Raw genomic sequence first — 144179 nt, forward strand, 5'->3', positions numbered from 1 at the left:
TTCCTGGAGCTGATCTTCAAGCTCACTGATTCTGTCCTCTGCTGCAGTCATTCTATTGTTGAGGGCACCCACTGAGATTTTTAATTCATCTACGGAATCCTTGATTTGTGACATTTCCTTCTGTAGGTTTTTTCTTTCTGTTCTCATTTCTTCCCGTAATTTCTCAGCTGTCTGTTGTATCGTTTCTGTGAGGTCCGCCTTTAATGTAACAAATACCTTGTCAAACTTTCGATTGAGTTGATTGAACATCTTGAGGATTTCAGCTCTGAATTTTTTATCGGAGTGCTCCAGTTTGTAGGTAAGGTCTAGTGATGCATCAAGACTCTTTTCTTCGTCCTCCCCTTTTGGCGGGGATTTGCACTGTTTCTTCATATTGCTGTGGTAGTATGGCAAAGGGGCCTTAAAGTTCACCTCTGGTTGTGGAAAAGGATTCTGAATGGGCTTGGTCAGTGGTGATCGATTTCTTCTGTACTCCCTCTAGAAGATGTCCCTCTCTGATGTTTCTCTATTACTTATGTGAAAGTTCAAGCAATACTATTTGAGAGTGAGGTCCGTTAGGTTTGGCTTGAATAGCTGCTTCTACTCATTGGTAGTTTTTGAAATTTGGAATTAGCTTGGAACTTATTTAGGAAGTATTTTAAGGCCCTCGAAGATGATAATCAGGGATATAGGTGATGAATATTGAGAAGTACCAAATAATTGCTTGGTATTTGAAAAAAAAAAATTAACTGTGGCCGCGTTAGTGGCTGCCTCTGGAGGCCACGCCCACTTTTTGAAGCCATGCCCACTTTGTAGAGGCCACGCCCACTAACAAAATGTGGCTGGGTGACCTCAGGGGGGTGGGGAGGTGCAGGCACAAATGGGATGGCGCCCGTTCACTCCACTAACCTGAAAAGGGGAGCGGAGCAGTGGGCCGGCACTGGAAGTTGGTTAGGGTCTAGATGGGCGGTGCTCAGGAAAGGTGGAGCCAGGGTCCGAGGAAGACGGCATGGGGGGGGGTGCAGGCCCAGATGGGATGGCGCCCGTTCACTCCACTAATCTGAAAAGGGGAGCGGAGCAGTGAGCCGGCGCTGGAAGGTGGTGAGGGTCTAGATGGGCGGTGCTCAGGAAAGGTAGAGCCAGGGTCCGAGGAAGACGGCGCGGGGGGAGGGGGGGCTGGGGTGCAGGCGCAGATGATCACATTCTCCATTTTAAAAGTAATAAAATTGGGAGTTTTAATCCTGTGGTATACTAAACTTACCAGACTGTCCCATGTTTTCTTGTCAAATTTTACTGACTACTAATGGACACAGCAGGAAGGAAAAAGCCCTGAAAGACACCTTTGGGGATATCTATTCACACTATGTTTATGCTCCCATCTGAAGCACAATTACAAGGCTAGATAATATATGTCACAGTTTTTTTGTTCATTATCTTTCTGCTCAACTTCTTAAGGTAGTATAGCTTGAACTCAGGAAAACTCACACAATAGCTCTGAGAATTCTACTGCTTTTATCTGTTTCTATTTTCTATTATCTAGAATCAGATGGCTTCCATCTCCTGAAAACATTGCTGCTAGTTATCTAATTTAACATTTTGGTGGTGGCCAGAGAAACTTTGAGATATGGCCATTTCATCAATTATCTTCAGCTGGGAGGATTTAAACAAGGCAACGATATCAAGTTCATCTACACTATTAGTAAGATCTTTATCACTGCCAATTTCAGGAAGTGCTAAAGCACTTAAAATGTTTTTTACCATTGTATTTTGGATACAGTTCATTTTCTCACTTTCGGAGAGCTGAAGTTTCAACTCCAAGTTAACCAGTACTCAGAATAAAATCAAAACAGAATTGTGGAATGAATACTTAGGTTAAGAAGAGAGTTCATCAGCACTCACTGATGCTCTCCCCTCACCCCAACTCTTTAAGCCCATATGCAAAGCTCTGTACCAAGTTCTATAAAAAACTGCAAAAGGAACAGAAATCCTACTTGTTAGTGCTATTCATCAAATACTTCTCTCCATGCCAGGTATACAGTAATGTTGCATTTCTTTATACTTTGGACTCTGATGTGGTAAAATGATTTGCTTCACAGATGAGCAGTGTCACTTCCAGGTAAAGTTTTTAAGAGCCATTATGTGATTTGTTGTGCTGTTTTTCCTGCTGCTGTGAAGATTAGCAATGATCCAAATAGTAGCTGGGGTCCCAAAATAACAAAGTGGGAGAAAGTCCTAAATGATGCACAAGAGACATGTGGTTTGAATGAATTTTTCAAAAATTTAAAAAACATTTTGCATTGTCATTGAGTTTTGGTAAATGTACCTTGACTGATGAGAATTCCTCTGACCCTTGGCAAACCTAAAATCTTTTAAGAAATTCTAAAGAATCTTTTAAAAACACTCACACACACACACACACACACACACACACCAAGACATAAAACTAAAGAAATTCATAGTATGAATGATAAATTTAAATTTTTAAGTAGAATTTTTTAAATCCATCAATCATTAAATCACTAAGCACATGAGTAATCATGAAAGGAATAAATATAGGCAAGAACCTTCACTTGAGTTTTACAGAAGGCATGGGAAATCAGACAGGTGGATAAACTGGTATGGTTAAGGGATAGAAAAGGAAATAAACAAGTAGCATGAGCAAAGCCTTAATTGTTTGCTTTGTTCAAGCCAATAACTAAAAACTGTAATACTTGAGGGGGCAAGAAAAGGAAATTGAGAAGCTACCAAAAACAGACAAGGATTTCAGGTACTGATATTTAGTTACTCATTCTTCACTCTCTTGTTCATTCATGCATTTAATAAATAATAAGATCTGGAAATTCTGCTAGCCATACTCTTGGAAAGAGTTACGATCACTATTAGTGAGTTATGATTAATAATCTACACTTGATCTTAGCCAAAAGGCCGAGAAGTGATATGATTACTAATCTTAAGTCTGATCACTTTGTAGTGTGCACATATACAACTAACCCCAATACTTTATAGTGTTTTTTACCAGGTATTTATAATGTCAGAAATACAGAGCCAGGAAGGAGATAATTTGCATGTAGAGAAGCATATAAATGAGAAAGAAGTGAAGAATGATAGAAAATGGAAAGATTTTAAAACAAAGCACATCTGAGTAGATTCTTCAGGAGAATTTTTTGTTGCACTGATCAATAATGGTAGAAATCATTTCAGCTAAGAAGAGTACAGATTCACTTTTTATTGGTTCTACATCTTTTTTGTTTTGTTGGTTCTACATCTTTTTTGTTTCTACGTGTTTTTTGTTTTCTTAGAATACTGTGTCTGTCTCACTACAAACTAGTAAGTGTATATCCATCAAACATATACTACTTTCCGCAAGATAGAAAATAACTGAAGAAGTTATATTTAGCTAAGAATGAAAAGCTAAATAGAAGTTATTCATGTGAAGAGAAAAGTCATGATGGTTTCAGGTAGAAGGACAAATCAATATGAAAATCTGGAAATAAGCAAAAGTGTGTGATGATAAAGAAATTGGAAGAAGCTCTCTAGGCATTCTTATTTGACAGAAGGAGCCTCTTGTGAAGGGCCTGCCACATCTCTGAGACACAATGGTGAAGATCGAAGTGAATAGATTTGGGTGTATTGTATGCCTGCTTACCAGTGCTGCCAAATGGAAACTGTGGTCATCAATCACCCCTTCATTAACCTCAACTACATGGTCTACATGTTCAGTATGATTCACCCACTGCAAGTTTGATGATATAGTTGATGTTGAGAATCAGAAGCTATTAATCAATGGTAAAGCCTATCTCCATCTTTCAGGACAAAGTTCCCACTAATATTAAATGGGCTAATATTGGTGCTCAATATATCACAGAAACCACTGGTGTCTTCACTATCCTGAATAAGGCTAGGACTCACTTAAATGGTAGTGCCAAAAGGGTTATCATCTCTTCCCCTTCTTCTTCCTATGCCTCCATGTTTGCATTGGGCAAGAACCATTAGAAGTATTACTACTCCCTCAAAATTGTTAGCAACACCTTCTTCACTCCCAACTGCTTGGCTTCTCTGACCAACAATACCATCATGGAGGGGTTTCATGATGCCTAATATAATAAGAACATCTAGAAAGTGGTGAAGCAGACCTCAGAGAAGCTCCTCAGGAGCATCCTGATCTACACTGAGGACAATGCTGTCTCAAGATTTTAACAGTGATACCTTTCCTTCATGTCCAATAGTGAGACTGATATTGCCCTCAATAATCACTTTGTTAAACTTATTTCCTGGTACAATGAGTTTGACTCCAGCAATAGGGTAATGCACCTGATGGTCTGCATGAAAGAGAGAGGCCCCCAGCTTCAGGGGAGTTCTTCCACAACTCATCCAACAGTAAAACTCCCCTCATTTCAACAGTTTGCATTATAAACCCCCTGAAGAAGGAAGGGAGCTTATAGAAACTTAGGTTACCATGTATCATCAATAAATTACACAATATCCACCCCACAAAATAAAATAAATTGGAAGAAGTCTAGCATGGTTAAATAAATGAAAGTCTAGCATGGTTATTGAAAGAAAGTGTCTGAGACAGAGTAGAGGAACATGCAGATAGAGAGAGGAAGGCATAAATCAATTTTGGATTTTGTCCTTAAATCTGTGGAGAGCCTTTGCAATGTTTTAAATGGGGGACATGATAAACTGGAAAGAAAAACATATGAGAGTCTTTTGTAAGACTAACAAAAGACTAACATAAGTTTACAAGGTTAGCAGCCATAAAGAAAGAAAGTCTTGGACATATTTAGAAAATATTTACATTAATGATGTGATATTTTTGTGGCTATATATTATATATGAAGGGAAACAGAAGAGCTAAGGGTCACTAAGAAGTTTTAATTTTCAGCTTCTTACTGAGAGCAAAAATAGTCACATAATATATGGTATCTTTGTATATATGCATATAAATATTTATTATATACATATATATAAACTTGGTTGAATTATACAATCAGATCTGTTAAACATAGTAAGAAATGTGGGTTCCATATGAATATAGGTAAAATTAAATTTTAGTTTGTCAATATTGCATGTCACTTTTTATATTAATACTAAGGTAAATTGAAAAGTACAGTCTGAAGTCATACTTTTGACTTTAGATCAGTAACAATAATTCAAATACAAACATATTATTCTTCATTCTCTAGGTGCTCCTTTTTATATTTCAATGATCTCAAAAAACACTTTTTCATTTTTTGGGGGGAGGTCATACCTGGAAGTGCAGTGAGTGGATGAAATGAGAACATCTAATAGAGTGCTGGAGAAGTGGTCCATGAGCTAAGAATTCAGGACATGGGGTAAGTCATCTATGTGAATAGTTAAAGACAATGAAATGTGGAGTCTTTCTTACAAAGAACCTATCAATAAAGACATAGTTTTATAACTGTGTGCAGTGCCAAGAAATACATCATTCAATAAATATGTGTTACCTTAATAAAATTTTGTCACACAACCAGTTACAAACTTAAATAACTTTTTCTAATGTTATCTGCATCTTTAGAAAGCTCTAAAACATTAATTTATCTTTACTTATTTGCATAGTATAACATACATGTTTAATTTAACCTGGTTAACTCACTTCTAAAGCAGTCAGAGTGGTTGATAATATATTTGCTTGTGAGTATATTCAATAGCTGGTTTTCTGTTGTAAAAGATGTATAGTTAGATATGTTAACATTTCAATAAATATGGAACTGATGTTTATTTGGAAAAATGATTTTAGATTGAATGAATAAATTTATGGTTATCCTTAAAAAAAGAAAAGTACAGTCTGGCATTCTGTGCAGAAGATTAAATTAATCTTATTTCACATAAAAGATAACTCTGGAGAAAGTGGCTGAAGGATTAAAAATAGGTTAAATAATCACTCATCCTAACAATTATAAGGGCACAAACTAAAGCAGCCTGGTAGGGTTCAGGGCGAAGAAACAGAAAAGAGATTTGGATTGGGAAAAAAAATCAACAGATTTTGTTGATAACTTTTAGGGAAATAGTCGTACTTAAGATAAGTCAGATGCTCAGTTTATAAGGCTGGAGGAGCAGCAGTTCTGTTAATGGAGGGATGCTACCAAGAGTATCCTGCCCGCACGGCAGAGCCTGGCAAGCTCCCCATGGCATATTCGATATGCCAAAAATAGTAACAGTGATGGATCTCATTCCCCTGACTCTGAAAGAACCTCCAATGTGGCACCATTGTAAGGATGAGTAAAGAGAGACTGCTAAAATCTCAGGGCTAGGATGAATGAAGACGTACTGGCACCTGCTTGAGCAAATCGGTGAACAGTGGGATGACAGTGAATGTTCTTTGAGAAGGAGAGTTTCTCAGAAATAAAAAATTTAATTTGGCCATGATAAGCCTAATGCATGCATAGAAGGCACTCAGACGTTTCTGCTGTACTTTTAGAGTTTAAGAAAAACATTAATAAATAGAAATATAGTCTGGAAATCTTAAACATGTACCATAGCCCAGGGAACAGGAAATTCTTTCCCAGAAAGAACAGGAGGAAAAATAAGAAGACAAAGTGGAAATCTTGGGAAGTCTGATATCTAAGAGGTTGTGAGGATAAGGGAGACCAATTGAGGTGGGGGAAACATTCTAGCCCTTGATGGTAGAGAACCACTGGAAGACAAGGCTATTGAGGGAAATGCTGAACATGAATCTTCATGTATGAAGAACTGAAAAGTGAGAAGGTGGAAAAATGAAAGCCACTTAACAAATCTAACAACAACCCACCCCTATAATATAGAAAATGCCAACTGCTTCATACAAGTACTTAAGAATACTAATTGTGATAGTTCTTTGACTATAATGAGCAATAAATGTCATTTCTTTCATTTTTATGTAAGCAATCTTAACATAAATTATGCTTTTATTAATTTTTAAAAAGTGACTGCTCAGTCACTAGTAGAGTCAAGGAATAAAAGTAACTACTATTAGTTGGGCAAATGGGCCAGAAAGACTAGGAAAAAAATAGTAAATTTGGCTGTTTGACTACTCAACTGAGAATCTGTCATAAGCCACCAATTTAAGGGTGCCTGCAGCTATGTTCAGCTCCAAACAAGGTCAGTAAAAAATGGCCAGTGCATAAGCAAAAAGGCTCCACCTACTCACACATAATACTTATTGCAGAGCTCTTTGGAGACTTTCGGGACTGCTCTAGTGCTTAGTTTTATAAGTCTCAGAGCAGAGGCATGGCATGATGACATTTCAGTACATACCAAGTGTCAATGTAAACTATTAGTTTTGAATTTACTAGGCATCTCATTAAAATGAAAAACATACTGTAAAATTTCTAAAGAACACAAAACTGTCTGGTTTTCTCCTATCCCAGGAAAAGCCATAAATAGAGGGATATTTGTCTATATTCGTGACCAGGGACCCAGCTAACTATGATATAATAAAATGAGTCATTTCCCTGTGAGCAGTGATTTGAAATATACAGTAATTACTCTCCATCCTAGGTTAAACAAGAAGAAAAGAAAACATCTGAGTAACATTACTATGCCTTACAAACTGCTGGAAATTCTCTGATGATTTCATCACACTGATAATGACCATTGACTGCTTTTAGAATAACAGCTTGGTCTAAAGAAAAGAGGAAACTTTCAGGAAGCTGAAACTTTGGGTTCATCATTAGCTTTATCACTACAACCCAGAAAAAAACTCAGACGCTTATATTTAATTGGCTTACGAACATATTTGAAAACAGCATTTCTGATGAGATTCTATTTCAGAAATAATGAGAGCTAGAAAAAAAAACAGTTGTATCTCAAAATATATTCATGCTTAGTTTTGGACGTTAGAAAACTATTAACTACCTAGCATAATTCAACTTGAAAATCTCCTAAAACTAAGGTCATTAAAAGTGAAAAAGTGCTTGAAATCTAAGGCACACACACACCAAAAAGGAAAAAAACTAGAAGAACAAGTTGAAACAGGAATGATTGTTTCATTTTTCTAGATCTTCCATAACAAAACATCACCAGCTAAGTGGCATGAAAAACAGATATGCATTACTTCACATAGATGGATGTTAGAGATTTAGAATCAAGATTTCAACAAGGTTGGCTTCTTCTGAGAACTATGAGAAAAGGGTCTGTTACAGAAATCACTTTTATGCATGATGGCCATCTCTTCCTCTGGCCATCTCTTCCTGTGTCGCTTCCCATTGCCTCTATGTATGTTTTTGCATCCATATCCTCCTTTTTTTATAAAACACTAACTATACTGAATTAATGCCTTCCCTAATAACTCATTCCAACTTGACTACCTCAGTGAGGCCTATTTCCAAATAAGGTCACATATGGAAGGACCGGTGGCCAAAATGCCAACATATCTGTTGAGACACAATGCAATTGATAGCAATGGTTAGAATCAATGTATATAATTTATCAATTCTAATCAATGGTTAGAATTTATTTATTGTAGAGGGTAAATAAATGTTTTAATTTCATCCATCACTGGTTATACACAAACAAAACTTATGAAACAAAAATGCATTGCCACTGAGAAATCAATGCATAGTGTCAAATTCTATTTCTTGAACAAAATTTTTTTTATGAATGTGAATCAGTCAATTTACTGTGAGCAGACAGCTGAAATCCTTATGGCTGTAACTGAACAGTCATAAGATTAAGTTCTAAGAACTGAAAGATAGCCATATTGGACCCACTGAATAAAATAGAAGAATTCAGCAGCTAGAAACACAATACAGTGGGTAGGCATTTGCCTTGCATGCGACTAATCTGAGTTAGATTCCCCAACACCACATATGGTCCCCCAAGTGCTACCAAGAGTGATCCCTGGGCAGAGCAGGAGTAAGTCCTGAGAACTGCTGGGTGTAGCCCAAAAACCAAAAAGAAAAAAAGGAAGAGTTTAGAATAAAAATTGAGGGGATACAAACCTATATAAAAATAAAAAATTATGGAAAATATAAGCCTCTGTATGAAGCATGAGAGGGGGCCAAAAAAGATAGCTTAGAAGGCAGGAGTGCATGCTCTGTATGCAAGAAGCATGCAGGAGGGGCCTGGAGCAACAGTACACTAGGGAGGGCGTTTGCCTTGCACGCAGCTGACTCGGGTTCAATCCACAACACCCCATATGGTATCCTGAGCACCACCAGGAATTATCCCTGAGTACAGAGCCAGGAGTAACCCCTGTGCATTGCCAGGTAAGACCCCCCCAAAAAAATCCACCAAAAAAACTAAACAAACAAAAAGCATGCAGGAAGCCTGAACCACGGGGCACTACCATGCTCGCTCCTGAGCACAGAACCAGGAATAGCTCCTGAGCACTGCTGGGTATGACACCCCCCCAAAAATCAAACATACAGAAATACATGAAATAATAATGGTAGTAAAAGAATACACTCCAAGAATAGGAGTAAAATATAGCTGTCTTCCCTTGGTACCATTGACTCCTTCTTAGTGATAAACAAGCAGGAAGATGTGGCAATCTCTGACATAATTACAGCTGGGTAAATCACATAGCTGTGATCCCTGAACAGTCTGCCAAATATTTGCCCAGGTCTATTATAGCTACTGAGCAAACGGATTGGCATGAATAGTTATGTCCTTAATGTGTACATCATTAAGAGATCGGTATGTCTTCTCATTTACTGGCAACTTCTCCAATTCATCTAGAGTCTCCAGACTATCTATTACTTTTCCAAATACTGTGTATTTCATGTCCAGATGTGGTTGCTTTCCATAAGTGATAAAGAACTGAGAGCCATTGGTGTTGGGGCCATTATTAGCCATAGATACAACATCTCTAACATTGTGCTTAAGATATTCACTACATTCATCCTCAAACTTCTGCCCCAAATACTGTTACTTCCTCTTCCAGTACTCATTGGATCTCCCTTTTGAACCATGAAACCCTTGATATTTCTTTATTTTTTTTTTGCTTTTTGGGTCACACCCGGCAATGCTCAGGGGTTACACTTCTGGCTTTGCACTCAGGAATTACTCCTGGCGGTGCCCGGGGGACCATATGGGATGCTGGGAATCGAACCCGGTTCGGCTGCATGCAAGTCAAATGCCCTACCCGTTGTGCTATCTCTCCAGCCCCAACCCTTGATATCTCTATGGAATATACAGCCACTGTAGTAATTACTGGCACAAAGAGCCAAGAAATTCTCACAGGTTTTGGGTGTTCTCTCACAGAAGACTTCTATTTTAATATCACCGGCATCTTATACAATGTCACAGACATTTTTCTTATTAATGGTGTCAGGAAGTACTGTTCTTTAGTTGATCACAGGTGGGAAACGAGTCTTAAAAACCGTTGGAGCAAGCACCACGTTTAAAACAAAAAAGAAGCGCTTGTAGACCACCTCGAGTGCAAGTCGGGGTATTTTTGAACAAAAATATTATAGATAATGTTCTTGTATGCTTATCTCTTATAAGTCAGGAGAGCTGATTCAGGTTACCTACAATCCAGTCATCCTACAAACTAGCAATCCCCTATAATTTATGATCATTATAATTCACCATTTTTTTTTCTTTTTGAGTCACACCCCGTGATGCACAGGCTCATACACTCAGGAATTACTCCTGGCGGTGCTCCAGGGACCATATGGGATGCTGGGAACTAAACCCGGGTTGGCCGCGTGCAAGGCAAAAGCCCTACGCACTGTGCTATTGCTCCAGCCCCATATACACCAAATTTTTAAGTTAAGTAGTATACATTTTAAATTCTACATTTGATTTTCTCTATGAATAACATTCATGGGAAATTTAAAAAGTATTACCTCTGGGGAATAAAATATTCCTCTCTAAAAACTAGTGAACAGAAGGGTACTCCACAGAATGAAAGTGGTGGCTTTGCTTCTGAAAAATTTTATAAAAATTTGGACACCTACCCACAGACCTGGGCTGATAGGAGAATTTTATTCTGTATAACAAGTCCCCCACTTCCCAGTACATATGGAAGCACTGGCAGTCATCCCCATGAACCAACTCTTGCGCCACCCTGTAAACTCTATTACTGGCCTTGCTTCAGAGACCCATAAATAAATCTCAAAAGAGATCAAAAGCCAGAGAAACAGCAGTGAGTCCTGGAAGACACCACAGAGCCAGAGATCTCTCCGGGCCCCATACTAAGCCAATTTCACTGGAACACCTCAGATGCAGCAAGTTCAGTCTCCCCGCCTACTCCAGATGGAATCCCAGAGACCAATGGCTCCCACAAACAAAGCTCTGTTATGTGGGTTCTAGGACTAAATCTCCATGCCGCATGGTGGCAGAGGTGCCAGGCTGTCCCTCCCCAGCTCCCCACTTACTTGTTGGCCTGGTTGTCACCCCCACAATGTGCCTCTGGGCACCATCTTAGCGCATCAACAACCCTGGTCCAGAGACCCAATTGAATCCCAAAATGGAATATTTCTGGAACCCAATAATTTACAATCTAAGATTCCAGAAGTGCATGTACTCAGCATTCATGATATTCAAAATGAGCAATGGACAATAAATGATGTAGCATCTGCCCCTGGAAGACAGACTTGAATGGTGGTAGGAAAATTTACCAAAACATAATGCCCCAAAGTTTTGGGGAAATTGCCTGCCGTGGAGGCAGGGTGAGTATTGGGATGGGGTAGAGGGGTATATACTGAGGACACTGGTGGTGAAAAGTGTGCACTGGTGGAGGGATGGGTGTTCGATCATTGTACAGCTGAATCTCGAACATGAAAGCTGTGTAACTGTAAATAATAATGATAGTAATAATAATAGTAATAATAATACTTCAGCCATGCTCCTATAGTCCTGGAATCTGGAACCCTACATGTTCCAGTAGTCCCTGGATCCTGCCTGAACCTTGCTGACACAACCACAAATATAAACCTAAATACCTACCTTATTCTAAAAGCTTCAATCCCCAGCATCCAGTATGGACTCCTAAGCCTCTCCAGGAGTGATCCAGGAGTAAGCATTGAGCGTGATGAGGTGTGGTCCCAAAGCAAACAAAAGAGGTGGATAAATAGAAATTTAAATTAAAAATGTAAGTAACATTCAAAAATTATTATATGGATCCATAGATGTAAATCTCTGCAACTTGGATGGAAGTAGAATATGCAATCAATGAAGTAAATCAGAAGAGGACAAATGCAAATATCTCTCTCTTGTGTGATAAGAGAGATAGAGATAATAGAGTAATAAGACAAGAGAATGAAAAATACTAAAGAAGGGAAAATACCTAGATACTTTTGATCCTAGATTACAGAAATGAGAAAGAAAGGGAAGGAAAGAAATTTAAAGGGAGAAGCAAAAAGAGGCAAGTGAGACCTAACAGGAGCAGAGAACATCAGTAGTGCTGCAGTATGATGTATGAAATACCTAGACCACAGGGTCAACCACACTGTAAGCATGAGATCCAAACTCTAATAACAAAACTTAAAACTGTGCCTATTAAGGAGGTGCACTGGCCTGCGGGGAGGATGGAAACCTGGAAGCATTGGAGAAGGGACTGGTGGTGGGGTCCGTGTTAAAACATCTTATGCTTGAAAATATATTGTAAGCAACTCTTTAAATAATGGTTGTTAATAAAAATTTTTAAATATATGACATAGGGCTGGAGAGACAGTATTGTGGTATGCATTGTATGCATTAAGGTACTTGTATGCAGCTGATCCAGGTTTGATCCTTGGCATGGTATATGGTTTCCTAAGCACCACCAGGAGATTTCCATGAACACAGAGCCAGGACTAAGCCCTGAGCACCATAAAGCATGGCATCCAAAACAAAACAAAACAAAAAATTGCCTGGCAACCTCAAAGCAGTATGAGGAAAGTACAACTAATCAGATCCAGACTAAAGACAAGAAGATAAAGTCAACCAAAGTAATATAACAAAACTAAGAAAAACAAAGTAGTGATCTTATAAACTAGCAACATAAGTGAGAAAATAAAGCCTTAAATAAGAATATACAATTTTACAAAAAAACACAATAAGATGTTTTAAGTAGGTAAGAAAATAACAAAGATTCTGGATATGAAGAACAAAATAAAAATAAACTTGAGAGTATCTTAGATACCTTCAGAAGCAGTATATGTCAAATTACTCATCTCAAAGATAGTAATGTACAAATAATTCATGTAGAACTGTCACTACATGTAGAACTGTCACTGTCATCCCGTTGCTCGTCTATTTGCTTGAGCAGACACCAGTAACATCTCTATTGTGAGACTTGTTGTTACTGTTTTTGGCATATCAAATATGCCACGGGTAGCTTGCCAGGCTTTGCCAAGCAGGCGAGATTCTCTTGGTAGCTTGCCAGACTCTCTAAGAGGGGCAGAGGAATTGAATCCCAGTTGGCCGTGTGCAAGGCAAATGCCCTACTCGAAGTGCTATCGCCCCAGCCCTAAATGTAGAACAAGAAACAAAAATAGGTTGTTTTAAAAAATTAAGAAATTATGTTATATAACTCCATTAAGAAAGGCAGTGCAAGGTTATCAGGTATCCCAGACAGGAAGAAAGAGAGAAGGGAGAAAAGAGTGTACGGAAAGATGTAATAGTAGAAACTTGCCTAACCCTAGGAACTAATAGAACATCTTGCTATTTAAATGCAAAGAGACCTAAACCAAGATGCATAACAGTGAAAAATAGTATAAGCTTAGACAAAGAAAGAATACTCAAGATGGTTAGAGTTGGGGAAAGGGTAATTTATAAAAAGTACTCTTATCAATCTTTCATCATACTTATAAGCAGTAATACAGTCAAGAGAAAATGAAATGAAATAGTTAAAAATATTTAAAGAATAATCTTAAGATTACTGTATTCTGATAAATTCTGAAAGCTCTGAGGGAGTAATAAAGGCATTCCAACAAAAATAAGATGGAAAAAACTACAATATTAAATGTTCCCTACAAATAATTGTGAAGAAGCTCTCCTAAGTAAATTTTTAAAAGCAACCCCTCCCAAAATAAGTGAAAATTAAATAATTTTAAAAAAACGCTAAAGAACTATTGGTAGTAGTAAGCACTCATGTCAATAATAACTCTTAAGTTAAATGGACTGAACTCGCCAATTAAAAAACAGAGTAGTCAAATGAACTAAATGCAAAATAGAACTGCATGCTCGAGACAGAAACTCACTTATGTTATAGACAACATACAATTAAGGAAATATAAAATGAAACTTCAAACCAAAGAAAAAAATTAAAAGTTAAGACCTACTCAACTTGTATCAGATAAAATAGATTTCACCTGAAAAAAAGTATCAAAAACCAAAGATAAATATTGTCTAATACTAAAAAGGTCAATAAAACAGGAAAACATAGCAACTATGAAATATATGTGCCCAATATACAAAGTCCAAGTTATGTAAAGCAAATATTAGTAGATATGAAATGAGATATTAACTTAATAATAGGGAACTTTAACACTCCATATATAGCAGTGGATAGACCATCCAGGCATAAAATCACTAAGGAAACAATAGTCCTAAATCATAAATTAAACAGGCTTGTCTAACTATTAATAGAGCAATCAGAATTGTACTATTAGAACAAAACCAGAATGATTTCAAATGCTCCAGACTATACACTGGAACATTTGTAGGACAAGCCTCATTAAATTGATGAAGATTGAGATTCTATCAAGACCCTTTTTTGAATCATAGTAGTATAAAACTAAAAATCAATGAAATGCTACTTGGTTATAGGAAATGGTGAAATTTTGTCTTTTGATACAGCATAGAACTAGAGAATGTCGTGTTAAATCAGAAGGATGAAGTGAAGGCCAGATGCTCTCACTCATATGTGGCAGTAAAACAAAGCAAAGTAATAGACAATATCCAATGATTCTGGTAGCAGATTTGAGTTTTTCAAGTGTGTGCAGAGTGGGCAGAGAATGGGCTATGAACAATGAATGAGAAAAACTGTAATTCTGCCTGATGTGGTAACATTTTACCACTAAAACATAAAAATATTCACTTCAGTAAAGAAACCTCAATTTAAAAAGAATATTGGTGGTATAAAGGGGAGCTGGAGTGATGGTACAATGGGTAGGGCACTTGCTATACATGTAAGCAATTCAGGTTCAAACCCTGGCATTCCATGTTGTCCTCCGAGCCTGCCAGGGGTGGCCCCTAAATGCAGAGCCAAGAATAATTCCTGAGCACCTCTGGGTGTGGCCCCCAAACAAAAATTTCATAAATGAATTTTAAAAATGAAAAAATAATATTGGAAAGAAAAAATTGATAATGAATCAAAGTCTCCCATTTCAGAAGATTTCTTACAAGCTAGAAATCTATAACCAGTTATTTTAGTAATTAAGTGCGAGGGTTCATTATAAAGACCTTTTCAAACTGCACGACGGTTTTAATTTGGATTCCAAGAAACAATTCTTTGAGGCAAAGTTTTAGTAGAAATAGTTTATTTGGAAGTTGATCCCAGAGATCACTATGAAAGGAAGAAATGTTTTACAGGCTGATTGCCTGTGTGTGTTCAAGGGACTTATGTTCCTGAGGAACACAAAGTCCTATGCAGGGAAGAAGTAGCATAAGTACCATAATTATCTTGGCTAATAGTGAAGAGGCTGAGCCATCATTGCTATGGTTCCCCTGTGTACAAGCCAAGGTAGGGAGTCAGAGGTGCAAGTAGACATCTAGCCACATGGATGGAATTTTGAATGCAAAGAGGATATTAGGGGAGCATCGACATCGGTTATATTTCAAAACACGTTCTCATGAAGTTATTAAAAGAGGGTGCTTCATTAAAACAATGACATAAGAAACAAGGAACGGGAGACACTGGGACAGTGGTTGAGGGAAGGGGACACTCTGGTGTTGCATGAAACTCTCATTACTGGTATTGAAAACTATGGTGCCCCAAATAAGTTGGAAAAAAGGGAAAGAAAAAGGAGCACATGACTTGTTGGTACAGAGGCTCAACTCAAAAGGAAAGTGGAGAGAATCCTTTGGGTAGTAATAAAAGGTGATAAAGATTACCGCCACTAGTCAGCTGAGACCTGGTGTTACTAGGACCCAGAGGAAAAATGTCCCCAACAAGGAACCAGAGGGCCACTGAAAAAATATTTATATAATATCTGATAAGTTCCATAAGAGGAGACACTGAAAGTGAGTAGGAGATAAACACCTCTAAGATAAAACAGCTATTAAGGGGAAAAAGATGCTGTGCGTGAAAGGAAAAAAAAATTGTAACAGCATACTACATGAATGCGGCACCATTATACTCATTTTCACCTGAGACAATTTATCTTATCTGTACATACAGAGTTATTACACTTTTTAAACTCATATATCCCTAACAAAACACATGATATCTTGTTTAATATCATTTCTTGGTGATTGATGGATAATCTCTATTTTGTTCCTATTATAAATAAAGCTATAAAAATAACCTTGAAATTTTCTGTAGGATAATTAAATGCTTTATAGATAATTGCTAAAAGCAGTACATTACTAAAATAAATGTCTAACAGGAAGAGCCACAGTACAGCAGGTAGGGTGCTTATATGGCACAAGGTCGACCCAAGTTCAATCCCTGTACCCCAGATGGTCTCCTGATCCCTACCTGGAGTGATCCCTGAGCACAGAGCCAGGAGTAAGTCCTATGCACTGCCAATGTCCAAAAACAAACAAACAAAAAGATAAAATATCTGAATAAATACTATAAACTTTTTCAAATTTTGACTACTTTTTGTTTGTTTTTGCTAAATTAGAGGGGTTTAGGCTGTTATGTGCTTGCCTTCTACACAGCCAAACTGGGCAATCCCTAGCATCCAATGTGGTCCCCTGAGCACTGACATGAGTAATTACTGAATTCAGAGCCAGGGGTAAGCCCCAAGCATCTCCAGATGTGACCGTTGTCCTCCCAAAGAAACAAACAAAAATATCAGGGTTTATTTTATTGCTAAATTTTTCTTTGAAAGTTTTTATCACTTTATACTTTGACTAACCATAAATCTTTACATATGTCTTCTATAATGGATGTATCAATCTGTTTTGGAAGAATTTTTATTTAAAAAAATTAAAGGACAAAAAGAGGAAATTTATTTACTTAATTTTTAATGTAGCACTGTTGCACTGTCATCTTGTTGTTCATCGATTTGCTCGAGCGGGCACCAGTAACGTCTCCATTGTGAGACTTGTTGTTACTGTGTTTGCCATATCGAATATGCCACGGGGAGCTTGCCAGGCTCTGCTGTGCAGACGGGATACTCTCCGTAGCTTGCCAAGCTCTCCAAGAGGATGGAGGAATTGAACCCGGGTCAGCCATGTGCAAGGAAAATGCCCTACTCACTATGCTATAGTTCCCTATAAATTGTTTTCAATTTCAATGCATTGTCTTAAAATTAAACTGCACAATTTAACTCATAGAATTAAAAAGTACATACATATGATACATAATTTTTTTCAAAATAATATTCTAAAGAAATAAAACATTATAATTATCTTTAATGCTTAGTTATTTTATTTGGTAGATATTTGAATTCCATTCTGCCATCTATACCTGCCAAATAGCAATATCACTATCAAGAGATTATCTTTGATACTTTAAAGAATCCATATATTTTATACTACTCATTAATATCTAACTACTTGATTTAAATTCCAGATTTTGAGGATTCTGAGATTGGAGGTCCTGGGTGACTTTGAAAAGCTGCATAGTTTCAGTGAAGAGATTATTTAGCCCAGGACCTGCAGATTTGCCCTTCTCCTCCTTCCCAATATGAGGCCTTTCCCACAGCCAGGCTGTACCAGATTTTCAGCCAGGCTAAGAGGCATCCGTGCTTGATTCACTTCTGTCTATACTGGAGCTGGAGGTAATGGTGCAACGCTCTATGTCACCTTCCTGGCCTTGTTCAATCCGGATGTCAGTTGAGACAGAAAGAATAACCAGGAGCCATGGAACAAACTGGGCCCAGATGATCAATACAAGTTTTTTTCAGTGAATGGAGATTACAGCAAACTGAAGAAAGAAGGTCCAGACTTCTAAACAAAATGCTTCATTTGTAAAGCTGCCTAAAATGAAAGCCTTCCAGATGCCAATTTCCTTCCAGAAGCACTATTTTCCACTTACCTGGGAAATATTTCCCCTGTAAATGCATGGGAAACATGATGATATATTATGTTGGAGTTTACAATGATTAATAAATATATGAAACTTAAAAAAATAAATCCCAGATCCTTTAACCAAGAAGAATATGAATATAAAGAGAAAACAAACCAATTCCCATTTTTCAAATGATATATGGGACCATTAATGAAAATTAGTGACAACAAATGAAGAATCATATTAGTGTCTATAGACTGATGTTCATTTTCAATCTCTTGCCAATGACAAGGGTAGATACAGCTTGTAGTATAGAATGTGACACACTGTCTCCTAAATTTCTCAAAAAGTCCATTTGTAACTTTCTCTGGTATTAAAAACTTCTTTCATTAATGCAAGTAGCAATTTATCTGCACTGAGAATTTTCTGACATGATTTAAAGTCAATTATTCTTCTTAGACATACAAAGATAGATATTTGAGCTTTATCAATTTCACAAAATCATGGAACCCTCAAACTAAAACAAAAATTCTTAACTACAAAATCTCATAGTCATAAAATTGAAATTCAGACTTTTGTCCTTTTAAATATCTACTGGTTATTTAAATCAATAATTTAGAAGAAATAAATCATATGCATTTGGATTTTTTTCAAATAATAGAGACTGAGTTAATTCAATAATATTTCAATTCTCATTTTAAAATGTTTCTGTTTTCAATGATTGTTTTGAAATGTGTTCTACACTGATATCTTTTAAATGATATGTCCAAATATTTATCAAAATATATATTCAGATTATATGCTCTGTACATTTCCTTTACCTTATGACGGGAACTGAGGAACAGAGCAACTTCCTGGCCATACAGTGAATCTTGCATGAATTCATTATTAAGGGACCTCTGCTAAATAAAATGCATAGACATAGAAAGCAGAGGCAGGGGGAAGCAAACTGGAAATCTGGGTACCAAATAATCCTATAGTACATGAGGACCTGTCCCATTTTATGATCAGACTACTGTTGGGATATTTGTTCCCTCCAAGATTCCACAGAAATTGAGAAAGATGTTGCAAAGAATTGGAAATTGAATCCTAAAGATTATCAAAGGATTGAAATGAAAAGATAAAGATGTAAACAAATTGCTAACCTTAGAAAAAAAAGAAAGCTCTATTGCATATCATATGAGAGAAGTCAGCCAGACAGAGAGGGAAGGACAGAATGATTTTTTTCATCTGTGGGATATTAAGAAATATAGTATGGTAATAAGTGGTCAAAACCAGCAGACCCCAAGAGCAGGTTTATAGGACCAAACAAGGAGGAGTTGTGGTGAGGGGAAAAGGAGGAGAACTTGACACAGTATGAAAGGTATGGTGTGGGAATTTTGTGTGTATGAAACATTGCCATTAACATTGCCATTAACAGTATTGTAAATCATGGTGGTTCAAAAAATTTTTAATGAAAAAAATTCTTCTAGGTAATGGGACACAAGTACACAAATTCAGTTGTCACTTATTCCCATATGATCAGAAGAAGAGAAAACAGAATGTACTAAATATGAAGGTTAAGCTGTCACTTGTTTAGTAAGAAGGGCAGAAATATGCATAGTAACCAGTTGTGATTATTCAATCTAGAGAATGATAAAGAAGGACAATGTTGGAACCACATGTTTCATCTCTACCTAAAGCTAATACAAAATGAAAGGATACAGGAGAGAGGGATGCAAGAGCTTAAAATATCAAGCATGAGTCCCAATTCTTGACAATAGCTATATGGTAATCCAGATGTGCAAATAACAGTTCTGGATCTTGGTTATCTAGGTTTAAATTCTGGTTATTCCATACTAGTTTTATATTCTTATGCAAGGTACACAATCTGTATGTTATTCTATTTCCTCATCTTTAAAAAAGGGATAAATCATAGTGCTCACTTCATGGAGCTGTTGAGAGGATTGATGAGTTTAATTGTGTGTGTATCCAAATATTCATTCAATTATTATTTCCCAAACAGAATGCTCAAGGAATGCATGTGGGGAGAAAATTAATTTATTTAGCTTGAACACTTTAAAATTCAAAATTCCCTATTAACCAGAATTTGTAGCATATTCACTGAATGAAAATGTTTATGATGATAACTCTGAGGATGACATTCTGAGACAACACTGGTATGAATCATGCAAAATGTGTTCACACTTATCAGATGCTTAGAATTGAGAATTTAGTTGTCTAATTCTTTATGACTGACTATTTATATTTATTTTATGCAATAATTCTTTGTACAATATATTAACTAGAACACATTAATCTCTCAACATAATACATAATTAGGTATATATAACATGCCTAATAAATTACATAGGTATATACATGCATATATGTGTGTATATATATTTATTTTATATATATAACTTAATCAAGACTGACTATGGGTCGAGAGATCTGACATTTTACCAAGTGTTCTCTATATTCTTCTTTGTTAGTTTATGATTGATTCAACTTTTTTCTGTAGAGAAAGTTGATAAGTGAATTGAAAAGCACAGTTAACAGAAACAAAAGTCCTGGCCTTCCCAGAAGCTAGACAGGCCATCCTTTGCTTCTTTGCCTGCACACACTTCATTGAATTTTCATTTCAAAGCCTCCATGTCCACCCCAAACCTCTGGTTCCACTGTTTGTCAAGTCAGAAAATCTGCCAAGTTCTCTGCCAACACTGGTTGCCAACATCTCTTGGGCCACAGATTGTACCTGTAACACTGCTCAAAGCTGCTTATACACTGAATTGCCAGCAGCTGTACTGCTCACAACTCACACTGGACAGACTTATACCTCCTGCACTAAGTCCACAGATTCAGGGGTAGTTCTGGTTTCTGTTGAAGATTTTGTGTCATTATCTTAGCTCAATCCACCTATCCCCTAGAAAAGCTCTTACAGAGTAGCAGGGATGCTAAGAAATTACAGAGCCAGAGGAGAGGCAGGCCAAGGTCACTGAAGGCAAATCCCAAATCCATACTGTACCCCAAAACCACAAACTAGGAGCACAGCAAAATGTCAGGGGGAATGGATTGACAGGAAGAAAAAGAGCAGCACTCAGCCTAGAGCCCAGGAGAGTTCACACAGGGGCAAACTACAAAGACTCACCCTCAGATAATATAAGCCAGAAAGCTCAATGAAAATAGATAATAGCTCAAAGGCTAAGGTTTTGGTACCATACCAACCAGCTCTCGGATATTGACTTCAGAGACACCATGATGAGGATGTTTAATGAGCTCAAAGAAATGATGGTACAGTTAGTCAATAAAACACAAGAAAGTTTGAGAATAAAACTAAGAAATCTATAATCAGAAGTGACAGAACTGAAGAGTTTGTAGGTGAAATTAAAAACTCAGTGGAAGACCTCAGGAGCAAAGTAGCAGCATCTTAGAGGGGGGAAAATGGTTCTGCTCCAATATGAGATGCAGGAACCCCCTACAAAACAACATAACACAGAATCTGTCTTAAAATAAATGAACAGGGTACTTCCAGAAGCCCTGGAAACCATGCTCATATCCAACTTGGCACAGACAACCTCCCCAGACTCCATACTTCACAGTTGCAAGCATGTAAACTCATCCACCCAGTTCTACACAGAGTTCCTGGGATACACAGCCAAATCCATGTCCACAACACCTCCAAATTACACAGTATTGACATTCCAATAAGAGCACACCAAATTAGATGGGAAAGTAATATAGAATCCAACAAAGTTCAATAAAGAAGGTTCAACTAGCAACAAATAGCTTAGTAAACCCTCAAAGAAAGACTTCATAATCCCATCATTAGATATAAAATTTTCTTTTACCAAAGTATTTTTTGTAATTCCATTGACTAATTTAGTTGTAGCAAGCAATATAAAATAAATGATTTTGTGCCTGCTAAGGGAGTAGGCTCAGGGTATGGGTGTCAAATTGGGGACAATGGGGAAAGACTACATTAGTGGTGTTATTGATGTTGGAACATTGTGACCACTCAACAGAATCATAACTGAGGCTTCCCCAGATACAGGAATATATGTACCTGAGTTTGTTCAACAGTTCCAAAGGGTCTCAGCCAAAAATAAATACTCCAATACACACTGTAACCAAAATGACAAAAGTCAAAAACAGATCCAAATATTGAAAGTAGTAGATAAAAGTAACTTACATACAAAAGTACTTCTACAAACTTCATAGCAGATCTATCAAATGAAGTTCTAAGGGTCAGATGAAAATGGTGGTATATAGTAAAAATTAATTAATTAAAATTAACTCAGTGAATTGAAATCCTCAGCAGGAATACTCTTTCTAGCTAAGTTATCATTCAGATTTGAGACAAAACAAATTTCACAAACATATATAACTGCTATGAAATAAGGGCAATTAATTCCTTCATCTAAATAATCTCACTCAATATCATTGGCCTAAACTTACTAATGAACAAAGTAGCAGAATATATAAGAAAGCTGAACCCAATCTTTTGCCGCCTGGAAGAAGCTCATTTGAATCATCAGGGGAAAAAGGCTCAAAGCTGAAGGCTGGAAAACAATCTTACAGATAAACAATTCCATTAAAAAGTCTGGGGTGACGATACTATATCAAAATATAGACCAGATTTTGAAGGACTATAAGGGATAAATATGGTGAACTTCTTAATGATCAAGTGATCTATACATCAAGAATTCATGTTCCTCAACATATGTGAGGACCAAATGATAGACCATGAAATTATATTTTTTTTAATTTTTAAGTTTTATTTTCATAAGGTTGTTCACATTAATCAATTACATTCAGTATTTCAACACCAATCTCACCACCATTACACCTTCCCACCACCACAATTTTGAATTTTCCCACTACCGTTCAAGCTTGCCTGCCACAGTAAGATGCTAGATAATTTATTTTCTATTTCATATTATGAACATCATGAGAGGTCACACAGCAGCAAAAGCAGTTGCATACTCCTGAAATCCTAAAATTATAAATGATTGGGGTCCAGAGACAGTTCTGTAGGGAGCTAATCCCTTTTGAGATTCCCTTGTGAGTCTTTGGATCAAGGCCGTTAATGTGCTGAGATGGCATCCGAGGCAGTTGTGGGTGTGACAGCCAGAATCCGGAAGGGGCAGGGAGATGGCAAACGCTGGCCCGTCCCATGTGGCCTGGAGTCTTCAGTCCCTGGTCCCAGACACCTGGGTTTTTCTTCCCGAAGTTTGTAGCCACGGGGGTTCATTTGGAGTAGGCAGAGAGAGGACACCCTTTCCATGTGCGACGCCCCGGTGAAATTGCCTCTGCACGGGTCCGGAGAATTCTCCAATGAGCTGCTGTCTTCTGGGATTCACTGCTGAATCTCTGGATCAAGGCCTGTGATGCACTTAAATGGCATCCAGAGGCAGTTCGTGGGCATGACAGCCAGGACCTCAAAGGGGAGGGGAGATGGGAAGGGATGGCCCTTCCCTGCCGCCGCCATGTGGCCTGGAGTCTTCAGTCCCTGGTCCCAACTACCTGCATTTTTCTTCTGGGACTTTGTGGCCACCAGGAGTTTGTTTGGAGTGGGTAGAGACGAAAATATGTTTTTAAAACTAATAGAAAAATATTGACAGCAACACAGTAGTAGTAGGAAACTTTAGACTTTAAGACATCTATGTTTCCACTGGATAGATTTATTCAGCAAAAGCTCAACCAGGGAACAGTGAGTTTGAAGGGAAAAATGGAAGAGATAAGTCTAAAAGACATATACCACTTATATATGTCATATATTTGTATCATTTATATGCCATATATACTATATATGCATATATATAGCATAACAGTAGCAAAAAGAAATAAACAAAGATAATTATTATTAATTATCCCAATGAGGCAAATTAATCTTTACATTTGGAACTAAGTCTTCATACAGCTTAATCTATACTTTATTTTTGCTGCATAAATGATATCAAATGTTAAATCAAAAGGAAAACAATTGGTGAAAATTTTACAGTATATATAATAAAAATATTAGTATTCTTAATACATTTAGTCTTTCTATACATATAACAGAGGGCTGGAGCGGTAGCACAGCGGTTGGGCGTTCGCCTTTCATGAGGCCGACCTGAGTTCAATTCCTCCGCCCCTCTCGGAGAGCCCGGCAAGCTACTGAGAGTATCGAGCCGGCGCAGCAGAGCCTGGCAAGCTACCCGTGCGTATTGGATATGCCAAAAACAGTAACAATAAGTCTCTCAATGAGAGACATTACTGGTGCCTGCTCAAACAAATCGATGAGCAACGGGATGACAGTGACAGTGGTATACATATAACAGAAGATTAAATAACATAACAAAAAGGGCAATGATATTTTAATAAAAATAATACAATGTACCAATAATAAAGGTATACAAAATAATAAATCTCACAAGTAGCCACTAAAATGCAAATGTAAACAACAGCATACCATTTTTGTTTTTCTTTCTTTTTTTAAATTAAACATTATAGTTCAAGTGATAGAGTTACAATAGCATTCAAGTTTCTAGAATTTATGTAGGAAGATACTGCACAACCCCACTACTGAAATGTCCATGAACTTTCAACCACCCCTGTCCACTTCATCCCTCCCACCCAGCACCATTACTCGCTGATTAACAATGATGGGTTTATTGCATATTGTGACCTCCCTTAGCACCACGCATGTCTGCAGTCCTTCCATTTATGTCCCCATTACTTCCGTATAGTCTGTTTGTTCCCCTCTATCTCTTCCCCCTAATCTGGCACTCTCAGATCTGTATTCTAGTATCTAAGGCTCATTATCAGTTGATATTTCCATACTCTTGATTTGTATCTCTGTGTATGAAATACGAGTGATATTGTCTGCGCCTTCCCCCGGAGATCTCTCCGACCCGCAGAGAGACAGCAGTGGAAAGCGCTCCTAATTGGGTGGATTCTAAGAGCGGTCCCGATCTGAAATAAAACTAGTACGGATAATAAATAGGGGGCCCAAGACGACACATGCCGACCAAGGGCAACTTTATTAACAGCCATGTTAGTTTTATACTTTTCTTAGCAGGGGGTTGGTACATAAGTTGTCAATCATCAGGGAAGTGTCTTCTCAGACCAAATAAGGAAAGGTTCGGGGCGTACTTTGGTGGGCTTACAACATTCTCCAAGAGTAGGTTGAGAAATAGTGGGGAGAGGAAGACAAGGGTTTATCTGGCAGGAGCATCTGTCAGGAGGAATGCACAAGGCTTTTAGTGTAGAGGAAGGCATTCTACTTTACAGGCTTTTTGGGGTCTCTTAGTTAACTGCCCTGGGCTACTTTTACTTCTTGAGTTTAGCTATTTCCTTTGTCACAAGGGCACCTGTGCCTCAGGTCATGCAAAGCTGGTAATGGAATTTTCCGGTTTGTCCAGGGTAAAGGTTTCGGGGTCCTCTTTAGTTCAGGGTCCTGAGCAGTCCCCAACAATTGTCCTGTATTTTTCCTCCTGCCTCTGGCTTGTAGGATGACATTACTTTGTCCTTTCCCTCCTTGCCACAAGTAGCTTGTCCCGGTTTTACCCAGAGTTTAGGCTTACCCCAGTCACACCCATCAAGGTGTTCCCAATCTCTCCCATCCCTTTGTTTAGCTATAATCACTTCTCCATGCTCTCTTCCCCAAAAGAGTTAATCCTCGGCTTTCTCTTAATATGACTCTGCTAATTTGCAAGGTCAGACCTTCCTAGGATACTGAATTTATATTATACAAGTTAATATTGCCTTTCTCCTCTTCTTGTGCCTTTTGAATAATTTACTTTAAAGCTATGACTGTTTTGTATAGACACAAGAAGACAATATTATGTTTTTATAACTTGGGAATTAATTGGCCTCGAATATTATTCCCTCCCGGGCATCTGCTTTTTCCACTTAAGCCTCAGTTGCCCTCAGTTCCTAGCACCCCAAAGCAGGGTCCCCGACGTGGGACGGGAAGGATCCAGGGCAAGCGGTGAGTTATGTGCTACCCTGGCATCGAGATGGGCCTGGCCAAAGTGCCTAATTCTTAACTATAAGTTAAGAGCTTGATCATAGACAAATGCTGTCATGATCCAATAGTAAATATGAGACTGGGACCCTGCCAGGGATAGGAAAGACTGATCTGGCCTGAGCACTGTAGTCTGAGATTGAGATGGCCCCAGGAGAGCAATTCTATAAGCTTTAATGCATCTCTTATTGTGTCCATACAAAATAATTAATATTATGAATTCTTATATGTTTGCTGGCTGAGGAGAAGAGAAACACATTCATGGGACTCTGCCCTTGGGTGGATCCTCCTGCTAAAAGAGATTTAAGTCCTAGGAGAAGCATCCCCTAAGGGAAAGGAAATTACCCTATTGATGGTGACCACACCTATGTGTATGCCCCAACCCCCTCATGAGGTGGAGATTTAACTAGGCTGTAAGAGTGGGTTGGGGGGCCAGATACAGGAGAGCGGGAGAGAAGCGGAGAGAGAGAATGAAATAAATGGATCGAGCAACCAGTTTGGCCTTCTTCCTTCTTCCTTCCGTTGCCTGCCCTTGACCGATGGCACACACAGCGGTTCCGGGGCACCGGACGCGGGTGGTGAGACAGAGCCGCCCGGAGAGCCCGTGAGTGTACTCGCCCCTTGGCAAGCCTTAGTTTTTTACACTGGCTTAGTTTGCTTAGCACAATAACCTCCAATTTCATTCACATTGCTATGACCTAGACATGTCATTGTTAAGACATAAAATCAAAACCAACAAAATGTGGTTACATTAGCTAGTGTTATTGACAAAAAGAAATAAGTCAACACTCTTGAATTGTTAATAAATTAACTATGATCAACTACAGTAAATATTTTGGAGAAATATTCCAGAAATATTTTCTGAATTTTTGAATGGGTAACTGTCCAACCAGCCAAGTACTTTGGGAAAACTGACATTGTGGTAGGGTTTTAGTTGTCTCAAGCTCCTATAATTCATTTTGTTTTCCCCAGTAACTGTGCCCCAACTATCCTTTGGGGACTCACACTTCTTTAATTTTCAATCCATGTGGTTTGGTATTCTTCCCTCATAGTCCATTTCCAAGGTGGGAGGGGGAGGTATGTGGTTTAAAATTGCCCAGTAGAGTACAATATTCCCTGGGTATGGTCTTGGTTTAGGGATACACAATCAGAGTAATGAAAATCATATTGTTCTCCCATAAAATTATAAAAGGCAAAAATTCATCAAATGGGATTTAAGACTGGACCTGACAAGGACTAATTTGTCAATGAAAGAAGGAATGCCTGATAATTAACTTGTATCACTTGTCATCCCATTGCTTATTGATTTGCTCAAGCAGGCGCCAGTAAGGTGCACATCCCTACACTAGCACATCCCTGTCGTGTGCTAGTGTAGCCCAATGGTGTCTGCTCACTCCATGAACATGAGGAGCCCCAAACTATTTGTTCAGAGTCTTGATGAAGAAGTCCGACCATCTCTTAGGTGGGCGGCCAGACGTTCCTTTGACGTCCACACCCATCTGATTTTTGATGCCTTGGCAAAGGAGACAATGTCCCAGATTCCCAAACTGTTAACAATCAAGAATTTAACCTGAATAATTAAAGTTACAAAATAAATATTAATCAAAAAGTATAGGGGACAAATTGCCAAAGATAACAGTTTATCCCTTAGATATAACAGTACTCAAGGCCCCATTCCAGATTTTTCAGTTACCTGAGCTAACTGGGTTAAATTGATAAACTCTCACGCTCTAAAATAGTATGCAACTTAGAAACAAAATAAAAACATAGAAAAGCATACTGTTGTGAGCAAATGTCTTCTATAGAGGGCTAGATAGTAAATATTCTAGCCTCTGCTTCCAAAAGATCTCCATCACAACCACTCATTTCTGCTCTTGTAGGGTGAAATAATCAGAGACAATAGATCAACCTAGCAGGATTTTTTTCTGTAAGCCATAAAATTTCTACCTCTGACCTAGAAAATGTTCCTGATAAATCATTAAAAGAAAAATGATGTTGACAACAAAATGGTGGTTAACAAAGAAAGAAAGGATTGGAGGTGGGGGACAGGGAGGCAGGTAGAGTGAGTAGAATGTGTTTGGCTGGATGATGTTGGGTAGTCAAACTAGTGCTTCGCTGTAAACATGGTGTAAAGTATACTTTTGTCCATGTGGGAAGTTATGCTCCTTTAATTTAGACCACATTGTAAATCAATGGTATCTCAAACTTTAAGCAATTAAGTAATTAAAATAAATACAATTAAAAGTACTCTCAAAGAGGGAAATAGGCCCAACTTTTCTTAGCACACACTCATATTAGCCAAGCTGAAAACATGCTATTACATTTCACATGTTACTTCCTTCTCACAGGGATGGGATGGGGGGTGAAGTGTGGGAGGTGTTGATTACTTGGGTAACAGGAAGAGTCCAGGATTAAGAAGAGTGGCACAAGTTTTGGAAAGCCTCATAACAATGGTAGGCATAGAGCCAGAATAGGAATCCAGGTGTGTGTAATTATGAATTCTGTGCAGCAACTTCTAAGGTCATTCTCAGAAATGGTGGAAGGAAGAAAGAAAGACAGCTCCTGGGTAATTCTAGAATGGCATATTTGAAAGAAGTGGTATTCCCTAACCAGATCATTAGGAGCAGGAAAGGAGGCAATGCTGTATTTTAAATCAAATAGCTTTAAAATAGCCTAGATATTGGCATGTATTACACTTATAGCAAAAACAATGAGATTGTTCCATCTGAATGGTGAGTTACCTCAGGGGGGGCCAGAAGAGCAGGAGGCTTTGGAGGAAAATTGGGGAGACATTTTCAACTCTGAACATTTCTCTTTCTACATCTTCTTATCATTTGACTTGTGATAATAATTACATATCAATTTCTTACTTCAAAAGATCTGACGTCAGAAAAGAAAAAAAGGATGTGTCTTTAGAGAATCTTCAGGGAACCAGTGTTGCTCAGTTGAAAGCAAGATTAGTTTTGCATAATAATTAGTCTAGAATTAAGGAAACCCCTGGACAGCCAACTGCTAGCATGTTAGCACATGACAGCTACCCTCAGTTCAACCAGCTCATTTTGTAAATCAGCCCTAAAGAGGCACTGTGGCTTGCATAAGGTCACAAAGCTAATTAGCGGCAAAGCCCCTTCCTGAAATGAGCCCTTTCAACTGCCAGTCTGATTCCTTTTCCGTCACATACTGCAAGTCCTTCCCTGCATTACCCTTTCTCCTATGAGGTTAATGCACAGAAAATAGAAACCTCTCCAAACATATCACCATGAATATGTTTACAGCATCAAGAAAGGAGAAGCTCTGCCTTCAAAGATTTTTACGCTACAGTCAGATTTTCTCTTATGTAAATTGTTAGCCACTATTTTTAGGAGCCCTTTTCTCTGGCAGAGCTAGACATCCTCGAGTTTGAGCCTGTCATCTCTTCTGTGTGTATTTAGTAGCTTCCGCACTCTGCTCACTGTTTGCATATCATGACACCAGGCAGAGTTCAGCAGTACAGAACGTCTTACCGTTTCCTCTTAATCCATTTTAAATTCATCCTGAGCTCATCAGAGCAGGATATGGAATGAGAGTTTTATAATTACCTTTTGCAAACAGAACATTAAGTTATTATACAGTGGAATCCTCCGGTTTCTTGGACATAACATGGCCTTTGCTTCCCACTGAATGAATTTGCCTGGCTCTGTAAGAACACATATGTACTTTGGAAATCAGTCCTGTTAGCTTCAAGTTATTGATTGATTTTGGTAGATTACTGCAATAGATTCTTAAAATGCTTTAAGATTAAGAGGAGTGCTTGGCTTTCTTCTGTTATCTATCTCAAAAGAAAACCATGAGATAAGACACACAATGAAAAACAGCAGGTAATACCATATGAGACTCCTTATTAAAAACATAAAGTGCCTTTCACTCCAGCTTTTATTAAGTCTACTTTTCAAGGTAAATGGGGGTTAGGTAAGAAAATTATAATACAAGGCACATCTTACTATTTCATTATCTATGTCCTACCACAAGATAGTCCTCAGAATACCTTTGAAAGCTCCAGAGCAAAGGCAGCAGGTTGAATATAATGAACAGTGTTACAAATGGGGACATGAGGCAGCAGGTCTGGTGAGGATGGAAACTGAGAAAATGCAAGGCTGCAATTATGCTCCACCAGCTTCGTCTCAATTGACTTTGAACACTGGAAAAAGTCTTTAGTGAATTAAATTTTTCTTAGCTAGTTAAAATAAAGTCAGTCTGGAGGACTAAAATACATCGGTCTAATTCATAAACCAAGGTTGGTTTGTTTTGAATGCTCTAATTTTTGTCTGGTTTCCAAAACCATTCCACTATGTACCTGAATTAAAACTGTGTTATAAATACTTCTATATTATTCTAAGTACTAAATTGCTATTACACTTATAAAGAATGGAACAGCCATATTTTTGGTGGGGACAGAGAAATGACATGATATCCCATTTTATTCCTTTTTTTAAATATTTTAATTGATCACGAAATTAAGATTGGAATGAAGGGAAGTATATGGATAGGAAGGACAATGTGAAAAAAGAAAAAAAGGAAAAATAGTGGTTCTATTGAAACACTATCAACATAACCAAACTCACTTCCTTAATTCATAACATGCAATTAACCTCAAACAACAAGAAGTACACAAATTGCTGACAAGTTTGGGTCCTATTCTAAGTATTAGTTAGTATTGAACTCCATTGTCTCCTCAAAGTACTAACGAGCTTGAATTAACTCTTGTTGTCTGACCCGCTGCATGAATAAACTAGAGTTCATTTAATTTTTCCTAGAATTACCTAGACAAAATTTAGTTCAGTTCAATTCACAGAACACATTTCAGACAGAAATAACCCCCAGCAGTTCAGTCACAGGCCAATCTTAAATCACAAAATGCCTTTACCATTCTCACAGATATTTTTGTTTTCTCTTTCACTGTTAACCCCAAGGGTATATATATTTTTTAAAAACTTGGATTTTATTATATTACTATAAAGTTAATATTTATTTTTAATTAATAAATTTATTTATTATGGCTTTATTTATTTTTTTGTGAGTCACAGTGAGGGTACAGTTACAGATTCACACATTTTCGTGCTTGTTTTTCCCTCATGCAATGTTTGAGAGCCAATCCCTCCACCAGTGTCCATTCTCCACCACCAATGAACCCAGTATCCCTCCCCTGCCCCGATCCCATCCCCCCCCCGCCCCACCCCGCCTCTGTGGCAGGGTATTCCATTTTGTTCTCTCTCCTTTTGGGTGTTATGGTTTGCAGTAGGGGCACTGAGTGGCCATCATGTTCAGTCTCTAGTCTACTTTCAGCACGCATCTCCTTCCCCGTGCAGGATCTCCAATCACATTTTACTTGGTGTTCCCTTCTCTATCTGGGATGACTTTCCACCAACATGTGAGGCCCACTTCCAAGCTATGGAGTCAACCTCCTGGCATTATATACTACTATTCTTGGGTGTAAGTCTCCTACTCTGTTATTTTATATTCCACAGATGAGTGCAATCTTTCTATGCCTGTCCCTCTCTTTCTGGCTCATTTCACTTAGCATGATACTTTCCATGTTGATCCACTTATATGCAAAGTTGATGACTTCATCTTTTCTAACAACTGCATAGTATTCCATTGTATAGATGTACCAAAGTTTCTTTAACCAGTCATCTGTTCTCGGGCACTCGGGTTTTTTCCAGATTCTGGCTATGGTAAACAGTGCCGCGATGAACATATAAGTGCAAATGTCATTTCAACTATACTTTTTTGTTTCTCCAGGGTATATTCCCAGAAGTGGTATTGCTCGATCAAATGGAAGCTTAATTTCTAATATTTTGAGAATCATCCACATTGTTTTCCAAAGGGGCTGGACCAGTCAGAATTCCCACCAACAGTGTGGAATGGTCCCTTTCTCTCCACATCCTCTCCAACAGCGGTTGCTTTTGTTCTTTTGGATGTGTGCCATTCTCTGGTGTGAGATGGTATCTCATGGTAGTTTTGATCTGCATCTCCCTGATGATTAGTGATGTAGAGCATTTTTTCATGTAACTTTTAGCCATTCGTATCTCTTTCTTGGAAAAGTTTCTGTTCTTTCCTTCGGCCCATTTTCTGATGGGGTTGGATGATTTCTTCTTGTAGAGTTCAACCAGTGCTTTGTATACCCTTGATATCAATCCTTTATCAGATGGGTATTGGGTGAATATCCTTTCCCATTCTGTAGATTGCCTTTGTATTCTGGTCCCTGTGTCTTTTGCGGTGCAGAAGCTTCTTAGTTTAATGTAGTCCCATTTGTTTAACTCTGTTTTTACTTGACTGCTTAGTTCCGTGTCATCTTTGAAGATGCCTTTAGCTTCAATATCGTGAAGGGTTTTGCTGACCTTGTCTTCGAGGTACCTTATGGATTGTGGTCTGATGTTGAGGTCTTTAATCCATTTTGATCTGATATTTGTGCATGGTGTCAGGTCGAGGTCTAAGCCCATTCTTTTGCATGTGGTTATCCAGTTGTGCCAGCACCATTTGTTGAAAGGCTTTCTTTGCTCCAGTTCACATTTCTTGCTCCCTTATCAAAGATTAGATAATCATACATTTGGGGTTGTGTGTTGGGATATTCCACTCTGTTCCATTGGTCTAAGGCTCTGCCTTTTTTCTAATACCATGCTGTTTAAATTGTTACCGCTTTGTAGTAAAGTTTAAGGTTGGGGAGGGTGATGCCTCCCATCATCTTTTTCCCAAGAATTGTTTTAGCTATCCGTGGGCATTTAATGTTCCATATGAATTTCAAGATTGCTTGATCCGTTTCTTTGAATAATATCATGGGTATCCTTATAGGGATCACGTTGGATCTGTATAATGCTTTGGGAGTATTGCCATTTTGACAATGTTGATTCTCCCTCTCCATGAGCAGGGGATATGTTTCCATTTCCTCATGTCCTCTTTTATTTCATGGAGTAGAGTTTTATAGTTTTCTTTGTAGAGATCCTTTACTTCCTTGGTTAAGCTGATTCCAAAGTATTTGATTTTCTGGGACACGATTGTGAATGGGATTGCTTTTTTCATGTCCCTTTCCGCTGTCTCATTGTTTGCATATAGGAAGGGCATGGTTTTTTGGGTATTGATTTTATAGCCTGCAACCCTACTGTACAGGTCAATTGTTTCTAAGAGTTTCTTAGTAGAGCTTTTAAGCTTCTCTAGATACAGTATCATATTGTCTGCGAATAGTGAGAGTTTAATTTCTTCCTTTCCTATCTGAATGTCCTTAATATCTTTTTCTTGACTAATGGCTATTGCTAGTACTTCCAGTACTAGACTGCAGAGAAGTGGCGAGAGTGGGCATCCTTGTCTTGTCCCCGATCTTAGAGAAAAGGCCCTTATTTTTTTCCCATTGATGATAATGCTTCCCATAGGTTTGTGGTAGATGGCTTTGACTATCTTGAGGAAAGTCCCTACTATACCCATTTTGGCAAGAGTTTTCATAATAAACAAGTGCTGGATCTTGTCAAATGCTTTCTCTGCATCTATTGATATGATCATATGGATTTTATCTTTACTTTTGTTGATATGATGGATTATGTTGATTGATTTCCGAATGTTAAACCATCCTTGCATCCCCGGATGAATCCCACTTGGTTATGGTGTATGATCTTTTTGATGAGTTCTTAGATCCTATTTGCTAGTATTTTGTTGAGGATCTTCACATCGGTGTTCATGAGGCATATTGGTCTATAGTTTTCTTTGTTAGTGGTGTCTTTGTTTGCTTTTGGTATTAGGGAGATATGTGCCTCGTAGAAACTGTTCGGAAGGGATCCTGTCTTTTCAATTTCCTGGAAAAGCTTGAGGAGAACTGACAACAAGTCTTCTTTAAATGTTTGGAAGAATTCGCCAGTCAATCCATCTGGACCTGGGCTTTTGTTTTTGGGGAGACTTTTGATTACAGTTTCGATTTCCTTGATATTTATGGGCCTATTCAGGTATTTCACTTCTTCTTGGTTCAGTCTTGGGAGATTGTAGGAGTCAAGGAATTCATCCATTTCTCTTGTTTTGTGGCATACAGACTTTCAAAGTAGTCTCTGATGATCTTTTGAATCTCCTTGGTTTCTGTTGTTATGTCCCCCTTTTCATTTATGATTCAGTTTATTAGGGTTCTCTCTCTCTCTCTTTCTTTGTGAGTCTTGCTAGCGGTTTATTGATCTTATTTATTTTCTTGAAGAACCAGCTCTTTGTTTCATTGATCTTTCAGATTGTTTCTCAGATTTCCATATCATTAATTTCTGGTCTAAGTTTTATTATTTCTTTCTCTTGATCTGGTTTGTGTTCCTTTTTCTGGTCCTCTTCTAAGATCTTGAGCTGCGAAGTCAAGCTATCTATATAGGCCCTTTCTTCTTTCCTGAGGAAAACTTGCAGAGTTATAAATTTTCCCCTTAATACGGCTTTAGCTATATCCCATAGGTTCTGGTTAAGGTTGTGTCTTCATTCTCATTTTATTTCAATGTATTTTTTTATTTCCTCATTGATTTCCTTCGTGACCCACTCATTGTTCCACAGTGAGTTGTTTAATTTCCAGGTGTTTGATTTGGTTCTCCACGTCTGTGTGACTAACTTCCACCTTCAGCATATCATGGTCTGAAAAGATAGTTGATACAATTTCTATCTTCCCGATTCTATTAAGGTATAGTTTGTGACCCAGAACATGATCTATTTTGGAAAATGTTCCATGTGCGCTGGAAATGAATGTGTATTCTTTCTTTTTCGGGTGTATAGCCCTGTATAGGTCTATTAGCCCTGTCTCCTCCATTTCTTCCTTCAGAGCCGTTGTTTCCTTGCTGAGTGTTATTCTTCGTGATCTATCCAGAGGTGATAGGGCAGTGTTGAAGTCTCCAACTACTATTGTGGCGCTAGCTATATCCCCTTAAATTTTGTTAGGAGTTCTTTTAAGTATTTAGTTGGTCGTTAATTAGGTGCATATATGTTTAAGAGTGTGATTTCTTCCTGTTGTACATATTCCTTGATGAATAGAAAATGACCTTCGCTGTCCCTTCTGATCTTTTTCAGCCTGAAATCTATGTTGTCGGATACTAGTATGGCCACCCCAGCTTTTTTGAGGGAGTTGTTTGCTTGCAGGATTGTTTTTCATCCTTTGACTTTGAGTCTGTGTTTGTTCTGATTGTTCAGATGTGTTTCTTGTAGGCAGCAGAAAGTTGGGTTTAGTTTCCAAATCCATTTTGCCACTCTGTGCCTCTTGATTGGTGCATTTAGACTGTTAACATTAAGGGAAATTATTGTCATGGGATTTTGTGCCATCTTTCTGTAGGGTTTTTTGTTCTTGTAGGGTTTTTCCTTGTCTTATAGTAGCCCTTTGAGTCCTTCTTTTAAGTTTGGTCTTGAGTCTATGAAGTTCTTGAGCTGTTGTTTCTCCATGAAATTGTGTATGGTTCCTTCAAGTTTAACTGAGAGTTTAGCCGGGTAAAGTAGTCTTGGTGAGGCATTCATTTCATTGAGTTTTTTCACTACATCCCACCATTGCCTTCGGGCCTGGAAGGTTTCCTCTGATAGGTCTGCTGTGAATATAAGGGGTGCTCCTTTGTATATGATTTCTTTCTTTGATCTTGCTGCTTGCAGTATTGTGTCTCTATCCACGGCATCCATCATTCTGACTATGATATGCCTTGGGGATTTTTTATTTGGGTCCCTTTTAGCTGGCACCCTTTGGACTCCTTGGATCTGAATGCCTGCATTCTCTAGCTCTGGGAATTTGTTAGCAATGATGTCTTTAATTGTGTTTTTTTCATTGGGATTTGTTCTCTGTGGTTCTGGTACTCCAATGATTCTTATGTTGTTTCTCTTGTGGTCATCCCCTAGGACTCTAATTCACTCTAGAGCCATTTTGAGATCTTTTGCCATTATTTGTTGTTGCCTATATGCCTTCTGCAACTCATCTTCAAGCTCACTGATTCTGTCCTCGGCTGTAGCAATTCTATTATTGAGGGCTCGTACTGAGTTTTTTATTTCATCTACCAATTCTTTTAATTGTGTCACTTCTGTTCGTAGTTTTGAAATTTCTGCTCTCATTTCCTCCTGAATTATCTTGGTGGACCGTTCCTATGCTGCATCCTTATCCTCCCTTAATTTATTGGATGTTCCTTCCATAGTTGCTTTGATTTCCTGAACCATCTTCACGATTTCCTCTCTGAATTCTTTATCTGAGAGGAGATTGTATTTCTGGGAAGTCCCTGTTGGGGTTTCTGAGATCCTCTCTTCCATCTCTCCTGGCAGTGGGGATTTTCGCTGTTTCTTCATGTTGTTATGGGCTTTACTGTCAGGCACTCCACCTTAGCTTGTGAGGGGCCTCAATTGAAGACTTGGGCTATGATCTTTTAAAAAAGGACTTTTTTTGCAGCTTGATGTGTTCACTGATAGTGTTTTTGAAATTAGGATGGGATGGGCTAATTGACAATTAGCATATAGTGACTAAGATGAACAGGGTATTCTTCAGAGGAATAGGTTATACCGATTGTGACCAAAGCACTATGCAAGGAATGGGAGAAATAACTGGCTGCCACTCCAGAAAGAGGCCATGCTTCCTTTTGAGACCACGCCCCCTTACGTGAAAACACGCCCCTAATAATCTGTGAAAGGAGACCAGCGCTGTTCACGCAAGCGCAGAGGGCAGAGATGATGCCACTGCCCGTGGCCAGGAAGCCCCAGGCCGCGAACGATGGGAAAGCAGGACTAGACGGGAGGGGAGTATGCAGAGATCCACGGGTACCTGTGTGAGGAAACCAGTGATGTTCACTCAGGCGCAGAGGGCTGAGGTGATGGCACTGCCCATGGCCGGGAAGCCCCAGGCAGCGGATGATGGGGAGGCAGGGCTGGATGGGCCCCAAGAGTATATTTTAAAATAAAATCAGAGTCAGAAAAATAGAACAGCAGGTAGGGTGAGTGTTTTGCACATGGATGGCCCAAGTTCCATCCCTGGCATGTCTGGTCCCCTGATTACAGCCAGAAATTATCCTGGGGAATAAGCACTGAGCACCACCAGATGTGTTCTGCCCACCTCCATTCCCTCTCCCCAAGTAAAAGAAGCATCATGATTGAAGAGCGTTGTCAATTTCAGAAAAGCATGGGGGTGGAGGGTGGAGTGAGGAAAAGGAGCATGGACAGGATGCTCTTGTGATTGGACCTAGGCCACCATCTCTCACTGTTGCCTGTGAGCAGGATGGCACTATGAGCTGGCAAAACCAATAGCCCTCCTCATTCACTCCCTTGACTTGAGCATCTCCCAGTGATATTCCCTCAACGTCCCCTCCAACCTGCTACTCCCTAAACTATTGCTCCAATCAAAGATCCTTGGGCACAGACCCAGTTTACCAGACTCAGTAAAGTAACCCCATCTTTCAGCTCTCTCCCCATCTCTGTCAGCTCCTGTCCATTGGAAAGCAAAGAAGCTTAATTCAAGTGGAAGAGGAATGCCAGCTTGGTGGGTTTCTCTCCGAGGAGGTTTTAAAGATCTGTAAATCCGCATCCATCCCAGAGGTCTCTGAGAACAGTTCCTTTGCTGGCCAACAACCGTCTGTATCTCTGCCTGAAGGGTTTATTCCTGTGACTGACATGCCTGCCCTGCTGGAGCCCAGAGAAAGCAGAATGTTTAGAAGTGAGTCAACCCATAAACAGCAGGAACTGGTTGGCAACCACACCAACTCCTCAGCTAGATGCCCAAATTTGAAGCTCTTAAAAATGCTTTACAGGCCTTGATAAAATCTCACCCCCCCCAAAAAAAAAGAAATCACACATATGTACATTCACAGAAACCTGCATATGACATAGATGAATTATTCAGAGTTCTAAACTCCATTTCTGGATCCAGGTTTAGAGTTCATATTTCCTTTAAACTTCTACTAATATACCCGCTCTTCCAATTTAGAGCATATTTACTCCATGACTCCCAAGCTCAGAATCCAGATGCAAAACTAAATACTTTAGTGCCTAGGGTTCTCCTTGTTCAATCTATGAAAGTAAGACGAATGAGATGGGTACAATTTACTGGGAAATTCCAAGAATAGCTTCTAATAACCTAGAATTCCCAGCTGTCTATAAGACATTGACTATATGTCAAGGATACTTTAATCAAAGAAATCAATTAACAGTAGATGACTTAATACTGAAGCGAAAAATTCTTTTGATCTCACAGTCGAACCCTTTTGTGTCAACTAGGTGAACTGGCTAACTATCCTCATTTTATTAACCTCACAATATTTCATTGATTGATTCATTGATTTATTTACTGTGGTGCCAGGGCTTGAACCCAGGATCTCACAAAGGCCAGAAATTTTAACCTCACTTAGAAGACTTTTGACAGGATTTTACTTGGTAAAATATATTGTTATCATTTTTACCAATGTAATGTTTTCAAAGTTCAGTAGTAGCTTATAGAGATGAGGAGCAATGCTAAGAAATTAAAATAGAAAATTGAAATCTATAATAGTAATTAAAATATACAATATTTTATGACATACTTGTAAAGGTAATACGTTTTCTAGTACATATATTCTAGTACATATAGCAGTATAGGTGCCCCACACAACAGTTTGGGGGACCACTCCTGACAATGCTAAGTCTGAAATTAGGGCCACTCAAGTAGTAGGCATAAGTTCTACCTCTTGAGATATCTCCATGAACCCTCAAGTACATTTTTATTCAGTTATTAAAGCATATCTAAGCACTTCAAAAGTCTGGCATTCATGGAACTTTGCTCTAAGGAATGGGAAGTCAAACCAAAAATCAGCATCCCAGACTTAAAACTCTACTTTATAAAGCCTGATCTGGAGTCAAGAACTAAGCCAGACAAGACATTCAAAGTCCTCAGCAATCCCCTGAAAGCTGACAGGGAGTCCTTAATATTTTCAGAACAGAAAGCTAAATTGAAGGCAAACTCTGATATACTAAACTGGGGGCAGAGCACCAGTGAGCTGAGTTACATCTGCCTTCAGCAGATGGAGCCCCCCCACCACATTCTACCTTCATCTGATAGATTGTAGACAGTGAAAGGAAACCCTAGAGACAGAAAAGAGGCTACTCTGCAGAGACTAAGGAAAGTTGGCAACAGTCATACTTTACCAACAATACCCATATTCAGCCACTATTTGAACAACTAGTTGAATATGTGGGGGCCAGAGAGATAGCACAGCAGGTAAGGGTGCTTGCTTTGCACTCAGCCAACCCAGGCTTGATTTCTGACATCCCATATGGTACTCTGATTCTTCCAGGAGTAATTCCTAAGGGCAGAGCCAAGAGTAATCCATGAGATTGCTGAGTGTGGCCCCCCAAACAAAAAACTAAACAACAGAATACATCATTGGATTCCTGGCATGGAAACACACATAGGGCGAAATCAAAGGACACACTCTACTTCTGCCTGAACTTAGAACTGTAGATTTTCATGTGTCACCCAGGACCAATACCGTAATGTCTACCAGGTCTGTTTTGTGTGACAGGTGTTATTGAGTGCTCCTGACCACCAGCACCCATTTGCTGCCAGACCTGATAGGCATCCACACTACAACCACTATCAGGAACCAGCACACTTAAAACACTTAGCCTTGTGTCATAGAGGTGACATAGGGATGCATCTGTGGGATAGAGGTGACACAGGATGCATCTGACCACAGATCCCCAGCAGCACTGCAGCTGCCACAGAGCATGTGACCAAAATAACCCATGAAAATCCATACCCACACAATCTCAGAGCCACAGACATGGAGTCAATCTGTGAACTGAAACTCCTGATTGTAGCTAAGCCTGCTCAGACTTCACCTCTTCACTGTCACGTCGTAATTGGCAAATGAAGAAATAGAGGGATTCAGTCACAGAGACAGCTGGAGACAAAAGCCCAAATGCCTTCAAATAGGTAAGAATGTTCTAAATTCCTTGAAGATTTTCAAGGAAATTTTCTATTAATGCATAAAAAAATGAAGAAATTAGGGGTAAGAACAATGATAAGCCTGGAGAAAATATGAGAGAAAATATAAAAGAGAAACTGCAAACAGATGAATGATTAAAAAGTACAGTTAGCTGAGCTAAGCAAACACACACACACACAATCAAATAAGCATACAATAGTGATATTCAGTATACAATAGTGGCATTCAGTGGCATTCAATATAAGAAAGCAAAACTCAGATTAGTGACCTAAAGTTTATCACCAAAAAATAAAAATGAAAATTAATTTTAAATAATAAAAACAACATATTTATGGGACAGCATTAAGAAGTACAGCACTTGTATCAAAGAGGTTCCAAAAGAAGATGAAAGAGAAAAAGATAAAATTTCTAATAGAAGGAAAAGGAGCCAAAATTGTTCCCGGTCTGATGAGAGAGATAAATATCATGATTGTGGAAGCTTACAGAGTTCCAAACGATATAATCCCAATCAAAAGAGCACTAATGAAAGATGACAAGAACCAGAAAGAGAGAAGCTACTGAAAGCAAAAAAAAGAAGAAAACAAAGACCTCCCTATAAAAATAAATCCTCATAATACTTAAATAAAATTTCTCAAAAGAAGTCCTGCCATCCAAAAAGGACTTTGAACCCAAAGCCTTGAATGAAAACAGCCTGCAACCAAGAATCAGCTGTCAGGTTGTAACTCAGGTTTGAAGGAGTGATACAAGCATCTTCAGGAAAACAACAGCTAAAGATATTCATTGCCTGTAACCAGCTCTGACAAAAAATATGGTCTTCAATAAGAGGTAAGTAAACCCCACTTGGAAGTAGAATGATGCATTTTTTACAAATGAAAAGTGGTAGAAAGAGAGAATGGGGGGACCCAGGGTGAACTTAAGACTTACTTGTTTTCAATTTTAAAAGGGAAATTTCCTCAGGATTTCAGAAACAAACTATATTGTTATTACAAAGCAAAAATACCTAAACTAATAAACTTTAGAAAGTGATGTCAAAGTACAAGTGGAAAAAATAAGAAAACACCAAAGTAGCAAAACAAAACTCCCAAACACCCCAAATCACTAAATAAAAATGGCAATACATTCTTTATGTCAATAATTTATCTGTCAGTAGATTGAACTATCTAATCAAAGTCTCAAGGTTTATCAATGGATCAAAAATCAAGTACTATTCTCCTGCTCCTTATAAGAGGTATACTCCAAGTGTTTAAAGAGGGGGACAGAGGAGGGAAAAAAATAGGGGAGAAGAGAACAAGGAGTAATGAGTGAACAGTCTTCAGGGCTTCAGTTATACTGGTGATATGGGTGAGTCCTATAGCCATATACCCAAAACACAGGCTCAACAACTCCGAAAACATGCTATTTAAGCTGCCACCACTGGAACTCTGTAATGTGCCTGTCAAGTGGTGAGAGGATGGGGCAGGGTTTGGGGGTAGAGATGGAGCAAGGTGACACTGGCAGAAGGAAGCTGACACTGAGGTAGGACTGGTGTTGATGTGTATGCCTGAAACTCAACTATTAATTACCTTGGTCCTTAATTAAGTTAAAAATTGATTTTAAATAGAGGTATACTGGACCTGCTGCAATATATACAGGCTCACAGTAGAAGTCTAGAAAATAATCATGCAGGCAAATAGCAGCTTTTCAAAAAGGCAAAAAGGAATGGGGGCGGAGGTAGCAAGACAAAACAGCTGTTGAAGCATTTGCCATGCACAAAGAGACCTGGGTTTGATCCCTGGCACTCCCTAATTTCCCCAGGAGTGATCAGAACCACCAGGAGTGGTCAATGAGTGCAGATCCAGGAGTAAGCCCTGAGTACTGCTGGCCGGGTGTGGCACAAACAAACAAAAACCGCCCCCCCTCCCAAAAAAAAATAGACAAGAGGGGCATGCTGGTATCAGACTAAACAAAGTACAAACTGAATAAATCAAAAGTTATTAGAGACAAACACACACACTCTCATACACACAGACAAACACATATGAGAACAACATATCAAGAGGACTAATTTCTTATCTTTATATATGCACCAAAAAAAATCCAAAGAGACAGTAAATTTCTTAAGGCAACTACTAATAGACCTTAGGAGATACAGTGACAGCAACCTAAGAGAAATAGGAGACTTTAACACCACACACTCATCATCAGACAGCTCAACCAGACAGAAAATCAATAAGAAAATAGCAACCTCAAACCAGAAATTTGAAGAACTGTATAGAGGTCTCCACCCACTTCCAAAAACCAAATACACATTCTTTTTTCAGAACAGACTACATAGGGAATACAAAACAAATATCAGTAAGCTACAATAAATCATGAAAATAAAGACCATATCAGGTTCCTTTACAGACCACAAATGCTATGAAGGAATAAATTATGGATGAAAGAAATCCAAGAGAAACACAAGCAATCAAAGACTGGCCAAAATACTATTGAACAAGCATTGAGTCCAAATGAAATCAAATAATAAATAAAAAGACAGATACCTAGAAATAAAGAAGAATGAAAACAGGTGCTTTCAGAAACTATAAACCATGAAAGCAGTAAGTAATACAGGCTTACATCAGAAAACAAGAAAAAGTTCATTGAAACAACCTAACCTCATTAGTGCACACCTTTGCCCCAGACAAAATAAAGTCAGTGTCCAGTATTTATGGGGTATTCCAGGCATCCTTGAGAACAATTATCTTGAATGGCAATATGGAAAAGCAGGAATCTTTGAGGATGGAGGAACAGTTTCTGCTGTGGCACCAGTGTGGTACCTGAAGATCTTCAGAAGCTAGTCACTTTCCCTACTCGTATGCACTGCGGTAAAAGTAGCAAAGGCATTTAGCTATAACAGCATCGTACAAAGTCCCCAACAGGTGTCAAAATGAGAGCCATACACAACCTGAATACAGACCAACCTGGAGACAGAAAGCTATAACATTCCACTGCAGGAGTGTTATCTTGGGAACTAATTGTTGCTGCCTCCACAGTCTGGGTCCCCCCACTCAAGCATTCTCTCTTGCTTGATGAAATAAAATTGCCCTTGTATCACTCTGCTGAACTGTGTGATTTTGCTGTACTTTGTTATTTTGGTGTACTTTGTGATTCTTCTCACATCAATGAGGAAATATACATTCTTTTTCAGGACAAATATACATTCTTTTTCAGGACAGACTACATAGTGCATGGTATGCATGCATGAGGCAATGGGTTCATTCTTGACAAATGATCCCCAAGAAACACCAAGAGCATCCCTGAGCACAGAGTTAAAGGTTATTCTATGTTTCGAATAGATAGATGATAGATTGATAGATACATAAATGTATAAATATTTCAATATGTATAATATAAATACATTTGGGGCAATACCTATTATATAATATATAATATATTTATTGTATATAGTCTATATAATGTTTATATAGAGAGTAGCAAAATACTTGATCAACACCTTAAAATTACTTGCAGTGCTATTTGCAAACAGCAGAGAATGAAATTAAACAAAAATTAGATTTACAACTCTGTCTCAAAATATCAAGTGCATAGAAAGTATCCCAACAAAGAATGTGAAAGATTTACACTTCAAAACCTGTGAGAATATTAAAATATGCAGTATAACATACAAGTAAAAAAACAGTCCATGTTTATGAATTATATATGGACTAACATTTTATAGTGCACATCAAAACTAACGCATTATATTTATCTAATCCAATCTCCATCAAAACTCTAATGGTTTCTTCAGGATATAGAAATAATAAATACTAATAAAATCCATAGGAAACCTTCAAACTCCCAGAATTGTCAAAGAAATTCTGAAAAAAACAAGTAGATAAAAAGTATTGCAGTCTCTGACTTTAAGCTACACAATGAAGATATGCTAATAAAAATCGTGTGCTTGTTAAAAAATGGGCTTAGACCTTGACCTGACACCATGCACAAAAGTCAGATCAAAATGGATTAAAGACCTCAACATTAGACCACAAACCATAAGGTACATTGAAGACAAGGTTGGCAAAACCCTCCACGATATTGAAGATAAAGGTATCTTCAAAGGTGACACAGAACTAAGCAATCTAGTAAAAACAGAGATCAACAAATGGGACTACATTAAACTAAAAAGCTTCTGCACCGCAAAAGATACAGTGACCAGAATACAAAGACTATCCACAGAATGGGAAAGGATATTTACACAATACCCATCAGATAAGGGGTTGATATCAATGGTATATAAAGCACTGGTTGAACTCTATAAGAAGAAAACATCCAACCCCATCAAAAAATGGGGCGAAGAAATGAACAGAAACTTTACCAAGGAAGAAATACGAATGGCCAAAAGGCACATGAAAAAGTGCTCTACATCACTAATCATCAGAGAGATGCAGATCAAAACAACCACGAGATACCACCTCACACCACAGAGACTAGCACACATCCAAAAGAACAAAAGCAACCGCTGTTGGAGAGGATGTGGCGAGAAAGGGACCCTTCTACACTGCTGGTGGGAATGCCGACTGGTTCAGCCCTTCTGGAAAACAATATGGACGCTTCTCAAAAAATTGGATACTGACTGGGGTTTCTGGTGGTGGAATTTGGGCACTGGTGAAGGGATGGGTGTTTGAATATTGTATAACTGACATATAAACCTGAGAACTTTGTAACTTTCCACATGGTGACTTAATAAAAATTAAAAAAAAAATTGGATACTGAGCTCCCATTTGACCCAGCAATACCACTGCTGGGAATATATCCCAGAGAGGCAAAAAAGTATAATCGAAATGGCATATGCACATGTATGTTCATCGCAGCACTGTTTACAATAGCCAGAATCTGGAAAAAACCCAAATGCCCTAGAACAGATGACTGGTTGAGGAAACTTTGGTACATCTATACAATGGAATACTATGCAGCTGTTAGAAAAAAGGAGGTCATGAATTTTGCATTTAAGTGGATCGGCATGAAAAGTTTCATGCTGAGTGAAATGAGTCAGAAAGAGAGAGACAGACATAGAAAGATTGCACTCATCTATGGTATATAGAATAACAGAGTGGGAGACTAACACCCAAGAATTGTAGAAATAAGTACCAGGAGGTTGACTCCATGGCTTGGAGGCTGGCCTCACATTCTGGGCAAAGGGCAACTCAGAGAAGGGATCACCAACTATAATGTAGTCGAAGGCCATGTGGGGGAAGGGAGTTGCGGGCTGAATGAGGGCTAGAGACTGAGCACAGTGGACACTCAAAACCTTTATTGCAAACCACAACAGCTAATTAGAGAGAGAGAGAACAGAAGGGAATGCCCTGCCACAATGGCAGGGTGGGGTGGGATGGGATTTGGGAGGGTTGGAGGGATGCTGAGTTTACTGGTGGTGGAGAATGGGCACTGGTGAAGGGATGGGTTCCCGAACTTTGTATGAGGGAAGCATGAGCACAAAAGTGTATAAATCTGTAAATGTGCCCTCATGGTGATTCACTAATTAAAAATAAATAAATTAATTAAAAAAAATAACTTGATCTTTTGAAGCATGTAGAAATAATTGTAAGCAAGTTAAAAATAAATTTGCCTACATATAATTACATAGAATATTTTTTGCTACAAATTTTAATATAAACTACTAAAATAAGCTTAAATTTTATAAAAATTAAAAATTTGATAAGTAAAAAAAATTGTGTTCTTGTTAAAGGCTAATTGTCACGCCAATGCAAAAAAAATTTTATCCCAGAGACAAACCAATAATGGTATGAGAAATTAATTATGACAAAGGTTATAATTAACTGGACATAGGAGAACCTCCTCAACAAATTTTATTATAGTCACATGCAAAAAAAAAACAATAATTTGGATCTCTATCTCATACTCTATACAAAATTTCCTTCAAAATGGGTTAAATAACTCATTGTTAGATCTGAGTCCCTAAAATACACCAAAGAAAGTATAGACATAACTCCACATTTTATTTTTTATTTTAATTTTATTTATTTATTTGTTTATTTATTTATTTATTTTCTGCCTTTTGCTTTTTGGGTCACACCTGGCGGTGCACAGGGGTTACTCCTGGCTCTGTACTCAGGAATCACTCCCTGGCGGTGCTCAGGGGACCATATGGGATGCTGGGAATTGAACCCGGGTGGGCCTTCTGCAAGGCAAACGCCCTACCCGCTGTGCTATCGCTCCAGCCCCTCCACATTTTAATGTCACAGATCTCTTCAATGATTTCACTTCATTGGCAAAGTAAATAGAAGCAAAAATAAGCAGATGGATTTATATTAAACTTTTGCACAAGAGGAGAAATACTGTTTAAAATAAATATTTCTTATTTTAAGAATATTTTACTCAGGGGCTGGAGCGATAGCCCAGCGGGTAGGGCGTTTGCCTTGCACTCGGCCGACCCGGGTTCGATTCCCAGCATCCCATATGGTCCCCTGAGCACCGCCAGGGAGTGATTCCTGAGTGCAGAGCCAGGAGTAACCCCTGTGCACCACCAGGTGTGATCCAAACAGCAAAAAAACAAAACAAAACAAGAATATTTTACTCAGAAGACACCCTAGTGAGTAAAATAAAATAGTCACACTATCATCTAACAAAGTACTAATATCAAGACATGGAATGCACTCACAAAATTCAACAACAAACAAACCCATCAAAAACTGAGAAAATGAGTGTACAGATACTTCCTCAGAAAGATATACAGTTGGCAAACATGCATACAGAAGTGCTCATTAGAATTGATTATCAAGGAAATTTCAATTAAAAGCAATGAGGTCTCAACTTACACCAGTGAAAATGGCCTATATTAAAGAGGACAGAAGAAAATCATGCTGGTGGAGAGATAGTGAAAAATGAAACATCACTCACTGTGGGTGGAAATATCTTCTAATCATCCTCTATGAAGAATAGCATGGAGATTTCACAAAAAAACATTAAAATAAAGCAATAATATAACCAAGTAATTTCTTTCTTTTGTATCTATAGAAGGAAAAGAGGAACATTAAGTTGAATGTTAACAATGTAATACACCTATGTTCATTGCAGCACTATTTATAGCAGCCAAGATAAGCAACTCCTGTCTAATAAATGAGTGACTAAGGAAATCTTGGCAATATATGCACAATGGAATACTCATGACTCAGCTATAAGAAAAGTTGAAATATTGCCTTTAGATAGAACTAAACTGTTTCATATCAAGCAAAATAAGTTAGAGAGATAAGAATGGGAAATGGACAATGAGAACAGTGTCTTAGCCTGACACCAGCCCAAACAGTGTCCTGGCAGCCAAAATTCTCCACACTACATAATCTTCACCACGCTCTCAGTGGGACTCCACTGCTAGACAAACCTCATCCAGAAATCAATCTGTATTAAAAACTCAGGTATGCCTTTTTTGTGGCTGAAATCTCCATGTTTTCACTCTGGGATGGGCTACTTCCCCCCATCTCCCTGTACTTCTGGATGTCCCAGAAAGTGATGTACAAACCCCAAAGTCACCACCCAGTTAAAAATTTAAATCCATCTGTATTATCACTCTGTTAAAAATTTTGGACACTCTGGAGAGACATATCAAACTCTACAACACTAATAAACCAGAGTAGGGCACCAGATTGGATGGAATGTAATGTAGAAGGCAACCAACCTCGATTGACAAAATATAAACACAGAAGTCTTAACCTGCAGCAATATTTTAGTAATCTCTTATATAAGGGTTTAATGTCTGCAAGGTGAGAAACAACAATGTTCAATAACTTCATTCTAAGAAAACTACTTTTGGTCATCTTTTCAGAAAATTATAGCAAGCAGTATAAAATAAATTACTCAAGGTCTGCTATGGAACAGGCTTAAGGGGGTGATTGGGAAAACTGGAAATAATGATGGTGGGAAGGTGCAATGGCGATAGGATTGGTGTTGGAATATTGAATGTCTATGACTACCCTGATGACTTAATAAAGTTATAAAATATAAAAAAGAAACAAATATCTGAGTACAGAACATTACCAAATTGGGGGTGGGTAAAGTAAGGAAAAGGAGGGAATGAGGAAAACTATAAGTGGCATAAGAACAGTGCTATATAGCACATGGCTGATAGTAGAGGGGCAGAGACTTTGTACATCAAGAGCATAAACATTAACACTGTCACTGTCACTGTCATCCCGTTACTCATCTATTTGCTGGAGCGGGCACTAGTAATGTCCCATTGTGAGACTTATTGTTACTGTGTTTGGCATATCGAATACACCACGGGTTAGCTTGCCAGGCTCTGTTGTGTGGGTAGGATACTCTTGGTAGCTTGCCAGGCTCTCTGAGAGGGATGGAGGAATTGAACCTGGGTCCACCTCATGCAAGGCAAATGCCCTACCCACTGTGCTATCCCTCCAGCACAATATTAACACTAGCACCTTAAAAATAATAACAAAATTTATGCCACTTAAAAATTCAAAAGTAGCCACTATGTAAAGACACAGTTTAATAGAAAAAATAGAATTAGAATCACAGGGCAAATTCTTAATAGAATAAAGTTAAAAACTATGCCCAACCCTTCCCTCCCCTACCACACACACATACATTCAAGCCAGAATTCAGGTGATGATGAAGTGTGATATTTACAAGCTTTGACATTTTACAGAGTATATTTTATTTTAGTGTTGTAACCAGCTAATTTCAAACCACTTAAACATTGGAACCAAGACTGAAAACCATGCAAACCTCATTTTGTCTACTTACTACATTGAATTTTATCAGTAGAATCCTTCTCTGTTTCACTCCCCAATTCATTCTTCAAACACAAATCGGTGCTATGACAAAATAGCAAAGTATATAAAAATAAATATACAACATGACTAGAGTTCTCTATAAAACATTGCACCTAGTTTATATATTCTGCAAAGAAGGAAGAGTAGAGGTATTAAAAGGAACTCTTCTAGTGTGCCACGAAGTATTCTGTTAATGTACAGAGACACCCTTTGGACATAGCTAATGAAGACAGTATTTTAAGAAATAGAAAAATTTCTTCCTAGAATTAAAAATGAGTATTTTTCAGCATCTGAAACACTGTACCTACTACTCATTTCCATAGATCTTGAAACTGTGTCACTCAGTAAAAACACTGAAAAAATTATGTGACCACCCTTTCATACCATCTGGTATACTGCAGTTCTGAGAAAGGGGAGTTAATTGGCTATATCTGAGCAGCCACAAGATTTATATGTTTGATTATCCAAAATAGATGCTTTTACCTTGATAGATATGGAGCTTACACTGTTGTATTAATAATAATAAAAGCATGCCAAATGAATGAAAATGCACCATTATAAAATGGATTTGTGAGTGCAATGAAACAGTATGGGTGCCTTGTGGTTCTCACAATGAAGATGTAACTATTTCCATATACAAGTTATTAGCTCAAGTTGTTCTTTATTATGCCATAACTTTGCTCCTATAGCAGCATGGTTGTAGCAGAAAATAATTAGGCTTTGGCATTACATGCCAGATGTTTTTAAGGCAAAGGTGTCAGTTTAATTCCAAGCTACCTTAAGTGGTAGTTAAAGTAGTCCCAGAAAATAAATAATTAAAAGATGTAGGAATATAAGGTGTGCTTAATTAGAAGTACATGTAAGGATATGCAATATTAGCATACTCAAAATCCTATGTAAAATTTTAAATTTTCTGGTAGCCACATTTTTCAGAAGAGGAACAAGTGAGCTTATTTTAATAAGACATTTAACCCAATGTTTCCAAAATGTAACTTTAACATGAACTTGTTATCAAAAAATGTATTAATAAAATATTTTACATCCTTTTCCTGGTTAAACTTTCTAAATCTGGCATAGATGTTTTATAGTTACAATATACCTCAAGTTAGACTAGCTGAATTTCAAGGTCTGATAGCTATATAAGGTTAGTAACTATCATGGTAAATAGTTCTAGACTTATTCCTTTTATGTGCTTAGGACAGTGGGTAATCCCTCCTCTACTGTTTATTCAGCTGTTCAGAGGAGAGGGCCCTGGGAAGATTCCCCGTGACTTGTCAATCATGCTGAAACATCTGCCAGCATCGTCTTCACAGAGGACTGCAAAACACTTTCATTGAATCAAAACAATCACAGTTCTGAGTTTAAAGCAGAAACATATTTTAAAATCTTAAAATACTCAAGTTCAATTCTCTGACTCTGTTCCGTGCCTGCCCATAGAGAGGGAGAAACTCCAGAGATTAGAGGTGACAAAGCTCTAAATCATGTATTCCACATTTTAGCTGGCGGCTGGGACATGGGTGTCGCCTGCAGTCGCAGTGAAAATTAAAGGAGATAATGTGTGAAGAGCATCAGGACCTGCAAATGTTGACTGAGCAGGCAATTATCAAATAAAGAAATGGCTCTGATGCTGCCCTCCATCTCCAAATCTAAGGAGACCCAGGATAACAGGGAAAACTGCCCTAATTGAAGGACCTCAGTGGAACCCCGGGTAGAGGGGAGCAGACTGTCTTGTAAAGTCACAGGACCTTTCTGTGTGGGATGTGTGGTGGCATCTGTCACCATCCTACAACATCCTAATCTTCTCACCCTGCAACCCCTTTCTGGAGCACTCAGGTATGACTGAAATGTGTTTGTTTTTAAGTGGACTGAATATCAGCCTCTGTCACAAAAGAACAACCTGCAGTTTGAAAGAAAAGGATAGGAAGTTCAGAAAGCAAGAATTCATTCTGAATCCTTTAATTTCTTGCTCAGAGATGGTGCTACCTACACCAATGATGTGGATTTGGGGGAGGGGATGGTAAGGTTCTTAATTATTTTTTTTTATTTTCTGATACCCCCTCTGCTCAAAAACTACCAACTGTGAGACAGCACATAGAAATCAGGCCCAGAGGAATGGCCCTTTTAAGGAATGGCCCTGTCTTCTTGCCCTGGAAGATGATGCCGTTAGACGATGCAGATGCTGCATGTTCTTGCCTTGGGATTAGCTCCCAAGCACTACTGTGCTCTTTCTATGACACAGAGCTGAAATTTAATACCTGGCAAATGAGGCTGTTTAATCTGTTCAGGCTGCTGTAATTGAAACACCAGAGAATGAGTGATTCGAAAAACAGACTTTTATTTCTCAGGATTGATAAGGCTGAAAATCTAAGCCTGGTGAGGACCAGCATCTGAGATTGGGCATGGTGAGTTTCTTACTCATTTTCATCTCACTAAACTAGATTTCTCTAAAGACAATCTAGAAATCTCTCTGGGGCATCTTCCATAGACATTATCCCTGCTCTTGAAGACTCTCATAACCTAATTTTCTTCAGAGACTCCTCTTCCTAATACCAACATTGGGTGGGAGGTAAGATTTCAACATATGAATTTGGAGAAAGGGATTAGTAGGTACAGTTAGGAGAGGACTAAGCATTTAGTCATAATAATCATCAATCCTCTAGGATAAAAGCTTCTTAAAGACAGAGCCTCTGCTCATCCCATACTTCAGATCTGACACTTAAAAGACACTCAAAAGGTGCATAATCGTAAGCACTTAATAAATATATGTTAAATGAAGGAATAAAAGGGACACAAGCATTGGTGAGTTTGAAGAGGTAAGGTTGGCCAACAGTATGCTGTTACCAGTAACAAATACAAATAACTAATCAACACCGATCACAGTCAAGTATGAGAACAGAGTGGAGTGGAGTCCACTGGGTGCTACATAAATAAATAAATAAATAAATAAATAAATAAATAAATAAATAAATAAATAAATAAATAGGAGACATTGGAGTTATCATTTCTAACCTCTAAATAAAAGTCAAATAAATTCCTTTGTGGATCAATTTTCTCCATGTTTGCTCTGATTGACTTATCGCTTTTGTTAAGTATCTACCCTAAAATGCAATCACTTTACTTCAAAAGGTTAATTCTAGATTCATCCCAGAAGTCATTTTTAGTCACCCTTACTTATATCATCTTCTAACAAACTAAATAATTTCTTTCCATCTTTGATGTCGATGCTGCTCCAATATTTGTAGAGAATTATCACATCTCCCATTAGTTATTGCTGAGTTAAGCTTTAAGGATTAGGTACACTAAGATCCTTTAGAGCTGATAAGTGCCTCAAATCAATTCTTCCTTACTCAAAGTGTTTCTGATACTCTTCTTGAGAGCATCTTCAGTATTTCTACATCTTCACATCACTAAGAAGTTTGAGACTCTGTATTCAAAAATAGTATGACTGAAGTCATAAAACACATTTTTCTGGGATCAGCTGCATAAAAATACTCCAAAGTTATGAGGTATTAAAAACTCAAATGCATCACAAATTCTTGGAGGAAAGTCCAGAAATTTAGAATATTAATTTAGTAGACAGTCTAAGTTATTATTAAGTACCTACAAGTTTAAGGATCACATACAAACTCATTATTGGGGAATCTTCAGCACAAAATTTGAGTACACTTCTATTTAGATACCTGGCATGAAAAACAAAATTTAAAAGCATTAACCATATTATTTATGATTGTTCAACAGAAAAGGTAGCAGGAAGAAAGCATAAAGCATCTCAAGTGTGAGAGGACACAGACTTCAGAAACATAATTTTCCCCATTCTACCACCAATCCTAGTTTTCTTTCTGTTCATGTCTTGCTCATAAGCTTGAATTAATCATACCACTGATTTTTGTGGCACGCTTTTTATATTATGCAACTCTCATTTTTCTGTTTGTTTGCTTGCTTATTTAAAATACAATAAGCACGGTGCTCCCATGGCTTAACACAGAAAGTAGAGTATTCATAATAACATAAATTCATACTTCTGGTGATCATTTGTCTCTATTCTGAGTGTGTGAGGGGGCACATTGAGAGACTTTTTTTAAGGTTCTTCTTTCGACAAAAAGAGACATCTTGGAAAAAATTAAAAACACATTACCCAACTTTAATATAAGTTAGTTTAAAGAAATAAAATATTCCCTAAAATGGTCTAAATCACTATAATCAAGAACCTTGAATGATTCACTCATTAATTTTAACAGTTAATCTTGAATGATACACTGATTAATTCTAATAGCAACTTTATGCATTTTTATTCTTCAGGAAAATTCATTGAAATGTAGGTGTGGAAACAATATCTAAGAACAAAACCTGAAAAGCGATTTATTTTAGAAATGTATATTAAATGCCTACTATGTGTCAGGTGCAATGGTGATGGTAAGTTCTGGGAACAAGACAATGGTCCAGCTATCAAAGGCCTCATAGTCAGTGGAAGACACAGAGAAATTAACTCCACCAATGCCACAATTTAAGTGAGAGAAATCTATACAAATTGAGGAGACTCAAAAAATAAAAATAAATAAAAAGTGTAATTCAGTTATGAAAGTGCGAAAACACAGAAAGTTTCCACAGTGTAAGGCATGTTAGACTTGAGTTTTAAGAGATGACTTTTAAAAAATTCAAAAACACAAATATTTAAGTCTGAGGACATGAATTTTCAAATGGATTTGTATCAATGCCATTAAATAAAAATTCTATCTAAGGTTCACTACTTTCTAGAACATCACTATCATACGTGAAGGCTTATTGCAATCAGGGGTCAAATGCTCAGAGTCTGCAAAACATTATACAGCATCTGGAATAATTTCAAAGTTACTCCATTTCTTTATATTGCAGTTGAAGAGACTTCTAAATTCAGAGTTAAATGGTTTCTCCCACTTATTTTCCTCATTCTTTGGAATGCTTCTAAAGTCACGTTTCCAAACTCTCTAAAAATACCTCCTCCCCTGTGTATTAAAAAATTAAATTACGAAAGGGCCACGCCAGCTCTCTCTCTCTCTCTCTCTCTCTCTCTCTCTCTCTCTCTCTCTCTCTCTCTCTCTCTCTCTCTCTCTCTCTCTCTCTCTCTCCCCCCCCCCTCTCTTTCTCTCTAGCCGCCTGTGTTCAATGGTCTCGGGTAGCTTCCCCCAACCCAGGGAGGCCAATGGCAATGGGCAGATGAAGGAAGGAATGAGGGCCAGGTTGATTGGTGTCAGTTGCGGTTTATTTCAATCTCATCTCCAGTATCCTCTGGTTCTCCTTCTGCTTCTCTCTCCCCATTCTACTTTTTCATTCATTCCTTTTCCAGATACACCAGCCCACTCTTACAGCCTTAGTTAAATCCCAAATAATGAGGGGTTGGGGCTTACACATAGGTCACAATCAACAGAGGTAAAGTCCTTCACTTAGGGAAAGCTTCTTCTAGGACAGATTCTCTTCCAATAAGATGACTGGCCTAAGGGCAAAATATGGGTGTGATTCTCCTCTCCTTAGTCTAACAAACATATAAACAGTCATTTCGTATGGATACAGTAAGAGATACATTAAGTTTATAGGATTGCTCTCCTGGGGTCATCTCACTATTGGTCTTAGACTACACTGCTCAGCCAGATTAGTCTTTCCAATCTCATCATTACTTTTTGGATCATGACAGCATTTTCCCATGACCATGCTCTTAATTTATAATTAAGTGTTGTGGAACTTTGGCCTGGCCCATTTTGATGCCAAGGTAGCTCACATCTTGCCCTGGGTCCATTTAGTCCCTTGTCGGGACCCTTGTTTTGGGGTGCTAGGAACTTTAGGCAACTGAGACTTAAGTCGAGAAAGCAGATGCCCCAGAGTGAATATTATTTGGAGTCAATTAACCAATTAACTCCCAAGTTACAAAAGCATAATATTAACTGTCCTCCTGTGTCCATACAAAAAGGACATTGCTTTAAACTATGCAAAAGACATAAGAGAAGGAGAAAAGCAATATTTAACTTACAATACAAGTTCAGTGTTCTTAGAAGGATCTGATCTGACAAGCTAACAGAATCTGATTGTGGAGAAAAGGTGACTAACTTGTTGGGGAGGAGAGCACAGAGAAGAGGTTACAGAGGAATGGGAGTATTTCAGGAGCACTATGACGGGTGTAACCCAATAAACCTAAGCTCCCTTTAGCAAGGGAGAATGGACAAACCAATGTCATCCTACACTCCCCATACATAGTCTTAGCACTGCAGTTTTTCTAATCTTTTCACTATCCTCTCATTTTTGTATCACAACTCACCCCCCAAAATTAAATTAGGTGGAGTTAGAGCTATCAGTATAATGGTTAGGGTACTTGCCTTGCTCACAGATGACCCAAATTTAATCCCCTGAGTCCATACAGTCCCCTTAGCCCACTAGAAATGATCCCTGAGCACTGACAGGTTGGGATCCAAAAATTAACTAAATAATTGGAAATATCAGAGCACTTCTCATAAAGCAAAAAAAGATAAAGAAACTATCCATGTAAAACTAAAAATGCCTATTCTGTCTTCACTTCTAAGATGACCAAAACAGAAAGGAACAATGGGCACCAAAAATGGTCACGGTCACATGAATCCAATTTGCTTTACCACCTTTGCCCAGTTTGTGCCCAAAGACCAGATTATTAAGAAGTTTATCATTAGAAACAGTTTAGGAACTGCAGTTGCAAGGGACATTTCTGAAGTGAGTATCTTAGATGCTTATAGACTTCCCAAGCTGTATGTGAAGTTACATCCTTTGTGAGTTGGGCCACTCACAGAAAGATAGTAAGGAATCATTTATTCCAAAGCTCACACACACCTACGCTCAGACCTGCAGGTACTCCCCACGAACTCCACTCACACCTATGTAAGACAGCTAAAGACCTTAAGGATCAAAACAAACTCCTCTAGGGGAAAGTAAAATGGAAACTATACTTTATAAAAATCACTTATAAGTTTGTAACTGTATCTCACGGTGATTCACTAAAATAAAGAAAGAAAGAATAGAAAAAAATCACAAATGTTCTTTATCAGTTTAGGGAGTGGGAAAAACACAAAACTCCTAAGTCACTTTGTCTTCAAATAACCATAATACCTAAATATCTTCTCTTCCAAAACAGAAGGTTTACATATATATGTATATTTAAGCATTGCCTTCTACCCAAAGCACTCACTGAGAAGTTAGAAGACTTGAAGATAGAAGAAAAGGAGTGTAGATGCAGAAAAGAGCCATCTGTCCCAAATGGACAAAGATTGTTATTTGACCATTAATAGTCATTTTTTTTTATCTTGCACAGTGTTAGTAACATCCTTTATATTTAAGGGTGGGATTGTTACTTCCTTTCCAGAGAACCTGAAGTCATCCCTAAATACAAGGAAGGTCTGGATTGCATAGAGTTCCCTTAGTTTCCTGGCCTCAAAGTAACTTTCTATTCAACACCCATTTCTATAATCTCTGTGCACTTATCCTTTCTCACCTCCAAAATCAACCAACCAAATTCCCATTCAGCTCTGAAACCTATTCTCTCTGCATTCTAAATCAGTAACCTGAATGTAGACATGCCCTGCCCCTGCTTTGGTTTTAATATTTTCTTCAATTTTAATATGTCAAATCTTTTTCATAAAATTTTCTTCATTGGAAATTATCCTATCTATGTTGCCATCATGTTTTAGAACTATGACCCCATAGCAGTAAAAAAATAATAATATGTATTTTCTCTTTTATTTTAAGGTTTTTCACAGTATGCTATGTAGCTTAGTTTCACTGTCACTCATCCCGTTGCTCTTCGATTTGCTTGAGTAGGCAACAGTAACATCTCCATTGTGAGACTTGTTACTGTTTTTGGCATATCAAATACGCCACAGGTAGCTTGCCAGGCTCTGCCGAACTTAGTTTCAAATAAGAAAATAGTCATTTGTCAAAATTAAGTAGAACAATTAAAATTTTAAAGTGTTAAGTGAAACTGATAACCTTAAATGAAGTGTAATTTAATCACTGACATCAATCACTCCCTTCTCAATGTGCTGGAGATATTCAACTTAGTTCTGCAAGTACTCCAGATATGGATATCAATTTGATGTGTTCTAGGTGTCCATGCATTTCTGAATGTTCTCATTATAAGCACCTCACTATAGCCTTCAGTAATAGATCTGTCTCTGTCACTGTCATCCCATTGTTTATCAATTTCCTTGAGTGGGCACCAGTAACGTATAGCATAAATTATCCTGGAAATACTTAAATGTACTCTGGAAATCTTTTAATTTTTATTAATTTAACATATTATATATCAAGTGATTACTAATAAGAAAAACTTATACCACTGGTTATTGTTTTCTATATATCTTTGTATTTTTATTCCTTAAGTCCTCTGATGGTTTTTTGTGTGTTTGATACATTTTTTATCCAGTAAGCCATTTGATTCCCTTTTTATTTATTTCCCCATAAATATCTAAAGGTTTTTCTCAATGATTTCCGTGATGATTGCATTTTATATGTTAAATGAATAAAAATCTAGTTTAACTTGATAGTATCTTAACAACATTTGCAAATAAAAATTCTACTTCTTCCTGACCTCTACTACTGTTTTTCCTGTTACAGATTAAACACAAATTTATTATTTATACTTCATGCATCAATATATATAGAAAGCCAAAAAAGTTCTAAATTTGAAAATGCAGTTAAAATGACTTTTTATTTATCTGTGTGGTTACCTTTACCAAAGTTTTTTATTTCTTTTTCATTCTCTAATTATGTTGTATTTCAACATAAGATACTTGAGCATTTTTTGTAATAAAAGCCCACTAACAACGGGTTCATTCCACTTTTGTTATATAGGAATACAGGTTTACCAGATATGGAATTCCTAATTTTATCTCTTCCTTCACTACATTCAAAAGACACATAATTTCTATTCCTCTGAGTTGCTTAAGTTGATAGATACCAAAGTTGAGGCAGCCGCATGCACTGCAGATGGTGCTTGGAATAGCCCCAGAAACAGTCCTTGAGAATAGATCCAGGAGTAAGTTACCCTTACACACAGCCAACCTCTTTTCAGTTTCCAGTGCCCTCTATGTTCCCTTAAGCATGGCCACAAATGATCCCTAAAATTGGAGCCAGGAGTGAACCCAGATTAGTTGCAAGTGTGACACTCAGCTGCTTTTCTGACCGATCAGTGGAGAGATGGCATCAGGGAACAGGGAGCAGGCCCTACAGCCAGCTACATCACTCATCAGTCCTATGCATCTCATGTATCCATCATGGCTCTACATTGGCAGAGACCGTATTTCAGCCTCCGTGTGCTCCACAAGCGCTGCTCTTCAGATTCTCGAACTAAATCTTGGAGGACATGCAACCCAGCAGTAGATATTTATGGACACGCCGGTCACCCTGACTGTAAACTCTGGGGAGCCCTCGGAGGAGCATAGGCCAAGTCCCCACCCTGCTTAAGACTTGGCTGCTGCACCCACACGTCACTGACGCCACACCAATGGGCTTATTGGCCCAACTCCTCAACTTCATTAAGAATCTCTGTAGAGACACCAAACTGAGTAAACCTCAGTATCCCTGTACCCGGTGTTGGGCTGAGAACTCTGGGGTCTTCTTAGAGTGGATGGGCAACCTTTCCCCACTGCCCCCTATACTTCCGGGTCTTTCTTTATTGTTTGCATATACATATATACATATTTATGCATATATACATATATGTATATATACATATATACATATATATTCTAGTTCCTAGGCTGAGGTGAACAGTGAATTTTATTTGTTTTTGTGTTTTTTGGTGGGGGACATACTGGGCAGTGCTCAGGGGTTGCTCCTGGTTCTGCACTCAAGAATCACTCCTGACTGTGCTCGGGGGACCATATGGTATACTGGTGATCAAACTCAGATATGCCGCTAGAAATGCAAATGCCCTGCCTGCTGTCCTGTCTCTCCGGTCCAGCTGCCAATTTTATTCAGGACGATTTCTAGTGATGGATTTCTTTTCTCTTACTGCTTTCAAGATTTTCTCTTTATTATTAACTTTTGTAACTTGATAATTAGGCACCTCAATGTGAATTCTTTGGAGTATAAAGTTGGTTCATCATTTTGGATGTGTAGATTCAAATTTTCCATCTAATTTGAGATTGTTAGCCATTATTTATTTATATTTTACTTCTCCTTCTGCAATTGCTATAATGTATTCAAGTGTTTGATGACATCTCATAAATCTTTTGCCTATCTTCATTTTATTTCATTTTCTTTATGTTAGTAAGATTGTCTGATTAAATTGTTATTATTCAAGTTTATTTTTTCTGTTTTTATTTTTTCAGATCTGCTAGTCAATACCTCAGGGAACTTTTCATTTTATCTCTTTTTTCTTTTCAGTCCAGAATTTCTATTTTTTATGTTTATCTCTTTATCAATCTTTCAACATGTTCATACCTCTATATATAATATAGATAGGTCTATCTCTTTATCAATACTTTGAAAACATAGATTTTTGGTTTTGGGTTTTTTTATTTTGCTTTGTGGGTCACACTCAGCAATGCTCAGGGGTGACATCAGCAATGCTCACACCCTAGCTCTGCACTCAGGAATTACTCCTGGCAGTGCTTGGGGGACCATAAGGGATGCGGGGGGATTAAACCAGGTTGGCCGTATGCAGAGCAAATGCCCTACTCACTTTACTATCCACGGTAAAATAATTTTAGTAAAATTAAGTGATAGACATATGTATAGTGTGTATGTCTCTCTTTTTATTGATACTTTCTATATGTTCATACTTTGTTTTACTGGTTTCCATTAGTTCTTTATCTTGTTCCATTTGCTTTGGGCAGTCTATCTAGTAAATTCAATGTCTGAACTGGCTTACAGCCATTTTCTGCCAAATTTTATTTTTAACCATAAATAGGAGATAGACACCCATGTGTCTGTGTGCCTTTCAAATTTCGTTGAAAATCTACTGAAAAGTCTCAATGCTCTAATGCTTTAACTCTAAGAATTAGATTATTTCCCTCACCGGGGTCTCCTGCAATTTATGACCGGGACCTAATTTGTAAAAGTATTTTATTAAACTGTGCTTTAAAAGAATATATTCATCATCATGTGTGAAGACTAAAATTACCATTTTATAATCCTAGTAAATATATAAAATAAATCTCCTTAAAAGCTGAAATTTAGAAATCTCTTTTTTTGAATAAGTCATTCGTTTTGAAGTTTTATTAGAATCTAGAGTTCTGAAAAACATAATTCTGTCACTCTTTAATGTACTCTCCATATATGCCTCTATACAAGGGCAAGCAAAATTATTTATATTTAGCTTATCATTGGCCTGGAATGATAGCACAGCGGTAGGGCGTTTGCCTTGCATGCAGCTGAACTGGGTTCGATTCCTCTGTCCCTCTCGAAGAGCCCAGCAAGCTACCCAGAGTATCTCACCTGCAAGGCAGAGCCTGGCAAGCTACCCGTGGTGTATTCAAAATGCTAAAAACAGTAACAACAAGTCTCACAATGGAGACGTTAAATTACTGGTGCCCACTCCAGCAAATCGATGAGCAGTGGGATGACAGTGATACAGTGATAGTTTATCATCATTTTACAGCAAATAACAAGCCATGTTCTTCCTTCTATCCCTTTCTCAGAATGGGTATTAATAACTACTCTTTATCAATCTTTACTATACCTGTAAACGATCATTATAAAATATCCCAAAAGCACTATTCGCAGAAACAAAGAAGTGAAAAGTAAACTATCACTTTGGACTTTGGACTAAATCTTCCAGTGGTTCTCTATGAGAAATAGCAATAAAATAATGCTTGCAAATCCCTCTAAAGTATCAGGATATTACATATTACTAATAAGAGGCAAGAGCTGTACGTTAAAAATTAATTGGAGGAAACACTTGCAGATTTTAATAATGAAATATCCCAAGTTGCAAGGGCACTAGAGACTTCAAGTAAATAAGCCCTCATTAATTTGGCTAATTAGTCACTTGCAGTATTTGCTAGTTTATAAATGGCACCCTTTAAAGCAGAAAATTGATCTGTAAAGTGCTAAGAGCTATATGTGTTATAAAGATGGCATAAGTATTCTACACCTTGCTCAAAGCACATTTCATGCATTTAGGAGATTTGAACATTTCATACTCATCCATGTAAACTGAATGGACACAGGTAAAATGAGAAAACATATTCTACTCTATTAGGTAAAAAGAAGTCAAATAGACACTGATGTAAATCCCTGTTAAACATTTTGTCTTCCATAATGGAGGCCAATAGGCTCTTTCCACAATTAGTGGAAATACATATAGTGGAAACACATATAGGGTGTTCCACATATAAGAAGTACCTTGTGATTGGTCATTGCCAGGACATGAGAAAGGGAAGAGGCAAGTTTGACTCCCCTGACTGGCAAACATAAAACCCCATGCCCTGCTTCCTATAAGCCATGTGTCTTAATGAGAATAAAGAAAATTAGAGATCTCAATGTAAATTTTGGCAAAGTCTGATGATTTATTCTGTCACCAAACTCTAATAGGCCAAATGCAGTTTCTTGTTTTGTTGCATTGGGCTAAAAAGAAATTAGAAAGTAAGACTTTTAAAAGTTAGGTGGTGGGAGGGATACTTGGAACATTGGTGAAGAAGAATGGGCACTGGTGGGGGGATGTAAACCAAATCCAAAGATGAAAGTTCATAAGTTTGTAAAAAAGAAAAATTAAGTAATTTCATTGTCTTCAACACAGACTCACTATTTTTGTTGGAATTTATCCCCCAAGAATACAGCTCTATTGACAAGGAAATATTTGATAATAAGTTTTTGACTGATGAGAATGAAGAAATAAAAAGTCGCGCGGCCGCAGTAGCTTTACAATTTACAGTAGGTTTACAATTTCTGTATTATAGTAATTAAGTCCAGGGAGATTTAAGTTGGAAAAGGAATCATTTCCCTTCCTGGAACAGCATGTAGCAAAAGCTTAGTTCACAGTCTGCATACATGGTTGCAAGCACTCGCTGGAACCCCAAGTCCTAAAGCTGTCTCTGGTTCCTGCTCGTTCCACATCCACGCGGCTGTGCAAAGGCATGGCCACCCGGGTCGAATCTCGGCCGGAGCCTGAGCTCTGGCCCCAGCCTGTTATCACTCCACTTCTTTCTGACTCCGAGAAATGTATGAGGATTCTGATTTCTCCACAACCATGTGTAACTTGTTATTATCTGATTTGATATCTTTATTCTAGCTATTTCAGTAGGATTAACACTTATCTAATGATCAATGAAGTTAAGTACCTTTTAATTTGTCTATTAACCATTTGCATATTTTCTTTTAATAAATGATTAAGATTACTTACTGCTTAGTTAACTGGAATTTTATTAATCTTTTTTAATATTACCTGTAAGAGTTCTTTATATATTCTGAATTTGAGCCACTTTTCAAGGATGCTCATTGTGCCTATTTTTCCCATTGTGTGGGCAAGCAGTCTTTTTATTATCTTGTCACCATCATGTCCCCTGCATTGTTTTGTTTTGTTTTCTTTAACAGCAGCCACACACAGTGGAGCTTAAGGTGAGATGGCCAGGACCACATCCAGGGAGGCTCAATCAGTCTTTGAGAACTTGGAAGCTCAATTCTTTTTTTTTTTTTAATTTTTAAATTTATTTATTTTTAATTAGAGAATCACCGTGAGGGTACAGTTACAGATTTATACACTTTTGTGCTTATACTTCCCTCATACAAAGTTCGGGAACCCATCCCTTCACCAGTGCCCATTCTCCACCACCCGTAAACCCAGTGTCCCTCGCACCCTCCCCAATCCCATCTCCCCCCCACCCACCCTGCCACTGTGGCAAGGCATTCCCTTCTGTTCTCTCTCTCTAATTAGCTGTTGTGGTTTACAATAAAGGTGTTGAGTGGCCGCTGTGCTCAGTCTCTAGCCCTCATTCAGCCCGCAACTCCCTTCCCCCACATGGCCTTCGAATACAATGTAGTTGGTGATCGCTTCTCTGAGTTGACCTTTCCCCGGAACATGAGGCCAGCCTCGAAGCCATGGAGTCAACCTCCTGGTACTTATTTCTACAATTCTTGGGTGTTAGTCTCCCACTCTGTTATTCTATATACCATAGATGAGTGCAATCTTTCTATGTCTGTCTCTCTCTTTCTGACTCATTTCACTCAGCATGAAACTTTTCATGCCCATCCACTTAACTACAAAATTCTTGACCTCCTTTTTTCTAACAGCTGCATAGTATTCCATTGTATAGATGTACCAAAGTTTCCTCAACCAGTCATCCGTTCTGGGGCATTCGGGTTTTTTCCAGATTCTGGCTATTGTAAACAGTGCTGCGATGAACATACATGTGCAGATGTTGTTTCGATTGTACTTTTTTGCCTCTCTGGGATATATTCCCAGCAGTGGTATTGCTGGGTCAAATGGGAATTCAATATCTAATTTTTTAAGAGTCGTCCAAATTGTTTTCCAGAAGGGCTGAACCAGTCGGCATTCCCACCAGCAGTGAAGAAGGGTCCCTTTCTCCCCACATCCTCTCCAACAGCGGTTGCTTTTGTTCTTTTGGATGTGTGCTAATCTCTGTGGTGTGAGGTGGTATCTCATGGTTGTTTTGATCTGCATCTCTCTGATGATTAGTGATGCAGAGCACTTTTTCATGTGCCTTTTGGCCATTCGTATTTCTTCCTTGGTAAAGTTTCTGTTCATTTCTTCGCCCCATTTTTTGATGGGGTTGGATGTTTTCTTCTTGTAGAGTTCAACCAGTGCTTTATATACCATTGATATCAACCCCTTATCTGATGGGTATTGTGTAAATATCCTTTCCCATTCTGTGGATAGTCTTTGTATTCTGGTCACTGTATCTCTTGCGGTGCAGAAGCTTTTTAGTTTAATGTAGTCCCATTTGTTGATCTCTGTTTTTACCAGATTGCTTAGTTCCGTGTCACCTTTGAAGATACCTTTATCTTCAATATCGTGGAGGGTTTTTCCGACCTTGTCTTCAATGTACCTTATGGTTTGTGGTCTAATGTTGAGGTCTTTAATCCATTTTGATCTGACTTTTGTGCATGGTGTCAGGTCAAGGTCTAAACCCATTTTTTTGCATGTGGTTGTCCAGTTGTGCCAGCACCATTTGTTAAAGAGGCTTTCCTTGCTCCACTTCACATCTCTTGCTCCCTTATCAAAGATTAGATGGTCATACATTTGGGGTTGTGTGTAGGGATATTCCACCCTGTTCCATTGGTCTACGGCTCTGCCTTTGTTCCAGTACCATGCTGTTTTAATTGTTACTGCTTTGTAGTAAAGTTTGAGGTTGGGGATGGTGATGCCTCCCATCGTCTTTTTGCCAAGAATTGTTTTAGCTATCCTTGGACGTTTGTTATTCCATATGAATTTTAGGATTGCTTGATCCATTTCTTTGAAGAGTGTCATGGGTATATTTATAGGGATCGCATTGAATCTGTATAATGCTTTAGGGAGTATTGCCATTTTGACAACATTGATTCTCCCTATCCACGAGCAGGGTATATGTTTCCATTTCATCATGTCCTCTTTGATTTCATGGAGTAGCGTTATGTAGTTTTCTTTGTAAAGGTCTTTTACTTCCTTGGTTAAGCTGATTCCGAGGTACTTGATTTTCTGGGGCACGATTGTGAATGGGATTGCTTTTTTCATGTCCCTTTCCTCTGCCTCATTGTTTGCATATATGAACGCCATGGATTTTTGGGTATTGATTTTGTAGCCTGCAACTTTACTGTATAAGTCTATTGTTTCTAAGAGTTTCTTAGTAGAGGTTTTAGGCTTCTCTAGATATAGTATCATGTCGTCTGCAAATAGTGAGAGTTTGATTTCTTCCCTTCCTATCTGGATGCCCTTAATCTCTTTTTCTTGTCTAATAGCTATCGCAAGTACTTCCAGTACTATATTGAAGAGGAGTGGTGAGAGTGGGCATCCTTGTCTTGTGCCTGATCTCAGAGGAAAGGCCCTTAGTTTTTCCCCGTTGAGGATAATGCTTGCCGTAGGCTTGTGATAGATGGCTTCGACTATCTTGAGGAAAGTTCCTCCAAACCCCATTTTGGCGAGGGTTTTCATCATGAAAGGATGTTGGATCTTGTCAAATGCTTTCTCTGCATCTATTGATATGATCATATGGTTTTTATCTTTGCTTTTGTTGATATGCTGGATTATGTTGATTGATTTCCGAATGTTAAACCATCCTTGCATCCCTGGGATGAATCCCACTTGGTCGTGATGATGAATCCCACTTGGTCGTGATCTTTTTGATGAGTTGTTGGATCCTATTTGCTAGTATTTTGTTGAGGATCTTCGCATCGGTGTTCATCAGGGAAATTGGTCTGTAATTTTCTTTCTTAGTGGTGTCTTTGTTTGCTTTTGGTATTAGGGAGATATGTGCTTCATAGAAACTGCTTGGGAGAGTTCCTGTTTTTTCAATTTCCTGGAAAAGTTTGAGGAAAACAGGCAATAGGTCTTCTTTAAATGTTTGGAAGAATTCGCCAGTGAAACCATCTGGGCCTGGGCTTTTGTTTTTGGGGAGGTTTTTGATTACCGTTTCAATTTCCTTAACATTGATGGGTGTATTCAGGTATTCCAGGTCTTCTTTCTTCAGTGTTGGGAGATTGTAGGAATCAAGGAATCCATCCATTTCTTTTAGGTTCTCCTTTTTTGTGGCGTAAAGACCTTCAAAGTAGTCTCTAATGATCTTTTGAATCTCACTGGTTTCTGTTATGATGTCCCCCTTTTCATTTCTGATTCGATTTATTAGAGTTTTCTCTCTTTCTTTCTTTGTGAGACTTGCTAGCGGTTTATCAATCTTATTTATTTTCTCAAAGAACCAACTCTTTGTTTCATTGATCTTTCGGATTGTTTTTTTGGTTTCGATGTCATTAATTTCTGCTCTAATTTTTATTATTTCTTTCCTTCGGTCTGGTTTGGGGTCCTTTTTCTGGTCCTTTTCTAGGGTCTTGAGTCGTGAAGTCAAGCTATCTATGTGGGTCCTTTCTTCCTTCCTGAGGAATGCTTGGAGAGCTATAAATTTTCCCCTTAACATGGCTTTAGCTGCGTCCCATAGGTTTTGGTAGCTCGTGTCTTCATTCTCATTTGTTTCTAAGTATCTTTTGATTTCTTCCTTGATTTCCTTCTTGACCCACTCATTGTTCAACATGGAATTGTTTAATATCCAGGTGTTTGATTTGATTTTCCGTTTTTGTGGGTGGTTAGCTTCTATCTTCAGCGCATCGTGGTCTGAAAAGATGGTTGATACAATTTCTATTTTTCCGATTCTATTGAGGTATGTTCTGGGGCCCAGTACATGGTCTATTTTTGAAAATGTTCCATGTGCACTGGAAAAGAATGTGTATTCTTTCTTTTGGGGGTGTAAGGCCCTGTATAGGTCTATTAGGCCTCTCTCTTCAATTTCTTCTTTCAGAGTCAGTGTTTCCTTGTTGAGTTTTGTTCTTGTGGATCTATCTAGAGGCAATAAGGCCGTATTGAAGTCTCCGACTACAATTGTGCTGTTAGTGATGTCCTCTTTGAAGTCTGTTAAGAGTCGTTTTAAATATTTAGCCGGTCGTTTGTTAGGAGCATATACGTTTAAGAGTGTGATTTCTTCCTGTTGTACATATCCCTTGATAAACAGAAAATGACCTTCGCTGTCCCTTTTGATCTTTTTCATCCTGAAATCTATGTTGTCGGATACCAGGATGGCCACTCCAGCTTTTTTAAGGGGGTTGTTTGCTTGGAGCATTGTTTTCCATCCTTTGACTTTTAGTCTATGTTTACTCTGTTTGTTCAGGTGTGTTTCTTGCAGGCAACAGAATGTTGGGTTTAATTTCCGGATCCATTTAGCCACTCTGTGTCTCTTGATAGGTGCATTTAGGCCATTGACATTGAGAGAGATTATTGTGATGTGGTTTTGTGTCATCTTTCTGTGGGATTTGTTGTTCTTATGGGGCTCCTCCTTGTCTTACAGTAGCCCCTTTAGACCTTCTTTCAAGATTGGTTTTGAGTCTATGAAGTTCCTGAGCTGTTGTTTATCCGAGAAATAGTGTATGGTTCCTTCGAGTTTGAGTGAGAGTTTAGCTGGATAAAGTATTCTTGGTGAGGCATTCATTTCGTTGAGTTTTTTCACTATGTCCCACCATTGTCTTCGGGCTCGGAGGGTTTCTTCTGACAGATCGGCCGTAAATCTGAGGGGTGCTCCTTTGTATGTGATTTCCCTCTTTGACCTTGCTACTTGTAGAATTGTGTCTCTATCTACAGCATCCGCCATTCTGACTATGATATGCCTTGGGGTCTTTTTATTCGGGTCTCTTTTTGCTGGTACTCTTCGGACTTCTTGTATCTGGACGCCTGCCTTCTCCAGCTCTGGGAATTTCTTAGTAATGATGTCTTTGACTATGTTTTTTTCATTGGGGTTACTTCCCTGTGGTTCTGGTACTCCAATGATTCTTATGTTGTTCCTCTTGAAGTCATCCCCCAGGGCTCTGATTCGCTCTATAGCCATTTTGAGGTCTTTCGCCATTATTTGTTGCTGTCTGTAAGCTTTCTGCAGCTCATCCTCAAGCTCGCTGATTCTGTCTTCGGCTGTAGTCATTCTGCTTTTGAGGGCATCTAGTGAGATTTTTATTTCATCTACCGATTCCTTTATTTGTGAGACTTCCGTTCGAAGGTTTGAAATTTCTGCTCTCATTTCTGCTCTCATTTCTTCCTGTATTTTCTTGGTAGACCGTTCCAGCGCTTCATTCATCTCCTCCCTTAATTTATTGGATGTCTGTTCCATATTTGCTTGGAGTAGGTCGACTCTCCTCCAGATTTCCTCTCTGAATTGTTTATCTGAGAGGTCGTAGATGTTGGGAGACTCTTTTGAGGTTTCTAGTATCTTTTCTTCTCCCTCTCTTCGTGGAGGGGATTTTCGCTGCTTCTTCATATTGTCAGGGAAGAGTAGAGTTGGAACCTTGTAGTTATTTATTCCTCTTCCTTTTTGTGGGAAGAAGGGGCTCCGATTGTGCTAAACTTCCCTTATTCACTGATACCTTTTATACTGTCAGCCTAAGCTAATGGCTATTTTGCGTAAGTGTTTGAGATCGCAAAAGTGAGTTTTCAAAGGAATACACAGTACCGATTGAGCTGAGGTAGCAAAGAATGACTGCGGCCGCGTTAGCGTTGGCCGCTCTGAGAGGAGGCCACGCCCACTTTTAGACCACGCCCACTAAGACACAGGCCACGCCCCCAGTGTCTTCCTGTTGATGGGGGGGACGGGAGGGCGTGGCCGAGGGATGGTCCTCGTACCTGATGGACGTGCGCAGTTACAAGCCGGTTCGGGAGACGGGGTGCGCAGGGCGAGCAGGGAGTGACTTCAGAAACTCGGGAGACGCAGACGGCAGCGGGAAGTGGGGGAAAGGGTGGAAGCTCAATTCTTAGGCCAGCAATACTTCAGTCACTGGTGCTCCACCTGAGCTGCCTGGGAGACAGGGAGAATTACAACATGTACTCCCCATGTTATGTTATAACTCAGGACTTTGTACAAACAAAGTAGGTGCTCTGCCACTTGTGCTGTCATCCCAAGTCACATATCCCCAGTTCAACTATTTTCATAATATGTCTTTTGTTTATTTATGTAGCACTGTAGCACTGTCATCCCATTGTTCATCGATTTGCTCGAGCGGACACCAGTAACATCTCCATGTAAGACTTGTTACTGTTTTTGGCATATCAAATATGCCACGGGTAGCTCGCCAGGCTCTGCCGTGTGGGTGGGATACTCTCATTAGCTTGCTGGGCTCTCTGAGAGGGATGAAGGAATCCAACCTGGATCAGCCACATGCAAGGCAAACGCTCTACTCACTACCAGATTACACCTAGTTCTCTTAAAATAAGAATCTTATTTTTGGAATCTTTTTATAACCTACAGGAATACTGACAGCCATATGGTGGTGGTGACCAACATTTGCATGGTGAATAAGTGACTCCTCTAGCCAGATATCATGGTAATAACTGTAAGGAAAGAGGATCCCAAGAAGGGAATAATGTCCCTTTAAAAATATACCTGCAGCCAGTGCTGCAGGAAAAGTATGTGTTCCTAGCAGAAAACACTTAGCAAGATGAGCCCATTTTAACTGTTTACTACTAAATACACACTGCTTTAAAAGTGTGTATAAAATTTCCCTTCAGTCAATTTTAATATACTCAAGCATATACCTTTCCATATATTTCCTAACTACTACTCACCTTGTAAGAATTCATCACATTCACACTATTACTAATAGAGAACTGAAGAGAACCGATTATATCCTCTTCCTCCATCTCATCCTGATTGATAATTGATAACCACAGTCACAATCATAGCAATTCTTTCTAAGAAAAAGTTTTCTGCTGTGACCTGGGAAAGGGTGGGGGTGAGGGGAATCTCTTGATTCTAGTTCTAGCTTACCTAAAGTTACCTCTGTAGTGCTTTAGATTATGTATATTTTAGGTGTCAAATCCCTCTCTTGTTAACTGGTTTCCACTGTGAAACTGTCTTGCCTATCAAACTTAGAGATTTTTGTGAAGATTAAATAAGGTATATGAAATGATACTTCTAACTCCTCTGTGGCAGAAAATGTCACACAATCACTTCAGAATCCCCAAGGATGTCCAGATTTAGTCAGATCCAAAACTGGTCCTCAGAGAGTTTGTCTTTTTTGCCCACACTTAGCAGTACTCAGGGGCTATTTCTAGCCCTGTGCTCACAGGTCATTCCTGACAGTGCAGGGATGACCATATGTGATGTTACAGATTGACCAAGAGTCTGCTGCATGCAAGGCAAGGAACTTAATGCTTCTACTCTCAAGTACTGTAGCACTGTGGCACTGTCGTCCCGTTGCTCATCGATTTGCTCTAGTGGGCACCAGTAACATCTCCAATGTGAGACTTGTTGTTGCTGTTTGCATATCAAATACTCCACGGGTAGCTTGCCAGGCTTTGCTTTGTGGGAGGGATACTCTCGGTAGCTTGCAGGGCTCTCTGAGAGGGATAGAGGAATTGAACCCGGGTCAACCCTAAATAAATGCCATGCAAGAACCAGCAGTTTCAAATTGATTTAGAATATACTGAGATGCCATGTTTCTCTTCTCCCTGCCAATTCTGTTGCAGACTCTGTATCAATTGTTCATTCTGATTCTGATATTTTCAGACTTGCAGATTGTATTTAACAAAGAAGCAGCTTGCTTGGGGGGTCAGGTCAGGGTTCAGTTAAGGAGAAGGGAGCTGAATCTAGCCTGTCCCTCTGCTCACTTTACCAGGAGAAAAAGGTGTATTTTTTGGCAGCCTATCCCTCCAGTAGCAGTGACAGTTTGCCAAGCCTCGTGTATAAAGTAGCAGCAGCTCTCTTCTGAAAGCCAATGGAAGAACTCAATTTTTATCAACTCATTTCTACAGACAACTCCACCCTGCCAACACCTAGGTAAAGGGGCCAACTCTGAGGTGCCAGGTTTGGCTTCTCTCTAACCTCTGTGTTTCTGGTCCAGAGCCCATAGCATCTGCATGATGTGTGAGCTCTTCTCTCGATCAGTGCATTACATCCTGAAAGAGAAAGTATTTGCAAAAAATTTTGGTGAGATGCTGGCTTCCTAATTGGGGTCTTAAAGGAGAGCTAGTTTCTCTCTAGTATAAGATTCCCTCCCTTTCAAGATCACTCACCCTAGTAGGAGGGACTCCAGTTGATAACAGCTAAATTACATGTTGTTTAATATCCTGTGGGCCCAATGTGCATAACAGCAGAAAGTCAGCATCGAATGAAGAAGGTCACTTGATCTATGAATTCTGCCCTAATTCCTTTTCTCTGGACTGTTTCTGATGCATTTCACAACATTGGAGTGAAGGGAAAGTCACTTTATAGTATTTGAAGAACCAAATCCCTTCCAAGATTTTCTTTAAAAACATTATTTCCGGGCCGGAGCGATAGCACAGTGGGTAGAGCGTTTGCCTTGTACGCGGCCGACCTGGGTTCGATCCCCAGCATCCCATATGGTCCCCCAAGCACCGCCAGGAGTAATTCCTGAGTGCAAAGCCAGGAATAGCCCCTGAGCATCGCTGGGTGTGACCCAAAAAGCAAAAATAAATAAATAAATAAAATAAAAATAAAAAACATTATTTCCTATGGCCCAATGACAATTTAAGATGAAAAGAGTTTCACTGCACAATTTGCTCCATACAGCACTGTCTTACTTTCATAGAAATCAAGTCACATCATCATAAAATGGACCATGTTGTCATGAGAAGAAGTGGGATTTTTTTAACACCCAAATTTAAAACGACTATTTCAAACTTAAGTCCATACACACACAAAATGAGGAAGAGGTGGATGCTGAAAGGATTTCTAATGAGAACTGACAGTAGTATTTTGTATCCATCATCCTTTATGTTTCTCCAAAACTAGTATAACAAATAAAGTTTAATAAGTAAAAATAAATTTTTAAATGAAAAACCATGATTAACTTATTAAGAACCATTAAGTATATAATTACAAGGATTCTATTACATTAAGATACCAATTTCTTTAAAGCCAGAAATAATACCTCCTGAAACTTTAATTATTTAAATGAGAAGAGAAATAAGCATGTTATCTTCTCTGACAAAGATTAAAATTAATTTAATTGCTTCTCTGCTGCCTTGACATGATTCTTGCTGTGAGTCAAGCAACCAAAAAGGGAAATTAATACCGCAGCTGTTAATCAAGTGATATCCGTGCTCTCGTTTGATTACATCAGGGAGAAAACCACTGCTACTTGGCTGACTTGTGCATCCATGCCACTCTGTGTTGTAGTTGGGTTAGTTAGGAGAGATGCTGAGGCTAGACTTAACTTTTAGAGCCTGGATCATGCTGGCTGGGGCCCAGCTTCAGGAAATTGCAGGTTGCTGTGTCTGAGCCTGTGTTAAGGCCATTCTATCAAGACAGAGGCTTCTTCCAAATTAAATCCACCCTTTGGCGCCTAATTCTACTATCCACAGTAAAGTACAAAAAAAAAAAAAGCACAAGGGCACTGCAGGGCTGGAGAATGAGAAATAATATGACAATGTGGCTAAGATGAATTTTTTTTTGCCTCTAGTGCACAACAATATATTTTACAGGATAGACAGCAGCAGTTTCTAGAGGTCAAATACAACTCTCACATCTGAATTAGAACGTGCACTTCAAAACAAGACAAGCAACGTGTACCTCAAGTCCCACATCCGCTGGCTTTCCAGCAGAGCTTTTGTCAGACACCAGCACTGCTTGAATAACCACCCTTGGCAAACCAGTGTATCTGATTGTAAGAAGACAGTATTGTGAAATATTTATGAGTTTCTGAAAATACAAACCAGCATCTTGCCTCATCGTGTCTCACCAGCCCTTGTTAACTTTACCGATGACGAGAAACACCAGAGTAACTGAGGTTGTCAAAACTAATGGATCTCCAGTACTTTGTACCCGGGGGTTCATTTCCAGGGGCAAAGGGGGGTCTTTTTATTTTGTTTTCAAGAACTTTAACCCACCTTCTTTCTGCTTGCTCTCTCTTGTCAGAGAACGAAATGAATATAATACATCGCAAGTGTACATATTCAGGAGGTGAAATTCTCTACCATTTCTCTAGATAGAAAGAAACCTATCTAGAGGTTTGAGATATAAACAGTTATGGGAAAATGTTCATATTTGGACTTCTAGAAAGAAACCTATCTAGAGGTATGAGATATAAACAGTTATGGGAAAATGTTCATATTTGGACTTCTAAACACCCCTGCCAGTAATGTGAGTGGGGGTTGGTGGGGGAATATTCTGTACCTGAGTCCTAGAAAAAGGGTCTGTATTTAGTCTGATACACCAAAAAAGTCAAGCTAGATGAATAAATAAACAAGAGCAGTGCCCTCAAAAGAGAACTTAACTTTTTTTATATGCCAAAATAAATAATAATCTCCAGCTCAGATCATCCCACATACTAGGCCACAGTGTCCATCCACTTTTATTTTATCTGAGTTCAGGAGCTTCAGAGGACTTTGCCTGGCTCTTTTTCATCAAATACAACTCATCCCACTATATTGGATCACCTCGCTGTTAGCCTGGCACTGTCCCTCCCCATTTTAATTTGACCAAATTGAAACAGATGCCCAGAGGCCGTGGAGATCAAGACTAGTATAACAAAATTTGGAGCCAGTTTCTAAGCTTAAATCAATATTTAACAGTAAGCCTGCTTTTATTTATTTATTTTGGGGCAGGCTTTTACTGGTAAATATCACTTTAAATGGAAAGCCAGAAGCCTTAATTATAAAGGATGCCGTTCAGGCTATATTTTGAAAAACAATAACTCATTTGACAAGACAACCTGGTAGTTTAAGAGATCATATTCCCCCGGAATAAGGCAAGGAAGAGGATGTTATTATTGTTTGCTCTATCCTTTATGGATGTATTTAATTACCTCATCTTCAAACATGTAGAGACAATTCAAATAGAGGCAAGTGGCAGGCAGTGGATGAAAGCTATTCAGGGCTCCTCTAACCAAACAGAAGCCCCAGGCCCTTCTGTGACATCAGAGGCACACTTTAAGCTGGTGTGGGAATGAGAATGGATGAGCGGGGAGAGGGGAGAAGTGTGCAACAGAAAATATTCACCATAGCAAGGCAAGGACACCTACAGGACACACCACATTGGTTAGCAGAGGACCAGAGGACCAGCAAGGATTCTATTCCACAGTCACCCTTATCTTGGTCAACTCTCCTCCGATGTGTAGCATACAAGGAGAGAGAGGCACATTAAGTCAGATACACAAGCCTCACTGGCTTGCCTTGCTCAGCAAGGCCAGATAGAGGCTTGAATTCTTCCATTTTCAGAATGAAGAATGGGTGACCGGATTCTCATTTTCCCTTATCTTCTTGGGGTGGTGAAAGCAAAAATAAATAAATAAATAAATAAATAAACAAAGTAACAGAAAACAATGATCTATGCAAACTATTAGATTTTTGCTTGAACCCGGCACACACACCGGATACACAAAGTAAAACCATCCCCAACGTTGCAAGCACCACGCACGAGCCAGTGAGTCTCAAGGAACCCCAACCCGGGTTCTATTCCCAGCATCTGATATGGTCCCCTGAGGACCACCGGGAGTTAATTCCTGAGTGAATGAGCCAGGAGTAACCACTGTGCATCACCAAGTGTGACCCAAAAGCAAAAAAAAAAAAAAAAAAAAACAGCCGGCCGCAGACTCCGTTCCACCGCTGCGGATACCCGCCTGTCTTGGAAGGCTGCCACTTATCCCCAAGAAGATGTTTGAGTTTTCTAAAGAGGTAAGTTGTCATTGGGCTGAGTACAGAGCAGTTTGGGTGTGGGTTTGGGGAGTCGACAGGATGCTGCGCAGCCGCTCACACAGAAATAACGATGTGAGGGGGACAAACATAAGAGCCCACACTCCTGCAGAGGCACCCGGGGGTCCTCTTCTCCCGATGCGCCTCTACTCCAGGCCCTCTTGTTTGACAGCAGCAGACTAGTATCCAGGTATGGTTCTCTTGCTTCAACATGGAAAATTCCAAAGGTTTCTCCATGGGAAATGCCACCCCCACCCCAACTACCCACATCACTCCTCCACGCCAGGAGACTTCTGAGAGACTTACACTTGCCTTTTGCTTCTCCTCCAGCATCTGAGCAAAATGACTCATATCTATTCCAAAGACTCTCCTAGAGGTTCTCACACCCACCTCTGTGAGCAGAACGAGGAGTGGAGGTCTCCCCTACCCACCCCTACTGGTGCCTCGCCAATCCACACCGACACGAGTCTGATTGTAGGACTTTAATTTTACTTCTTCCACTTGTCTTTGCAGCTTATCTGTCTCTCCCATGTCTGTCACCCACAGCAGGATTTAAAAGAACAGAGGAGATAGGAGCTCTTGTGAGAACTACGCAGATTTTGGCAGAACCTTTCGAAGAACCATATGGCAACAACTTTGCAGTACAAGAAACACTTCCAAAGGAGAAGAGAGGATTATTCTCCAGGAATGTTTCTCCTTTGTCTCAAGTGGCTTAAGAACCCCAACCACAGGACAGAAATCATGTTTTCTAGAAAGACTGCATGTATGTGTTATGAGTGACCTGAGTGAATGTGGTTCAATGGGTTATCATTGTACCTCACAATGAAGTTCACTAATCAGAGAAGGGAAAAGACGATGTGTATTGTTTCTGATATTCCCTGTGGTATAGCACATTTTGTAGATGTATGTAATAAAAGGACTGGACAATATCAATGGTTTGAGGTTTTCATCTCTGTAACAAATCCCCTTTTTCAATGCAAATCTTATTTAGAACAATTCTAGTATCCAGCGACAGCAAAGCCAATGACAGAGCAGGGTTGGTTAAAGCAATGGTACATGATGAATTGGGTCTGTTTTCTCAGCCTCCTCACTTTTTTACTTCTTTTCCTTTTTGAAGGGTTTTCCCCAGACTATTGTTCTTTGTTCATTTTAAACAAGTAGAACAAGGAGAGATGTCCATCCCCTCCAGGTCTACCAGAGTCAAGTATGCTTTATTCTCTGTTCAGAGAGAAGAGCTGTGAGTTACATTGCCTTCCATTGGTCTATGATTTTGCAACCAGTCCTGCCTTCCTAGTGGGCTTCTCACAGAACCACCTACATGGCAGGGCTCAACTAACCCCAGCCAGCACTCTGGAGGAGGTACAAGGGCACTGTCTCCCACCTGGCAGCTGAAGAGGCTAAAGGAAGGCTAGAATGAAGCCAAGGAAGGAAGATGAGAGAATAATTAAAGAAGGCTCCTTCAGGCGATGGTCTCCTAAGTCTTTTTCCTACTTCAAACTCTGGAATTATATAATTCCTCTCCCCAAGTCTGTGAGAATTATAGCAAACAGTCTCAGGGAAATCTCTGTATTCTATAAAAAAAGTTGTGTAGCTTGTGCAATAAGTTGCAGAAACAAAAATGTTAAGAGAAATAGCTGTACAGTGGCAAATGGGAGCAGTAATCAGTAGAGATAGAGAGTGCCTGTCTTCAATCCTATCCTTTTATGCAATTACATGGGAAACATACATGAAGATTCAGAGAGAACAAATAAGCCTGCTTGTGTTGAAGAAAGTGAAAATTCAGTTCTCTTAGAGACACTAACATAGGCTAATGAAGAAGATAGTCCAGATTACAGCTAGGACATCATGACTCCAACCTATACTTAATTTATATTTTTCAGTATGTTTTGATTGCTCTCATGAGAATGGATCAAAAATCATACGGGTAGTTGTATAGGGTGTAACTATATTTAATGCTACCTTCACTCTTAATGTAATTTGTGCTGTACAGGGTATAACTTTTTCCCAATATATTTAATCCTACCTTTACTCTTAATGTAGTATGTGCTATACAGGGTACAACTTTTTCCCAATATATTTAATCCTACCTTTATTCTTAATGTAGTAGGTATGGTTTATTAGCAATTTATTATTTTTTAAAATTTCTCCTCATTTTTTTCAGAGCTAATCAAACATTAAGTAAAACTTAATATTTTTTGTTTTAATACTTGATGGGGTTGGAGCAATAGCACAGTGGTAGGGTGTTTGCCTTGAACACAGCTGACCTGGGTTTGATTCCTCTGTCCCTCTCGGAGAGTCCGGCAAGCTACCAAGAGTATTTCACCCACACAGCATAGCCTGGCAAGCTACCTGTGGCATATTCTATATGCCAAAAACAGTAACAACAAGTCTCACATTACTTGTGCCTGCTCGAGCAAATCGATAAGCAATGGGATGACAGTGACAGTCATCATCATCATCATCATCCCGTTGATCATCGAATTTCTCGAGCGGTCTCAGTAACACCTCCATTTGTCCTAGCCCTGAGATTTTAGAACATCCTTTCCAATGGTGCCTCATTCAAGGCTCTTTCAGGGTCAGGGGAAAGAAATCCACAATTTCTACTGGTTTTGGCATATGAATATGCCATGGGGAGTTTGTGAGACTCTCCCATGTGGGCAAGAAGCTCTCGGTAGCTTGCCAGGTTCTCCCAGACAGAGAACTAGGCAAAAAGATGTCACGTGGCCATGAGTTGGCCGTGTGTTTCCAGGAGCTTGGTTTTATAGTCTCTGGATGTTGACCATTGGTGGGATTACACGGCGCTGGTGGCAGTTTCTGGGTGTGACCGCCTAGCTACTGGAAAATGGGGGATCTGGGTGGAAGATGCCTAGTCCTGATCTGAGCAGGCGTGGAGGTCTCAGCCCCAGGTTCCACACACCTGGGATTCCTCTGCTGGTTCCTTCATGCATGAGGCTCATCTGAACTGTGGAGAGGGGCCTTGAGCATGGCTGTGGCTGGGCTCTGGAGGTCTTCGGGTACGGGAGCTCTGCTCAGGGTGGGGAGGGAAACTGAAGCCTGCCCCATCCAAGGGACCCGGGGGGGAAGACATCTAGGCGCGGGGCCAAGAGACTCTCTGTAAAGCAAACAAATACTACAGCGGGCAGGGTGACAGTGACAGTGACTATTTGATGAAATGCTCTTGAGCCAAGGGAGTCCAAGCTAAAGTTTAAACAGGTGTAGTGTATGATGTCAGTGCCCTTGAATGAAAGAATAGGAAAGTATCCTTTAAATGTGGTTTAGACCACTATAAACATAGTAAACGGCAGATCTAGAGAAAGAATCAAAAATGCTCACCTCTGTAGAAAAATATATTGTACAAACATTGCAAAGCATAACAACTATACAATTTCTTATTCCTTTAGGCAAACATCTTAGTATTTCTACAAGGATGAGAAACTATTATGCCTTATCCTTTAACATGTGAACATTGATCACTGCCTCTTCTACACCTGATCAGTTCCCATCTTTGATCAGGTAATTTTCTTATAAGGTCACACATAACAGATAGAAGCCTGATTTGTTTTTGCCAAAGGGGTTAATGTGTTACAAACGCTGGCCACCAAAAGGCGAAAACATTTACACTATAGGAATCATACCCTCTCGTGCCATGATGGCTTACAATTGCTATGGTAACCCTCAGAAACAGCAAAACATGCTTCAAATCGGGTACTGCTTTGACTCCAAGAAATCACTCTCCCCAAATCTCCTTTATTTTCTGAAATTCCATGCATATTTCACCCCTTATTAGTTTATCCTGTTTAACCACTTAGTGGTTCTTTCTCAAGAGGATGTTAACACTCTGTGTCTCTCGGTGTAGAGACAATATGTCTTATTTAGAAACAATGTCAACTCTCTTTAGCTTATGCTTGCTCTCTGACTCCTGGGGACAAACTTCACAGTAATATACTACTTCCTGTTCTTTATTTCTCTCACTCACTCTTGAATATTTTCCTGTGGTGAAATCCAAGAGTCCAGACTCCAAGATTAGGGAAAAAAAGCTTAGCCCTGCCTGAGATTTTTCTACAACAGGGTGGCTAAAAGCACCTGTAGGTTACAATCTGTTGAGATCATGTTCCAGAAGAGCAGCTAAGTAGCAATATCATTTCCTTCATCTGTCTTTACAATCCTTTAATAAGGATATCCAACATACTAGAAAGAGATCACGAAGCAGTTCTCTTGACAACAGATACATAAGAATAATTCCAGTGTTCTATGACCAGTATAGGTTTCTGAAAATGTATTAGAATTAATTTCCCTTGTAACCTGTACCCCATGGAAGGAGTGGTATAGCTTTTGAACTTATCACTCTTGCCTAGAGCAATAGTCTTGAGTTTTTCATTTCACCATCAGAGATCTCACTTGAAAATGCGAAAGCAATGATAATAATTATGATGACAATGCACTAATAGCCTAAGGAAAAAACCCATTTTACAAGTGTTGAAAGGGACTGACACTTGAATACTAAAGAGACTGGTCTAGCACCAGTCTATCCAGGGACTGGTAGGGTCAGCAGCAATTCAAAACCTGCTGGTGACCTAACAAGCAAATTGGATGGTCCTTAAGCATATTTTGTTTTTCAATTATCTCTTAAATAGATACTATTCTGAATATTTAGGACTGATATTAGAAAGAACAGCTTGGACATTACATAACCAAATTCTATACCCCCTCTTTTTTTTTTTAACAATTTAGGTGTTACCAACTATTGCTACTAGAGCTTTTTTCTTGGGTTTCTAGTCATCGTGCCCTCCCAAGCAACGTATCTTAGTTCTGTTTTTCCATATACTATAGACAGTAGGAACCCAAGTGTGCAGGACCTGGGGCTGAGATCTGCAAGCTTCCTCGGATCGGGACTGGACCTCATCCACCCAAACCTCCCATTTTCCAGTAGCTTGGCTGCCACACCCACAAACTGCCCCCGGCGCCATGTAATCCCATCAATGACCAAGATCCAGAGACTATAAAACAACACTCCCAGAAACAAGTGGCCACATTTGCAGTTGTGCAACCTCTTATAACCTAGTTCTCCCTCTCAGAGAACCTGGCAAGGTACCGAAGGTACCGAGAGCATCCTGCCCACATGGCAGAGCCTGGCAAGCTCTCTGTGGTGTATTCCATATGCCAAATACAGTAGCAATGATGGGTCTCATTCCCCTTACCCTGAAAGAGCCTCCAATGAGGCACCACTGGGAAGAATGAGTAAAGAGAGCCTGCTGAAATCTCAGGGCTAGGATGAATGGAGATGTTACTAGCACCCACACGAGCAAATCGATGATCAACAGGATGACAGTGATAGTACTTTACCTGAGAGAATTTTTTTTCTTTTTTTAAAAATTTTACTGAGAGAAAATCTTAAAATACCATTTAGCATTCTTTTCACAATTCTAGGGATGATTTAGTCCCCAAGGGTATTCTAGTGATCTGAATTATTGACACTATAAGAATTGGCCCAGATGGCCTTCCAGTGTAATCTGAGTGTGGATAATGTTTCTTCCTTAACAATCTCCCAGCTGAGCTGATGTTCCAATTTAATTTGGTTCTAGGTGGACTGTCTCTCCAGATCATCCAAATAATATGAGACTGAATGACAGCCAATTTTCTCTGGCATTGTGGATCCAAATGGGACAGACAATAGTAATAAGCAAATCACAAAGGTAGAGCAGGTTGAAAAGTCTATGCTTTGAGCGTGGGACTGGAGAACTAGAAACAGCAAAGACCTGGTTCTTAGGCATGACAGCCCTGTCTCTGTGGCATCCTGGTGTGAGCTAAACTTACCAATAAATCCAAGGTGTGCTACTGTTTTAGGCAACTTAAATAAAAGTGGAAGAAGACATAGCCCAGTTGCTGTGAGAATTAAATAAGATATTGCTGTAAAGGTGAAATTAATAAACTATAGCAATGTAATTAAAAAGAAGATACTAGTTTACTACATTATTCTATTTATCAAAATCTCATACTTTTCGGGGGAAAGTGTCGTGGTGTTCGCCATATTATCAGGACTATTAAGCAGGTACGAACTTGGGGGCACGGGAAGAAAAAAAAAGAGGTTTGAACTTGAAACAGTGAGACGCATGGGCAATCTCGGGCTGGGGTGATACTGGTGCTCGCTCCACCGAGATGCAATCGGGTGGCCACATGTTTGTGCGGCCGCTCTGCTGCTGATCGACCATGATCCGGAGGCCAGCTAGACTACTTTTGGTACCAGCAGCTGCTTCCAGCAATGTCTCTAGACTGTGAACTAAGCCATAGCCCCATGCTGCCCCAGGAAGGGAAATGATGCAATTTCTAACATAAATCTCCCTGGACTTAATTACTAAAATACTAAGATACAGAAATCCTAAACCGTGTGGCCACAACTTCATATCTCTTCATTCTCAGCAATGGAAAACTAATTATCAAATGCTTCCTTGCCAGTAGGGCTGTTTTTTAGGGGGAAACTCCAACAACAATAGTGAATTTTTTGTTGAAATATGGAATGTAATCAAGGTAAAGAGAAAATGAAGTGATATTTATCAGCTACGCAGGCAGGGGTGGGGGGTGGGGGGTGGGGGGTTGGGGGGTGGGAGGTATACTGGGGTTTTTGGTGGTGGAATAAGGGCACTGGTGAAGGGACAGGTGTTCGACCATTGTATAACTGAGACATAAGCCTGAAAACTTTGTAACTTTCCACATGGTGATTTAATAAAATAAATAAATTTTTTAAAAATTTCTTATTCCTACCAGATAATGCAAACAATTTTAGTTCAGACAAAGCTGAACTCAAATCCCTACCATAGTTTTCATCTCTATAAACTTAATCAACTCAAGCCTGAATCTCAATCATCTGTTCTTCAAAGTTACTTTTAGTAGTTTGAAAATAGTGTGATGTTGAAGTCAGCAATCATAAAAGGCCTGGCTCCATAAGTAGCAAATAAGCCACACTATGGTATTGTTATTGCTTTATTTACTATGCTGAACTGTAAACTTTGGGGTCTTTTGAAGGTAATGATTTCCTAGGAATTACTTTTTCCTCTCAAAAGGAAAAAAAAAGGAAATGAAGAAGAAGAAGACAACTCCCCCAGGCACTTGAAAATCAAAGAAAGGGCCCTCAACTTCAATCCACCAACGTTAAGAATTCTTAAAGTATTCAGACTATAGCAAGAAAATTCTAGGGTTACCATAGAGTAGCTTCAGTTAACTCTTGCTTTGTCCTCCAGAAGAGAGAGAAGAAACTGGTGGAGACATAATATTTATTCAAAGAATTCAATAGAAATTTGAAGGTATTTGGGGTTTGGTTTTTGTTTGTTTGTTTAAGCAAAAGACATACTTGAGATTTGTGGAGTTAGAAGTTCTTAAATGACTTCCAATATCTTTATTTTTTATTTAATTTTATTTTTATATGGTAGTTCACAATATTTGATTATATTTAATATTTATACACCAATCCCACCACCATTTATACACCAATCTTACCACCACCATATTTGGGATGTTTCCATCCCAAACTCCAACCCCTGACCCAAAACAGAACTGAAATAATTCATTTTGTATTGTTTAATTATAAATAAACCACTGAAAGTGATACAAAAAACTTTCCTTAGAGGAAAGTGTGTGAAGATGGTTGTATTTCACCCAGGGGCCACTAATCCCTTCTATAAGAGATTACTAACAAGTTGTTGAAGATTGAGTATTGTGTGTGTATATATATGTATATATACACACACACACATAACAAGTTGTTGAAGATTGAGTCTTGTGTGTATATACATATATATACACACACACATATACATATAATGTATATGTGTAAAAAAATACATTTCCCTCTAAGATTGATTGCTTTCTACCTTCTACTTTAAACCCCATCAAATATGGTGTGCTACTCTTGGAATATGAGTGGTGGTATGAGGTATCACATGCTGCGGCCACTTGGACCAGGAGAAAGTTCGCTCCTGAGTGAGGCTTGTCCAAGCATGTGGAGAGCGGCTGTGAGCATGGCCGTGTTTGAGTTCTGGAGGTTTTCTGCTGCCAAGGGTAAGTTCCTTGGAGCAGGGAGGGGTCTCACCCACCCCCTTCCTGGTTTGCTCCAAATGAAACAGCCTGGTGTGGGGTCCAGTGGCATAGCTCTGGTGGTGTCATTTTATGCTCTCTTCCAAGAGAGAAGGACAGGGGCTGGAGCAATAGCACAGCGGGCAGGGTGTTTGCCTTGCATGCGGCCAACTTGGGTTTGATTTTCAGCATTCCATATGGTCCCCTGAGCACCGCCAGGAGTAATTCCTGAGTGCTGAGCTAGGAGTAACCCCTGTGCATCGCCAGGTGTGACCAAGAAACAAACAAACAAAAAAACAAAAAGAAGAGAGAGAAGGACAATGAGTCTCTGGATCATGGCTGTAGATGAGATTGTCTGGCACCAACCAACACTCAATATCTTTAAAGATTAGACATGAATATTTGAACTTCTCAGGTCATGTGGAAAATGTAGGAGTATTTCAAATTTCTGTGGAATGGTGAGGGGGTGGGAATTTCATCACTCACCTGTGAGAAGCCAATGGAGGCATGCTAAAAAGTCTAGCTAAAATCAGGAGAGCCAAGCAAGTACCCAGAGGCACAGAAAGCTTTCTAGAGAAGCACTAGGAGAACAGATTTGGCACTACTTTCCTAGTGAATGTGACCATTTCTGTTATGTGGAGATTTTCAGGATTTTCATAAGGAAAGTTCTGAGCCTAGTTCTTCAACAGGCCCTGTCCACACACAGATCCCAGGCCCTGTCCACACACAGATCCCGCCTCCTCCTGGAGTTCTGCAGAAAGAATCAGCACAGTGAGAGAAGCACCAGCGTTTGTTATATGATTTCCTGCTATGTTCGCTCGTTCACCTAGACTTCTGAGTTCCCTCTGCCCAGGTCTCTCTCCACAGCTTTCAGGCCCTCTTCTTCTTCACTCAACATGTCGCCACTAAGGGTCTGTGCATATCCCTACCCTCATAAGACCCTCCTGGAATGGAGTGTATTTGGGAAACTATATGCAGTGTTTCCCTGCCCTATGCATGCTTACATGCTTCATGTACCATAACTGACAAAACAGGATTCTCTGTGATTTCACTTCTCAGAAAAAAAATAATAATGATGAAAGAAAGAAAGAGAGCACATTGAGCTAAAAAAAAGGTAACTGAAAGTCTCACAGGAGTGCCTCATCATGTTCCCTCACACATGGGAAACTGAGGTTTTACTATTCAGGTCTCTACTTGCAGCAGAGAACAGATGTTTACCCAGCCCCCTCTGCTAAAAACCTAGAGTGCTGTATCCCAGGAACAGATTAAAGTAGTAGCTGGAAGCATACCCTAGCTGAGGATTTACAGATGTTCAATAAAACCTGCACACAGCCTGCTGTAATCCCAGCACAGAGCTGGAAAGGGCACAAATCCAGCTCAGTTAGAAATGGGTCCACAGTGAGGGAAAGAAAAAAGAATCATAACTGCTCCAGATACAATGTCACAGAAGATGCTGGGTTGCTCGAGCGCATCTTTCAAGAATAGCAACGTTTCAATCCATCGCAGTCTGTTTTTGAACTTCAGAATTCTCACTTCACCATTAAAAACGCTCAGTTTCATCAGAGGGTATAACAAATGTCTTACTGCCAAGGAACAGGACTATATACAAGCTGAGATGAGCCCAGTGTGAGACAGACAAGTCAACTCACCTGAGAAGGAAGCTATGGCACAGCTGACCAGAGCGTTTACTACTTAACAAACATTCAGGTCTAACCATCCTTCAGCTAACTGCCCTGTTTGGATGCATTTGTGAAAATCATTGATCACTCCACCTTTTATTCCCCAAATAGAGCAGATGGCTTCAATGCAGTGTTTCAAATCAGATGTTAGGCAGAGACCAAGCCAGAGCCCAGAGCATCTGGGTTTTCAAGAAGCAGAATGCAGAGCATTTGAGAGGACTCAAGGAAGACAGAGGAGAGAAATTACTCAGGGTATTTACCAGGCTGTTTTATAGCCAGAGAGAAAGTACCACATGCCCCCTCAGAAAATAATGTGATTATTCTATTTTTAAATTTGGTGGAAAGAAAAAGCACAGACACACGAGGCAAGATGGATCAGCTGTTTTATTTCAGGAGGGAGATGGTTTACGTAAATTCCTTTCTTCAACACAGGCAAAACACTATCTCAATTTTTAAAACTCATTTTTTTCAGTGTAGCTTCAAAAAATAAATTGCAAGAATCAAAATTGAAAAAAGAACAATTCAATTTGTTATGAAATTCAACTTTTCAAAAAGCTAAGTGGGCTGGATTTATAGACAGAAGATACACTTCTGTTTCTGAAAGTTAGACTTTGTCTTTTCTAAAGATTGTTAGGTACAGAGTTAAATTAATGCAAAGACAGCAGTGTGGAAATTAGTTGTTCCTGTCAGTAACTGAAAAACGAAGGAGGAGCCCCAGTGATTTCAGTGTCCAGTTGGATTTTGTCAACTTCATATTACTGCCAGCTTGTTAGTAACATAACTTGCTAAAAGATCTCAGGCAAGCTATCTGATCTTTCCCCTGGCTCCAGTTTGCTCATTTGTAAGATGAGAGGATTAGAGATCTATCAGTAATATTTTAGAGATAGAAGAAATTCCATCTAATTAAATAATACACATAAAATACTTAATACAGTGTCTTGAGCATTGTTTTAAGTGCTGAGTTAGTGGTTTATATCACTAAGAACAATTTAATATCCATCACTGTTGCTCTGTAAGTTATTTTCTGGAGACTGACAGCTCTAATAGAGAGGGAAAAGTAACACTGCATAATAAAACCTAGAAACAGACCTAAGTTGAGTTTGTGGAGAAAGAACAGAAGGCTGGTACTCACACCTTTATATTTCTGCTAGAGTGCAGAGAACAAGCGTTAACCTACTGTCCATGAGACAATAATGTTGTTTAGAAGAGAATATGGGCTCATAAATCTTAACTCCCTCCATTTCTGAAAGTTTCGTTCAATCTTCCTAAAAGTATGCTCTCCTTGGCCTTTAAAGTTAAGTCATTTTACTTTTGGTTCACACCCAGTGGTGCTCAGGGATTACTCCTGGTTCTGTGGTCAAGGATCACTCCTGGCGGTACTCAGGGAGCTGTATAAAGTTCCAGGGACTGAACCTACTCCAACTACATGCAAGGCAAGAGTTTGACCTACTTACTAGTTCTGGCTCCAAAGTTATTTTAAAATACTATAATTTATGGATTTTGCATTTTGAAATATAACAAATAATTGGTAAAATCTGGAAACAATCCAAAGAAAATTATAACATACAGCTTGCACACATTAGCTCTGCTTTCTACATCTCTGTTTCTTCAAGTGAATGCTGCCCCGTCCAGTGAGTTCACCGCAAGTCAGGAAAATATATGTTAATATGACCTCCCTTTTCCAATTTTCACTTCTCCACCCTTTCTATGACCTTTATATTTTAGCTATGCAATGTCTTTCTCCTTTTATATATTTGAGGAGTACTTGATGAATCAACACTACTAACAGCTCACGAACCTATGGCAAGCATTATCATCAATGGGGAAAAACTAAGGGCCTTTTCCTCTAAGATCGGGGACAAGACAAGGATGCCCACTCTCACCACTTCTCTTTAATATAGTACTGGGAGTACTAACAATAGCCATTAGGCAAGAAAATGATATTAAGGGGATTCAGATAGGAAAGGAAGAAATGAAGCTCTCACTATTCGCAGATGATACGATACTATATCTAGAGAAGCCAAAAAGCTCTAGTAAAAAACTCTTAGAAACAATTGACTTGTACAGTAAAGTCGCAGGCTATAAAATCAGTGCCCAAAAATCCATGGCCTTCCTATATGCAAACAATGAGACAGAGGAAAGGGACATGAAAAAATCAATCCCGTTCACAATTGTGCCCCACAAAATCAAATACCTTGGAATCAGCTTATGGTGGTGGGATTGGTGTACTTAACTAAAGAAATAAAGGACCTCTGCAAAGAAAACTATAAAACCCTACTCCACGAACTAAGAGGACATGAGGAAATGGAAACATATCCCCTTCTCATGGATAGGGAGAATCAACATTGCCAAAATGGCAAAGGTCCCCAAAGCATTATACAGATTTAACACAATCCCTATAAGGATACTCATGACATTCTTCAAAGTAATGGATGAGGCAATCCTGAAATTTATATGGAATAACAAACGTCCAAGGATAGCTAAAACAATTCTTGGGAAAAAGATGATGGGAAGCATCACCCTCCCCAACCTTAAACTCTACTACAAAGCGGTAACAATTAAAACAGCATGGTACTGGAACAAAGGCAGAGCCGCAGACCAATGGAACAGGGTGGAATATCCCTACACACAACCCCAAATGTATGATCGTCTAATCTTTGATAGGGGGGCAAGAAATGTGAGGTGGAGCAAGGAAAGTCTCTTCAACAAATGGTGCTGGCATAACTGGACAATCATATGCAAAAGAATGGACTTAGACCTTGACCTGACACCATGCACAAAAATCAGATCAAAATGGATTAAAGGCCTCAACATCAGACCACAATCCATAAGGTACCTCCCTCGAAGACAAGGTCGGCAACACTCTTCATGATATTGAAGCTAAAGGTATCTCCAAAGATGACACAGAACTAAGCAATCAAGTAGAAACAGAGATAAATAAATGGGACTATATTAAACTAAAAAGCTTCTGCACCGCAAAAGACACAGTGACCAGAATTCAAAGGCAATCTACAGAATGGGAAAGGATATTCACCCAATACCCATCTGATAAAAGGTTGATATCAAGGGTATATAAAGCACTGGTTGAACTCTACAAGAAGAAAACATCCAACCCCATCAGAAAATGGGCCGAAGAAATGAACAGAAACTTTTCCAAGGAAGAGATACAAATGGCCAAAAGGCACATGAAAAAATGCTCTCCATCACTAATCATCAGGGAGATGCAAATCAAAACAACCATGAGATACCACCTCACACCACAGAGACTAGCACACATCCAAAAGAACAAAAGCAACCGCCGTAGGAGAGGATGTGGGGAGAAGGGGACCCTTCTACATTGTTGGTGGGAATGCCAAATGGTCTAGCCCCTTTGGAAAACAATATGGACGCTTCTCAAAAATTAGAAATTGAGCTTTCATTTGATCCAGCAATACCACTTCTGGGACTATATCCTTGAGAAACAAAAAAGTATAGTAAAAATGACATTTGCACTTATATATTCATCGCAGCACTGTTTACAATAGCCAGAATCTGGAAAAAACCATAGTGCCCGAGATCAGACAACTGGTTAAAGAAATTTTGGTATATCTATACAATGGAATACTATGCAGTTGTTAGAAAGGATGAAGTCATGATCTTTGCATATAAGTGGATCAACATGGAAAGTATCATGCTAAGTGAAATGAGGCAGAAAGAGAGGGACAGACATAGAAAGATTGCACTCATTTGTGGAATATAGAACAACAGAGTATGAGACTAATATCTAAGAATGGTAGTATATAATACCAGGAGGTTGGCTCCATAGCTTGGAGGCTGGCTTCACACGCTGGGGGAAAGTCATTCCAGATAGAGAGGGGAACACCAAGTAATATGTGATTGAGATCCTGCTTGGGAAGAGAGATGCATACTGAAAGTAGCCTAGAGACTGAACAGGATGAGCACTCAATACCCCTATTTCAAACCACAACACCCTAAAGGAAAGAGAGATATCAAATTGGAATGCCCTGCCACAGAGGCGGGGTGGGGGTATGGGACCGGGGTGGGTGGGAGGGATACTGGGTTCATTGGTGGTGGAGAATGGACACTGGTGGAGGGATGGGCTCTCAAACATTGTATGAGGGAATAACAAAAACAAAAATGTGTGAATCTGTAACTGTACCCTCACTAATTAAAAAATAAATTAAAAAATAAAAATAAAATAAATTAATTAAATAAATAAAAAGTCATAGTGCTGATTACTTTTGTAACCCTATCATCCCCATTTAACAGATAAGGAAACTGATTCACAGACCCATAGTTTAGCTTCAAAGTCTTTGCTGTCAACCATCATTCTTTAATGTTTCTTTCAATCTTCAGACAAGTTTTGGGTTTGAAGGGTTAGCTCAAAGTACTGGAGCACACTGTTCCTAACAGTATCACATCATAAGAACCTAAGCATTGAATTATCTGGCCAGACTGACCAAGTATTATGAGAGTGAACCTCAGCCTCCTGAGAATTGCTTGGGAGATAACCTCTCTGAAACAAAATACTCAGTTTTACTTTTGCCATTCAAGAAAATGTATATTTATTTCCAATTGATCACTTGTATCACTTCTCATACCGTTGCACATCGATTTGCTTAAGCCGGCACCGGTAACGTCTCCATTCATCCCTGCCATGTGCTAGTGTAGCCCAACAACGTCTGCTCACTAAAGGAACAGGAAGAACCTCAAACTGTTAGTTTAGAGTCTTGATGAAGAAGTCTGACCATCTTATATGTGGGCGGCCACGAGTTTTTTAACATCCCGTGGAATCCAGTCAGTTACAGCTCTAGTCCAGTTGTCATCTCCAAATCAAATTACATGTCCAACCTGTCTGATTTTCAATGCCTTGGGAAACGAGACAGTGTCCCTGATTCTCGATTGTCGACGGGGGTCAGAATTCCGGATTCCTTCTCTCACTTGAATGAAGTGTGATACTTCAAGCACAGCTCTTTGGTATATCCAAAAAGAGTTCTCATTCTGTTTTCTTAGGGCCAAGGTCTCTGAGGTGTATGTTAGTGCAGGAAGAACGGTGGAGTCAAAAAGATGTGCCCAGAGCTGGAGGTTCTTCATCCTCTTAACCACTTCTTCAATGCTCTGGAAGGCATTCCACGCTGCTCTCTTCCTTTTGCACAGCTCAGGTGCAAGGTCATTCGTTATGTTGAGTTCTCATCCTAGGTACACATAACTGCTGCATTCAAAGATGTTGTTCCATTCAAATTGATAAGCAGACATTATTTTACTTAGCATCACCAATTCCTTAGTTGATTCCACATATTTTATAAAATGCATCTCCCTTTTCCTAATTGAATAGGCACTTGTTGGGGTGACAGAATGACACAGACATACCCCAGAGAAGTATAAAGTAACTCTACTTCTCCTCTCTGGCAGCCTAATGATACCCTCATTTTTTGTAGGCACACAAGTCAACAGGATAAGAACAGCAAAAGAAAAATAATCACGGAATAGAAAGACAGTATCAACATAGAAAGGAACATAGTAACTCTTGTAACAACCTGGAAGGACATAAGCAGGGTGTAGGGTGATCCATGCTATGTCTTAGGAAGGTTAGTTTGGCAGTGGTACAAGGAACAGAGTGACATGGGGACAGACTGGATGTGGGAGTAATAATGTCAACCCCAATCAACTGCACTGAACCAATTCTGAAGACTTCAAGCTAAGCCATGAGAATGGAAACGCTGAAATAAAGCTGAGAACTGGTTCAAAAAGTGGGCAGCTGTGTCTGGCTAGAGGAAGAATGAGCACAAGGGACAGAAGTGATAAAGGAATCATCAAACAAAAAATACTGACAGTATCACTATGTCACTGTAGTGGAGTTAAAGAGTGACAGAGATACACCATGAACCAGACAGATATGGACCTTGTCTTCCTGAAGCATATAGTCTAGAAAAACATGTCAAGATCTACAAGAGATCAATAGAATATTAATTGATGAAGACAAAAGGAGGCCTTGGAATATTAGAATATTGTCTGGCATTTCCTAAATAAGCAACAGAGTCTTAGGTAACCTAAGTCAAGAAAGTAGCATATGGTTTTTATCTTTACTTTTGTTGATATGATGGATTATGTTGATTGATTTCTGAATGTTAAACCATCCTTGCATCCCTGGGATGAACCCCACTTGGTCATGGTGTATGATCTTTTTAATGAGTTGTTGGATTCTTTTTGTTAATATTTTGTTGAGGATCTTCGCATCGGTACTCATCAGGGATATTGGTCTATAGTTTTCTTTTTTGTGGTGTCTGTTTGCTTTTGGTATTAGAGAGATATGTGCCTCGTAGCCACAATCTGGAAAAAAACGGAGTGCCTGAGAACAGATGACTGGTTAAAGAAACTTTGGTACATCTATACAATAGAATACTATGCAGCTGTTAGAAAAGATGAAGTCATGAACTTTGCACATAAGTGGATCAACATGGAAAGTATCATGCTAAGTGAAATGAGTCAGAAAGAGAGGGACAGACATAGAAAGATTGCACTCATCTGTGGAATATAAAATAATAGAGTAGGAGACTAACACCCAAGAATAGTAGTATATAATACAAGGAGGTTGGCTCCATGGCCTGGAAGCTGGCCTCGGATGCTGGGGGAAAGGCAGCCCGGATAGAGTAGGGAACACCAAGTAAAATGTGGTTGGGGACCCCGCGCGAGAAGAGAGAAGCGTGCTGAAAGTAGACTCGAGACTGAACACGATGGCCACTCAATACCCCTATTGCAAACCACAACACTCAAAAGGAGAGAGAACAAAATGGAATACCCTGCCACAGAGGTGGGGTGGGGTGGGGGGGAGACAGGATTGGAGGGAGGGAGGGATACAGGGTTCATTGGTGGTAGAGAATGGACACTGGTGGAGGGATGGGTTCTCGAACATTGTATGAGGGAAACACAAGCACGAAGATGGGTAAATTTGTAACTGTACTCTCACAGTGACTCACTTATTAAAAAATAAAGAAAGAAAACATTTTTTTAATTTTAAAAATGAAAAAAAAGGAAGTAGCAAATTTCAGTATGAAGGGAGGGCAACCACTAAAGTTATATAATCACTCTATCACTGTATCACTGTCATCCCGTTGTTCATAGATTTACTCTAGGGGGCACCAGTAATGTTCCCATTCGTCCCAGCCCTGAGGTTTTAGCAGTCTAAAAAACTTACTCGTTTTTTCCCAACAATTGGAGACTCTTTTCAGGGTCAAGGGAATGAGACCTGTTACTGTTACTGTATTTGGCATATAGAATATGCCACAGGGAGCTTGTCAGGCTCTTTTGTGCAGGCAGGATACTCTCGGTAGCTTGCTAGGCCCTTCAAGAGGCGTATATATATAATATATATCATATATATATATATATATATATATATATATATATCTCACTGTCACTGTCATCTCGTTGCTATCGATTTGTTCGAGCAGGCACCAGTAACGTCTTTCATTGAGAGACTTATTGTTACTGTTTTTGGTATATCCAATACGCACGGGTAGCTTGCCAGGCTCTGCCATGTGGGCGAGATACTCTCGGTAGCTTGCTGGTTTCTCCGAGAGGAGCAGAGGAATCGAACACGGGTCGGCCAAGTGAAAGGCGAACGCCCAACCGCTGTGCTATCGCTCCAGCCCATATATATATATATATATATATATATATATATATATATATATTTCCCTTCATGATGACGTGTCCAGGAATATGTTCAGAGGCTCGGCCCAAGCATGTGGAAAGCGGGGCATGGAGCGTGGTGGCAGTGGGGTAGTAGAGGTCGGCTGCCGGAGCTGGGTCTCTTGGGGCAGGGAGAGCTCTTGCCCGCATCCCTCTGGGGCATCTCTGGTTATATGATACTAAAGTCATATGATTTTAGTGTTAGTTATACGATTTAGGAGAACAGCGCCAGTGGAGAGGATAGGATAGAAAAGTGTGGTGAGTCAATTAGAGAGAGACACAAGTTAGAGAGAGAGATAAGGAAACAGTGACAATAAACCCCACACATGTCTTTCATAAACCTTGGCAGGTAGGAAAGAAATAAGTTAGCTTGAAATTGAAGCATGTGGGCAGGAGAAATGGCACAGTAGGTAAGGTGCTTGCCTTTTCTGCAGCCAAAATAGGTTCAATCCCAGGCATCCCATATTATTCTCCAAGTAACACCAAGAATGATCCCTGGGCACAGAGCTAGAAGTAAGCCCTGAGCACCACCAGGTGTGGCACCAAAGCAAATTAAAAAACTAAAGAAATGAACTTGTAGAGGGATTTTGTAAGATAAAGAAAGTGTGAGTTCTCTATGGACTGTGAAGAGAAGTTAGAAATTCATGAAAGGAGTTTTAACACTTGAGTAGGAAGTGCAGCTAGAACATAGAAAATCTAGGGAGGTGGTCCAAAGGGCCAAATGCTTTGCACATGAGAACGCTAGCTTCAAAATCCACTGTGTATTCCTCCAAAACTATGTAGTTCTTGTGTGCACCAGCAGGGGTGACTGATGTGACCATGCCCCTACCATGTACCACTGGGTATGGCCCAGAAAACAAAATAAAAAGGAGAAGACTGGATGACCAGTGTGGATGGCTGAGTGGTCTTGAAAGAGAGAGGCCTTGTTTAGAAGAGAGAGTGTTTTGAGCCTGGAAGGCTGAAATAATGAGGCACCTTTTTCTAAGTACTGAACTAAGTAATAGATGAGGCCAAGAAACAGATGTAAAGGGAACGTCTTCCTCCAGGCAGGCGGCATCTGAGAAACAGCACTGCTGCTCTACAGAGAACACTGTCCACTCAGCCAGGATTCTGAGAGAGTTGGATATTACAAATTCAATACACAAACTGGATTTGCAAAGTCACATCAGCATTTATCTCAAGAAATCAATAAAAACTATTAAGTGGTTCAGATTTTCCTTTTACCATCAGAAACAGGAAAAATCTAGTAAGCTGTTTGGATAGATATCACTAAAATCAATTACCTACAAATAATTGAATTTATTTTGGAATACAACAAAATAGGAAAATCATTTCAGTGGCCTTTCTAAATAAATGTGTTTCTCCAGCAAGTAATACATAAGCAAGAGGGAAAGAAAGGAGATAAAACATGAGCACCTATGGGTGCCAAGGATCTTGGATTAGGTATAAAATGAATATTCTCATTTAATCTTCATATACTATAAAATACATATTGTTACCTTCTCTGGAGCAATATGAAAGGGCCATAACTAGTGGTTTATCAAGGAATACTCCTGGTGGTGTTTTGGGGGACCATGCAGAAATGCAGATCAAATCTAGACTTCCACATGCAAAGCATGGTCCTTTGACATTTGACCCTTGGGTCCTTGCTTCATCTCTTAGATATGAAACTGAGGTTAAGACATGCTAAAGAATTGTTATTCTCCTCAATATTTACCCTTTGACATAACTGTGCCAAGATGCTTCTGTCTCGAAGATGGCTTGGCACCAATTTTTAGAACATTGTGCTTGGCATTCCTGCCCACATGGTTACCCTGAGCACTAAAAAATCCCAATCTCAGCATTTATAACCAAAAGGAATATGGCATTTCAGCTTTTCACTCAGGCACCTTTGCAGCATACATAGTCTCAGAAATTTTTCTTGCCCATAATTCTTTTTCTGGCAATTACTCTGACCTTAGCAACTCTCTGAAAAGGTAGGCATGGGGGTATTATGTGACCCATCTATACTCTACTTCTACCAATGTGAAAGTCCCCATTGTGAACATCTTATCCAAAGCCAATGAATGTATAAGATTGGAGCAGTTCTCCAATCGGAATTCAACTAAGATGCTGAAAAAGCATCACTTTGTGATGAGTTCTGAAAGAAAGAACCACGTCGATTTGGGGTTGGAGTTGGTGCCTAAAAAATACCATGAGTAGCTTCTAGTATGGGCCATGAGAGCAGAAGCATAAATAGGAAGATGGCTGGTTTGTAAAGAAAATGTAACAGAAACCCAAAGAATCGGGTAAGAAGACATATGTACCTGGAGAAAGATAAATTATCTTTATTCTTAGTTTTCATTATTATGATGCCCCTTATAACTCCGTCCCCCCATGACATTGCCTAATACTGCCTTACATTACTCTACATTTTGAAAGGATGTCTGATGCTTAAAAATATAATTAAGACTGGTGTCCTCCAGGGCAGTGTGCCCAGAAAACAGACCCAGGGAACTGCAAGAACACCCCTCCTCAGCCAAGATGCCCCCAGTACCCAGGCCACAGGGGTTCCCTGGCAAGCATTAAGACTGCATCAGAAGTGGAACTTTAATTCTGCTTGGGTACCGATGCAGCCAACTCCTTCCCAGGTTCAATGCAGCAGGGAATGTGGCCTCCAGGGTGGTAGCCATTCACACGGCCACAGTTATTATCCCCCTTCCCAGCACTCTGGACTCACAACTCAACATCCATTACCTAATTCTCCAGAGAACTTCCTGGCTACCTCAATCATATTAGGCCAATAGTCCAATAGCTTATTCCAATATCAACAAAATAATGGTGAACACAAGAAACTGAACAAGCCTAATATAAAAGAACACAGCCTCTGAAGCTTCAGTAGAGGCCTAAAATAAGTCACAGAGGAGCAACAAAGAGGACAGCAGTATTCTAGAAGGGAAAATAGGTGACCATTATCGATTGAGCTCATCCAGAATCCTTCTTCATAGCAAGAGGGATATACTAATAGTGAACTGGAGGGTCCCACCTCCATGCTACCACAAAAATATAAAGAAAGAGCACAAATCCCCACACAAAAAGTGGATGAAGAAAAGAGTCCAGAAATCTCAACAGGGATGACCCACAAATACGATCTTTCCGACAAAGAATTCAGAGATGAGATGCTGAGGATGATTAATGAACACAAAGAAACAGTGGGACAGACATTCAGTGCATTAAAGGAGAATATTAAATAAACAGTGGAACAGACAGCCAAGAAAATACAGGAAAAAATGAGAGCAAAAATAAGAAAACTGCAAACGGAAGTGTCACAATAAATTATTTGGTAGATGAAATTAAAAAAAACTTAGTGGGTGCCCTCAACAGTTAGAATGACTACAGACAAAGACAGAATCAGTGAGCTTGAAGATGAGCTTCAGAAAACTTACAGGCAAAAACAAACAATAGGAGGGGCTGGAGCAATAGCACAGCGGGTAGGGCATTTGCCTTGCACGCGGCCGACCCAGGTTCGATTCCCAGCATCCCATATGGTCCCCTGAGCACCGCTAGGGGTGATTCCTGAGTGCAGAGCCAGGAGTAACCCTTGTGCATCGCCAGGTGTGACCCAAAAAGCAAAAAAAAAAAAAAAACCCACAAACAATAGGAAAGACCTCAAAATAGCTCTAGGGCAAATCAGAAACCTAGGAGATGAATCCAAGAGAACAACATAAGAATCATTGGCATAACAGAACAAAAGGGAGGCAACCCCAATGTAAAAGCCACAGTCAAAGATATCATTGCTGAGAAGTTCTCAGAGCTAGAGAATACAGGCATCCAAAGGCAAGGAGCCCGAAGGGTACCAGCTAAATGGACCCTAATAAAAAGACTCCAAGACATCCTAATCAGAATAAAGGATACCATGGGCAGAAACCCAATACTGCAAGCAGCAAGGTCAAAGAAGGAAATCATATACAAAGGAGCACCCCTTAGATTCACAGCAGATCTATCAGAGGAAACCCTCCAGGACCGAAGACAATGGTGGGATATAGTGAAAACTCAGTAAAATGAACGCCTCACCAAGAATACATTATCTGGCTAAACTCTCACTCAAACTCGAAGGAACGATGCACTGTTTCATGGATAAACAACAGCTTAGGAACTTCATAGACTCAAATACAAACTTAAAAGAAGGACTAAAGGGGCTACTGTAAGACAAAAAAAACCTACAAGCACAACAAACTATACAGAAAGATGGTACAAAACTCCATGACAATAATCTCTGACATGGTTTAGACCATGTCAGTGATCTAAACACACCAATTAAGAGACACAGAGTGGCAAAATGGATTCAGAAACTGAACCAGTGTTCTGCTGCCTGCAAAAAACCCATCTGAACAGTCAGAGTAGACACAGACTCAAATTCAAAGGATGGAAAACAATCCTGCAAGCAAACAACTCCCTCAAAAAAGCTAGGGGGCGCCATATTAGTACCCAACAACATAGATTTCAGGCTGAAAAAGATTAAAAGGGACACTAAAGTCCACTTTTTAATAATCAAAGGGATATGCACAACAGGAAGAAATCACACTCCTAAACATATACGCACCCAATAAGAGATCAGCTAAATACTTAAAACAACTGCTAATAGACTTTAAGGGAGACATTGGTAGCAACAGGATAGTAGTTAGAGACTTCAAGACTGCCTTATCACCTCTGGGTAGATCAGCAAGATTAAACTGAGCAAGGAAGTACTGGAGTTGAAGGAAGAAATAGAAAACAGAGGGCTAATAGATGTATAAAGGGCCTTCTACCCACAAAAAAAGAATACACATTCTTTTTCAGTACATACAGAACATTTTCCAAGACAGACCATGTGCTGGGTCACAAAGCATACTTCCATACAATCAGGAAGATAGAAATCTTCCTGAAATGATATCTTCATTTCAGACCACAATGAAGATAGAAGTTAGTCACACACATATGTGGAGAATCAAACCGAACACCTGAAAATTAAACAGCTCAATGTTGAACAACGAGTGGGTCATGGAGGAAATCAAGGAAGAAACCAAAAGATACCTGGAAAAAAATAAGAACAAAGACACAACCTACCAGAACCTGTGGGACACAGCAAAAGCAGTGTTAAGAGGAAAATTCATAGCTCTGCAATCATTTCTCAAGAATGAAGAAAGGGGGCTGGAGCGATAGCACAGTGGGTAAGGCATTCGCCTTGCACGCAGCCGACCCGGGTTCGATTCCCAGCATCCCATATGGTCCCCTGAGCACCAACAGGGGTAATTCCTGAGAGTAGAGCCAGGAGTGACCCCTGTGCATCACTGGGTGTGACCCAAAAAGCAAAAAAAAAAAAGAAGGAAGAAAAGGCCCACACACATCAATAACTTGACTTCACAGCTCAAGATCTTAGAAAAGCACCAACAAAAGGAGCACAAATCAGGCAGAAGGAAAAAACTAATAAAACTTAGAGCAGAAATTAACAATATGAAAACCCAAAAAAACAATTTGAAAGATCAAGGAAACCAAGAGCTGGTTCTTTGAAAAAATAAACAAGATTGATAAACCACTAACAAGATTCACAAAGAACGAGAGAGAAAGAGAACCCTACTAAACTGAATCATAAATGAAAAGAGGGACATCACAACAGAAACGAAAGAAATTCAAAAAATCATTAGAGATTACTTTGAAAGTCTGTATGCCATGAAACAAGAGAATTTAGAAGAAATGAATAAATTCCTGGATTGCTATAACTTCCCAAGGCTGAAACAAGAATATGTGGAATACCTGAATAGATCTATTACTATCAAGAAAATTTAAACTGTAATCAAGTCTTCCTCAAAACAAAGCCCAGGTCCAGGTGGATTCAGTAGCGAATGATCCAAACATTTAAAGAGGACCTATTGCCAGTTCTTCTCAAGATTTTCCAGGAAACTGAAGAAACAGAAACACTCACAATTTCTATGAGGCACATATCACCATAATACCAAAAGCAAACAGAGACACCACAAAAAAAGAAAATTACAGGCTGATATTCCTGATGAACACAGATGTGAAGATCGAAGATCCTCAGCAAAATATTAGTGAATAGAATCCAACAACTTATCAAAAAGATCATACACCACGACCAAGTGGGATTCATCTCGGGGGTGCAAGGATGGTTTAACATTCAGAAGTCAATCAACATAATCCATCATATCAATAAAAGAAAAGATAAAAACCATATGATCATATCAAGAGATGCAGAGAAAGCATTTGAGAAGATCCAGCACCGGTTTATTATGAAAACTCTTACCAAAATGGGTATTAACGGAATTTTCCCCAACATAGTCAAAGCCATTTACCACAAGCCTATGGCAAGAATTATTCTCAATGGGAAAAAACTAAGAGCTTTCCTTCTAAGTCAGGGACAAGACAAGGATGCCCACTCTAACCACTTCTATTCAATATAGTACTGGAAGTACTTGCAATAGTGGTTAAGCAAGAAAAAGATATTAAGGGAATCTAGATAGGAAAAGAAGAAATCAAGCTCTCACTATCTGCAGATGATCTGATACTATATTTAGAGAACCCTAAAGCTCTATCAAGAAGCCCCTAGAAACAATAGACTTGTATAGTAAAGTCATACACTCTAAAATCAGGACATGAGGAAATGGAAAGATATCCCCTGCTCAAGCATTGAGAGAATTAACATTGTCAAAATGGGAATACTCCCCAAAGCATTATACAGATTCAATGTGATTCCTATAAGGATACTCACGACATTCTTCAATGAAATTGATCAAACACTCTTGAGATTCATATAAAACAACAAACTCCCATGGATTGCTAAAGCAATTCTTGGGAAAAAGAAGATGGGAGACATCACCTTCTCCAACCTCAAACTCTACTACAAAGTGGTAATAATTAAAACAGCATGATATTGGAACAAAGGCAGAGTTGCAGACCAATGGAACATGGTTGAATAACCTTACACACACCCTCAAATATAGAACCATCTAATCTTTGATAAGAGAGCAAGAAATGTGAAGTGGAGGAAGAAAAGCCTCTTTAAGAAATTGTGCTTGCAATAATGGACAGCTACACGCAAAAAAAAAAATGGTCTCAGACCTCTACCTAACACCATACACAAAAGTCAGATAAAAATGCATTAAAAACCTAAACATCAGACCAGAATAATAAGATACATTGAAAAAAAAAAGCTTGGCAAAACCCTCCACGACATTGACGCTGAAGGTATCTTCAAAGATGACATGCCACTGACCAAGCAAGTGGAAACAGATAAACAAATGGCACCATCTTAAACTAAGAAGCTTCTGCACCACAAAAGAAACAGTGACCAGGATACAAATACAGTCTACAGAATGGAAAAGGATATACACCCAATACCCTTCTGATAAGGGGTTAATATCAAAACGTTAATATCAATATGCAAGGCACTGGTTGAACTCTACAAGAAGAAAACATCCAAAGCCATCAGAAAATAGGGGGAGAAAATGAGCAGAAACTTTCTCAAAGAAGAAATGAGATATCATCTCACACCATCCAAAAGAACTGGACTGGCACACATCCAAAAGAACAAAGCAACTGGTGTTGGCCTGGATGTGGGGATAAAGGGACTCTCCTGCACTGCTGGTGGGAATGTCGACTGGTTCAGCCCTTTTGGGAAAAAAATGGATGTTTCTGGAAAATATTAGAAATTGAGCTCCCATTTGACCTATCAATACCACTTCTGGGAATATATCCTGGAGATCAAAAAATTACAGTAGAAGGGGCCAGAGTGATAGTACAGCAGGGAGGGCATTTGCCTTGCACACAGCCAATCTGGATTCGATCCCCAGCATCCCATATGGCCCCCAAGCACCGCCAGGAGTAATTCCTGAGTGCAGAGCCAGGAGTAAGCCCTGAACATCAATGGGTGTGACCCAAAAGACAAAAAAATATTACGGTAGAAATGATGTCTGCACTTGTATGTTTATTGCAGCACTATTTACAATAGCCAGAATCTGGAAGAAGTAAAAAAAAAAAAAAAAAAAAAAAAAACGAGTGCCTGAGAACAGATGACTTGTTAAAGAAACTCTGGTACATCTACACAGTGGAATACTATGAAGCTGTTAGAAAGATGAAGTTATATTATTTGCATGTAAGTGGATCAACATGGAGAGTATTATTTTAAGTGAAATGAGTCAGAGAGAAAGGTACATAGAATGACTGCACTCATTTGTGGAATATAGAGTAACACAATGGGAGACTAACACCCAGGGATAATAGAGAAAAGGGCCAGGAGGATCTTTCCGTCGCTTGAAAGCCAGCCTCACATGCTGGGGGAAAAGGCACTGAGATAGAAAAGGAACCACTAAGTAAACGATGCTTGTAGGGCTTACTCAGGATGGTAGGTGTGTGCTGAAAGTAGACTATGGACTGAACATGATGGCCACTTAATACGTGTATTGTAAACCATAAAACCCAAAAGGAGAGGGAGAGTAAAAGGGAATGTGCAGAGGTGAGGAGGGGACATGGGAGGGATGCTGGGAACATTGATGGTGGAGAATGGGGACTGGTGGAAGGATAGATACTCAATCATTGAATGTCTTAAGTGTAATCATGAAAGTTTGTAAATCTGTAACTGTATCTCATGGTGATCCATTTAAAAATGTAATATATATATAATTAAGACTAAAATAATACTTATTTAGCAAAAATCTGCATTAGCAGTAGAATAATAATAGATAATATTAATCATTTTAAGTGCTTTGCACATTCATTAGTTCATCTGTTCCACACAACAAGATGTTGATTTTTATTCTCATTTTATAGGTGAAAGAAAATAGTGATGCAAAAAAGGTAACATCATTGTAAATTCATTCTCTCATACAAGTGGAACTTTCACACCAAAATAAAATCTGTTTTGCCTGTGTTTCAATCAGAGTTAACTCTAATCTTAAATCCAAGAGCGTTTTTCAACTAGTTTAATTCGTGGCATGGGAGTAATTCATTTCTTTTTCAACTATAGAAACAAGTTGAAAATAGCTACAAAAAACAAAATTTATTCCTGATCCAAAAATTAAAACTTAATAATGTGCAAGCAAATTGCATTGAGCTTTTATCACATTTTGCCCTTGCTGAACATTTTTGGCTTCAGCAGCTGCTACATGAAATGTATCTGTCACTACAGTGAATAAATAAGCAGCTATTGCTGTGACACAGCTGCCCCTTGTAACAGCATTAGGGTAAAGCTTTTAGTGGAACCTTAGGCCGGAAGAAAACTGCATTCTTTCTGAATAGGAATGCGATTCCTCAGTCAATAACAATCCCTGAGATACCAGTATATGTGAAAGGATAGAGTTTCTGAGTAGACATATATTATTTTATATTTCCTGACTTCCTTAAAGTCAGGAGGAAACTTCCTTAAAAAATTTTCCAATATTACATTCACCCAACTATATGACTCCTACATGGCAGGTGCCATCTTTGTACATGACCCCTATATTCCTGGCCAGTCAATTGATCAAGCTAAACATTGGTGTTCCTTTGGACAATATACACTGGAACCAAAAAATAAAAATCTGTGTTTAAGAATGGAATATTTAAGAGGCAAAACTATGGAGCTATCAGCAGGCCATGTTTTCTACCACACAGGGTAGAAAGGCAGTCTGTAGATAAAAAGAAGCCAACACTCAGAGACAAGAGTTCTAAAAACATTTGAATCTTAAGCTATAGTAGTTCCCAGATGCATTACTGTCTTTGCCACATTTGATTGCTTGATCATTTCTTGAATTGGTCAATTTCACATATCTAAGTTGGTTGATCTTAAGTTTATGTTCCCTTTATGTGAGCCCTTTATATTTTCCCTTTTTATGTTCCCTTTATATGAGTCATAATATAAATACATTTATTATCAATGATTTTGCCAATGTGCTATGAACCAACCTTCTGAAATGTTTGATGTCAATGGCAAAACTGCTTCAAAGACTTTGGTAGGGGAGGGGCTGAAGGCATTTGAGGCTAGAAAATGTTCTAGTAGAAAGAGTTGAATGGGATATTTGGATTCTCTTTACCAGTAGAGGTAAGAAAAAAGGTCTTTTGGTCTTCAGTCTGAGTCCATTCATTAATCATAATCTCTATTCCAGTTTCTTAAACCACAATATGGTCCTGTGACTGAAAGCAGAGAGTCTTGAAGAATTTGACAACGACAAAATATTTCTGACATGGCCAATGGCCAAAAAGTAATTCAAAATTAGTCACAATGAATCCTGGGTGCCTCTGGCAGCACTTTGCCTATGTTGCATTTCTCAGGTAAAAAAATAGGAGTTGCAAGAGGAAAAAGTTTAAGGAGTTTAATATTTCAGTCTAATCCTTCTAATCAAACCCCTTCTGTCACAGTGAATTTCCACACCAATAAGGTCTGATTAGATGGAAGAAATATGTTAGAATCTCCACCATTACAAATAGTTCATTAAAAAGTTCATTAGACCTCAATCTAATAGTTTACCATACTGATAGTATTGGTTGGACCTTTTCAAGAAGACATTGGGGAAAATAGTTATTCCAATTCTTGCTTCTATCAGGGCTTGCTTGGAAATTCAAGTTGATCCAGGAGTGATAAATAGACATAAATAGAGGAGTGACAAAATGCTTCATGTAAGATGCCTCACAGGGGCTGAAGCAACAGTATAACATGAAGGTCATTTGCCTTGCATGTAATTGACCCAGGTTCAATCACTTGCATCCCCTATGGTCTCCAGAGCACTACCAGAAGTGACCTCTGCGTCTCAAGTAACCCTGAGTATAGCCAGGTGTGGTCCCAAAGCAACAACAACAACAAAAAAAATAAGATGCCTCACAAGGACAAATGCTCATTCTTTTTCTATAAGAAAGACTCTTTGTGGTGATGACGATGGCAGTGGTGGTGGTGGTGGTGGTGGTGGTGGTGGTGGTGGTGGTGGTGGTGAGGATCAAACCCAGGCTTCATGCTAGGCATATCTCTACCACTGAGATAATCACCAGCCCCAGTTTGCTCTTCTGAAAGTTCTTCTGTTTTTTTGTATTCATTCCACTTGACTTGAATAATTTACATATCCAGGGAACAAAAATTCTCTGAAGCCTTGATGCTTAAGACATGCCACTATCCAGTATTATCATTGCCACCTGAAAGCTGGTTAGATATGTAGTCTTAATTAAAATAACTAAACAAAAATAAAGGTATATTCTCCTCTCTAGCCAGTACTGAGTCACCTTCTGTACCGTAACAGAATACCCACATGATTTCAGGCATAATTTGAAAGCCGCTGGATGTGCATGTTTACTAAAAATGCAGATTTCGGACATTATCTGATTCTGGAGGTTTCAGGCTGACATTGAGAATCCATAATTGTCATAATTGTACCAAGTAATATGGTTATTTTTATGCCAAGAGTTCTGGATAAAATGTTACTTTCAAAAATTATCTGAAATAAGTAGGACCCATTTAAATGAAGCTTAAAACTCTCTTGAGAGATTTTGAAAAAGATTTTAATAAATAGAAAGCAAATATTATTCTTGAATAAGAAAAAAGTATCACAAGCATCAGTTATCTCTAAGTTAATCTAGAAATAATATTCTTTTCAAATCCACAGAATGATTTTTAAATTCTCCAAAAATAAACATACAAGGTCAGAGAACTGAGGGGCATATGTATTCTTTACCACTTAGGAAAACATATCAAAAAGCAATTGGAGCTTCCCGCCGCCTGGACTCCCCGAGACCCTCCAGCCGCCCCAGCCCGTGTCCTCCGCGCCCCGGCTCCTCACCTGGCCCCCTAACTACGTCCCGCCCTCGCAAGTACCGTCCCGGACCCTCGGCCACGCCCTCCTGACCACGCTTCCCGCCGCCTGGACTCTCCGAGACACTCCAGCCGCCCCAGCCCGTGTCCTCCGCGCCCCGGCTCCTCACCTGGCCCCCTAACTGCGGCCCGCCCTCGCAGGAAGACACTGGGGGCGTGTCCCATATCTTAGTGGGCGTGGTCTAAAGTGGGCGTGGCCACATCTCAGAGCAGCGGCCGCATTAGCGGCCGCAGTTATTCTTTGTTACCTCAGCTCAATCGGTACTTGTATTTTTTTGAAAATTCACTTTTGCGATCTCAAACACGCAAAATATCCATTAGCTTAGTCTGACACTATAAAAGCTGTCAGTTAATAAGGGAAGTTTAGCACGATCAGAAAACCTTCTTTCCACAAGTAGAAAAAGGAATAAATAACTACAAAGCTCCAACTCTATACTTCCATAAATATATGAAGAAGGAGCGAAAATCCCCTCCATCAAGAGAGGGAGAAGAAAAAATTCCAGAAACATCAATGGGGGCTACTCACATCTACGACCTCTCAGATAAACAATTTAGAGAGGAGATCTGTAGGAGAGTCGACCTACTCCAAGCAACCATGGAACAGACATCCAATAAACTAAGGGAGGAGATGAATGAAGCACTGGAACGGTCCACCAAGAAAATACAGGAAGAAATGAGAACAGAAATCTCAAATCTACGAACGGAAGTCACAAAAATAAAGGAATCGGTAGACGAATTAAAAATCTCTCTAGATGCCCTCAACAGTAGAATGACTACAGCTGAAGAAAGAATCAGCGACCTGGAAGATGAGCTGCAGAAAGCTTATAGACAACAACAAATCATGGCCAAAGACCTCAAAATGGCTATAGAGCGAATCAGAGCCCTGGGCGATGACTTCAAGAGGAACAACATAAGAATCATTGGAGTACCAGAACCACAGGGAAGTAACCCCAATGAAAAAAACACAGTCAAAGACATCATTGCTAAGAAATTCCCAGAGCTGGAGAAGGCAGGCATCCAGATACAAGGAGTCTGAAGAGTACCAGCAAAAAGAGACCCGAATAAAAAGACTCCAAGGCATATCATAGTCAGAATGACGGATGCTATGGATAGAGACACAATTCTGCAAGCAGCAAGGTCAAAGAAGGAAATTACATACAAAGGAGCACCCCTCATATTTACAGCAGACCTGTCAGAGGAAACCCTCCGAGCCCGAAGACAATGGTGGGACATAGTGAAAAGACTCAACGAAATGAATGCCTCACCAAGAATACTTTATCCGGCTAAACTCTCACTCAAACTCGAAGGAACCATACACTACTTATCGGATAAACAACAGCTCAGGTCCTTCATAGACTCAAAACCAAACTTGAAAGAAGGTCTAAAGGGGCTACGGTAAGACAAGGTGGAGCCACATAAAAACAACAAATAGCACAGAAATATGACACAAAATCCTATCACAATAATCTCTCTCAATGTCAACGGCCTAAATGCACCCATCAAGAGACACAGAGTGGCAAAATGGATCCAGAAATTAAACCCATCATTCTGCTGCCTGCAAGAAACACACCTGAACAAACAGAGTAAACATAGACTCAAAGTCAAAGGATGGAAAACAATCCTGCAAGCAAACAACCCCCGTAAAAAAGCTGGAGTGGCCATCCTAATATCCGACAACATAGATTTCAGGCTGAAAAAGATTAAAAGGGACAGCGAAGGTCATTTTCTGTTTATCAAGGGATATGTACAACAGGAAGAAATCACACTCTTAAACATATATGCACCTAATGAGCAACCAGCTAAATATTTAAAACAACTCCTAGCAGACTTCAAAGAGGACATCACTAACAGCACAATAGTAGTCGGAGACTTCAATGTGGCCTTATTGCCTCTAGACAGATCGACAAGAACAAAACTCAACAAGGAAACACTGACTCTGAAAGAAGAAATTGAAGAGAGAGGCCTTACACCCCAAAAAGAAAGAATACACATTCTTTTCTAGTGCACATGGAACATTTTCAAAAATAGACCATGTACTGGGCCCCAGAACATACCTCAATAGAATCGGAAAAATAGAAATTGTATCAACCATCTTTTCAGACCACGATGCGCTGAAGATAGAAGCTAACCACTCACTGACACAGAGAATCAAGTCAAACACTTGGAAATTAAACAATTCAATGTTGAACAATGAGTGGGTCAGGAAAGAAATCAAGGAAGAAATCAAAAAATACTTAGAAACAAATGAGAATGAAGACACGAGCTGCCAAAACCTATGGGACGCAGCTAAAGCCGTGTTAAGGGGAAAATTTATAGCTCTCCAAGCATTACTCAGGAAGGAAGAAAGGGCCCACATAGACAGCCTGACTTCACGACTCAAGACCTTAGAAAAGGACCAGAAAAAGGAACCCAAACCAGATCGAAGGAAAGAAATAATAAAAATTAGAGCAGAAATTAATGACATGGAAACCAAAAAGACAATCCGAAAGATCAATGAAACAAAGAGCTGGTTCTTCGAGAAAATAAACAAGATTGATAAACCGCTATCAAGACTCACAAAGAAAGAAAGAGAAAGAACCCTAATAAATCAATCAGAAATGAAAAGGAGGACATCATAACAGAAACCAGTGAGATTCAAAAGATCATTAGAGACTACTTCGAAAGTCTATATGCCACAAAACAGGAGAACCTAAAAGAAATGGATGGATTCCTCGATTCCTACAATCTCCCAAGACTGAACAAAGAAGACTTGGAATACCTGAATAGACCCATCAATGTTAAGGAAATTGAAACTGTGATCAAAAACCTCCCCAAAAACAAAAGCCCAGGCCCAGATGGTTTCACAGGCGAATTCTTCCAAACATTTAAAGAAGACCTGCTGCCTGTTTTCCTCAAACTTTTCCAGGAAATTGAAAAAACAAGAAATCTCCCAAACAGTTTCTATGAAGCACACATCTCCCTAATACCAAAAGCAAACAAAGACACCACTAAGAAAGAAAATTACAGACCAATTTCCCTGATGAACACCGATGCGAAGATCCTCAACAAAATACTGGCAAATAGGATCCAACAACTCATCAAAAAGATCATACATCACGACCAAGTGGGATTCATCCCGGGGATGCAAGGATGGTTTAACATTCGGAAATCAATCAACATAATCCACCATATCAATAAAAGCAAAGATAAAAACCATATGATCATATCAATAGATGCAGAGAAAGCATTTGACAAGATCCAATATCCTTTCATGATGAAAACCCTCACCAAAATGGGGTTTGGAGGAACTTTCCTCAAGATAGTCGAAGCCATCTATCACAAGCCTACGGCAAGCATTATCCTCAATGGGGAAAAACTAAGGGCCTTTCCTCTGAGATCAGGCACAAGACAAGGATGCCCACTCTCACCACTCCTCTTCAATATAGTACTGGAAGTACTTGCGATAGCTATTAGACAAGAAAAAGAGATTAAGGGCATCCAGATAGGAAAGGAAGAAATCAAACTCTCACTATTTGCAGACGACATGATACTATATCTAGAGAAGCCTAAAACCTCTACTAAGAAACTCTTAGAAACAATAGACTTATACAGTAAAGTTGCAGCCTACAAAATCAATACCCAAAAATCCATGGCCTTCATATATGCAAACAATGAGGCAGAGGAAAGGGATATAAAAAAAGCAATCCCATTCACAATCGTGCCCCAGAAAATCAAGTACCTCGGAATCAGCTTAACCAAGGAAGTAAAAGACCTCTACAAAGAAAACTACAAAACGCTACTCCATGAAATCAAAGAGGACATGAGGAAATGGAAACATATACCCTGCTCGTGGATAGGGAGAATCAATGTTGTCAAAATGGCAATACTCCCCAAAGCATTATACAGATTCAACGCGATCCCTATAAGTATACCCATGACATTCTTCAAAGAAATGGATCAAGCAATCTTAAAATTCATATGGAACAACAAACGTCCAAGGATAGCTAAAACAATTCTTGGGGAAAAGACGATGGGAAGCATCACCCTCCCCAACCTCAATCTCTACTACAAAGCAGTAACAATTAAAACAGCATGGTACTGGAACAAAGGCAGAGCCACAGACCAATGGAACAGGGTGGAATATCCCTACACACAACCCCAAATGTATGATCATCTAATCTTTGATAAGGGAGCAAGAGATGTGAAGTGGAGCAAAGAAAGCCTCTTTAACAAATGGTGCTGGCACAACTGGACAACCACATGCAAAAAAATGGGCGTAGACCTTGACCTGACACCATGCACAAAAGTCAGATCAAAATGGATTAAAGACCTCAACATTAGACCACAAACCATAAGGTACATTGAAGACAAGGTCGGAAAAACCCTCCACGATATTGAAGATAAAGGTATCTTCAAAGGTGACACAGAACTAAGCAATCTAGTAAAAACAGAGATCAACAAATGGAACTACATTAAACTAAGAAGCTTCTGCACCGCAAAAGATACAGTGACCAGAATCCAAAGACTATCCACAGAATGGGAAAGGATATTTACACAATACCCATCAGATAAGGGGTTGATATCAATGGTATATAAAGCACTGGTTGAACTCTACAAGAAGAAAACATCCAACCCCATCAAAAAATGGGGCGAAGAAATGAACAGAAACTTTACCAAAGAAGAAATACGAATGGCCAAAAGGCACATGAAAAAGTGCTCTACATCACTAATCATCAGAGAGATGCAGATCAAAACAACCACAAGATACCACCTCACACCACAGAGACTAGCGCACATCCAAAAGAACAAAAGCAACCGCTGTTGGAGAGGATGTGGCGAGAAAGGGACCCTTCTACACTGCTGGTGGGAATGCCGACTTGTTCGGCCCTTCTGGAAAACAATATGGACGATTCTCAAAAAATTAGAAATTGAGCTCCCATTTGACCCAGCAATACCACTGCTGGGAATATATCCCAGAGAGGCAAAAAAGTATAATCGAAATGGCATATGCACATGTATGTTCATCGCAGCACTGTTTACAATAGCCAGAATCTGGAAAAAACCCGAATGCCCTAGAACGGATGACTGGTTGAGGAAACTTTGGTACATCTATACAATGGAATACTATGCAGCTGTTAGAAAAAAAGGAGGTCACAAATTTTTTATTTAAGTGGATCAGCATGAAAAGTTTCATGCTAAGTGAAATGAGTCAGAAAGAGAGAGACAGACATAGAAAGATTGCACTCATCTATGACATATAGAATAACAGAGTGGGAGACTAACACCCAAGAATTGTAGAAACAACTACCAGGAGGTTGACTCCATGGCTAGAATGCTGGCCTCACATTCTGGGGAAAGGGCAACTCAGAGAAGGGATCACCAACTATAATGTAGTCGAAGGCCATGTGGGAGAAGGGAGTTGCGGGCTGAATGAGAGCTTGAGACTGAGCACAGTGGCCACTCAACACCTTTATTGCAAACCACAATAGCTAATTAGGGGGAGAGAACGAAGGGAATGCCCTGCCACAGTGACAGGGTGGGGTGGGGGGAGATGGGATTGGGGAGGATGGGAGGGATGCTGGGTTTACTGGTGGTGGAGTATGGGCACTGGTGAAGGGATGGGTTCCCGAACTTTGTATGGGGGAAGCATAAGCACAGATGTGTATAAATCCGTAACTGTACCCTCATGGTGATTCATTAATTAAAAATAAATAAATTTATTTAAAAAAAAGCAATTGGAAGTAGAACATTTGTTACTGACATGAGTATAATCACACCTTAATAAATAAGAATGTTTAGTTCACTATAAAGTAAATAATTAAAATATGTTAAATAGTATATTATTAAATAAACTGAATATTGTGAAAATGTTTAATAGAATAGAATTAGTTAAATATTTAAAAAATAAATTGTTGCTTGTACAAAAACAAATTTGATATCAAGGAAACTTCCAAATTCCTTAATACAAAAGCACACAGATGCTAAAATAGTACTTCGGTGAATCATCTTTTTTGTTATTATTCAGAAAAGGTAAAGGTTATTCAAACATGAAATAAAATTCAGCAGCCAAAAAAGAATTGCTGGATTTGAATACATTAAAACTGAACATTTTTTCTGACAAAAAATCAGATAAAAAAAATTAAGATTATAAAAGCAGCACTTTACAACATTATTAATATAAAAAGGAAAATATGCATTCCCCAAGTACATGTATTTAAAAAGAGACTACACATACATGAAAAAGAGAGTATGTGTTTTTCCAGCTTTTCTCATAGAAAAACTGGGGAAATACATAAACCAGCAATTTACATTTAAAATACATAAATAACCAGCATATATATCCAATCATTATTAATAAATTAAACTTTAAGCAAAAATGGATTATAAAGGTTTAATGATTTTTTTGTTGCTACTTAGGGACCACAACCACTCTCAAGGCCACTCTCCACATGTTCAGATGAGCCTCAAGCATGAAGGAACCGGCAGAGGAACCCAGGTGTGTGGAACCCGGGGTTGAGATCTCCAAGGCTGCTCAGATCAGGACTGGGCCTCTTCCACCCAGATCCCCCATTTTCCAGTAGCTAGGCAGTCACACCCAGAAACTGCCCCCAGCACCGGGTAATCCCATCAACAGCCAACATCCAGAGACTATAATACCAAACTCCAGGAAGAGTTATGCAGTCTTTTGTCCCCATGCCTGGCTGTGTTCACCAGGGACCCTCAGAGGGATGAGATGCATTTCCCCACCACCCAACCCCAAGCAGAGCCTTGACAGTTGAAGACCTCCAGAACTCAGCCACAGCCATGCTCAAGGCCACTCTCCACACATTCAGACGAGCCTCACACATGAAGGAACTGGCAGAGGAACCTAGGTGTGCGGGACCCAGGACCGAGATCTCCAATGCTGCTCAAATTGGGACTGGGCCTCTTCCACCCAGATCCCCCAAGCTCCCAGAAGCGCTCAGCCACAATGGGGCCGTATGACATCAAATAGCCTAGTTCTCCCTCTTGGAGAACCTGAGAAGCTACTGAGAATCTATTGACCACTTGGGAAGTCTGATAAGCTCCCTGTGGCGTATTCATATCCCAAATACAGTAACAGATATATACATACTTCTCAGAGAGCCCTGCGAGCTACCAAGCGTATCTAGCCTGCACGGGCAGAGCCTGGCAAGCTACCCATGGCATGTTCAATATGCCAAAAACATATATAGTAATGATGGGTCTCATTCCCCTGACCCTGAAAAAGCCTCCAATCCTTGAGAAAGATGAGTAAGGAGAGGCTGCCAAAATCTCAGGGCTGAGTGTAATAGAGACGTTACTGGTGTCCGCTTGACTAAATCAATGAACAACGGGATGACAGTGATACAGTGATTTAGGGACCACATCTATCGGTGCTCAGGATTTACTCCTGGATCTATGCTCAGGGAACACACCTGGCAGTGCTCTAATGATCATACGTGGTGCTCGGGATAAAACCGGAGCCAACTATGTGCAAGGCAAGACTCCTACCCAACATATTATTTCTCTACACCCCAAAAGTTTTCAATAACTTTAAATCAAGTCATTAGAGGGGTTGGAAATAGGTAAGTCATAAGAGCCCCTGTCTTGCAAGCCTGAGGTCTCAAATTCAATCTCTGCAGAGTCCCACATGCCAAAATATAATCATAGCATCTCTTTTTGAACTCTTTGACCCAAAACATAATTTAAAATATATAAAACATTACAACCAAGTGATTCTGAGAAAAAAAATGATACCACTGTTTACAGATTAAGCAATGATTATAATAGTCCCAAAATTACTTTGAATCTTATGTATGAACAATATTAGAAATTGATACAAAGGTTTGGGGTTCAATTTGGGAAGATTAATACAAATTAGAAATCCTCTATCTTTTTTTTTAAGAATTTTATTTTATTGAATCACCATGTGGAAAATTACAATGCTTTCAGGAATTCTTCCAAACATTTAAAGAAGACCTGTTGCCATTTCTCCTCAAGCTTTTCCAGGAAATTGAAGAGACAGGAACCCTCCCAAACAGTTTCTACGAGGCACATATCTCCCCAATACCAAAAGCAAACAAAGACACCACTAACAAAGAAAATCATAGACCAATATCCCTGATGAACACCGATGTGAAGATCCTCAACAAAATATTAGCAAATAGGATCCAACAATTCATCAAAAAGACCATACATGACAACCAAGTGGGATTCATCCCAAGGATGCAAGGATGGTTTAACATTCGGAAATCAATCAACATAATCCATCATATCAACAAAAGTAGAGATAAAAACCATATGATCATATCAATAGATGCAGAGAAAGCATTTGACAAGATCCAACATCCGTTCCTGATAAAAAAAAAACCCTCACCAAAATGGGTTTTGGAGGAACTTTCCTCACGATAGTCGAAGCCATCTACCACAAGCCTACAGCAAGCATTATCCTCAATGGGGAAAAACTAAGAGCCTTTCCTCTAAGACCAGGCACAAGACAAGGATGCCCACTCTCACCACTCCTCTTCAATATAGTACTGGAAGTACTTGCGATAGCTATTAGACAAGAAAAAGAGATTAAGGGGATTCAGATATGAAAGGAAGAAATCAAACTCTCACTATTCGCAGACAATATGATACTATATCTAGAGAAGCCTAAAGCCTCTACTAAGAAACTCTTAGAGGGCCGGAGCGATAGCATAGCGGGTAGGGCGTTCGCCTTGCGCGCGGCCGACCCGGGTTCAATCCCCGGCATCCCATATGGTCCCCCAAGCACCGCCAGGAGTAATTCCTGAGTGCAAAGCCAGGAGTAACCACTGAGCATCGCTGGGTGTGACCCAAAAAGCAAAAAAAAAAAAAAAAAGAAAAGAAAAGAAACTCTTAGAAACAATAGACTTATACAGTAAAGTTGCAGGCTACAAAATCAATACCCCAAAATCCATGGCCTTCATATATGCAAACAATGAGGCAGAGGAAAGGGACATGAAAAAAGCAATCCCATTCACAATCGTACCCCAGAAAATCAAGTACCTCGGAATCAGCTTAACCAAGGAAACAAAAGACCTTTACAAAGAAAACTATAAAACGCTACTCCATGAAATAAAAGAGGACATGAGGAAATGGAAGCATATCCCTTCTCATGGATAGAGAGAATCAATATTGTCAAAATGGCAATACTCCCAAAGCATTATACAGACTCAATGCCATCCTTTATAAGGATACCCATGACATTCTTCAAAGAAATGGATCAAGCAAGCCTAAAATTCATATGAAACAATAAACGCTCACGGATAGCTAAAACAATTCTTGGGGAAAAGACAATGGGAGGCATCACCCTCCCCTATCTCAAACTTTACTACAAAGCAGTAACAATTAAAACAGCATAGTACTGGAACAAAGGCAGAGCAGCAGACCAATGGAACAGGGTGGAATATCCCTACACACAACCTCAAATGTATGATCATCTAATCTTTGATAAGGGAGCAAGAGATGTAAAGTGGAGCAAGGAAAGCCTCTTTAACAAAAGGTGTTCGCACAACTGGACAACCACATGCAAACGAATGGGCTTAGACCTCGACCTGACACCATGCACAAAAGTCAGATCAAAATGGATTAAAGACCTCAACATCAGACCACAAACCATAAGGTACATTGAAGACAAGGTCGGAAAAACCCTCCACGATATTGAAGATAAAGGTATCTTCAAAGATGACATGCAACTGGCCAACCAAGTGGAAACAGAGATAAACAAATGGGACTATATTAAACTAAGAAGCTTCTGCACCGCAAAAAATACAGTGACCAGAATACAAAGACAATCTACAGAATGGGAAAGGATATTTACACAATACCCATCACATAAGGGGTTGATATCAAGGGTATATAAAGCACTGGTTGAACTCTACAAGAAGAAAACACCCAACCCCATCAGAAAATGGGCCGAAGAAATGAACAGAAACTTTACCAAGGAAGAGATATTAATGGCCAAAAGGCACATGAAAAAGTGCTCTACATCACTAATCATCAGGGACATGCAGATCAAAACAACCACAAGATACCACCTCACACCACAGAGACTAGCATACATCCAAAGAACAAAAGCAACCACTGTTGGAAAGGATGTGGGGAGAAAGGGACCCTTCTACACTGCTAGTGGGAATGCCGACTGGTTCAGCACTTTTAGAAAACAATATGGACGATTCTTAAAAAATAATAAATTGAGCTCCCATTTGACCCAGCAATACCACTGCTGGGAATATATCCCAGAGAAGCCAAAAAGTATAGTAAAAATGACATCTGCACTTATATGTTCATCGCAGCACTGTTTACAATAGCCAGAATCTGGAAAAAACCCGAGTGCCCTAGAACAGATGACTGGTTGAAGAAACTTTGGTACATCTATACAATGGAATACTATGCAGCTGTTAGAAAAAATGAGGTCATGAAGTTTGCATATAAGTGGATCAACATGGAAAGTATCATGCTAAGTGAAATGAGTCAGAAAGAGAGAGACAGACTTAGAAAGATTGCACTCATTTGTGGAATATAGAATAACAGAGTAGTAGAGTAACACCCAAGAATAGTAGAAATAAATACCAGGAAGTTGACTCCATGGCTTGGAAGCTGGCCTCACATTCTCGGGAGAGGGCAGCTCAGATAGAGAAGGGAACACCAAGTAAAATGTGGCTGGAGGCCATGCGGGGGAAGGGTGATGCGTGTTGAATGTAGACTAGAGACTGAACATGATGGCCACTCAACACCTTTATTGCAAACCACAACACCTAATTAGAGAAAGAGAACAAAAGGGAATACCCTGTCACAGTGACAGGGTGGGGTGGGGGGGAGATGGGATTGGGGAGGGTGGGAGGGATGCTGAGTTTATTTGTGCTGGAGAATGGGCACTGGTGAAGTGATGGGTTCTCGAATTTTGTATGAGGGAAACATGAGCACAAAAATGTATAAATTTGTAACTGTAGCCTAATTAATTAATTAATTAATAATTAATTAAATGATTTTATTTTATTGAATCATCATGTGGAAAATTACAATGCTTTCAGGCTTAAGTCTCAGTTATACAATGCTGAAACAACCATCCCTTCACCAGTGCCCATATCCCACCACCTGAAAAAAAACCAAAACACGGTAAACCTCCCATCCCGCCCCCCTTCATCCCCCCCCACCTTGTAACTGATAAATTTCACTTTACTTTCTATTTACTTTGGTTACATTCAATATTTCAACACAAACCTCACTATTATTGTTAGGAGTACCCCACTAGAGTCAGACCTGTTGTGAAGAGATATGGTTTTGGATTTCTGTACTTTAGCTAAGTCCAGGGAGATTTCTTCCAGATATTGGATCATTGCAAGCTTGTAAACCCCATCTGTGGTCGTCATAATATGGCGGTCACCATGCCCTTCACCCCTGGCATGGAAGAGGCGAGAGAGAAATACCTTTCCCCTCCTGGGTGTGCATGGGGCCGCGGCTTAGTTTTCAGTCTGGAGACATTCTGCGAGGAGCTGCCCATGCCGAAAAATTTAGCTGGCATCTGGAGTCACACTCGTGCAGCTGTGGAGAGGCCGCACACACGTGCGGCCCCCGGGATCACATCTTGGCGGCAGGCAGGGCTGGTGCCACCCACCTTCCCAAGAGCACCCTCGCATCCTATTGCTACAGTTCGTAAACCCCATCTATGGTCCTCATAATATGGGAGTCACCACGCCCTTCACCCCCGGCAAGGAAGAGGCGAGGGAGAGAAATACCTTTAGAAATCCTCTATCTTTTAGCCAAAGTAGTCCACCATGGAGTTTGTCTATAAAAATATCTAAACAATGAATGATATATGAAGAAGGACATTTGTAATAAGGAAAAAAAATGAAAATTTATAATAGAGATGCAGACTGAGAAATACATTATAGAAATCCATATCACAAACCTGTACATAAACATGAGGAAGAACATATTTGATCAACATGTGCTTCTATGGAAAATGACTAATAAATATTAAATATGCAGGTCATTGCCTAGAGAATATTTAGGATAATTGTATATTGAAAGAATAACATCTGAGCATCATTCAGCCCAGTTTGCAAGCTGGTCTCCCACTAATCAATGATGTGACCTGAAATTACCTCTTTGTGCCTCTTTTCACCTACCTAAGTGGAAATAATAGAAATGTTACTTCATTGAGATGCTATGAAGAAATGATCATATAAAGTACATAGCACAGGATTCAGTGCATGGGTTGGCAGGAGGCACATAATACAGTTATCTCTGGAAAGAGGGACTGGGCTAGCAGTTTGTAAGGGACTTATAATTTATACTTTCCTATGCCATTGGATTTTCTTTACATGAATTATTATGCAATAAAAATTTCTCAATATAAAGAATAATATCAGAAATTTATCATAAAAGACTATTCTATGAGAATTTTAATATTTGCCACTATCTCAAATTTAATTTTTTTCAAGCAAAATACCCTTACTCTTTTCTCAAATAATAAAACTGGGAATAAAGCAGATTTCTAGCAACCGTAAATCTCCCACTACCCATCCAGGCAGGAGGGCTGAATCTGCTTGGTGAAGGGTAACAGCAGTGTATCACGAGGCTTTAGTGGACTTATTTGTTGTTATAATAAACCATTATTCATTCATTCTCTAAAGTATATAAGACAGACTGACCTTGGCAGCATTCTTTAGGAATGCGAAGACTATAAGCCAACTATCTAATCATCAGAATCAAAATCTGATTTCTGGATCATCAGAAATATCAGCCTCTTCTGCTGCCAAATGATCCTCCTGTCGACCACATTTTCAGTCAATCAGAACATAATCTTATCATGGCCATTGAGCGATTGAGCGAGAGGATTGCATTTTGTTTCATAGCTGGTCTAAACATGATTACTGCTTTCATCACATAGCCTCATCATCAAGTCAATAAGGATTTTCTATACTGACTGCTCATGCTGTGCAGACTATATAGAGGAACTTGTATAAATTCCAATTTGTTGCACAAAATCCTGCTCTACAGAGAATAGATTAATACCTGTTCTCCTTAGCTTGTTCAGGATAAACTATGCTACTACTTACTAATCCCTTAGCACAATTTTCTACATATATATAAAAACTCACAAAACTTAATTCCTCTTTTAAAAATAGATTGCTCTTTTAAAAATAGGCATTTCACCCACTTTTGGAACTCAAGTCAGAGATACTGAGCAAAGTGCATTATTTATTGCATTCAATTCTTTACACGTCCCTTCATCTCTCTGTCAATTGTGCAACTGCGTCCTCTGAAAGGCCAGAATTATAACTATTAACCCCCAGGCTTTCAGAGATGGAAGTTAGCAGCATTCACCTGTCAACTTATGGTTCCAGATCCAGACTTAGCTCATTTCCAATAAGATGCAAATCAAACAGTTCCTTGGACCAAAGACAATCCATGGAGAAATGATCAAACATCATAGGAAAATATCTCCTTGAGTAATATGAGTAGAAAATACATAAGGTTTCTAGAATGAGGAGGAAAAGGAATATGTCTTACATATCTTTGTAAAATACATGACTATATGCTCTACTGGAACAAATATAAAAATATATAGATCAGGACTTATTAAAAGAACTTTTCTTTTATGACCAAAAAACTTTTCTCTCTTGCTCTATGAAACAAAAATTGCATCAGGAAGAATGAAAATATCCTAGACTGAATATCAAAAATCCTTTCCAATCATTTCATATTTGCACTCTGCTACTCTACGTATTTCACAGCTAAACATCTAGTCAACATCTTCAACTCCCTACCTCTCAATCTATCTTCTCACATCTTAATAAGGTTTCTGTTCTCACAGCCTCAAAAGTCACTGCCCTTCTCAAGATTTCCAGTGAAATTTCGCATTGCCAAATTAAATGGTCATTTTTCTAACCACATCAAACTCAAATTGCCAATCATCACATCACTTCTTTTATTATTTATGACACAATAATATCCTGGTGACCTACTAAATACATGCATCTTGGTCTCATATATGCCAGCTTCTCATTCTCTACTTCCTTCTAAATCTTGTACAGTCCATGCTGGGTCCAAAGATTACTCCTTTCTCTGTTTCCTTACTCTCTAGGGATCCCATATAATCCCATGGCTCCACATCCATGTGCTGATGAATTCCAGGGGAGATATCTGCTACAAATATAAATCTTCATCTTTTCCTAATGCCTAGTTGACATTTCCATATCAAGGCCAAGTAAAGACCTTAAATATAATGCATCTACATGGAGCTCTTTATTTCTCCCCTGGTCCTATTCTTCTTCCAACTTTTATCATGTCACTAATGTCACTATCATGTACCCAGTTTTTAAATCCAAACGTACAGTTTATCTTAACTTCTTTCTCTCATCATCACCAGTATCAAATTATCAAGTCCATGAACTCTAGAGAAAGTCTCAAGTGTGTTCATTTATCTTCATCACCATTCCCACTACTGTAGAACAAGGCATGTTTATCTTTTATCATAACTTTACATAAGAACTCCTTTTTGCTATCAAGGAAATCTATTACTATAATCATAATATGGCCTTCTCCCATTTTAATTATTCCAATGTTCTTTCTCATTCTCAGGGCAATATCCCAACTCCTTACACTATTTTGAAGTCCTGATTTAGTCCCTGAGTGAATTAGTCTCTTTCTCTCTCTCTCCAGTATAATTTAGATATGTTGGCTTTATATTCCTTGAATACACAGCTTTATCTCTCTTTAAATGGTGATGTTAAATATATTCTTTCTGAAAAGTTATTCCTCTCAATCTTACCATGGATGGTCATAATATATTTGGGTTTAAATGTAGCCATTTAAAAATACTACCACTCAAACCTCCCTAAAATAGTCTACCATTTCTATCTCTTTTTGTTATTTTCTATGCCAACTCCCTACTTTAATTCCTTTGTAACATTTATAACTCTATTATATTAATGTTTTAAAATTGTCTATTTTTAATCTATCCCATTAGAATATGCACTCCATAAAAACAAGGACTAGAACTATTTTTGATCTGCTCTGCACAGGAAATTGTGGTTGGAACAAGTAAGAACCCAGTAAAATGTTTAAGAAGATGAATGAATAAATAACATGGAGAATGAATGTGTAAGTTTTGACATTCATTTATTTACTCCAAACATTTATTGATGATTATCAAATTTTTATGATCAACTTGAATATATAGGCACACATATCTCTACGCTTGAAGAGGGCATCCTCCAAATAAATCAAGAACTATCAAAGAGAAGCCAATCAAATTACATAAGGAGGATGCTAAAAATGCAAAGGTTTATGTACTTCAGTTCATTTATCTTCTTACATAGAATCAGGAGTAACCCCTGAGCATTGACCAGCATCACACACATCACACACACACACACACACACACACACACACACACCAAATAAAAAGGATGTATTCTTAGAAAAAATTCTGTGGTCAATTCCTGCTCTCAGTTTCCAAGAGGAGTAGAAAATATATCTGTCCCTTAACTCAAGCCCAGTGAGAAAAACTTCAACTGGCCTTTACAAGATGAAGAACTTGATAATTGTCCTTTTCTGCACTAGGGTGGAGGAAATTAGTCCTGAGATATATCTGAAGAATCTGGAATTAAGAAACTGTGCTATTCAGACTAAAGTGGTTCTACATTAAATAAGATAGTCATGTAGGGGGGTAGTTATGCATCTCCTCCAAGAGTAGGACTATGGATCCAAGAGTGTTTCTTCATGAAAGTAATAGTCTGGAGCCATTCTGAGCCCCTCCTTATAGAGTAAAGGATGGAAAGAGAAGGCTTAATCTACATTGGACTATGAAAAAACTAGGGGCTAAAGGAATCACTGGACACCAGAAGACAATATGCTTCTCATAATTCAGGTTCAAGTCTCCCAGCAGAGAAAGAAGAGTTCCAAAAAGAAGCCCAAATTTGCTTTCTAGGCTGTTCAGGGAATTCAGTGTAAGGGACTCAGTTTAAAATGCCCCATAATGTAAAATCGTCTTGTGATAGTACTAGTTAAGAAATTTCCATTCTTGAGAAAGAGACAAAGAGAGAGAGAGAGAAAGAGAGAGAGAGAGAGAGAGAGAGAGAGAGAGATGAAAAATGCCTTCCACAGTGGGGGGAGGAGGGCAGGAGGTAAACTGGGCACAGTGGTGGTGGAAAAAGTACACTGGTGAAGGGAAATATTATATGACTGAAATTCAATCATAAGCAACTTTTCAAATGTGTATATCACTGTGATTCAATAAAAATAAGTTAATTAATTAATTTTAAAATTTTTCATTTTTACCTCTGCCACCCACTCCTGTTTGCTCTGAAAGTGTAAGGACCAAACACTGTCACCAGCATCAGGAAAAGAAAAGTCAAAAAAAATAAATAAAAGGTAGTGAACAAAACTTGACAAAACAGCTCAGTGCTCACTAGAAGTGGGTAGAAAGGAGAATATTCTATTTGAATAAATAAAAGGATGAAAGAGGATTGATTGAGTATTCCATTCATAGAACTGAGATTAGAAGAGCTGGTGTACCTGGAGACAAAACCAATAAAAACTTAAAAAAATGATAGACCAAAAACAGAGGTGCATACTGACTACTGCTTTTTTCATTGTGCTTATTCAACATATAGGCAACTCATATGTTTTTAATGAGTTAAACAAAACCATCTTAAAACACTAGCTAAATCATAGTATCTTAAAAGATCGATTTATTTATAGTCTACTTAATGATCATGACAGTCCAATGATGCAGGTGCTGCTATCATCTCTGTTTTATAAAGGAGAAAATGAGGCAGAGAGTTCTTCAGGAACAGGGATGTATATCGAAAGCCTCACTATGCGCCATGCTTCCCTAAGAAAAAGAGCACAGCTAGATAGGAGTAGGGTTAGGATGCTAACCAGGGGTTGTGAACATTGGAGCTATACTCTCTCTTTTTGTGTCATTCAACCTCTCAAATTAGTAAACATTTACTAAACACCTACTACACATCTCATGCTGGGTGTACAACATTTGGAAAGCCAAATATTGACCTGTTCTCAAAGACTTTCCATGTTAAAAACAGAAATGAATATATTTATAAATTACAAGGTCAAGGAAAGAAATAAAGGATGCTATTGTAGAAGGTGCAAGGTTTGTTTTTAGGTGCCTAGTCACTCGGTCTGTGTTTTCTGTGGGTATGCTTTCTCCCTCAATAAAGTAAAAGCAACCACTTATTACTCGTTGGCTGAAGCGATAGCACAGCGAATAGGGCATTTACCTTGCATGAAGCCAACCCAGGTTTGATTCCTCTGCCCCTCTCAGAGAGCCCGGCAAGATACCCAGATATCTTGCCCTCATGGCAGAGCCTGGCAAGCTACCCATGGCATATTCGATGTGTCAAAAACAGTAACAAGAAGTCCCACAATGGAGACGTTACTGGTGCCCACTGGAACAAATCAATGAGCAACAGGATGACAAGTGATACATTGAACCACTCGTTAGGCCTATTAGCATCATTTGAATAACCTGAAAGTTGAACACAGTGAGACTTCTATGTTAGTGCTTTTTTTTTTCTATTTTGTACGAAAGATTCATATTTACTGTTTTGGGATCTTGAAGATTCTTCTTTAACTACCCTGTTTCAAATCAGACACTCTCAAATTCTACCCCAAGCCATACCCTCCTCAGTCTGCAGGGCCCGTGCAATCTCCCATATTCCCAGTGGTGCAAGATGCTCTGGGCCACAGTGAAAAAACATTACAATCTTCACATCAGTTAGATTTTAATTCCATTACATTGGACTTTAACCTGCCCTCTAATTAGACAATGAACTGAAGCAAACCTAATTACTTTTCCAATATTCCTTCTGTTGTGTTCTTGATTATCACCATGTCACATTTAAGCCACTCATAGAGGCTTCTCAACGTGGATAGCAATCTTTCCTTTCTAAACAAAAGCTAAAATAATGTCCTTAATCAGTGAATGGAAAGATTTTTGTTTCTATTTTGTCTGTAATTTATTTTATTAGAATTAGCTCTGGAGGTCTCACCCCCACTGTGAGATTAGACAAGTGTAGGCCACTCTAGTAGCCGAAGGCACTTGAGACGTGCTACAACTGGACCTTAGTCGTGTAACAATTCTCTTTTGTTTTACAAGACAGACATATGACCTTTCCTTCAGCCAGAAGCAAGTGGGTAAATGGATTACTTGATTGAGTGGGTATGACAGAGCCACTGAGAAAATACGTTTTAAACATATTTGGCAAGTTGAATGTAATATGACCCACTAGGATATGATTGTGTTATTTTGGATTTTCATAGAAAGGAGTAGTTGTACTGTGATGTATATTTTAAAGAACCACCTGGGACCTTCAGATGGAACCAGAGCCAAAAAAAAAAAATTAGTTATGGTCTTTACCCATCTCCTTCAGACATCATTTTAAGAAAATCAAGGAAAAAGACCAGGACTTTTCTTACTGTTGCTTGATTTTCATTGGCCTATGGATATGGCCCAAATAAGGGAAGCTAAAAAAATCAACAGGCTTAAGCTTTTAAGAACCTAATTTAGGGACCCTCTGCGCCTAAAGACTTTGATTCCAGAGACCTAACACATTTGGGCATCCAGCGCAGCTTCTTATAGCAATGCACTGGGACTGTGAACTGGGCTACAACTCCGTGCTGCCCGTGGGTGGATCTTTCCTCCCCACCCCGTCTTCCTGCACAGAAAATGGCAGCGGCAACAATATCCACATGGCAGGAGCCATCTTCCAAGACTCCTAACCCAGAGGTATACGATTTTTACACTTGGGGCTCCTAGGGAATCATGGGAAGTGGGTATAACCGGCACGCCCTCGGCCCAGATAAATCCGGAGCTGCTGAGAGTGAAACAGACCCTCTGCGCCTAAAGACTTTGATTCCAGAGACTTCTTACAGCAATGCACTGAGACTGTGAGCTGGGCTATGCAATTTCTGGCAGAATTTTCCCTGGACTTTTACAGAAATCCAAAATCGTCCGTCTATAACTGTCAGCAATGTGAACCGATTCCTTTTTAACAGGTCTGACTTGGGGGGGGGAAACTCCAAATAATAACAGTGAGTTTTTGTTGAAATATTAAGGTTATTAAAGTAGCAGCCATTTCTCTGGACTGTGAACTAAGCAACAGCCCCACGCCGGCCGAGAAGAGAAAATATCCCTCTTTCCCGGTTGTTTCCCATTTTCAGGGAGAAACGCGGCGTGGTGTCCACCATACTATGAGGCACGGGAAGGGGGATGAGGGGGAAAAAAGAAAGGAAAAGGTAAAAGGAAAAAAAAGAGTTATGTACTTGGAACAGTGAGGCTACATATCTCTTCATTCTCAGCAATGGAAAACTAATTATCAAACGCTTCCTTGGTAGTAGGTCTGTCTCTCTTGGGTGGAAACTCCAACAACTATAGTGAGTTTTGTGTTGAAATATGGACTGTAATCAAGGTAAAGAGCAAATGAAGTGAAATTCATTAATTATACAGTAGGGGGTAAGGGGTGGGGGCGGGGGGTATACTGGGGTTTTTGGTGGTGGAATATGGGCACTGGTGAAGGGATGGGTGTTTGAATATTGTATAACTGAGACACAAACCTGAGAACTTTGTAACTTTCCACATGGTGATTCAATAAAAATTAATTAAAAAAGAACCTAATTTAAGTTTCTATCCATTTTTTAAAAGCAACTCTTCAAACTAGACCTACAATGTCAGCACAACATTTAGAGTGCAAATTAAGATCCTGTGCTCCTTTGCATCAAATATTTCAAAGAAGTTCCAAAAAAAAAACCCATAGAGACAGTATCAATAACCATTAAGGATAGACACTATTGTCTCAGTTGGAAATTGTGATGGCAACTAAGAGAGTGACATCCAAAAAAACAAAAATGTCCACTGCCTGTAGATATTTCAGTCTTTCTAGCTCGACATTAAGCCATTTAATGGACTGGATTTACTTTTGAAGTGTTCAATATCAGATCTCATGTGATACACAAACCTATAAAAATTGTAGCACTGTAGCACTGTCTGTTGTCCCGTTGTTCATTGATTTGCTCAAGTGGGCACCAGTAACGTCTCCACTGTGAGACTTGTTGTTACTGTTTTGGGCATATCAAATACTCCACGGGTAGCTTGCCAGGCTCTGCTGTGTGGGTGGGATACTGAGTAGCTTGCTGGGCTCTCTGAGAAGAACAGAGGAATCGAACCTGGGTCAGCCGCGTGCAAGACAAACACCCTGCTCATGCGGTAAAAATTGTAGCATAGGTTTCTCTGTGCAACAAAAGGAAATTGGTGGGTGAGAGAGGCATTCTTACTCAGAATGCAAAAACTCTTCGCCTTCTCTTCTTTGCCAGAGAGGCTGGCTGACTCTTCTGTCTCTGGGAGCACGCAAAGAACAAGCCTTCAGAAAGGATTATCTGGAAACAAACACTTTGACTAAAATATCAAATAATCACTCAGAGTTCAAGTCCATACAAGACAACTAAATGTTAGTTCCCTTCCTTTTTGTATCTGTAGCTGCAGCCCTATGAAATGGCATGGAACAGTGAAGCCACAAAACCCCACCAAGACAAAGTATAGACAAGAAACAGCCCAGGGATTACATACAGGTAGCCAGAGAACTCAAGGGGTCTTACCCAAGAAGCAATTACAATAAAAGGGCTTCTCAGAACTGAAGTTTGTTGGGTTTTCTGCTTATTTGTTTTTTTTCAGGATTCACTCAGACAGAAAATTTTTCACCAAAAGTTGAGTGATCTATAAAACTTCTTTTGCCACATCACTATGAGCAAAAACAGACCTTTTATTTTTTGTAAAACTGAAGAGCACTTCTTCAGAACCCACAAAGATCAGTACAGCAGATAGATAAAAAGATGATAGATAGATAGATAGATAGATAGATAGATAAATAGATAGATAATAGAGATGTGTAGAGAGATGTCTAGTTAAAAAAATCAGCAAGAGCTCAAAACACAGAGCTGTGAAAATCTCCACTCATCTTGAGACCCTTAACCATGGCCTGACAGGGACAGCCTCATCCCTGCAAAGCCAGAGGACCAGCAATCCCAAACAGGGTTCCACCATTTGATAACTCCAGCAACTTGGGGCAGATTTCTAAACAGAAAGTTAGCTTCCTCACTATATTCAGAGGATACTAACATCTCTGTTCTACAATTATTACAGAATTGATGTGCAAATAACCAATATTCAGCAAATACCACACCTTGAATCATTTTTAATAGAATTATAGACCTAACATGGGAATAAGAAAATTTCTCACTTCTCTACAAGGTGTGGTGCAAGATAAAAAAGCAAGAACATAATCGTCATTAAAAAGACATTTCCCAGGAGATACATGATCTTAACTAAACTAGTGTTGTCCTATTTCTGGGGTTCTGTTCTTCCTTATTCCCAAGCCTCCAATTATTCGTGTGAAAATATTTGACTACGTACCTGATCCCTATAGTTTCTTGGAGATTTAAAATTCTTTGATTTTGGTTAGTAGTTCTTATCTCTGATAACGTATAAGCCACTAAATAGATACTTAAAGTCCGACACTTTGTATCAAAATCAACAATATGTGATAAAACTCTTAACTAGATTGCTTGAGAAATGATTTCCTGATTTAAAACTTACCTTTTACAAGGACTTGATTATAACCTCTGTGCAATAGTTCCCTCTCCTGCATGCAAAAAGAATAAATGAATATTACAGCACCATGTGTGAAGATTTAGTGAGGCAGCCCATATAAAGTGCTTGTGGTAGTATCTGACAGAGTGGGTGCATAAAACCATAGCGACTTCTGTTTTTATTGTACTGTTATTATCACTGTTGCTCTTACTGTTTCTAATTTTTTCTTATCTATTGAGGGATGTGCAATTAATACAGTGGCTTTACCATCCATGAATTTAAAATATAAATTAAAATAAGTGTGTTACATTATATTTATATTATACCTATACATATAAATTTATTATATATATTATAGTAGGCAACAAATCATAGAGAGCCCAGCAAGCTACCGAGAGTATCCCACCTGCATGGGCAGAGCCTGGCAAGCTACCCATGGCATATTCGACAATCCCAAAACAGTAACGAAAGGTCTCATTCCCCTGACCCTGAAAGAGCCTCCAATCACTGGGAAAGATAAGGAGAGGTTGCTAAAATCTCAGGACTGAGTGTAATAGGGACATTACTGGTGCCAGATCAAGTAAATCAATGAACAACAGTATGACAGAGATACAGTGATACAGTGATATTATACTTATAAATATAACTGTGTCTTTATATGAATGAATTTGCAACTGGTTTCATTTGCTTTATAGTGAGCATCCAGAGTAAATATACCCTTAGTTCTATTGCACAGGCAGATAGATCTAGGAAGTGGCACTGAGTGCACTTCTGTATCTAGATCTCTAGATACAGAGAGAAGACATGTTCAGGAAAGTTTATCATTAAGCACTACCATTATTTGCAAAAAGGTCAAAGAGTTACACATCATTTTACTGAAACCTGACAAAATCAAACAAAGAAACATACAAATAAAAAAGATATATGATTTCATAGTAAGGAACACATTGAGAACTTTTTAGTCACTTTCTGAATACTTTGTCACTTAAGAAAAATCAGTATTTGTATATATAACATGTCAGCAAATTTCCAAAACAGTTTAAAGTAGTGATTGAGCAGGAGCAGACTTTTATAGAACAAATCTTACTTCAATAAGAAGCAGCTACCTTTTAGAATGCTTTCTTTTTAAAAAACATTGACTGTATTTTAATTGTTTAGTGTCTATGAAAGTATAATCTCACCAACCATGATCAGTCACAGTCCAATTAAGTAAACTGAGAAGCAGAGATTGTTAATGTAATGGCCACAATCTCTGGACTCAAGGAACATAAAGTTTCATGCATTCACAATGATGCCTGTGGCACTGAGTGCACTTTCTCTCCACTTCACTACATCCAGCCCAAGATGTAGTCAAAAGCTATAGATGGGACACTAATTATGGCTGGAAAAGATGAGATAGTATTCTTGGTGAATGCACTTCAAGTGCTAATATATCAGGAGAAATTTTTCCTTTTGGTTTCCTCTAAACTTAGCCCTCTAATATCTGCTTTTTAGCATCTCAACAAACTCTTTCATTCTAAGTTGGCTCACATCCACGTCCAAAAAGCAGTTCGTTACTGAATCAGAGAAATCATTTCAATTTCTCACATATTTTAACTGACTTTCATTACTCAGAACTTAATTTAATTTTTCTTACGTTCAATTATTTAGAGTAGTATCATTTAAAACAATTTCCTGATGGATGCTTTCCCAAACTCCTAATAAAATACCTCTGAATTTGTAAGAGAAAATCCAAATATAAACTCAAGAGAAACACTAAAAAATAACTATAATAAAAACACAGCACACAAGAGCCTATGGGAAATAGCTAAAATAGATCTCAGAAGAAAAATAACAGTTTCAAATAATTCTCAAATACAAAAAGAAAGAAAATTTGAAAGTTAGCTTCCAACTTAATAAACACAACATAGGCTTTAAAAACAAAAACAAAAACAGAACAGGTGAACCTAAGAGCCAGAGAGACGACTCAGAGGACTGAACCACATATTTTGCATTCCAAAGACTAAAGTTCAATCCCTGGGACCACATGAACTTCTGAACACTGAGCTGGGAGTCACCTAAACCCTGCTGCATCTGTCTGCCACCCAGATGATAATAGCCTTAATTCACTGTATCACTGTATCATTGTCATCTCGTTGCTTATCGATTTGCTCGAGCGGGCACCAGTAACATCTCCATTGTGAGACTTGTTGTTACTCTTTTTGGCATATTGAATACACCATGGGTAGCTTGCTAGGCTCTGCTGTGCAGATAAGATACTCTAGGTAGCTTGCCAGGTTCTCTGAGAAGGATGGAATCAAACCAGGGTTGGCCACATGCAACGCAAAAGCCCTACCCACTGTGCTATGAGAAAAATTAAAATTAAAAACAAAACTAGAAAATAAGGGCCGGAGTGATAGTACAGTGGATAGGGTGTTTGCCTTCCATGCCGCCGACCTCGGTTCGATCCCCGGCATCCCATATGGTCTCCCAAGCACTGCCAGGAGTAATGCCTGAGCATTGCTGGGTGTGACCCAAACAGAAAAAAAAAACTAGAAAATAAGGTTAAGAACAGGGAGAAAGTGTAAAACTTTAGAATGTGTGCTTAGCATGTGTGAAATCCGGACTCAATCCCCAGCACCACTTGGTCCCTTGAGCATCACTGGGAGTGCCTCAGAGCTCAGAACAAGGAGGAGCCCCCAGCACTATCCATAAAACAAAACAAGCACAAACATAATCCATTTTAAAACATCAGAAGCAGAAAAGCTATTATCAATTAATAAAGATAAGCAGCAGCAAACAAGATAAATCAAGTGGGAAATTTCTCAGATTCAAGAAAAATATTGAGAGGTTAGTGTGATAGCACAGCAGATAGGGCATTTGCCTTGCACACGACTGACCCAGGTTCAATTCCCAGTATCCCATATGGTCCCCTGAGCACTGCCAGGAGAAATTCCTGAGTGCAGAGCCAAGAGTAACTCCTGTGCATCGCTATGTGTGACCAAAAAAAGCAAAAAAAAATAAAAAGAAGGAGAAAGAAAATATTGAAGAATAAGACTATTTTCCAATTTCACGTAATGGATTATTTTTGTCTAACAAACAATAATTTAATAAGACTTATCAACAGAGTAATAAACTTCATATTTTTGCCAATGTCAACTATCACCAACCCAGAAAGAAAGGGTTCATATCAATGCAAAAGTTAGGCTATGGCTTCTACACTATGCAGACTCATCAGGGCAGAATCTTGGGGTGGGGTGGGAGTGAAATGGTAGGGGCCATATCCTGCTCTGGGTTTACTCCTGGTTCTATGCTCAGGGATCACTCCTGGAGCTACTTAGGGGACTATATACAGTATTGGAGGTTGAACTTGGATCAGCAATATGCAAGGCAAGCACCTCACCCCTGCACTAGCTCTCTCACCAATATAACTCTCTTTTTCTATATCAATGTGGAAACTACAAGTTCAAGAAAAAAACTGCAGCAAGTCTGAAGTATTGAAAAGAAGCAGGGGTAGTAGTTTTATTGTAATCTACAAAGCAATACTCCTCTGATAATGCAGAGACAGAGAGTACACTGACATACTAAATATATAGAATTGTTTCTTGAGGGGAGTTCTGGGCCATATCCACTATGCTCAGGGGCTATTCCTGGTTCTGTGCTCAGGAGTGACCCCAGGTGGGGCTAGAGACTCAAACCAAGGTCATGGCCAACACAGCCACATGCAAGGAAATTGTCTGTCTTAGCTCGTCAACCATGTCTTTAGCTTCTGGTTTAGATTATACACATTCCATCACTTCAGAGCATAGGAAACCAGGCAGGAAAGGCTTCCCTGATCAACCCCCAGACAGGAGGCAAAAGAATATGTGAAAGTTCTCACTTCCTACTGCTCTATAAAGTGGCCATCAGTGCTCAGAATAGTAAAGTAAAGAAGACATTTCATGGATAATAGTGACAACATGTGAGAAGCATATCAATCTGAGAAAGCCTATAGCTCAAACCCCTTTTGTTCTACAATAGCTTTGAGACAGAGAATAGGGAAATCAATAAAGGTTCTCCTTAAGAACCTGAAGGAGAGTCTGTGTTTACCTCTAGCAGCTCAAAATGCTACGAGGTCCCACAGGTCCGGATACCCTTATAGCATTCTAAAATGTCCTTACTGATAAGGTGTTGAAATAGAGGAGTCAGAGTGATTTATACTTCAGTATGTAGAAACATCCTACTTCTACTTCTGTCAGATAACTTCAGCAGAGGTAAGTAAACTTCAGCACCTGTGCCTGAAGTCCAATCAGTTTCACCTGGCTCTACTCTCACTGCAGATTACCTATATAGCACATCAATGAACAATGATATCAGATTTATCCAAAGCTAGGAGGTCCCTTGATCCATTTCTATTTCCAGTGTACTGGTATCTCCTACAGGTGTCAGATCAAATATCTAGAACCCACAGATAAATTGTGAACCATTCAAACCTATTTCTGGATGGACATTGATCATCTTTCCTGCCAGATCTCTTCCCTATCCTTTGCATAGGCTGTATTGATCATGTCAGTTGGTTCGTATCCCTGGTCTATGGCTTTCCCTGAGGTAGAGCCCGTGTAAGCACTTAAGTGTACGAGATGAAAGGAGTAGTGCAGGAGTGGTGGCAAAGAACTGTGTTAATCCTCCAAAAGTCATGGCAAACAGTTCAGTTGCTACCAAGATACTAAGCTATTCTGGCATCCCTTATAATTTCTTTATTCACATGCCACTGTAAACAATACCTTGCTAAATAGCCCTCCCCCAATTTAATTTTGAGTGTAAAGGTGTGTACACAGAATCATGACTGGAAAGTTCCTAAAGTCAGATACAAATTTTAGCCACAAAATGTCAGTCATTACTTGCCTACTGAAAGGCAGAGTTTCATCTCCAAGATCAAAAGCCAATATGTCTGTCTTCTCTAATAAAATAGAACAAATGGCAGTAACAAATGCTTAAAGGCATCTCCAATGAATCTGGGAAAAGAAGTACTATATTCGGTATCTTACGTCCTGTGAGGTGCTTCCCTGGCTCATCCTAAAGTAATTACTGATACACTCTATCCTGCCTCACCTGCTCATCCAGAGCTCCCCTTAGAATCACTCTTCAGGGAATGGAGAAATAGTACAGTGGGTAGGGTGCTTGCCTTTTATGCAGCTGACCTGGGTTCAATCCTCAGCATCCCATATGGTCTCCCAAGTACTACCAGGAGTATTTCCTGAGTGAAGAAACAAGAGTGACCCCTGTGCATCGCTTAATGAGACACCCCCATGGAAAAATCAGTATTATTGTTCCCAATAGGGACCTCAAGGGAACCCTTTCTGCCTTCATAACGAAATAAGAAATTCATACTACTTTCTTAGTTATATCATTCACTTAGGTAGATCATTCACACCAATGATCTAAAAACATGAGGAAAACTGAAAATATAAAGGATAAATAGAAATTTTTACCCAAAAGTAAGGGTGAAGTAAAGGGTGATCTTAAGTGTACTTAACGTGATAAGAAGCAATGAAATTAAAAAGCTATTGTATTCAGAAAATCAGGGTAGTATAATTTAAAAAATTAGTGAAAATTAGAAATGGAGTGATCAGAATTTTTAACTTATTAAATATTTAAAATGTTAGACAATAAAGGAAGTATTTTCTTAAAATTAATACAGTGAGAAGGGTGCTTGCCTAGTACACAGCCAACATAGATTTGATCTTCAACACCATAGATTTGATCTTCAACAACAAAAACTTTAAATGAAAATATGAAAAAAATTCAAAAGATAGCAACATCCAACTAAATTCCATAAAGAGAAACCTAAGGACTAAAATTACCAAAGAAGTAATATGTGAAAATTTCCCAGCCTCAAGAAATATGTATGTTCAGACTAAATACAAATAAAATATTTACCCATACTGAATGTAACATATTACATACAGTAACATATTACTGTAAAATATCAAAATTATGAGAATAACAAAAGTATCTTGAAAGCATCCAGAGAGAAAAACAAGCGACCTGCAGGACCACAGAGATTAGAAGACAGTGAATGGATCAATGGTTTCAAAGTTCTCAAAAAAAATCATCTTCAGCCTAAATTTCTGTGCTTAGCCAAATTATCAATTCAATCTCAGGTGAAATATATTTCAAATCTATAAAGACTCAAAAATGTTATCTTTCTTCATTACCAATCCAACCAAAATGTCAGTTTTGATTTTTATGTGGAACTTAATATAGCAATTGTAAGAAAGAATAAATGTCCATGAATAGCTAATGCTTTATCAAAAAGAGATGGAAAGATTGGGTGCTACCTCTGTCATGCATTAACAGGTAGCAGTTATATTTATTGTATCACCTGTCATCCCGGTTTTCGTTGATTTGCTCGAGCAGGCACCAGTAACACCTCCACGTGTCCCTGTCATGCGCCAGTGCAGCCCAATGGCACCTACTTGCTCCAGGAATACAAAGAGCCTCAAACTGTTCACTCAGGGTTGATGAAGTCTGACCATCTTGTAGGTGGGCATCCAGGCATTCTTTTGACATCCCATGGAACCCAGTCAGTAACAGCTCTAGTCCAGTGCTCATCTCCAAATCCCATTACCTGTCTGGCCCATCTGATTTTTGACACCTTGGCAAACGAGGCAGCATCCCTGATTCTCAATCATCAATGGAGGGCCAAACTCCAGATTCCTTCTCTCACTTGCGTGAAACATGATATTCCAAGCATAGTTCTTTTGATTCATCTTTGGGATACTGAATAGCGTTCTTATCCTGTTTTCTTAGGGCCCAGGTCTCTGAGGCGTATTTTAGTGCAGGAAGAATGGTAGAGTCAAAAACATGTGCCCAGAGCTGGAGGTTCTTCATCCTCTTAACCACTTCTTCAATGCTCTGGAAGGCATTCCACACTGCTCTCTTCCTCCTGTGCAGTTCAGGTGCCAGGCCATTTGTTATGTTGAGTTTTCGACTCAAGTACACAAAGCTGCTGCATTTGGAGATGTTCATTCCATTGAGGGCAAATGGAACATCAGGAACTAGTCCATTTCTCATGAACATTGTCTTCATGAGATTCAGCTGCAGTCTGACCTTTCCACACTCACAGTCGAAATCAGCCGGCATTCGTGCCGCTTGGCTGATATTTGGTGTTATGAGAACTATGTCATCAGCAAAGCAGAGGGGGTATAGTTGCCGACCATCTATCTTCACTTCCATTCCTTCCCATTCCGGTCATTGCATGTTGTTCTCGAAATGGTGTCACCCTGCCAAACAACTTTCTTTATGTCGATGATCACTTCCTTGTAGAATGGTGAGATCCTGGTAGTAAATCCGTAATACAGCTCATAGAGGGTCCTAATGTATTGAGTTTGAACACCCTGTCTGGCTAGGGCTTCAGTGACCGCTTCAGTCTCAACAGGATCAAAGGCCTTCTTTAAATCAACGAATGTTAGACAGAGGAGCATCTTGAACTCTTGAGAAACATCAATGAGCTTGGTCACCATGTTTATACAGTCAATCATGCTAAATCCTTTTTGGAACCCGGCTTGCTCACATAGTTGTCCTTCATCTAGTGTTCTGCCAATCCTATTCAGGATGACTTGAGTGAATAACTTATAGATGATGGACAACAGGCAGAATGGTCGATAGTTGTCGATGTTATGGATGTCTCCCTTCTTGTACAACAGGACGGTCCTGCTGGTTTTCCACTGGCACAGAACCTTGCATTCAGACAGGTAGCATGTGAAGAGCCGAGCCAGTGTATTGATGAGTACTGGTGGCAGATTCTTCAGGTGTTCAGTTCTGACCTTGTCTGGACTGGGTGCTGTATGCATCTTTACCAACAAAATGATGTGCCGGATTTCGGAAGGGAGAACTTTGGGAATGACATAGCCATCCTACGGAATTTGGTATGTGGGCAGGTGGACGTGGCTATCAAAGAGATCCAAGTAGAAGTTGTAAATAACCTTTTCCATTGCCCTTCTGAAAGATGTGATAGATCCATCAGGACATTGGAGGGCAGTCATCTTGGTCTTATAGTTGGCAAAGGACAGGCAGGTTTTGCAAATATTTTTCTCGGCTTCTGCCATATCGGCCCACATTGCTGTTCTTCTCTCTTTGAGGTCTTCCTTTATCGCTTCTCTGCACAGCTTTGAGAGCTCGGATGTTAGCTTGTGATTGCCTGAGGCTCCTGCCAGACCATATTGGTGAATGAGCTGTTTGATCTATTCTAGGCTGTTGGTCCCAATGTGGGGTTCTTTGGGTGACCTTCTAGGTCCTATCTTGGTGTTAAAATCACCAACAATGATCTTGTAGAAAGTGTGGTCTTCTTTATAAAACTTCTCCAGCTCCATGTAGAACTTTTCAATTTCTTCTTCGTCGTAATTGGATGTTGGTGTGTAGATGCTGAACATAGAAACTGCTGGCAACAAGCCACATGTATTCAAATGTAAGTGTCTGATTCGGGTTGTTAGGTATTTAGGTTTTTTTTTATTTCTTCATCTTTCTTGTTTATTCACCTTTCTCATAAACATATACATACACACACACACACACACTTAACACAATTTAAATTTCTTAAACAAGTTCAAATAAAAACAAATGGAGTCCCCTTTTTATGAAAATACATTAAGCCAAGAATCTTAATAATTGAAATCTGAAAAATCTCATTAAAGTCTAATCATTTCACAGTCTGTTGTTTTGCTAAAGAAAATAATTTTTCCATTTTAATACATGTGATTCATCATTTGGCTGTCTCACCCATCCCCATTCTGACTATGTGTGAGCGGTGGACATCACAAAACAGCAACCAAATTGGAAAAATTAGCAAGCCATATTTCATTTTAAACCTCAAATCTGTAACCATTGTGTTTAAAAGGAAAATTGATTTTGGACAAGATTACTATTAAAGGTATTATAGTTATTTAATTTTAATAAGTATTTGACAAAAGAAACAGCCTATTCCTATGGCCAGTTGAATGTAAGAGAAATTTTGGGAATAGTAGCATTTAAATGAGTTTTTTTTTTAATTTTAATTTATTAAATCACCGTGTGGAAAATTACAATGCTTTCGGGCTTAGGTCTCAGTTATACAATGCTGAAACAACCATCCCTTCACCAGTGCCCATATACCACCACCAAAAAAACAAAACAAAACAAAACAAAAAAACAACAACAACAACAACAAAAAAACCCCACACAGTACACCTCCCATCCCGCCCCCCCCACCCCCTACCTTGTAACTGATAAGTTTCATTTTACATTCTGTTTACTTTGGTTACATTCAATATTTCAACACAAACCTCACTATTGTTGTTAGGAGTACCCCACTAGATTCAGACCTACTGTGAAGACAAATAAGGTCGCGCAGCCATGGTAGCGGCCGCAGGGTTTTGAATTTCTGTACTTTAACAAGAAGTCCAGGGAGATTTCTTCCAGATATTAGATAATTGCAGGCTTGAAAACCCAATCTGTGGTCCTCTTAATATGGCGGCCACCGCGCCCTTCATCCCCGGAGAGAAAGAGGTGAGAGAGAGAGAAATACCTTTCCCCTCCTGGGCGGGCACGGGGCCGAGGCTTAGTTCTCAGGCTGGAGACATTCTGTGAGGAGTTGCCCACACCGAAAGAGGTTTTGCTGGGTCTGGATTCACACTTGTACAGCTGCGGAGAGGCCGCACATGCGTGCGGCCCCCAGGATCACATCTCGGCGGTGGGAGGGGCCGGTGCCTCCCACCTTCCCAAGAGCACCCTCGTGTCCTTTTTCAGAGGTTGTTAGGTATTTGAATGAATCAATGCTCATGGCTAAGTTCGTGTTGACAAGGACACTGACACCACCAGTGCCTCTACTGATGCATGTTCCAAGGAACAGTTCTTTTCCAGTGTCGAAAATGGCGTGATGTGTTCGATGCCTTCTCGTCTCAGTCAATCCAATGATATTTATTACAATAATAGTAATAAGAATTGTGTTCAATCAGTGTAAGAGAAGACTAATAAACAAAGTAAACAAATTAGAAAGCACAAATGTAGGAGCAAGAGAGATAGTGTAAAAGTTAAGTCACTAGCCTTGCATATATCAGATCACAGCTTGATCCTGGCACCACCTATGTCCCCTGAGCATCACCAGGAGTGATCCCTGGGTATTGATGAGCATCCCTCCCCATGATCACCACCAAAATAGAAAAAAACATAAAGACATTAAAAATATTCAGGAGAGTGCTCGCTTCGGCAGCACATATACTAAAATTGGAACGATACAGAGAAGATTAGCATGGCCCCTGCGCAAGGATGACACGCAAATTCGTGAAGCGTTCCATATTTTTAAAATTCACTTTTGCGATCTCAAACACGCAAAATAGCCATTAGCTTAGTCTGACACTATAAAAGCTGTCAGTTAATAAGGGAAGTTTAGCACGAACAGAAAACCTTCTTTCCACAAGAAGAAAAAGGAATAAATAACTACAAAGCTCCAAACTCTATACTTCCGTAACAATATGAAGAAGCAGCGAAAATCCCCTCCGAGAAGAGAGGGGGAAGAAAAGATACCAGAAACCTCAACAGGGGCTTCTCACATCTACGACCTCTCAGATAAACAATTCAGAGAGGAAATCTGGAGGAGACTCGACCTACTCCAAGCAAATATGGAACAGACATGCAATAAATTAAGGGAGGAGATGAATGAAGCGCTGGAACGGTCTACCAAGAAAATACAGGAAGAAATGAGAGCAGAAATGAGAGCAGAAATTTCAAACCTTCGAACGGAAGTCTCACAAATAAAGCAATCGGTAGATGAAATAAAAATATCACTAGATGCCCTCAACAGTAGAATGACTACAGCCGAAGACAGAATCAGTGATCTGGAAGATGAGCTTCAGAAAGCTTATAGACAACAACAAATCATGGCCAAAGACCTCAAAATGGCTATAGAGCGAATCAGAGCCCTGGGAGATGACTTCAAGAGGAACAACATAAGAATCATTGGAGTACCAGAACCGCAGGGAAGCAACCCCAATGAAAAAAAAACACAGTCAAAGATATCATTGCTAAGAAATTCCCAGAGCTAGAGAAGGCAGGCATCCAGATACAAGGAGTCCAAAGAGTACCAGCAAGAAGAGACCCGAATAAAAAGACCCCAAGGCATATCATAGTCAGAATGACGGATACCATCGATAGAGACACAATTCTGCAAGCAGCAAGGTCAAGGAAGGAAATCACATACAAAGGAGCTCCCCTCAGATTTACGGCCGATCTGTCAGAAGAAACCCTCCGAGCCCGAACACAATGGTGGGACATAGTGAAAAAACTCAACGAAATGAATGCCTCACCAAGAATACTTTATCCAGCTAAACTCTCACTCAAACTCGAAGGAACCATACACTACTTCTCGGATAAACAACAGCTCAGGTCCTTCATAGACTCAAAACCAATCTTGAAAGAAGGTCTAAAGGGGCTACTGTAAGACAAGGAGGAGCCCCATAAGAACAACAAATCCCACAGAAAGATGACACAAAACCACATCACAATAATCTCTCTCAATGTCAATGGCCTAAATGCACCTATCAAGAGACACAGAGTGGCTAAATGGATCCGGAAATTAAACCCAACTTTCTGTTGCCTGCAAGAAACACACCTGAACAAACAGAGTAAACATAGACTCAAAGTCAAAGGATGGAAAACAATCCTCCAAGCAAACAACCCCCTGGAAAAAGCTGGAGTGGCCATCCTGGTATCCGACAACATAGATTTCAGGATGAAAAAGATCAAAAGGGACAGCGAAGGTCATTTTCTGTTTATCAAGGGATATGTACAACAGGAAGAAATCACACTCTTAAACGTATATGCTCCTAACAAACGACCGGCTAAATATTTAAAACAACTCCTAACAGACTTCAAAGAGGACATCACTAACAGCACAATTGTAGTCGGAGACTTCAATACGGCCTTATCGCCTCTAGATAGATCCACAAGAACAAAACTCAACAAGGAAACACTGACTCTGAAAGAAGAAATTGAAGAGAGAGGCCTAATAGACCTATACAGGGCCTTACACCCCAAAAAGAAAGAATACACATTCTTTTCCAGTGCACATGGAACATTTTCAAAAATAGACCATGTACTGGGCCCCAGAACATACCTCAATAGAATCGGAAAAATAGAAATTGTATCAACCATCTTTTCAGACCACGATGCGCTGAAGATAGAAGCTAACCACTCACAAACACGGAAAATCAAATCAAACACCTGGAAATTAAACAATTCCATGTTGAACAATGAGTGGGTCAGGAAGGAAATCAAGGAAGAAATCAAAAGATACTTAGAAACAAATGAGAATGAAGACACGAGCTACCAAAACCTATGGGACGCCGCTAAAGCCATGTTAAGGGGAAAATTTATAGCTCTCCAAGCATTCCTCAGGAAGGAAGAAAGGACCCACATAGAGAGCTTGACTTCACGACTCAAGACCTTAGAAAAGGACCAGAAAAAGGACCCCAAACCAGACCGAAGGAAAGAAATAATAAAAATTAGAGCAGAAATTAATGACATCGAAACCAAAAAAACAATCCGAAAGATCAATGAAACAAAGAGTTGGTTCTTTGAGAAAATAAATAAGATTGATAAACCGCTAGCAAGACTCACAAAGAAAGAAAGAGAGAAAACTCTAATAAATCGAATCAGAAATGAAAAGGGGGACATCATAACAGAAACCAGTGAGATTCAAAAGATCATTAGAGACTACTTTGAAGGTCTCTACGCCACAAAAAAGGAGAACCTAAAAGAAATGGATGGATTCCTTGATTCCTACAATCTCCCAACACTGAAGAAAGAAGACCTGGAATACCTGAATAGACCCATCAATGTTAAGGAAATTGAAACGGTAATCAAAAACCTCCCCAAAAACAAAAGCCCAGGCCCAGATGGTTTCACTGGCGAATTCTTCCAAACATTTAAAGAAGACCTGCTGCCTGTTTTCCTCAAACTTTTCCAGGAAATTGAAAAAACAGGAACTCTCCCAAACAGTTTCTATGAAGCACATATCTCCCTAATACCAAAAGCAAACAAAGACACCACTAAGAAAGAAAATTACAGACCAATTTCCCTGATGAACACCGATGCGAAGATCCTCAACAAAATACTAGCAAACAGGATCCAACAACTCATCAAAAAGATCATACATCACGACCAAGTGGGATTCATCCCAGGGATGCAAGGATGGTTTAACATTCGGAAATCAATCAACATAATCCAGCATATCAACAAAAGTAAAGACAAAAACCATATGATCATATCCATAGATGCAGAGAAAGCATTTGACAAGATCCAACATCCTTTCATGATGAAAACCCTCGCCAAAATGGGGTTTGGAGGAACTTTCCTTAAGATAGTCAAAGCCATCTATCACAAGCCTACGGCAAGCATTATCCTCAACGGGGAAAAACTAAGGGCCTTTCCTCTGAGATCGGGCACAAGACAAGGATGCCCACTCTCACCACTCCTCTTCAATATAGTACTGGAAGTACTTGCGATAGCTATTAGACAAGAAAAAGAGATTAAGGGCATCCAGATAGGAAAGGAAGAAATCAAACTCTCACTATTTGCAGACGACATGATACTATATCTAGAGAAGCCTAAAACCTCTACTAAGAAACTCTTAGAAACAATAGACTTATACAGTAAAGTTGCGGGCTACAAAATCAATACCCAAAAATCCATGGCCTTCATATATGCAAACAATGAGGCAGAGGAAAGGGACATGAAAAAAGCAATCCCATTCAAAATCGTGCCCCAGAAAATCAAGTACCTCGGAATCAGCTTAACCAAGGAAGTAAAAGACCTCTACAAAGAAAACTACAAAACGCTACTCCATGAAATCAAAGAGGACATGAGGAAATGGAAACATATACCCTGCTCGTGGATAGGGAGAATCAATGTTGTCAAAATGGCAATACTCCCCAAAGCATTATACAGATTCAACGCGATCCCTATAAGTATACCCATGACATTCTTCAAAGAAATGGATCAAGCAATCCTAAATTTCATATGGAATAACAAACGTCCAAGGATAGCTAAAACAATTCTTGGGAAAAAGATGATGGGAGGCATCACCCTCCCCAACCTCAATCTTTACTACAAAGCAGTAACAATTAAAACAGCATGGTACTGGAACAAAGGCAGAGCCGTAGACCAATGGAACAGGGTGGAATATCCCTACACACAACCCCAAATGTATGATCATCTAATCTTTGATAAGGGAGCAAGAGATGTGAAGTGGAGCAAAGAAAGCCTCTTTAACAAATGGTGCTGGCAAAACTGGACAACCACATGCAAAAAAATGGGTTTAGACCTTGACCTGACACCATGCACAAAAGTCAGATCAAAATGGATTAAAGACCTCAACATTAGACCACAAACCATAAGGTACATTGAAGACAAGGTCGGAAAAACCCTCCACGATATTGAAGATAAAGGTATCTTCAAAGGTGACACGGAACTATGCAATCTAGTAAAAACAGAGATCAACAAATGGGACTACATTAAACTAAAAAGCTTCTGCACCGCAAGAGATACAGTGACCAGAATACAAAGACTATCCACAGAATGGGAAAGGATATTTACACAATACCCATCAGATAAGGGGTTGATATCAATGGTATATAAAGCACTGGTTGAACTCTACAAGAAGAAAACATCCAACCCCATCAAAAAATGGGGCGAAGAAATGAACAGAAACTTTACCAAGGAAGAAATACGAATGGCCAAAAGGCACATGAAAAAGTGCTCTGCATCACTAATCATCAGAGAGATGCAGATCAAAACAACCATGAGATACCACCTCACACCACAGAGATTAGCACACATCCAAAAGAACAAAAGCAACCGCTGTTGGAGAGGATGTGGGGAGAAAGGGACCCTTCTTCACTGCTGGTGGGAATGCCGACTGGTTCAGCCCTTCTGGAAAACAATTTGGACTATTCTCAAAAAATTAGATATTGAATTCCCATTTGACCCAGCAATACCACTGCTGGGAATATATCCCAGAGAGGCAAAAAAGTACAATCGAAACAACATCTGCACATGTATTTTCATTGCAGCACTGTTTATAATAGCCAGACTCTGGAAAAAACCCGAATGCCCCAAAACGGATGACTGGTTGAGGAAACTTTGGTACATCTATACAATGGAATACTATGCAGCTGTTAGAAAAAAGGAAGTCAAGAATTTTGTAGTTAAGTGGTGGGCATGAAAAGTTTCATGCTGAGTGAAATGAGTCAGAAAGAGAGAGACAGACATAGAAAGACTGCACTCATCTATGGTATATAGAATATCAGAGTGGGAGACTAATACCCAAGAACTGTAGAAATAAGTACCAGGAGGTTGTTCCCATGGCTTCGAGGCTGGCCTCACATTCCGGGGAAAGGGCAACTCAGAGAAGCGATCACCAACTACATTGTAGTCGAAGGCCATGTGGGGGAAGGGAGTTGCGGGCTGAATGAGGGCTAGAGACTGAGCACAGCGGCCACTCAACACCTTTATTGCAAACCACAACAGCTAATTAGAGAGAGAGAACAGAAGGGAATGCCCTGCCACAGTGGCAGGGTGGGTGGGGGGGAGATGGGATTGGGGAGGGTGGGAGGGACGCTGGGTTTACGGGTGGTGGAGAATGGGCACTGGTTAAGGAATGGGTTTCCGAACTTTGTATGAGGGAAGTATAAGCACAACAGTGTATAAATCTGTAACTGTACCCTCACGGTGATTCTCTAATTAAAAATAAATAAATTATTTAAAAAAAAATATTCAGGAGATAATGTTTGGAAAAGTACCTCCTTATAAAGAAAATAATTGCTTTTATCTAACTAAAACACCATTGAAAAAGTATGTTTTAAATGAATTAAACCTTAAAACAAAGGACAAAACTATAAATTCATAAGTCAAATGTCAAAGAATATCTTCATATCTAGAGGCTACAAAAGTATTTCAGAAAGTTAGTTCAAACTTCCATAACCTTAAACAAAAAAAAATATAGAAATTCAATATTTCAATATGCCAAATTGAATATTTCAATATACCAAAATTGAGTTTTTAATTTTTGTTGTTTATTTGTCTTTAGGCCACCCTCAGGAATTCTTTAGTACTTATCTCTGAAGTGCCAGGGGAGTACTCCAGTGGTGCTTGGAGACCAGGTGGTCAGAGTTTGAATGTGGATTCCTCCATGAAAAGTATAAGCCCCAGTCCTTTGAGCCATCTTCCTATCCCCTGGGTGTTCCAATTAAATTGTTGTTGCCATCTGACATCAGTGAGAGTCAATAGACATAAGGAAAGACTGATATAACACAGAAAACAGCAGTACTTGTACTTTTTTTTCTTTTTGGGGCACACCCAGTGATGCACAGGGGTTACTCCTGGCTCATGCCCTCAGGAATTACTCCTGGCGGTTCTCGGGGGACCATATTGGATGCTGGGAATTGAACCCGGGTTGGCTACGTGCAAGGCAAATGCCCGACCTGCTGTTCTATTGCTCAGCCCTAGACCTTGTACTTTTTATACTTTAAGTATTGAAGGTCCAGGTTTGATACTCATTTCTCTATGGATTCCCAGGCACCAGGTCAGCAGTAGCCTCAGAGCATCTGAGTGTATTCCAATTCCTCCCCTCAAAAAAATCAGTTAAAAAAAAAAACATGCAAGTAAGAACAGGCAACTTTTGAAAGAGAAAATCCAAATGACCAACAAATATATGTGGTCATTTTTTTTTATAATGAATGCACTGAAAATTTCAAATTAAGATTTCAAAGATGTGTGATACACCAGGCCATGCCAGGAGTGATTCCTGAGCACAGAGCCAGGAGTAAGCTCTGAGTATCAGTAGGTGTGGCCCCTATACAAAAATAAGACAAAACAAAGATTTCAAAATATGTCTTATATCTACTATACTTTCAAAAATTATATTTATAAAAGTATTTATTATATATATAAATTTATATTTATAAAAGAGATCATTTCAGTTGTACCTTCAAGCACGATTAGCGGTTAGTACAGAGGGGGAATTGGGGTTGGATAGCATTTTCAGGCAAGGGAACTGTGTTGGAATAGAGTCACTGGTACATGCATGGTGTGCTCAGATACTGAGGTGGAATATGAATATCAATAACTTTGATTTTGTGTGAATAGATGTTGAGGACAGAAGTGGTGACAGAAAGGAATTAATCAGGTTTCTAACTTAGGCAACTGGTGACTGATAGTATCTTTAAAAGAGTTAATGGGGGGTGGGAGTGCGATTCCCCCTTTACTTGTGACTGTGTGTGTGTGTGTGTATGTGAGGCATTTACTAATGTCTATTAATCCTGCTGTGCAGACTGAAGTTCAATAGCAAGTGCATATTCAATATCCATTGTGTGCCCTGTGCTGGATCTTCAGGGAACACTGAACAAAAGTTATTTGCATGCCTACTGGATAAAATGACTGTGTAACTGACCAGTGAATGGTGGAGTGAAAGAGGTGCTAACAATAATTGCAAAATGGTTACTTATTGATACCCCAAAAATCTATTTCAAAACTATTATCAAAAAGTTAAATTTGGGCTGTTAGAAAATAAACAGGTAACATAATTTCCTTGTATGTGGCCTACCCGAATTTGATTATCTTATGGTCTTCACTTTGTTGGTTTTGGATTTTGGATCACACCCAGTGACACCCAGTGCTGACTCCTGGCTCTGCACTCAGGAATCACACCTGTTGGGCTGCTGAGGCTGTTAGGGCGCATATAGGCTGCCAGGGATTGAATCTGGGTCAGCCGTGTGCAAGACAGACACCCTCCCCACTGAACTATTGCTCCGGTCCCCGAAGCCCCTCACTTAGGACTTGTCTAACATCTCTTTCCTGATTAGATGCAGATGGTACGTTTTGGGCAAAAATAGCATAGACACCATGCTGCCTCCACAGCACAAGAGTGTTCTGGGGACTCTGAGGTGACAGGGACCATGAGCAGATTCCTTGGCTTTGAAGTCACTGAATGATGACTTTAAAGTCATCATAAAGGGAAATATATACACATGCTTCTAGGAGCTCTCAGAGAGCCCAGCAAGCTACCAAGAGTATCCTGCCCACACGGAAGAGCCTGGCAAGCTCCCTGTGGCGTATTCAATATGCCAAGTACAGTAACAATAATAGGTCTCATTCCCCTGACCCTGAAAAGAACCTCCAATCATTGGGAAAAATGAGTAAGGAAAGGCTTCTAAAATCTCAGGGCTGGGACGAATGGAGACATTACTGGCACCTGCTCAAGTAAATCAATGAACAACGGGATGACAGTGCTGACAGTGATACAGTGGTCTACTATACTTTCAAAAATCATAAATTTGTTTAAAGTATAGTATAATGCAGCTGCTCTAAAGAGCAATTTGTCAATCAAGTCATTATTTTCATTAGTTTATTATTTTACGTTCCAGAATAATTCTCATAGCTTCTTCTAGGCATAAACTGGAAAGGGCTCAATGCAGCTTTCTTGTAATCTGGGCACTGGAAGGAAGCTGAAGTGAATAACAGAGAAAACTATGATGTGATAGTCAGTATGGCAGAGATACTATACATAGCACACCATAGCACAGCTAGAAATAATACGTGAAATAACTATGAGTTAACATGAGATACACATAACTACCAGGATAGATCTAATTAATAGAATGCCAGTGATGAGGAGGATGCAAGAAATAAAATAACATATTTAACAATGTCAGTAAGGATCCTTCAAAGACAGCAAAATTTATGCCACAGGTACCTAAATAGAATTTTGTGTTTAATATTAATTTAAAAATTTAGACAAGTTGATAGCAGAGGCAATACAGAAGTCGATTGTTACAGGTCTTCAGTATCATTCCCTTGAGACATCTTTTTAGATGTATGTTTCCTAGTCATTCCCCATCATGACAAACAAAAACTGGGGGGGGAAATAAAAGAAAAGAAAGCAAGTAACAGTAGAACAACCTAGAGGAGCAAAAGCAGTAATGACAGACCCCTGGGTGACCACAGTGTAGCAAGCCGGGGGGGAAATCAAGTCAGGCTAGAGCAAAACAGAGGATTAGAAAAAGGGAAGATGCCTCTTTTACAGTAGGATTGAAGGCATCATTGAGGAAAAAAATTTTAAGTTGGTTTCAGTTTATGTGGCAAATAGGAAAAAATTCTTGATTTTTTAAAAAAAAATCTATTTACTGGGTTGGCAGAGGAAGCAAGAGATCTCTTATGCAGTACTCAAGTTCTCACTTAAAGTAATACTAACCTAAGTAGTCCAGACATTTCAGTTTTCAGGCAAAAAATTAGG

General features: G+C 39.2%; 1 non-coding gene and 2 pseudogenes across 1 annotated transcript; 1 reads left to right on the forward strand and 2 right to left on the reverse strand.

Annotated features, from left to right (window-relative positions):
• Nucleotides 1-2764: 2764 nt before the first annotated feature.
• On the reverse strand, nucleotides 2765-2916 carry LOC129406926 (U2 spliceosomal RNA; annotated as a pseudogene).
• A 6639-nt stretch (nucleotides 2917-9555) lies between these two features.
• On the reverse strand, nucleotides 9556-72071 carry LOC101549661 (peptidyl-prolyl cis-trans isomerase-like 3; annotated as a pseudogene).
• Nucleotides 72072-135085: 63014 nt separating this feature from the next.
• LOC129406932 (U6 spliceosomal RNA) lies at nucleotides 135086-135192 on the forward strand. Its single transcript, XR_008631340.1, has one exon. It is a non-coding gene; the product is annotated as a U6 spliceosomal RNA (small nuclear RNA).
• Nucleotides 135193-144179: the final 8987 nt, after the last annotated feature.

This window comes from Sorex araneus, chromosome 8 (assembly GCF_027595985.1).
Source record: "Sorex araneus isolate mSorAra2 chromosome 8, mSorAra2.pri, whole genome shotgun sequence".
In the NCBI taxonomy this organism is placed as follows: domain Eukaryota; kingdom Metazoa; phylum Chordata; class Mammalia; order Eulipotyphla; family Soricidae; genus Sorex; species Sorex araneus.